The sequence below is a fragment of the Muscardinus avellanarius genome (genome assembly GCF_963383645.1).
Source record: "Muscardinus avellanarius genome assembly, chromosome: 2".
In the NCBI taxonomy this organism is placed as follows: Eukaryota; Metazoa; Chordata; class Mammalia; order Rodentia; family Gliridae; genus Muscardinus; species Muscardinus avellanarius.
Genome location: NC_137787.1, coordinates 201,314,199 through 201,457,049, shown reverse-complemented (window position 1 = coordinate 201,457,049; position 142,851 = coordinate 201,314,199).

Genomic DNA, 142,851 nt, shown 5'->3' with positions numbered 1-142,851 from the left:
TTATTACTGTGATATGAATGCTTCACGTAAGAGCCACCCTGTTAGCACATTTCAGACACACAGTCCAAGGGAGTTGGCTGTAGGCACCACGCCCCACCACAGAGCTCTGGAGCGTCTGTCCTGCTAACAGAACGTCGTGCCGTCCCCAGCCCCTGGCCACCAACATGCCTTTGCTTCAGTGAGTTCGACTCCTTCAATTTGTCCTGACCGTGGCGCTGTGCAGTCTGCCCTCTGTGCCGGGCTCATGTCACTGAACATAACGTCCTCCAGGCCCAGCGCTGCTGCTGCCAGTGACAGGCTTCCTTCTGTGGATGGCGGAGTCGAATACTAGCATGTTTGCACACGCCTGCATATTCTTTATCTGTTCATCCTGTGGTGGCATGTAGGTCGCACCCATGTCTTGGCTGTTGTGAATAGTGTTAAATAAGCACAGAGGGCAGGTGTCTCTTTCAGGTAGTGATCTTGGTCCCTTTGCTATGGCCAGGAGTGGGACTTAGAGCAATAAACATTCTGATCAAAGATCTGAGTGCTTGTTGCTACAGATGTACCTCTTGGTACCGCTTTGGCTGCATCCCACAGGCTTTTCTATGTTGCGATTAGGCTAAGTTTTGATGAAGGAATTTACCAGGAAGATTTAAAATAATGAGTTCCTGGCTGGGCGTGGTGGTGCACACTTGTAACCCCAGCATTTAGGAGGCTGAGACCGGAGAATTGTGGTTCACAGACAGCTCAGCTACTTAGCTAGGCTCTTTACAAGTCAGTGGAGCCCTGTTTCAAAATAAAAAATAAAAATATAGGGCTGGGAAAGTACCTTGAAAGTAGAATGCCCTTGGGTTCCATCCCCAGTACCTCAAACTAATAATAATAATAATGATTTCCAGTGAAGAAGGAGAGGTGGATAGAGACTGAGTTTGGGGCCCCTGGAGTGCCTCCAGGGGCTGGAGAGACCGTACAAAACCTCACTGCCCAGGATTGGGTTTTACCACCTACCTCGGTGTAGAGGCTGCCTCCTCCCCTGGAACCATGACTGTCACCATGTCACTATGGTTGTAGGTTAGCACCCCTAGGAGCCCTTGCTGACCTGGAGGGCAGGACGGCTGACCCTGCTCACTAGATGCATTAGGTTCACCATGTGCAGGACCCCAACCCTGGTGTCCAGAGTTGCAGGCAGTTCCTGGGCTCTGCTCTCTTCTCTGTGTGATCTGGGTTCTACATCTGCACTCATCTGGTTCCTGCATCTGTCCTGTCCCTCCTTTTCTACTGTGATGTCCCCAGGGCAGTTCCCTGGTCAGAAATAAAGCAAATTTGCCATCTTATCTGAGGGGGAAAGCAATGAGAGACCACAAAATATTTCCGTGAAGAAGCCAGGCTGGATCACTTCTGACACCCAGTGCCGAGGGGGAGTTGTCACCCTGGGCTGCTCAGAAGGCACCTGGAGACTGCCCCAATCACAGGTTTCTATGTTTCTTTGTACAATCATCATTCTTGTGTAAAACATTTTCTTCTTTTTTAACAGGTTAAATTGTGTCTCCCCAAACACATACACAGGAGTCCTGATCCCAGCACCTCAGGGTGTGGCTTTAGTTGAAAACAGGTGTTTGCAGATGCCATGAGTTCAGATAAGGTTATACTGGTGTAGGAGGCTCATGCATTAGGATGGGATCCAGACCCCAAGCAGAGAGAGAGCACCCCTCAAGGATAAGGCGGGGAATGGGGTGTTGTATCTACAGGCCAGAATGCAGAGGTGATGGTAACCACGGAAGCTGACGGGGCTGGACGGGATCTTTCCTCACAGCCTTGGGAAGAGCAGCCGAGCCACACACGGGCTTGGCCCTCCAGTCTCCAGTCTCCAGCATCAAGAGATGGTAGGTTCTGCGGGTTGGGCCCCAGTCTACAGCCCTAGAAAACACACGTAGGCTCTCATCTGCCAGTTACACCCCTTTTCCAAGTCTTTCCTCTTTGACCAAAACAAAAAGGCAGGGTGAGCAGAACATACAAAGAGCTCAAAAGACTCCACACTAGCAAAGCAAACAACCCATCAAGAAATGGGCTACTGAGCTGAATAGACACTTCACAAAAGAAGAGATACAAAGGGCCAATAGATACCTGAAAAGATGTTCAACATCATTAGCCATCAGGGAGATGCAAATCAAAACTACTCTGAGATTCCATCTAACCCCAGCCAGAGTGGCAAGCATAAAGAAGTCAAACAACAACAAATGCTGGCGAGGATGTGGGGAAAGAGGAACTCTTTTACACTGTTGGTGGGAGTGCAAACTAGTTCAGCCACTATGGAGATCTGTGTGGAGATTCCTTAGAAAACTGGGAATGGATCCACCATATGATCCAGCTATACCACTCCTGGGTATCTTTCCAAAGGGGTTGAAATCAGAGAACTACAGTAACCTATGCATACCCATGTTCATAGCAGCACAATTCGTAATAGCCAAAATATGGAACCAACCTAGGTCTCCATCAACAGATGAATGGATTGCAAAACTCTGGGAAATACACACAATGGAATTCTATTCAGCTATAAAGAAGAACAAAATTATGTCATTCACAAGAAGATGGAAAGACCTGGAGAACATTATGTTAAGTGAGACCAGCCAGGCACAGAAGAGAAGGGACATATGTTCTCTCTGATATGCCCAAACTAGGGAGCATTAGGGATACCTGAGGGACTCCAGACAATGGAGGGAAACCTCAGCAAAGCTAGAAAGGAGGTGGAGGAGAGAAAGAAGGCTGAGGTTGATTAATGGAGGAGCTACATCTGAGTATGTGTGTAAGTGTGAATGTAGCAGGTCAGCCTGGACACTCAGTGTTGGGGGCAGGGGCAGGTGGGGGAGGGCATCAAGCCCTGTGTGAATGTAGCCATTGTCAATAAGATCCACATAAAATAAAAAATAAATATAGTATTTCAAAAGAAAAAAAACACTCATGAAGAAATCTGGTCTTAGACTCTTAGAGTCCAATGATTTCCCCCAATCATTTAAACTGGTTTTATGCACAGGTAATTCTATATTTTAAAATGCAACTTGCTTTTCAGCCGGGCGTGGTGGTGCACGCTTATAATCTCTGCACTTGGGAGGCGGAGACAGGAGGATCCCGCTGGCTTAAGAGACCCTGTTCCAAAAATAAAATAGGTCTGGGAGTGTAGCCTGGAGGTAGAAGGGCTTTCAGGAACCCCAGTACCACCAAAAAAAAAAAAAAAAAAAAAAAAAAAAAAAATCAACTTGCTTTTCAATATTCAATTTGAATTCAAATATTTAAAAAACATTCAATTTTGTTTTTGCTGAGAAAATCAATTCTTTATGTTTTGCACTGACATTTCAGTGGCACGTAATATTTAGTTAGTGTGCTAAATATTATACTGGAATTGGCAGGGGAAAGTGGTTGGAGAAACGCAAACACCTCGCGTGGCTGGAGTGCATCTGCAAGTTTGTGGGGGGGGCAAGGGAGGAGGGCCTTCCCGCAGGCTGGTGCAGGGTGTGGCTAGGTGGGCGCGCTGGCCCCTGGCACCGTGGCTTCCATATCTATACTGCCCCGTGTAGCCCATGCCATGGCCTCCCCTTCACCTCATCCTGCTCACAGAAAAACACAGGACTTCCCCTCGGTGTCACTAAAAATAAAAAGCGTCCCAATACTCAGGCTGCTCCTGGTTTTATTCGTTCAGTCCTCCACGGAGCCTTGACACAGAAACAGCTGATTTTAATTCTGGGAACAAATTAGGCCACCAAGAATTCTTGCCAATGCCCAGCCAGACCATGTGGTGACCTCTCCAGAGTCGGTCACATCTAATATGGCAGGGGATGACCCCACGGGACCCACCCGCAGTTGTGCTGGTGGATGACACGGTGGCCCCTGGAGGGCCTTCTAGGACCTGCTCATCCACAAGGGAGGCGGGCCTCACACGGCTCTGGCCCCCCTCTTTTGTTTTATTGTGGTAAAACTCATATAATGTAAAATTATACATGGTGACACACACTTGTAATCCCAGTTCTTGGGAGGTTGAGACAGGAGAATCACGGTTCAAGGACGGCCTCAGCTAGTGAGGCTCTCTGTGACTTAGTGAGACCTTGTTTCAAAATAAAGAATAAAAATAGGCCTGGGGTTGTAGCTCTGAGGTAATGCCCCCGAGTTCCATCCTCAGTATTCCCCCTCAAAAAAAGCACACTCATGATGCTGTGTGGACATCGCCAGTGTTCGCCAGGCTTTCCACCTCCCTGAATGGAGACCCTGGACCATTCGCAATCACCCACCAGACACCAACTCCGCCTCAGCTTTGGGTGTTTCCACGAAAAAACATGCGTTCCCTATTTTGTGCAAGTTAACGACAAAAGACGTTTACTTTTCACATATGACGTGAATTATGTAACAACTGAATTCATGGAAGTAATTGCTTAGATTTATTGAGAGCCAGCAATATTGTAAATGATCTGGTAAAAAAGGGGTGAGATTGATCCAAGAGGTATAGTCGAAGTTTAAAGAAACCGCATGTATCTCACGAATTTAGATTTTACATCTTGCATTTTCTCTAAAGCAAGATTCGGATATTATCCCCCAATTTTTATGTGCAGGAAAAATCACGATCATTTTCCCCGTAAGTGCAGGGCTTCATAACCGACAACTATATTCAACCAAATTCAGCTCAGTGGGCTGTTGCAGCTAAATCCTACTTAGACTCCTTCCAATCACGCTGGCCCCTCCCCGTCACGCGCACACGGTTCAGTGGTGGTTTATTCTGGGTGGGGGGACAGCACGGTCGTAAGCCCTCCCCAGATATCAGAAACCCATGGGTGTCACATAAACACCAGTGGAAAAATCGATGTCTCGGGCTTTGGCTAGCACTTAACCCAAACAAGGGCTGCAGCGGCCATGGGCATTTCCAGATGGGACACCAGGGGAGTCGAAGCTGCTCGCTGGATGCCAGTCTCTGAAAATCATGCCTAATAGATAAAACATCTTTAGAAGCAGATACACTGATTTTTCAAAATATGTCTCATAAAATAAAACCCCATTTCAAGATACGTGTTTTCCGTCAGACTTCAGGAAGGAAACGGGCCGCCCACGTTGTTTCTCAGAGGAAGACACCGAGGTGGCCGTCAGCCTAAAACGTGTACAGTACTACAACGGTTAAGTCTTCGCAGCAGGAGAGGCAGCTCTGAGGCCAGGAGGCGAAAGTGCAGTTCCAGGGTATAATCCGACCGATACACTGTGTTCTTTGCAGAAGGTTGTGAGGCCTGGCCTAATAAGCATAATCTCATTACACTGCAAATAAAAGTTTCCTATTTATCTCCAGATTTCAAATGAATCTAATAAGGCTTATGATACAGTCACCCAATACCCTAATCATATTTCTGCCTATCTAAAAGCAATCAGTAATTGTGTTACAGCAGAACGTGCCGACAATACCTCTGACACAGAAAAGGGAATGAGGGCCCAGCTGTACTAATTAAATTAAATGCTAGGCTGATGGAATACATTTGCCGGAGCCGGGGAGCATGGGTGCAGAATTAATAAGCATCGCAGCTTAGAGCGGGAGATGGTATCATAATGGATGCGCGGTTTTGATGTTGAGAGCCCCATTCAGATTCAATGTACCATAATGCACGGCTCTGACAGCTGCTTAGAGAGGCGCAGAGCCTTGAACAAATCGCCCACAACTTTCTTCCTGCATGCTCCCAGGGAGGGAGGAGCAGGCGCGGGGCTTCACCGTGCAGCCCACACCTCTGTGTCCCCCTCCAAGGTGTCTCCTCCAGGCAACCCCGTCTGCCCTCCCGCCTCCGAGATGGCCGACCTGACAGCCGGCCGGATACGGGTGGCTTTGGGTTGCCCTTCCTAATCCTAAGGCATCCCTGGGACCCCAGGCCCCGGCACCAACGCAGGGTCTCGGGTCTCCGGGGCTGGGCTTCCTGCAGGGCTCGAGCCGGCCGCCCTGGCTGCACCAGGCGGAGCGCTTTGCCAGCGCAGCACAATCCCCAGCTCATAAATTAGCTGCGCTATCTCACCGGCTGCAGCGCGAAGCCGCTGTGCCAGCCCGGCCAGCCAGGATTCATTATCATGAGGATTTTGACAGGATATTAAATTTACTAATCCTGAACTAGCCGCACTGACCCCTCCTGGAACAGACGCTGCGGACGTCTAGTGGGGAGCGCTTTCTCTGCCCGTTTCTTTCTCCTTCACTGGGGGCCACACACACGACTCCGGGCCCCCTACTCATTCTCTCTGTGTGGACCCTGCCACACACCACCTGGCTGGGGTCCAGCCCAAGTTCTCAGGTGTACAGAACCCTGCCCAGGCGCTGTGCAGCCCCTCCGTGTACTGTGTGTACAGGGACCAGGCCACCCATGCCTTCTGCCACACCCATCATCCTACATACAGTGCTACACGCATGTGCAGACGGTGCGCTCAGGGGCTGTGGGGAGTCGGGGGCTCATGGGCTCAGAGACACCCAGGCAAGCATGATCCCCATGGGTTACACCCACAAGTATGCATTATAAGAATGCACACATCAAATAACATATCCCCCCACACCACGCCTACACATGTGTATAGCTATGCACACACATGCTTACATATGTGCACACATGTGCAAAGACTCACGCACACATACACACTTGCACACCCCACACATCTGTACACACAGGTACATACACACATATACCATACCCACACATCTGTACACACAGGCACATACACACATGCACCATACCCACACATACATGCACAAACTCTACACAACTGTACATGCACATTACAGACATACACACACATGGGGGTACCTACATGCACACACTCCACACATGTACACAGACTCCCCACACACATGCGTATACCCATGCCTTCGCATGTGCATGCATGTATACACATATGCACATGCAATGCGGTGCACACACAAGCCTGTGCCTGCCGCGCACATGGAACTGGTGCTCAGCAGTCCACCCGGGGCCTGTCACCCAGCCCGGGGCAGGCACCTCCCCCCGGGGCCTGTGTGGCGGGCTCTGAAGCAGCTGGGGCCTCTCGGTGGGTCTCACTGGCCCCGCCTCAGGCCCGTGAAGGGTGTGACGGTAGCAACCGCCCCTCCTTGTTTACCTCTCCCTAAGAAAGCCCACGCGCCTCAGGCCTGTGGACGTTTGGGGAGTTCTGGGCGCAGCAGAGCCGCACCTCGGGTGCCCATCAGCTCAGCAAAGCCAGCCACGCCGCCCGTTTCCACTGACATTCTGCCAGTTCCATCTCTAAATAATTCAGCATTAGAATCTCGTCCACACTTCTGCCTCCCGAAAAACTCCTGCAAACACGGCGCCAATTAGGTTGCTGAAAACAGCGGATTTCCACTGATCCTGCGCAGATAACGCTGACCATTAAATCGCAATTTAACCTCCCCAGGCAGCTGGAGCTGCGGACAGCCTCCAAGGCTCCTAATCTCATTTAACCCCCTCCTGTCAGGAGCAGGCCGCCCCTTAGCATAATGCCGCCAAATTAGACTCGACAGGGCCACGGGAGAGAGCGAAGCCTCTTTAGCTAAAAGTCAGGCCGCAGTGGGCAGCCCTGACCTTCAGCGGCCCGCGCCACTCAGGTCTCCGGGGACGCCCGAGACATTTGCTTCCAGAGAGCGGGAGAGGCGGCCAGAGGGGGAGGGGGGGGTTGGCCACAAGGCACTCGGATTTCCCTGGGGGCAAATTACAGAGAATTTTCCGAGACAACGCAAGAAAATTTCACCTGGGTTTTTTCGAGTCTTTCTTTGGTAATAAAAGATGAACCCCGGTGGTTCTGTTCAAACCCCTCAGACTCAATATTTCCCTTTGCCTGCGGTGCCCTCTGACTCCGCGGCTGAGCGATGCCTCTGCTGGAACCCAGAGCCGCCCCCCACCCAGCGCCAAGGCCTGCATTTTAGATGAGACCCTCTTAGCTACTGGCGGGGGTCTTCAAAGCCAGCACTGGCATTTACGTTACAGCCACTGTTGTGCTGAAGTATCTGGGCGCTCGCAACGGTGGCGTCCATCGGCTCCACCGCTCTGTGGAGAGGGCCCGAGGAGAAGGGTCCCAGAGCAGGCTGGGTGGGGTCAGGGTGCTCCAAACCTTTAAGCTTTTCTCCCAGGCAAGAGGAGCCACTGCCCAGAAAGTTCCAGGGCATTCCACACCTCACTAACAATGACAGGCTCAGGTTTTAACCAAGAAGACCTCCAGGCATACTTGATCCTAGGAAAACTGCCTTTCACTTTATTATTTTCACTTTATTATTACCGATTCACAAGAGCTACCTTCCCAAATGCAAACTTTTTTTTTTTAATTCCGAACAAATAAAAATATTTCAAGGCCACCAGTTAGAGAGGCTCTCGGAAGGCTCATGCCGGGCCCCGGGGCGCCTCAGAAAGGGCAAAAGATGCAGCCACGCTGGAAAATTCTCTCTGTCCTTCACTCAGAACTTGGTGTGCTGTACACGTCAACTTGGGAAAGTACAAACAAAGTTAAAAGAGGCAAAATAGGGAGAGTGAGAGAGAGAAAGAGAGAGAAAAGGAGAAAGAGAGAGAGAGGCAGGGAGAAAGAGTTTTCCTTCTGCCCCTGGAATCACTCCCTCTTTGGGAAGGTGTTCAAAAGATTTAAGAATCTTTTATAAAAGGAGAGAAAGTCCCAGATGCTCTGGAGGGAAGGCTCTGCGCCCCGGGGCAGCCGGCTGCTCCTTAGGTATCACCAGCACCAGCCCGCTGACCAGTCCCTGGGCCCCACACCGCCCGCCACTCACCATCCGGCTCCGCACAGCGGGAAGGAACTCTCAGCACTTCTAGGAGCTGCAGCCCTCGCCCGGTGGTGGGTTGGTGGGTCCCTGCTGCAGGCCAGGCCAGCTCGCGGGGCGTGGATGACTGAGCACCCCACCGGTTCCCTCCTTGACTGAAGTTGGCCGGAGTGGCGGCGGCAGCCTCCTCACTGTGGACTGCGCCTTCCCGGGGCTGCGGTGAGGAAGGCCGGCCTGCCCAAGCCTTTCCGCAATGGAGTGGTTTATTTAATTTGTCAGTATAATGGGAGCGGCTGAATGAGAGACAGAGAATGCAGTGTGGTATAAAAGAAACAAAGGCTAAAAGTACCACTATTTTGATTCCCTTTTTAAAATTACTTCCAAAGTGTGGTATCTATTGTGGGGATGGTGCTGAACAAAGCACAGGTCTTGGCAATATTCACGGAGCGCATTCACCCACAGCCAGCGCTGCCTGTACATTCAGAGGTAGAATACACTTATAAATGATGTATCGGGAGGACTATAGCTCCCTTTGTGTCCTCGGTGTAAACAAAAAGGGGACAGGCGCTGACTGGCATATGGACAGCGAGGCCACGCTGGATCCAACCATTCCCCAGTGTGGAGAGGGAAAACTCAAGTCAGCAGATCCCGGCGGAGCAGGGTGGCCAAGGCTCGCGGAGGAGCGCCCCACACGCCCCCGGCCGCCCCTCCGCCGCCAGGCCTGCGGAAACTGCCTGAGTCCTGGGGAGGCCCTGGTAGGAGCACCCCGCCCCACTGCCAAGCGCATCCTGCCCCTTCTGCTGACTTCTAGAATCTTCCACTCTGAGGACACCAGTCTCCCCACTGAAAATGGTTCCATGGGCTTCAGCAAGCCAGGTCATAGCCTCAGCGTGCGCCGGGGCTGGGGTGGTTTCTGCCACCTCTGCGCAGCCCGTGTCCAGGGGCAAGGTGCTCCTGGCTGGCACTGTGTCTGCGAGTCCCAAGCGCGTTCTTAGGGGCCGCGCCTTTCCATCCGCCTCGCAGGCTCAGCAGCCCAGCATTGCTGCAGTAGAACCACCCTAGGGCCTTCGTGAGGAAAGCCCCTGCTGGGCACGGGCTGTGGGCCCATGCTCCCCGTGGGTTGGAGGCAATGCGCATTTGGGGGTCTGTCTCCTGGCAACACGTGTTCAGACACTTGTGGAGACAGGTTCTTGACCTGTGAGTCCTGTCCCGTGGTAAGGGAGCACGGAGACCGTTTCTCTCCTAGACACGTGTACTGCTAGAGTCCCCAAGGGGACCTGGATGGCTTCCCCACCCCCGTCGGCCTCTTCCTCCACCCATGGAGTGAGCTGCCTATGATGAGACTGATACGCTTCCAGCTCTGGGGCGACACACCACCCTACAATAAGTTGCGCCCACTGGGCACCCAGCTCTGGGGATACACGCCACCCTACAATGAGACTGCGCCCACTGGACACCCAACTCTGGGGATACATGCCACCCTACAATGAGACTGTGCCCACTGGGCACCCAGCTCTGGGATACACGCCACCCTACAATGAGATTGCGCCCACTGGGCAGCCAGCTCTTGGAGAGATGCTGCCTTACAATGGGGGACTGTGCCCAATGAGCACCCAGCTCTGGGATACACGCCACCCTACAATGAGACTGCGCCCACTGGGCACCCAGCTCTGGGATACATGCCACCCTACAGCGGGGGACTGCACCCACTGGGCACCCAGCTCTGGGATACACGCCACCCTACAATGAGACTGTGCCCACTGGGCACCCAGCTCTGGGATACACGCCACCCTACAATGAGATTGCGCCCACTGGGCACCCAGCTCTTGGAGAGATGCTGCCCTACAATGGGGGACTGTGCCCAATGAGCACCCAGCTCTGGGGGTAACCACCACCCTACAATGGGGGACTGCATCTGCTGGGCATCCAGCTGGGCGGGCATGCCACCCTATCATGGGGACTGCGCCTGTGGAGCATTGAGCTCTGGGGGACACATCAAAGAAGGAACGCGTTTTAGGGTAAAGATGCTATTTTAGTGCACAGAACGACTGTTTTGGTCACCAGGAGAGAAAGCACTGCCGGTGCTCCGTGTGTTGGCCCAGGGGAAGGTGAACCCCAGGCCGGCAGTGCTGGCTCACTCTGGGGGCTCGCTCAGCTCCAGGGTGAGCACTCAGCCCAGGATTCAGCGGGCAGCGAGGGCTGCAGGGCTCTGTGGGCATCCCAGCTTCACCCTTCACTGCAATTTAGCAAATGAACGTTGCTTGGGCTCCAGTGGCCAGCAGCTCGGGGCTCTGTGTCGTGCCAGGTGATAGCTGCACGTGTGTCCTGCGTCCCTGCCGAGACCTGGCCGTGGAGTCATCCTGAGCCCGTCACTTGCCGGGTCCTTCCCTCTGTTACCCCAAGAAGCGTGTGGATCTCGAGCGCGCCTACAGTTACCTTGCTGCCGAATTTGTGTGTTTCAGACCATGTCCTGGGACATTTATAAAAATATCTTTTTAAAACTCTCTCTCATTGTGGAAACAGAACTTACTTACCAGTGTACAGATTCTGAAATAAGGGAAGGTGGATGGCTTTAAGGCCAGCATTTTGATGGATTTCAGATAATGTACAGAAGCAGAGGTGGTGAGCTTGACGTTTTGATGAAACTTTCTAAACTTCTCCCAGGAGAAAATGAAGAAGTCTTACAATTGGTAGGTGTTGGGTCGGAGCAGGGACGGTGGCAGCCCCACCCCTGAAAGTTCCTGCTGATGCACGTAACTGCAGTTAAGCAGCAATGGCCTAGCCGGGCGTGGTGGCGCACGCTTGTCATCCCCGCTTGGGAGGCTGAGACAGGAGGATCACGAAGCCAGCCTCAGCTGGCTTAAGAGACCCTGTTTCCAAATAAAATATAAAATAGGTCTGGGAGTGTAGCCCGGAGGTAGAAGTCCCCTGGGTTCCATCCCCAGTACCACCAAAAAACAAAAACAAAACAAAAACAAAAAACAAAAAACCCCACCAAACCAACAAACAAAGAACAAAAAAACAAAAAACAGTGGCCTAAGTGCCCTGGCTGATGTGTACAACCCTGCAAACACACATGCCACTCAATTCCTGACACAGGTGTCGCCAAGTTCAAGAACTCTGATACGACCACTGCTTAAGAAACAACAACCTACCTGGCTGGAAAGCCCCCAACTCCCCGCTCTCCCCGCCCTCAACAAACAGCCCCAGGAACAGTTTCTACCTGCAGACCCTAGGTGCACCCTCGCTGGCCCTGCCTTCGGAGTGCAGAATCAAGCACCTCTTGCTTTCACTTGGCCTGCTTGGCTCACTACCTGCATCGCAACTCTACAGTAGGTGCGTTGAGAGTAGAGAGTGGAGGCCTCCTGCGGGCCAGGCCAGGTGAGGCCGGGCAGAGCTAGTCCCGGGGTCTGGGTGTGGCCATGGTAGAAGCTGGGTGTAATCCCACTGAGTCCCAGTCCCTCGCCTCTAGAATAGGGGCGACAAGGATTGCCACAGGACACAGAGGAGTCAGGGAAGGCGAGGGCCAGGGTTGCAGCAGCAGCACCTGGTGAGATCTGAGGAACGGTCCCTCGCCTCTCCCCGTGGGTGCAGCTCCAGGACTCTGCGGCCATGGAGGACTGTGTGTGCCCTGTCTTGGTGGGTGGGCTGAGGCTGGGAGGGGCTGTGGCCTCCCTTTGCTCCCAGTCCAAGCAGGTGGCCACGAACAAGCCAGACCAGTGTGCCTGGTCCAGGGGACACACAGTCCCGCGCTCCACTGAAGTTGGACACTTTAACTTTTGTAAAAATTACATCCACACAGTCTAGATGGCTAACATGACCCGCTGATTGGATCCACAGTACTGGCTGCATTTGGGAGCCCAGAGGTCTCAGAGAATACCAAGTCCAGTGTCCTGAGCCCAGAGTGGCCACGCCAGGAGACAACCTGGAAGGAGTCTCACCAATCATTTGGTCTCGTGTTCCCATTCCACAGAGGGAAAGTGAGACCCAAAGAAATGTGTCTTGTTCAGGATCAGGTGGCACACGAGTTGGGTTAGGTCTCAAAACACACACACACATTCTCTCTCTCTCTCTCTCTCTCTCTCTCTCTCTCTCTCTCTCTCTCTCTCTCTCTCTCTCTCTCTCTGTAGTACTAAGGATTGAGCCCAGAGGCATTCTACCTTGAATCTGCTCTACACCCCTAGCCCCATTTTATTTACTTATTTATTTATTTATTTTATTTATTTTGCGGTACTGGGGATGGAACCCAGGGGCATTCTACCTCTGAACTACACCCCCAGCCCTATTTTTTATTCTTTATTTTGAAACAGAGTCTCACCAAGTTGTGGAGGGCCTCACTAAGTAGCTGAGGCTGTCCACAAACCTGAGATCCTCCTGACTCAGCCTCCCAAGTACTAGAATTACAAGTATGTGCCACCAGTCACCAAACCTGGCTTATTTTTATTTTTGAAATAAGGTTTCACTAAGGTGCTGAGGGCCTTGCAAAGCTGCCAGGGCTGGCCTTGAATCTTTAATCCTTTGTCTCAGCCTCCCAAGTACTAGGATTATAGGTGTGTACCCGCCCCTGGCTCTAACGGATCTCAGAGCTCTTAAAAGACCTAGACGCTTAAACAAATTCTGAATAGTTAGTTTTCTGTATTTGTGGGTTACTTATTTGTGAACTCAAGTAACCATGGACCAAAAATACTCTTAAAAATATTTAATCTGCCAGGCATGGTAGTACACACTGTCGTCCCAGTACTTGAGAAGCTGAGGCAGGAAGATTTCAGGGTCTCAAACCTGTGAGCTAGTGAGTCTCAGCAACTTAGTGGTACCTTGTCTCAAAATTAAAATTAAATTAGGGCTGGGTGTGTGGCTCAGAGGTAGAATGCCTCTGAGTTCAATTTCTAGTACATGAAAAATACAATTCCAACTTTATGGAACATGTAGTCTTCCTTCTTGTCTCTAAAAATATAGTACAGTAGCTATTTGCATAGTGTTTGCGTTGCATTGTGTATTATGAGATGATTTAAAGCATTGGGAACATTATGTAGACAATGTACAAATACTGCATCAACTTACACAAGGGACTTGAACATCTGCAGATTTTAGTATCTGCGAGGGGCCCTGGAGCCAATTCCCCTGGAAACCAAGGAACACTGAGTAGTGGCCTATGGAAGCAGTCGTGACAGATATTAACATGTGGCATATGGGCTTTCCAATAAGCACGCATCCTTGTTCATACGAGTCTCCATCTTGGCGGTCAGGTCCTCAGGCCGCGTGACGTGGCTGCACATCACTGCTGGTGGCGCTCAGCGGCTCCTAGACGAGGGCCTTTCGCTGTGAGCGCCCTCTGCCTGGCTGCCAGGTCTCCGGTGCCCTTGCTGAGTGGCACACACCCTGCTGTGTGCTGGAGACATCTCTCCACCTCGGAAGGACACTCGCTTTCTAGGCCACTGGGGGAGCTGCTGCAGTCCACACATAGTCTCAGCTGTCCTGGTTGCTTGGTGAGTGACAGGCGGCCCAGTCGGTTGTCCAGTCTTACATGGCCATGGCGCCTTAGGTCCAGCTTCTTACACACTCTCAGCACCCACCTCCTTCCGAGAGAAGGTCCGGCAACACATTTGCTCGGTAGCACCCTCAGTGTAGACCAGTAGAGAGGCCGCGGCAGCAAGGCAGCACAGCTCCGAGGCCGCTCTGGCTGGCACTGGGAGCGGTGCCAAGAGCTGAGCGTCCTGCAGGCCCTCTCCCCTCATCTTCCACACCGTTTTAAGGCATCCGCACCCTCCTCCACAGCTTCAACGGGCCTGGCGGCAGCGTCACCAGCTTCACACACACACCATGTTAGAATCCGTGCTTTCGCACTGAGCGCACAAGAAGCAGAGTTTAGCTTTCCTCAGGCCGATCTTGAAGGTCCTTCAAGAGCTTAAATAGCTCCATTGTTTTGGCTTATTTCTTGAATTTCAGCTCTCATTATTGGGTCCTTGTATGTTTAGATTTTCAAACAAGGACTTCTGTTTCCCTAGGAAGAGTAACCAAAGGAGAGGAGAAATTCACATTATTAGCAGCAGGCTGTCTGCATCCCTGGGTTAAACAGCAAACCCATTAAAAGCATCGGTTCTCCAGTCTTTTATTTTTTCAGCTCTTCTTTCTCTTTTTTATTTTTTTCATATGCTTTAAAATTCTTTGCAGTCGTCCTCCCTAACTGCACAATATCAAACGCTCTCTGTTCTCCCTCTCCTGGGCTGCCCCATTAATCACTTCTTTATTACAGAACTTGGCATCTTGCCCGCTCGCCCACCGGCAAGCCTCCCTCACTCCTGCCTGCAGCCGGGTGTCTCCTTTCTCCCTGCCTCCCGGCCCTTCTAATTTTCTTTTCTCGTTAAAAAAAATCTCCATTTTTGTGTTTTCTCTCAGCCTCCAAAATCCCAGCTTCTGGCTGCACCGGCACACACACCCTGTGAGCCGGCTCCGTCTTCTGGGCCGGCCTCGGCTGAGGTCTCCCTGGCTGTGGTGGGCGCTGTGGCTACAGGCCCCCGCTGAGCACCCACCACGACGGAAGCTTCCAGAACACTACGCAGAGGCTGCTGCCAGCCCCTCTCACAGAGGTGGCAGGCGGCTTTAGCTGCGCTAACCAGAGCAGGGGCTGGATTAGAGCCCCAGCAGCCTGTCCTGGGTGCCCTCCTGCCCGGGCGCCTACTCCTGGGGACTTAGCAACCCTGCCATGGCTGCTGGAGACAGGGCCCTGCGGCCCTCAGGGCTCCCAGCACTGCCGCGGGGGCCAGGCACCCTGAGCTGCAGCCGAGGAGGGCCTCGCACCCACAGGGCCCCTGTGCTCACGGGACCACAGGACGTCCGCCCTGGAACCTGAGTCAGTCCACTCATCAGTAACCAGCTTAATCGCCAGTGGAGCAGTTGATGGTGGAAATGTTGGATAAAAGCTTTTGAGATGTAAAAAGTCTGTAATTGGTGTTTTATGATTAACGTCTTCTATGATTTGTGCGTTTTTTTTCTAAAGGCTCTATTTAAAAAACTAACATTCCTGCTTATTATATTGCAAAGTAAGGAAACTTTGGCCAGCTACTTATTCAATTGCCTTTTCGGAGTCAACAGCTGCCTGCGTGGTTCCGTGAGGAGCCCCAAGGGCCTGCAGGGGTGACGCTCCACAGACCCCCCTGGGAACAGAACAGGGGACGTGCCACAGACAGTGAGGTGGGGTGCCCGGGCTGCTGGAGGAAGGGAGGGAGGGAGGGAGGAAGGGAGGGAGAGGGAAAGAAAGGAGGAAGGGAGGAAAGGAGGAAGGAAAGGAAGGCGGGAGGGGGGAGGGAAGGAAGGAAGGAGGGAAGAAGGGAGGGAGGGAGAAAGGAGGGAGGAGGGAGGAGGGAGGGAGCAGATGAGAGGGAGGGAGGGTAGAATCACTTCTCTGGAGACGGGCCTGCCCTGGCCCTAGCGCCTCCATTTCACAGGCCCCTGGCATTTGGTGAATATCCGTGGCACTCTGGCCAGGAAGACAGGGCGGTGCGTTGGGTGTGGGAGCTCTTGGCCTTTGTCCTCTGGCCACCCTTCCCTGGCTCCCTTTCCACACAGGGCCCTGTCTCTCACGGCTGAGGTGTGCCTGTGCCTGGCTGTGCCACATGCTGGGTCCTCTTCCTGCCAAAGGGCGTCCAGCTTGGTACCCCCCTTGGTAGTAACGAGTGTGGCTGCCAGCTTGCTGCGTCCTGGGATTTGGTGGACGTGAGTTTTTAACTCATTTGGATTGAAAAGAAAGAATTTTTAAGATGTTGTTAAACAAAGTCTATTGGCAAAATTACTTTGTTAAATTTTTTCTTAAAAATATGGTTACTAGCTGGGGGTGGCGCACGCTTGTAATCCCAGCACTTGGGAGGCTGAGACAGAAGGATCACGGTTTGTGGACAGCCTCAGCTACTTAGTGAGGCTCTTTGCAACTCAGTGAGACCCTGTTTCAAAATAAAGAATAAAAAATAGGGCTGGGGGTGTGGCTCAGAGGTAGAATGGCCCTGGGTTCCATCCCCAGTACCACAAAACCAAAAATGTGATTACTAGACAATTTAAAAAAACATGTGGCTCACATCATTTTTCTACCTATGAGCTTGGGTCCAGCGACTCCAGGTGACCCTTGCTACGACACAGTCCTGGACAAAGTCCTAGCCCACCACCCCAGCAGCCTCTTCTCAAGGAGGAGAAGCCAAACCCAACCCCCAAGTCACAAGATTCTAGAGCCGTGCACATGGGAGGCTAGGGGAATCCTGGGAGACCCAGGCTCAAGTTTTCCTCAACTGATAGGTGGATGAAGATTGATTATGAAAAGGGGTCCAGCTGAACACTGCACATGTGAGCTTGCTGATGGAGACTGACAGGGAGGACGCCCAGGCCAGGCACACCGGGTCCCTCTCCTCTCTCTGTGTCAGCCGCTGGCTTTCTTGCTGCGATGGGACACGTGTGTAGTAGCAGGGACACATGGCACCATCCCTGCTGACAGAGTGCTCGGCGTGGACAGGTGCCTTGACTGCCCACGGCAGAGCAGGCTGTGGCTGTGCCATCCAGGGGGTTCTCCTGGCACCTACCGGGGCCTGGAGAAGCCAACTTCTCACAAAGGGCAGCAGCCTGGCGGGTTGGGCTCCCCGGGAGGAGATGCCCAGCCAGGACCTCCGAGGGGCCCACTGCAGGACAGAAACTTTTGGATGGTAGCTCTGAATTCAGGGCCTTGCGCGGCCATGTGGAGACTCTGCTAGTGCACTCTCTGTGCCTGCTCCAGAGGACCGAAGCGCGCGCGTGGCCACTGCTCAGGATTCAGCCGTTCAGGAGAGGGGCCTGCTGAGCCCGCGGGGCTGAGTGTGAATGAAGGCCCTTACTGAGAATTCATGGGTCAGGGCAGGTGCGTGTGCATCCAGCCCAGACTCCACCTGCCCCAGGCTTTTTGCAGCTCCGTAAGAGCTACGCGGCTTCAGCCAAGTCACCTAACTTCTCCTCATCTCCTCGGTGTGGCGAGGGTGGGTTGGTTGAGACCATCCGGTCCACAGTGGCGCCACCCCCAGGCCTGCACTGCGTTCCCCGGCAGCTGTGTGACCTTGGTCAAACCACCACTGTCTCCAGCTCCGCTCCCCCAGTGCAGAGACAGGGCACCGCCGGCTCAGAGCCGGTGCTGGGAGCCCTCCGTGTGTGTCTTCAGCAGTGCGTGACAACGTTGGGCTTGGCAGGGCTCCGAGTGGGCAGTGTCACGGAGCAGTTGCCAATCTCACCTGTGCCCTCCCACGCAGCCTTTGGCGTGTGTCCAGCGTGTCTCTTCCCCCAGCAATGGCCTCTGGTCCCAGTAGGTAGGAGAGATCTCTGTCCACTCCTGCAGCCATCAGTAAGATGTGTGCAAAGCCACAGCTCTGAAGCACATCTCTGAGGCTGAAAGGTTCCTTGGCATTAGGGCCAAACCCTGTGAGCGCGGGCTGAGCGCTCTGCCTCTTACACGGATATTTTAAGGTCGCTAAGTCACAGCGGTGTGACAGGGAGCTGAGGAGCTGTAATTTGCTCTGCAGACCCCGTGGGTGCATGTAATTGTCATTAGCGAGGACTGAACCATTTTCCCCCAGCACTGGATGAGGAATCCGGTTTCATAAGGTTCCACCGCCCTCACTCCCTGCCCACCCCTGTGGCTTCCTGCTCAGGGATACACTGGAGGTGGAAAAGGGGTTCTGATATAATTACCAGAAGCAGAATGTGCAGCCCATGGCCACTGAAGGGGGGGCTTCGCAGGGCTGTTGGTGTGGGCGCCACTCAGCAGGCAGGGACCCCGTGTCCACGCCTGTTCCCAGGCAGAAGCATACTGGGGCCAAATGTGACTCAGCATGCCCCGTTCTTCACAGCGGTGCTGGGCTCCCCACTGACCTGCTGGATGCCCAGAGGACAGTGGGCAGAGGCACCTTGGGTGGCCATTGGCAATCGGCTTATACACATGCTTAACAAACCTGTGGGTTAGTAACTGTCACTTAAGAGCCTAAGCCCAGGATAGCATGGGCTGACCCCTGGTGCCTCCCAGCCAGGGATCCTGGATGCTCGGGCAGGACAATGTCGACAGGGAGCAAGATGGAGTTGTGTTTAGACCAAGACATCATCCTGTCCGCACCAGGGCCCTGTGAGCCTGCAGAGCGCCAGCCCCTCCTGCAGGGGTTCTGATATGGAGATCCAGGGTGGGCCAGTACAGATTCAGAGCAATCTAAATCGCTCTCTTAAACCCTGGGTCTATGTGCAGAGATGGAAGCAGGCATGAAGGCCCTGCCTCAGCTGTCCTGGTTGGAAACACACAACCGTCTCTCCTGCATGCAGGCTTCCCTGCAGGCCCCTCCCTCGCTGGCCGCAGGGACCTGATGGCCATGCTGTCCCCGTCACACATGGTAGCAGACGTGGCTCAGGCGGCGTGGTGACTCCAGAAGGCACAGACACCCCGTCCCCCAGTCCGGCATGAGACCCCTCCTCATGCCCTGCTGCCTCCGAGGCCATGGTGCCTGTTCTTGGGCACACAAGTCTTGACACAGTTTACTATTTTACTTTCATTTTTTTTGTGGTGCTGGGGATTGAATCCAGGGACATTCTGCTTCTGAGCTACAACCTCCAGCCTAATTTTTTATTCTTTTATTTTGAAACAGAGTCTCACCAAGTTGCAGAGGACCTCACTAAGTAGCTTAGGGTGGCCTCAAACCCGGATCCTCCTGTCTCAGCCTCCTAAGTACTGGGATTACAAGCCTGCACCACCACGCCTGGCCTGACAGTTTCTGACCTGTGGAATCTGCGGACAGCCCTGGCCTGGGTGCTGTCCAGATTGGTGACCCGGCGGTGCTGAGAGACTTCGTCTCCAAAGACCTGCATATACACAAGCTGGTTCTAAATGAGCGGCCCCCTCCGCTCTGCGGCTGTGTCAGCAGCAATGGAGGCTGACCCCAGGGTCATGGAGGACTGTCCAGGAGCCCCAGCGAGCCCTCAGGGACCCCAGCAATCACGGACCGTTCAGGAGGGGTGGAGGAGCAGACAGTGGTGGAATGTTATGGTATCACAGCTGCTGGGTCCTGCAGACAGGCCTTGTTACTATGCTGTTCTGTGACAGACACCCAGAGGATACGCGGGGCCTGGTAGAGGCGTCCTGAGTCCAAGCTATACCACAGTCCGGGTCAGAGGCGGCAGCTCCCTGGGCTGGGACAAGAAGCGGCTCTGATGACTTTGAGAAAGAACAGAGGCTCGGTAAAGAAGAGACTCTGGATGTCAGAAGACCTTAAGAGTGGCGGCGACAGTGGCCATCAGCGTCCCCAGCCCCAAAGTACACTGTGCTCCGAGCCCTGAGCATGTGGTCCACAGCCGGGCCCTGTCTTGCCTGGGTGCTGGGGAGGGCCGGGAGACACAGTGGACATGCAGGGCAGCCGGGGAGGGGCAGGGCAGGAGGGCAGGGCCTGGCGGGAGATGGGACTCTGAAGATGGGCAGAGGGCCGCCTCTGTGATCCCTGCATCTCCCATGATTCCCACACACAGGCGGAGCTGCCGGGAGAGATGCCGCCTCGCCTCCAGGCCCGGACCTAGGGGGAGCCTCGGATGCCTGACCCTTAGGCAGCATGCAGACACACCGTGAGCACCAGAGGCTCCCCTGCGTGGGCCCTGCACACGTGCCCAGCGCTCAACAGAGATTTTTAAGGTACCTAATGATTTCCTTATCACCGCCTCCTTCGCCAAGGGACGTGAGGGGCCTGGGTCACCTAAGCTCCTCGGAAGGGTGGGCTGCTGCCGCCCATCCTAAAACACGCGGGTCGGCCCACACCGGGGCACACTGCTGAGCTGGAAAGACCTGGAATTAGGCACGTGCACTCGCCCAGGCGAAGGCGGGCCGAGCCCGCCGTGCTGACGCTGTGGCGTGCGGGCGCCCGGCTCTCCACGCCAAGCTTTCGCTCCAGCAGCACCAGTGCGCCGGCGTTCACGCCTCCAGCCGCCGGGAGCAGCCCTTCGCTCAGAGATCCAGCACTTCCACCTGCTGCCCAGGCACTTCCACCTGCTGCCCTCGGGCTAAATTAATATACTGGAATGCTTAGACCCGTGCGGCACTCACTCCAAACTTCCCATCTCTCATGAATGGGCTCGTCATCTTCATTCACACTCAGTCATGAAAATGAAGAGTGTTGCTTGCCGAAAATCTCACTTTCCGCTTGCCTCCGTGTGCAGGGAGATGGTGAGCCAGCAGATGATCCCTGGCAGCAGAGGAGAGCGTCACACAGTCAAACAGCTCGCTTAGGGAGGTAATTCCTTTATTTACAGGAGCTCCCCGCAGGCAGGCTGCTTCCATAAAAAAGCAAAAACTCAGGGGACTAGCCAGGGTCAGAGTACGGGGGTCGCATTATCCTCTCTCCAGAGGAGTCACGGCTCCAAATTGTAGCCACGCTCACATCTCGTGACTTTAAAGTGGCCAGGTAATGTGCCGCAAAACGCCGGCTGCTCTTGGGAGCGCCCTCTGCCTCGCGTCTGCTGGAGCGCCCGCTTCCTGGCACGACTTCCTTCACCGCTGCTGGACCGGGGTCGCACCCCCGACAGTGTCGCAGGACCCCTGCCCCGGGCGGTGTGCACTCATTTTCTACAAAAGCTATCAGACTGCCAAGGAGAGGATGAAGCAGCAGCTTCGGCAGAGGCTGCCGCTGCCTGCGGTGTTAGCGTCTGACTTCAGCGGCAAGTAGAGTGGACCCCGAGATAAAGGACATCGAGGGACATTTGGTGAATTTAGCATGTCTGCAGTGAGATAAAAATGTGACGCAAATAGAGACTTCATTTAATTTTCCGGAGGAAAAAGAACATTCAAAAATAAATGAAAGCAAAAGCTCGAAGCTAATTTATATGTTTGCTGTCTTTGGATAGTTTTCACTGCACGAATAAAGCAAAGAGGTAAATTGAAGTTATCCCAGGATATTACTCGTAAGAGGTTAAAGTATGTTCTAATGGGCAGATTAATTCTGTGGGGAAATAACATTAAATCTTTCTGAAGCCTTGAAGTTTCTCAAAAGCATTCTTGCGCTGCAGCAGACGCTATCATCGGCTGGATAATCTGGCATCTTAAATAACTTTGCACTTAAGCCCTGTCAATTTGATCTTCCAAGGTTAATTGATTATCTCAACAAGCGTTCTTGCCAGGAGGGACGAGCGCCTACATCTTTCCATTAATTTACGCTGTTTGGTGCAAAGGTGTGAAGAAGAAGGGGCTGCTTGGCTTAACCCCTTCCCTGCCCAGTGCTGGGGGAGTTGGGAGGCGGGTCTGGGCTCACGGTAGCTGCAGCCTGGCAGGCTGCAGCTCCACTTCTTCCTGGGCCCCGCGGTCAGCGCTCCTCTGCGGCAATGGACATCGTGCTGGACAAAGCCTTGCTGGGCTTTCTGGAGAGGCTAGGAACCATGGACTGCCCTGGGCATCGGCTACTATAGGCCCAGCCGGATGGGGCAGCGCCCTTCACACAAGACAGCGCTGCAGCCCACGGGGAAAAGCTGGACCAGCCCACACTCGGGCTTCTTTCAGAGGCATGAAAACCAAGCATCATCAGTGTGTCTTCTAAAAAGATGCAAAGAAACCGCATACCTCGCTACGCGGGGGCCCGCTTGGTCTGTCTTTGAACACCACCCTCCCAGCTCCGTGTGGCAGCCATCGCTCGCCTCTCCTTTGCTGCTTTCTCGCCTGCTTCCAGAACCCTGCACACAGCCCATGGCATCTCTCTCCAGCCCAGAGGGTGAGAGCCCCCTTGTTGAGAGCTGGGCCTCGCGGCTGCCCCGACCTCTGCCAGCTGGCACCCAGCATCGCCCGCTTGGCTGTGGGTGGTAATACCAGTCTCCCTGCACTGGTTGGCAGGGCTGCGGGGGATCTCGATACCACCCCCAGGGTGCTTTGGGCCCCGTTGTGTCTCCAGGCCCAAGGGCTGGCTGGGCCTTCTGCTCCCATCCACATGGGAGCATTCTACCACTGAGACAAGGGAGGAGGCCACAGCTTTATTTACATCACACCAGAAATATAACAGTAAACACGCATTAATCATGGTCTTTACACCCAATCACAGCCGAGGCTGCTGCTGACCTCTTCCCAGGGCGCGGGTGATATTTGTTCCCTTTCTCTTCCCTTCAAAAAGAGGGAAGTGACAAAATCTCGAGAGGCAATCCAGCCCCCCCAAATTAAAACGTGTGTAAATTAAACACACATGAAGCGCTCAATATGTGGCAAATTGGTTCCGAAAATACGGAGGCCGGCGTGCCTCGGAGTCCGCCTGCACAGGGCGATGTGACAGGTATTATTGCCCTCGGCAGAACTATTTAAGCCCGGCAGGAATCCCCGGTGTCAGGAAATGTCAGGGCCCTGTTATTAGACAAGTTTAATTAGGATCTACCCTGCTGCTCCCAACGAGTGTTTAATTAACTGGAGGCAGGGTAATTAGCCTCAGAGTGGCTGATTCTCCTCCTCACCTTCTGTTGACACTCGGTCTGTACTGCACCGCTCTGTGCTCTGCGACAGGGTAAGAGTGGTGTCACCGTCACCGCTGCTCTGCGTCGGGGCTGCGAGTCTGGAGGAACCCGTGCTGGGGAAAGACAGACTGGCCACTGCTGGGGCTACCATGGGCACCAGTCCTCGCGTCCAGTGGGAGGGGCAGGGGAAGCCCAGCCCGAGGACCACAGGACGGAAGCAGGCGGCCGCAGAGCAGAACCTTGCCGCTGCCTTCTGGGCCAGGGATGTGGCTCCCGTTGCAGCCGCTTGTCGCAAAAGTGCGTTGGCAATCACAGAGGCCCAGCCCTGCTGCGGCAAGGCCACAGGGAGCTGGGGGCTCTGGGCGGCCACCTGTAGCCCAGGAACCTCCGCTGTGCTCCAGAGGGCTGTCCTCAGCCCCTTCCACTCCTTCCCCTTCGTTGGCACAAAGGAACTTGGTGCCAAAGATCAATGGGGAGGGGCAGGGCCGGGCTGAGCAGTGGCCTGCACAGGCGCTCAGTGGGCCTCCCCAATGATGGGGGAAGTTCCGCAGCTTGTACCCAGCTCCCAAAGCCCAGGGTTTCTTTTATGTGTGTGTGTGGTACTGGGGTTCCTGGAAGCCCTTCTATCTCTGGGGCTACACTCCCAGACACACACACACACACACACACACACACACACACACACACACACATATATATATATATATATATATATATATTTTTTTTTTTTTTAATTTGGAAACAGGGTCTCTTAAGCCAGCACAGCTGGCTTCGAACCTGCGTGATCCTCTTGTCATCGCCTCCCAAAACCGGGGATTACAAGTCTGCGCCACCATGCCCGGCTAAGCCCAGGGTTTTTAAAAGGGAATCTGTGTAGCTGGGAGTGGTAGTGCCTGTAATCCAGTCCTTGGGAGGCTAAGACAGGAGGATCGCAGGTTTGAGGACAGCCTCAGCACTAGACTCCTCAACCTAGTGAGATGCTGTTTCAAAATAAAAATAAAATAGGGCTAGGGGTGTTGCTTGGAGGTAGATTGCCCCTGGGTTCAATCCCCAGAACCATGCGCGTACACACACACACACACACACACACACACACACACACACACGGGGATCGGTACGTACTGGTGCGTCCACAGTCCTAGCATCATTATTGAGGGAAGTCAAATGATGTAGACAAGCCACGTGTCCACAGGTGGGTGGCTGGGTAAACAAAGTGTGGACACTTAGAAGGACACCGTCCCGCGCTACAGCCTGGGGGAATGGGGGAATCTTGACGACGTTACGCGGGGCATGAGCCAGTCACAAGGGGACAAACACGCGGCGGCTTCCACTCACTCAAGGCCCGTGGGGTAGGCTGATTTCAAGGCAGAAAGCGGCACGGTGCCCGCCCGGGCTGGGGGAGGACCTGGCAGGCAGCGACCCCAGGCCAGGGCTTCCTGGGGGGGGGGTTAGAGGAGTTCTAGGGCTGGTGACCACGGTCGCGCACCGATGTGACTGTGCTCAGCGTCCCTGGACCGTCCGCTCAACAGCAGTGAAGACACTGAATTCCAAGTCACCTGCCTCCTCCCGTCACCGCCCGGGACGTGGCCACTGGCATCCACGGTGGCAAGGACTTGCCTGCTGGGATTCTTCCGTATGTGGCTTTCCCGGGGCGGGTGCCCTCTTCATTGGTCTCTCCTCCACTTCTGTTTGCCAGTCACTTCTTCAACACCTACTGGATACGTGGGAGTGGGCAGCCCCCACAAAGGCATGAGGGGTGGACGCTAGGGGCGCCCGGCGCGTGGCTGTCAGAGCGCGATCCTCACCCGCCGTGTCGTCCTGTGGGAATGATCCTGGGCACCCGGAGCCAGCTGGTGCACTGACCCCTCAGTCCACACCTGTCCACTGGTGTCACCTGTGTCTGGCACCACGCCAGGGGCTGGGGCTCAGTGGCCCCGCGGAAGCCAGTGAGGATTCCTTTCCGGGAGCTTCCTAGCTTGTGGAAAAGCCATGTGGACACCGCCGCTGTCACAGGAGCTGGAAGCAGGTGGCTGAGGGCTGTGGTGGGAAGAACCCAGCTCCTCCTCCACCCAGGGGCTCCGGGTCATCGATGATCATAGGAAGTCAAGGTGCCCTTTAGACGCAGGTCGATGTGCGCAAAGGTCGGAGTTAAAGGGACTCCGATGAGCCCGATGCACCTGCTAACTGGCTTATTTGCTATCACCGTTTAATCCCAGTGTCAGTGCACGGCTTCCTCCTGGCCAGCCCCTGGCTCTACCTGCTGCTGGCCCCAGGGTGTTGCACTGATCCCTGAGCAATGGGCTCCCGCGTGCCCCCAGGGGACCTCGACATGGAGGAGGCACCAGAATGAGGGCTGTGGGTCGTGCGTGACCGTCCTGCGGGGCTCCAGGAACGCCAATGCCAGAAGGTTCTTCTCCCATCTGCCCCGTCTGTACTCCCTCGAGGACAGCCTCATGTACTGGTTGTCCTGAAGGCCTTCCTGCCAGTCATCTGCATGGAGTGTGGCATCTGTCCTGCTGAACGGGAGGCAGCCTGGCCCACCTCACACCCTTATCTCCTCTCTGCTCCACCTTTTAAAGTCCCACTGACGCCGGGCGTGGTGGCGCACTTGTGATCCCCGCGCTTGGGAGGCTGAGACAGGAGGATCGCGCAAGTTCGAAGCCAGCAAAGATAAACAAAGTGTGGACAAGGCTGGCTTAAGAGACCCTGTTTCCAATATATATATAATAGGTCTGGGAGTGTAGCCCGGAGGTAGAAGAGTTTCCAGGAACCCTAATACCAAGCCAGGCGTGGTGGCGCATGCTTGTAATCCCAGCATTTGGGAGGCTGAGACCGGAGGATCGTGGTTTGCAGACAGCCTCAGCTACTTAGTGAGGCCTCTGCAACTTAGTGAGACTCTGTTTCAAAATAAAGAATAAAAAATAGGGCAGGGGATGTAGCTCGGAGGTCAAATGCCTCTGGGTTCCAGCCCCAGACCCACACACAAAAATAAAGAAAAGAAAAAAAAAGGAACCCCAGTACTACCCCCAACCCCCCCAAAAAAAAACAAACAAACAAAAAAACCCAGTGACTTTGCTACGTTCCCCTCTTATCAGAGCATTAAGAACATGTAGCGCCTCCTCTGAAGCGAGCAGGGTCAGATGCATCGGCTGCCTTTGCTGCTAGCAGTTCTTAGCAGCGGTAACTCCATCAGAGAACAGGACATTCAAAGACACAGAGAAGAGAAGGGGGAGCTCTTTCAAGGTCAGCAATGTTCCCATGTTTGAGGGGGGCAGTCTCAGTTCTAGGTTCCTGGCCCAACTGGACCCTCTTGCCCAAGGTGGTGGCTGGCTGGCGGGCAAGAAGCAGGGCTGCCTGCCTCCCACCTTTTCTCTGGGCTCTGACCAGGGCTTTCCTTGTGCACCTCGTTTGCAGCTCACAGCCTTGATTCTGTAAGTGATAAGTGTCTTTAATTACGTTGGAAAGGGAAGGCAGCCATGATGGCGCACGGCTGTTCACAGCGGGAGCATGCTGCGGTTTAATCTCCGTGAGGGCTGCTGAGGGCTGGGCCCGGCAGACAGGAGTGGGCAAACATGCGGGCCAGGCACGAGATGTCACGAACAGAATGTGGGCCTCTTCAGCACAGGGGGTGGTCCTGCTGAGGAGGGCTGGCCTCCCAGGGCCGTCTGCCGGCCACTCTGGCCGCCCCACCGCATCACAACCAGCTCCCAGGCACCCTGGTGCCGTGCCGGCTGGGGGGCAGACTCAAGCAGAAGCTGACGTTACTTGGTACTTGTTTGCTGAAGTTCTGTAGGGACATGGCCCAAGGCTGCTGCCGCCAGTGGTTGGGAGACTTCCTGATGCCCCCCTGTGCCCTCTGGGATTGTAGCTTGTGCTTTTTAAAATAAATACAATTGGGCTGGGCGTGGTTGCGCATGCTTGTAATCCCTGCCCTTGGGAGGCTGAGACAGGAGGATCGGGCAGGTACGAAGCCAGCCTCAGCTGGCTTAAGAGACCCTGTTTCCAAATAAAATATAAAATAGGTCTGGGAGGGTAGCCCGGAGGTAGAAGTGTTCCATCCCCAGTACTACTACTACTACTACTACTACTACTACTACTACTATTACTACTACTACTACTAATAATAATAATAATAAAGTAAACACAATTGAAAATGATGGTGGAGGGCGAACCCCATGCAGACATTTTTCTAAAGACGCAGGGAGCTCCCACCCGTGTTTGTGATTGCTTGTGCAACCTGCTTCCCTTGGCAGCTGTGTGTGCCCACGGGGCTCACGCTGCATCCTTGCCCTCCCCTAGGATGGAGGATGTCACCATGGCCCGCTGTCGCAGGGATGCAGGCTGGTAGCTGTGGCTGATGCTTACCTGTTGGACCGTAGCTGACAGGCAGGTCTGCCTGCATTTCTCCTGCTTTGACCATGGGTGACATTTTGTGGCATAAGGTCTAAAATTATGACCAAATATGACGATGGGACGTCTACCCAGACACCTGGGAGACTGAAAGGTCCAGAGTCTAAACCACAAGGCCCTGCTCTCTCCTCTCCAGCTTTTATTTATTTATTTTTTTTTGGTGGTACCTCCGGGCTATACTCCCAGACCTATTTTCTATTTTATTTGGAAACAAGGTCTCACTAAGTTTCTGAGAGCCTCATTAAGTAGCTGAGGTTGGCTTCGAACCTGTGCGATCCTCCTGCCTCAGCCTCCCAAGCGCTTGGATTACAAGCTTGCGCCACCATGCCTGGCTCCTCTCCAGCTTTTTAAAGAGTTTTTTTTTTTTTTTCAGATTCCCCTGTCCCCCACTGATGGCTGCCCTTGCCCTATCTTCCCCTATTTCCCACTGATGGCTGCCCTTGCCCTGACCTCCCCTGGCCCCCACTGATGGCTGCCCTTGCCCTGACCTCCCCTGGCCCCCACAGATGGCTGCCTTTGCTCTGTCCTCCCCGGCCCCCAGTGATGACCACTCTTGCCCTGTCCTCCTCTTCTAGGTCTCCCGTCACTGGTGTGGCTTCAGCTTCACCCCACACGAGGCCCCCTCTCAGCATGCGCCCGCAGGTCCAGAGATGCAAGCACATCAGCAGACAGCTCTTCCTCCTTAGAGGACCCGCAGGGCATCAGCTAACCCAGGGCACAGAGAGAGCAGCAGCTTGAGTGAGGCGTGCCCCGAGCCACACAGGCAGGAGTGGAGGTGACCCCAGCGCCCGAGCTCCGGCTGGGCGCCCCGTCTCCCTGGATGTTCACCACAAGCTCCATCTGCCCGCCAGCCACCCAACTCAGACCCTGCCCCGCCCCAGGCTTCCAGCTACCGCGGACCTCTGCCGAGCTTCCAGCGGTCCCGACTCGCCCGTCCAAAATGAACCACGTTCCTCTCAATGCCCGTTCCCACGCGGCGACTCCTGCCATCGTGAGGTTTTGAGTTTCTTTTTGCCAAAGTATTTTAAAGAAAATCAGAGGTGTCATACCATTTCAGAATGTCATTGGCACACTTTCAGTATTCATGATAGTTCCCAGCTGAGCATGGTGGCACACACTTGTCATCCTAGCAACGGGGAGGCCGAGGCGGGAGGAGCACAGCTTTGAAGCTTCAGCAACTTAGCAAGACCCTGTTTCAAAATAAAACATAAAATAAAATAGGGCTGGGATGTAGCTTTGAGGTCGAATGCCCTGGGTTCGTTCCAGCACCACACACACACACACACACACACACACACACACACACACACATACACACACACCTCAGTCAGAGCTCCTAAGTCAGGACATGGCTCAGCCTGGGCACGTGCGTGGTACACCCATGTGTGTGTGCATGCATGCTCATCTGTAATACCGTTCGTGGTGGTTAAATGTTAAACATGAAATCCCGTCAGGAGGCTTTGTCCGCTAGAGGTGGTGGCCATAACTTCAGAATCACTTGGCTCCCAGGCCGCATTAAATAAAGGTTGTGCCGTGTGCATTGGCACAGACATGTGTGACTTGATGTCAGAGGGAAAGCCGCATGCAGAAGGAGCCATGTGAACTCATGGCAGGCCTCGCTCTGCAGAGGAGCCGCACAGCACAGGAGCCACGCGCACCAGTACAAGCTGTGAGCTTCCCGGCCCAGCGCAGGCTCCCGGTGCGGGCAGCCTTCAGTGTATGGGCTAGAACCGTCAAGCATTCCCACTGCCAGTTCTGTATGAACTCGAGTTGGTTTACAACCTTTCTTGGCACAGTGGAAACGCTGAGAAACCAAGCCCTGCATTGCTTGGGGAAAGCGTGGTCTAGGAGTCTGCGGAGCTGGCTGCCCTCTGGCCGTGTGACTCAGAAGGAGCTGGAGTTCCCTGCGGGAAGTGCCTCCTGGCCTCCCTGCCTGGCCTCCCTGCCTCGGGGGCCTGTCACCCTGTTGGTGAGTCCCCAGCTCCCAACGGCAGCGTCCGCCCTCGAGGCCAGCTCTGAGCTCCTGAGCCCTGGCCTGTCGGATCCAGGTCCTACTTCTCCTGCCACCCTTGTCTTTGCTGCACTCTCCTCTTTGCTGGCGGGTTCTCTGTTGGGTATCTGCTTCGTGAAGTTTCAGGTGTGGACAGGTGGCAATGCCACCGTGAGACCGTGACAGGCGGGCTTCATCCCATCACGGTGTGTGCCTGCGGTTACCTGCAGGGACTTTCGCGTTGTACGCAATTATTGTGGCCCATGGATCAGGGCAAGTGACATTGAACCATACTGGCGGCGGGCTGGAGTTACTCAGCTAATCTGGAGTGACTGGAATTTGCACTTAGGAGCATCTTGCAAATGTGGGCGTGCATTCACGTAGCACACAAGTGTGTGCGTGTGAGGAGGGGGGAGGGGGGAGAGGGAGGGAGACACAAAACTTATTTTTATGTTCTGGGCCACAATCGCTGTCTCTTTTTTACTTCTATGTTTCTATCTGGTTTGCTTTTATTTATTTATTTTTGTAACAAGCATGAATTTGTTCTATAGTTGGAATAAATTTTATAAATGAACATATAGAAGATAAACTTTTATCAAAGATTCTTACTCATTGGCTCTTGGAGATCATAGTTGACGTTCAGATAAACAGAAAATCCAAATAAGCAGAGCGTTGGTATGACTTCTACCTATTTAGTCAGGAGGACACGTGCACACGCATGTGTAAGCGTGCCGTGCACAGAGCAGGGGCTGAGGGCGGCGCTCTCGCACGGCAGGCAGGGACCGCTTGCTCACCAGCCCGCTCAGCTCACCACATCCCAGCCACCCGCACCGCCATTTACCTAATCTCCTTTAAACCGACTCCAAATTGGCTCATATTTTTTGTACTTATCTAAGCAACAAGGCTCATGAAATCACCAATTTGATGTGCTAGTTTCAGTTTTTTTCCTAGAACAGATTAGAATAAATCTATAACCATTAAAATAAAAACGCTCCTTTGGGTACCAGCTGAACTTCCCCCCTGGTGAGAAATAAAAGCTCATCAGGAGAGCGGAGGGCAGGTGGGTCATGGGTGCCCTGGGGCGCTGCGCTGAATTCTGGCTGGGAGCCGCAGTTCACCATGCCAAGGGGCCCTGGGACTGCCGAGGTCCCGCACAGAGCAGGGCCACGGCTCTCGGGCTGAGAGTCCACCGAGGCACGAAGACCCGTGGACAGCAACGCTCCGGACATTCTGCGGATTTCCGACTTTTTTCCTGATTGGCAGTTAAGCCAGATATGAGTACTGTGTTTGAGATATGCTGTTAGAAACCTCTGTAAGACACAGCAGAACACCGTGCTGCCTCCAGGAACCAAGAGAAGGAAGCAGGGTTTCCCTGCCTTTGCTGACTCAGATTCCTCAGCTTCACACGCGCGCCCCATCCTGCACACTAACTCTCCTTCGAAAATGTGGAAGGTACCTCTGAAGGAGGTAGAGGTGCTTCTGTGAAGTCTTTATTTCATTTACACTTAAAACACGCCTGGTGTCTGCATTCGATGTGAGGCTGGGCTTGCCTTACAGTCTTCCTCCGCAAACGCGGCGGGGCCCACAGCGGCAGCGGGCTCACCTGGAGCTGGCCTGACGCTCCGGGAGTCTGCCGCCTGCCTGGGACCTGCCGGGGCAGAGCTTAACGGCACCCAGGGTGTGAGAGGCGCACCCTGAAGTTTGAACAGCACTCCTCTAGAGTACTCTAGGGAAGAAAAAACCAAAAGGGGCGAGGAAGACGAAGAAACGTGGCATTGAAATGCTGGTAACGGTGCGCGAGAGGCCCGGCTTCTAGGATACGCACCTCGCTATTACGGAGTACACGCACTGCGCGGAAAACCAGACGCTCAGCATCGCCTCGTTCAGTTCTTAGAGAGCTCTTCCTGCTAACAGCCAATTCCCCAGTGAAAATGTAAACCCTTCTCCCCCATATGAAATCCAGGACACGGGGTGTGCGTATACTCGGGTAGATCCGGAGTTTAGGGGCAGTAACAGGCCAGGGGGGAAAAATGAAGAATTCAGCCCACATAAGAGAATTATTACAAATAAAGCCTGATATTTATAAGTTGAAAAAATAAGCCAGGCGTGGTGGCACACGCTTGTAATCCCAGCATTCGGGAGGCTGAGACAGGAGGATTGTAGTTCATGGACAGCCTCAGCTACTTAGTGAGGCCCTGTTTAAAATAAAGAATAAAAAATAGGGCTGGGGGTGCCTCTCAGAGGGAGAATACCCCTGGGTTCCATCTCCAGTACTGCAAAAAAAAAAAAAAAGAAAATCAGAAATACTGCTGGAAGCCCTTCCTGTATTCCAGCAGCTGGCAGACATTTCCATGGTGCTTACTGTGCACAGGTGCTTTCTAAATGAGTTAGTTATTGACCCACGTGATCGTCACGCTGGCCCTGGGAGGCAGGGTACCTTACACAATACAGCCTCCGAGGCGGCCATGGCATGCCCGGGCCCTCATCCGCATGTATTTGCCGAGTCCCGACCAGAGCACAGAGCCTGGGTCCAGGAGCCCGCAGGCCCGGGAGATGCCACGCTGGGGGCCAGGGTTTGTCAGCAGCTAACGATGGCACCTCAGGATGGATTGCTTAGCAGACCGATGTGTGCACACCCGCTCAGCAGCAGAGCCTAATGCCCAGTTATATCCTCGAAGTGCACGGCACAGGGAGTTCAGATCCGGTGGATGGAACGGGAAGGCTTAGAATGCAGCCGTCGCTGTTTCTATCTCCTGCTTAAGGGCTGTAAGGGTGCGTCAGAGCCGAGAACTGCAAGGCGCATGTATGAGGGCCAGGGCCTAAATAAACAATGTGGTTAAAAAGTTCCATTTCCATAAGTCTCAGAGCCCATGACTTACAGAACTGCATGCAAGTCCCCCCAAATCACAGCCTACACTAGCACCAGAAGCATGGTTCCCAGGTTGTAAGGGAATTACTCCGTGACTTGGGTGTGCCGACTCCCAGGATCCAGAGAATGGGTACCAGACAGAAGGCTGGGTCAGAAAACCTACGGGGGCCCGGGCGCAGTGGCGCATGCTTGTAATCCCAGTACTCGGGAGGCTGAGCTAGGGGGATCGCAGGCTTGCGGCCAGCCCCAGCTACTTAGTGAGGCCCTCGGCAACTTACTGAGACCCTGTTTCAAACTAAAAAATGAAAAATAGGGCTGGGGGTGTAGCTCCGAGGTAAATGCCCATGAGTCCAATGCCCCCAAAGGAAACCGTCTGAGGAGAGCATGATAGGATGCCGCCACAGCGTGGACACTGTCTCCTTCACCTTCAGGGGCTTTTCTGTCCCAGAGCTCATGTCACAGAAACCGCTCAGTGTGGCACTGGTGAAGGAATGCTCACCAGAGGTTGTACATAAGCATTAGGAATTGTCCTTGCAAAAAGAAAAAAAAAAGGGTATCCTCAAATGACTCTCAATAAAAGGTCAGTAAAACACTATCAGCATGGACGCAGTGTGGCTCCTACGGCACAGGAGAGAGAGCTGAGCTGCAGCGTGGTGGCGGGGTATGTACTGAGCATGCTCAAGGCCCTGGGGCCCTTCCTCAGCCTGCAAAGATACTCCCCATGGGCACACACACCAACAAAGCAAAACAGCAACAAAAGCTAGCTGGTACCAGAGACTGGATAAGCTTCCATTCAAACTGGATAATAGACGTTCGAATAAAGTGCTAAGTGACTAATCAGGAAACTTTTTATTATAAATAAAATTTAAAAAAGCAAATGAAAGTGGCCCATTCTGGATCTTTTCTCTGGAAAGTAACCCTCTTATCACAGCCTTCTTTTACTTGGTGCCCCCACTGCCCTAAATAGCCCCCTTATGTCTTCCCCCACGAAGAAAGCAAGAATCGAGTGGGTCTCTGCATCCTGACATAGAGGCAGCCATGAACACTGCTCACAACCCAGCTGTGAGGCTGCATGGAGAATGGGGTTCCATGTTTGCTTTCAAAGTGATGGGTAGTAAGTAAGCAGCAAACAAGTCCAGAGGATCACAGGTCAGGCCGAGGCTGGTGAAGACCCCAGAGGGTCACGGGTCAGGCCGAGGCTGGTGAAGACCCCAGAGGGTCACGGGTCAGGCCGAGGCTGGTGAAGACCCCAGAGGGTCACGGGTCAGGCCGAGGCTGGTGAAGACCCCAGAGGGTCACGGGTCAGGCCGAGGCTGGTGAAGACCCCAGAGGGTCACGGGTCAGGCCAGGCCGGTGAAGACTCCAGGGCACAGGTCTGCAGGGCCAGGGAAGAACGCTCCCAAATCCACAGTCTGTGACTGCTCTGAGGGTCCCCAGCCACGTCCTGGCCACTTGAACCAGCAGCAGGTGTTCACTTTAGGGAGAAGGGTCGGTGAGTACAAGAAAAGTGGGAGCAGAGGGAAGATCCAGAGACGTGAGCAAGAGAAGCCCAGAGGTTGAACAGCACAGCCCAGATGTGGAGAATGGTCCTAACCACTCAAGACCGACTCAACAGAAGTCACGGGGAATCCCATCCAGGAAGCCTCCTGCTAGGTATTTCAGTCGGAATGTGCCCCTTCTTTACTCTTCTTATTTCAGTGACAAATTGTTATGATGGTCCCCCTCCCCCCTTTTGTTTTGAAAGGTCTCCCTAAGTTGCTAAGGTTTACCTTGGACCTGTGAAATATTTGAAGACACATTTCAAAAGTTACATTTCTAGCCAGGTGTAGTGGTGCACGCTTGTAATTCCGGCATTTGGGAGACTGAGATAGGAGGATCACAGGTTCACAGACAGTCTCAGGTACTTAGTGAGGCCCTCTGCAACTAAGTGAGACCCTGTTTCAAAATAAGAAATAAATAATAGGGCAGGGGTGTCGCTTGGAGGTAAAATGCCCCTGGGTTCTATCCGCAGTACCACAAAAAATAAATAAATAAATAAATAAATAAATAAATAAATAGGTTATGTTTCTTTGACAGCCACACAGACCTGTGCTTGGAATATGCCAGAGTGCACTGTGGAGGTGACAGGAGTGGGCCAAAGCTCTGACATCTGTCCTCAGGGTGAACCCAGTGTGATGTCAGCGAGACAGGTGGTAAAGCGCCTCCCTGGTTATGAGGTCTGGCCACTCCCTGGGGCCCCTGGGGTGGGATGCAGCCTCAGGAGGCCCAGATCTCAGGGCCCAGGGGTCCCCAAGTGACTTCCTACTCTTTCTGAGGGTATTCCAGGGAGCACTAGTTAGGGTTGGCTCAGGAATGGCCCCAGCTCTTGTTTTGAAGGCGTGCTGGCCAACGTAGTGAAGTTCAGAGGTGGGCTTTCAGGCCGTGAGGGAGCGTGGGGCCTGCCCTCTGAGGTGGTCATCGTTGGCTGAGTCCACTGACAGCTGATGGACTCCTGGGAGGCAGGACCTAGATAGAGAAAGCAGGGCCCTGGTTGTGCTGCTGAGGAAGGGTCTATCTTGTCTGTCTGTCTGTCTGTATCTCCCCCTCTGCTTCCCAGCTGCCATGAGCTCTGCAGCTCCCCAACACGCTGTCCCGCCATGACGCTGATGTCATGGCCACGGGAACCACAGGCTGCGCCTCTGAAGTCATGAGTCCACATCCATGTTTCCTCTTCCAAGTTGTTTCCATTCATCCAGGTATTTTCATCACAGCAACGAAAACCTGGCCAAGTAGCCCTCCTCCCACCTCGGCAGCCGCCTTCCTCGGCCACAGGCCTGAAAGCCCGGCCCTCTGCTCCTGAGTGGACTCAGCGGTCACAGTGGCACGGGCCACAGTAGCTGCTCGACACCAAAGCGACTCCCTCCTCTGGCCTGACGTCGTTCCAGGGGTAAGCCATAGGCCGAAGGACTGCGGCTATGGCTCCAAAGAAAAGAACAGACACTACAGTCTAGCTGTGTGTTCTCTGCTTTGCTTACATGGAAATACAGCCAGGAATCAATAAAAAGTAAAAACCCAAATGACAAGCCATTCCGAAAACTCGTTAAGTGATATAAGGCAGCCAGGAGGGTACTTCAGAAAAGCAAACGTACCCGGTCAGAGAGTATTTCCCATAGAACACTTTATTTTTTTAAAGAAATCCATGATTCCAGAAGCAATAAACCTGAACACAAGCTCGTCACCATGGGTTGGGATTTGGATATTGCAGCCCTTAAAAGACGATATTACGAGCCAGTGTATCAAATTCTATAGCCAGCAATTTCAAATTGTGCATTCCAAATTGATCTATTCTCCCCAGATGAAAAGATGTGATTCTGGGCTTTGAGATCTGCCGTGCCGTCTGACTTCCTGCAATGGCGGCCTTTTCTCCTCCTGCACCTGCTCCGCTTTGGCTCACCTCAAACAGGTCTGCTCCGGATGCCGGAGCTGCCCTTGGCCTAGGGGACCAGGACAAAGTGAGGGAGCAGAGGTGAGGAGGAGGGACGGGACGGGTGCATCAGGCAGAAAGGACAGAGGTAACACGCGCCTGCGCCGCGCCCGGGCTTCGCCAGTGTGCCGGTATTGGGAACTAATTTCAGAAACGTCTTTGATACTAATTTCAAAATGTATTGACTTCAAATGCCTCGGCATTAATTTTAAAATACAGAAAGTAGTCAGAGCTTGGCTGTCTTGCAGGCAGTCAGGCAGAGAAGGAACCCTGCAGAGCTCCTGAAATAGAGGTAGCCCAGGGCCTTTGCATTCTAAAGACAAGTTTTACATAATAAATAACTTCTAGCAGACAGGCTAAAATTCCCCAAGGATGTGGGATGCTGCCACAAGCCTTCAAGAGATCCCTGACTTTGATAATCAATCAACACATCAATTACACTTTGGGTGTCTGTATGAGACAGGGAGGGCCTACAGGAAGAAACCATCCCATCAAAAGACCTGCCCCAAGGACAGATAGACAGCTATGTCGGTCAGGAAGATGACTGGTTAAGCAAAGATACGGAATAAAAATCTTTATAAAAATTGTTTGGTCTTCAAAACTTCAGAAATTTATTTTCAGGTTACTTCACCACATTATCTCTTCAGGGGTAGTGCCTTCTGTCCCAGTTTTCTGCTTTTGTAACAATAAAATTGCTTAAGCTTACAGCAAAAAGAGTTCTGGCTATTATTTCCTAAAGTGGCTAAGAACAAGGACCTGCGGCTACGTCTCACACCGGTACAGCTTTGCCGCACCACCGCGACAACCAGGGAGATGGTTCCTCCTCCGCCAGAGCCCAGCTCCCTCGAGTGCCCACGGGCTGGGAGTGTTCTAGAAGGGAGCTCCAGGGAGAGGCTGGGAATTTCTCCTGTCTGCGGCTGTGCAAAGGCAGAGTGTCCCAGGACAATCTTTTACAGGTAGCTCCACAGAGAGCGGAGAGACCGCTCCCACACACCCCAACCACGGAGTGGCAAAGCCGAGCGGGCCTTCAGGCTGTCGGATCCTGGGAAGGCGCCTGTGCTTGCAGAGCCTCTGTGAGGTGGCCCCTCACGGCCCCTCTTACCTGGGGACTTGGTGGGGGCTATGGAGGCGGTGACAGCGGGTGCTGGGTGCAGAGCCTACGATGGGCTATCTGTGGCTCGGTCACCATGGCCGCCTCTCCTTAGGAGACTATGATTTAGAGCATACAGCGTTAGCAGAGCTGCTGCTCGGGGCCAAGGGCCTCCCAGCTACTTGCCACTGTCCAAGGAGAACGGGAAGATGCCCTCCGGAGGGCACTGATCCAGCCACTTACTGACAATAATAACAAACAATAAACCCAACACAGCATCCACTTTTCTTTTTCATAAAAAGAAACATAAAATGGTTAAGTCATCTGCTGCTAAGACCAAGGATACAAAGCGGGATCCATTGGACAAAGGAACAGCAGACGCTGACTCCTTGGTGCTGGGGCTGGGGGACGCAGCGGGCGAGAACTGAGGACGGAAGGCGGCGGCGGGGAGGAGCCGGGACAGAGGGAGCCGGCACCTGGCTGGCCCTGGGGGTGTGGGCGCCAACAGTCTACCCTGGTGGTGCCCTCAGTGTACCAGTATTGGGAAGAGGCACCAACATGTATTAATGTGCTCTTATTGGAAAACTGCTTTGGTAATTTCCAAAGTGTAAAATCTAGTCAGAGCTTAGATGCTGTGCAGGCACTCAGACAGGGAGGGGGCTGCCGCGATTACGATGCAGAGTTCCTCTCTGTCTTTGCCCTTCATTCTAATCACTAACCTATAGTAAAAGCCTTAGAGTCAACTGAAGCCACTAGCCCTAAAATCACAAAAGAGGCAGCCGGTGCCTCTGTTTACCTCCTCTCCTCTGGGATCCGGCTTGGGCATAGGAAAGGTAAACGTTGTGTGCGGCTTCAAAGCACCCTAGTTGATGAGCAACCAATACTGCCCAATACAATAGACCCGAGGGCCAGGTAGATTCTTGACCCTTACACTAAGGAAGTGCGCTGTCCAGAGACAAAGAGGCACCACCTGGCTAAGGAATAAGTAACTAGCCCATTGCCTTGGTAACGCTGATGAGAATGATACCAATACAAAATCTATTTAAGGGCTGGAGTCCCCAAAAGGGGCCGGAGTTCCATTTTCGGGCTCCCCAGCATGCGGGTCAGCATGCTGCTTTTTCTCTTCTCTATTTCCTACTGATCTATTTCCTACTAATTTTGTAATAAAGGTTTGTTAAAACTGCACTGAGCTGCCCGTTAATTTTTCTATTCAACCAACCTTAGTTGAATAAGAAAAGGAACCCCCACCATTTCAAACCGTAACTCTCAGGGGACCTGGCTAGCCGCAGCCACTGCGCAGCTGCCCGGCCCACCCGCCTGATTCTGTTCTGGGACTGTGAACCATGCTGGAAATGCAGGAAATGTAGGTTTATTTGTTTTCGTGTGGCACTTGTAAGACTGCTTAATGACCCACTTTAATTCTTCTAGAACCTCAGAGATGTCAACCACATTTCCGCTCCAGCGCCCTCCATCCCTCCCTCTCTGTCAGAGGACATCCAGTCGGGACACTTGGGCTGGTCCTGCCTGGTGCCTCCTTCCCGCTGTCCTCTGGAGCAGAGCCCTCCGTTCTCAGGGGCCATCTGCTGCACACGCTTTGTATTATCAGCTATTTTATTGATCTTCCCCTAAAGGTAGAAACTCTGTTTCTGTCCTTAGAGTCCTGTTCCGTTCCCTGTGCCTGGCAGCTGCAGTACCCCGTTGATGGATGGGTGAAGTTAAGGAGAAGAGCTAAATTAAAAGTGCTTCAGACCTGTTGAGACCGAGATGACAGAGCATGTCCACCCAGGGATGCTCGAGGCGGCGGCGGGTGCGTGGAAGGGCCAGGTCGGCGTGGGCGTGGCGCGGAGGCGGTGGTGGGCCCTGAGGTTGGGTTCAGAGGAGAGAGCTTGGGATACTCTTCAGCAGAGCCTGAAACAAGTGTCGTGTGAGGTGAGTGCTGCACCGGGGCTCTGCCTTCACCAAGCCTCTTACCAGCCTTCCAAACAATGCTGCCTGGCACCTGGGAGGGGCTCAATAAATGTTTGTTCAAAGTGAGTGGACAGATGGATGTGGTTGCCTGAAAAATACCACAAAAATGTCAGCTCAATGGGGGCTGAGCGTGCGGCTTAGTGACCCGGCGTCCTTTCAGCCACCGCTGCTGTCTCCTGGGGGTCTCCCCCTCCTCATCATGGTGGAAAACAGCCTCAGGGAGCAAACTGACCAGAGATCACACCGCAGCAGACAGGGAGGGACAGCAGCCCGTGCAGGGAAGGCCTCAGGCTTGCTCAAGCAAGCCAGGGTAGACCTGTCGGTGGCCCCGTAGCTTGACGTAGTGACAAGCGGTTACCCAGGAGTCTGCCACTGTTACCAGAAATCACGTGCCTTCTAATAGGATCCTTGCGGTATGTACCTCTTTCTAATAATGCCCAAATTTAAAAAATGGCGTTCGTGATTCCATGCGAGGGTCACAGTGGCAGTCCTTCTCAAAGGCCCCTGGGTGGACGTTCTCTGTCCCCTCCTACTACCAGAAGTGTTGCGCGCACGTGTGTGTGTGTGTGTGTGTGTGTGTGTGTGTGTGTGTGTGATACTGGGGCTTGTATTTGGGGAAATTTTACTTCTGAGCTACACTCCCAGCCCTCCCTCTTTTTTTTTTTTTTTAAGCAGAGTTTCACTAAGTTGCTGAGGGCCTCACTAAGTAGCTGAGGCTAGCTTTGAACCTGTGTGATCCTCCTGTCTCAGCCTCCCAAGTGAGGGGATCACAAGCATGAGCCACTATGCCCGGCTTCTTCTTCTTTTTTTTTTTTAAGCAGAGTTTCACTAAGTTGCTGAAGCCCTCACTAAGCTGCTGAGGCTGTCCTCAAAACTGTGACCCTCCTGTCCCAGCCTCGTAAGCACTGGGACTGCAAATGTGCACCACCGTGCCCAGCAGTACTTATTTTTATGATCTGTCTGCTGGCTTTGAACACTGACGGCATATCTGTAGTGGCAGCAGGGCTTTGCCTTCTGACTAGGGACTAGACCACTGACTTCATTTTTGGAGCAAAATACCAGGAAAGTGTAACTGCTCACTCTCCTGCTATACGCACGGTAGAGTTATGTGAAAACCTACGTGTGACAATACTCTCCCCAAGGCAGCCCCACCGTGGAAGAGGCTTTCTGTAGTGGGATCTGCTGTGTGAGCTCCGGGAGGGAGGCCTCATCTGGCCCTGGATCTCTCCTGCATGGGAACCCCAGGGCGGAGTCACTGGGTTGGGCCCACTGAGCAGCCTCAGCTCCACGGACCTTGGGGAAAGTTTCACAACTGGGTTTCTGGGATGGAAGTGCTGTGCAGAGGTGGCCCTTCCTGCCTCGACACAGCTCCCTCCTGACCAGGAGTTCCCGCTCCCACAGACAAATGATGGGCTCCCTCCGAGCCCTGCACCCTAGCACCCTCTTCTTGGGGCCCCAAGAGGTGCCAGGCATGGCCTGCATGGTGCGTGCAAGTTGGTCCAGAGCAGAAGGAACCTATGTCTCAGCAAATGCCCGAGGGCCTGAGATCCACAGGATTGTGTGCCCGGGATTACTCAAGTATCCAGGTAGATACAGGATGACTGCTGTGTGGTTCTCAGAGTGGGGTTCCTTGGCCAGTGGCCCCCGCCTCACCCAGGAGCTCGTTAGAAATGCCAGTTCCCAAGCCAGGTGTGGTGGCGCACGCTGGTAATCCCAGCATTCGGGAGGCTGAGACCTGGAGGATCACGGTTCGCGGACAGCCTCAGCTACTTAGTGAGGCCCTCTGCAACTCAGTGAGACCCGGTTTCAAAATAAAGGATAAAACATAGGGCAGGGGGTGTAACTTGGAGGTTAAATGCCCCTGGGTTCCATCCCCAGACCTGAAAAAAATAAAAAAGAAATGCCAGTTCCCAGGCCCGGCCCACGGCCCCGGGGCAGGCCCCAGGAGCTTGAGGCACACCTGCACCTTGGGCCGCCCATGGCTCGGCATCCAAGCCAACAGGGGAGGCACTGGGTGGGAACGTGGCGCCATCTTGCTTCTCCAGCTGACATCCCAGTGAATGTGTGCATTCTGCATCCCGGATCTTTCTGTGCCTGACACCACAGAGCACGGCGACACCCGGGACCAGTGGTCAAGGGAAGCCCAGCCCCAGCCCCATCAAGACGCCCTCACCGCCCGGGGCTGGCTGCTGAACTCCTGTGTGCGGCCAGATGCTCACAGGGAGGGAAAGCAGCATTCAAGGCCAGCGTGGGGCTGAGACTCCGCCTCCGAGCAGATCCACGAATGTCCCCAGGGTCGCTGTCACGCGGTTGCTATGGTAATAGTAGGAGAGAGGATTTGGGGAAAAGACTGTAGACTGTTGCAACAGAAGACAAGACTCTCCGCACACACGCAGCAGGCCAGGGCCGGCCTCTCCCCTAACACAGCCGTGATCCCCATACACGTGGACCTTCCTCCTACCACGTCACCACACCAGAAGACCAAGCGACAGACACACAGGGCCTTGCCCAAGTTACCTTCACTGCCAGCCACACGTGACCCCAGTCATCTACCTGCAACCGTATTACAGAGCCCATGATTGGCTGGCGGGGCTCACCCCTCGCCGTGGAGACGCCAGGTCCAGGCTGTGCTCAGTTTCACACACAGCAGAGGAGAGGACGATCGCAGAGCTTCAAAAGGATTTTTACTCAATGAGCACGAAATTACATTTAATTACAAATTTAATGTAAATGAATGTAATCAGGTAATTAGAATGTGTAATGGCATGATATTTACAACATGTAGCAATGCACTTATACTGTTGTATAAAATTATGTTAAAAATTCTTATTGAACTTTGTGAAAAAAGGCACTGTTCAGCGAAAGCAGATGATTTTAAAGTTCAACATCTTGATCACTTCAACAGTTCATTTATGAAATGCTGTGTTTAGCCAATAGTTTTAACAATTTGCTAAATATGTTTTGTAAAAATCAAACAATTTCATAGTTAGTGGTGTGCTAAAAAAGTCCTAGGATCTATTCTCTTGCTGCATATAGCTCTAGCAGCTGAAACCAGCTTAAAAAGATGCTTCATTATAAATCATTGAAAATAGGGATTCAGAACAGAAATGCTGACAAAGTCCTTTACTCTAAATGAGGCCCTGAGCACCGCCGGATTCTCGAACATGACCAAATGGCAGAATCCGGTGGATACACTCGGGCAGACACAGTGCCCACCTGCTCCTGGCGGCGCCTGCAGTCACGGTCCAGTCGCTTCCAAAGAAACCACCCAATGGTAGATACGCCCATCATCCCAAGGCACCCTCAAGCATCTTGGGGTGCAGAGTGGGAACAAGCACCCCTGGGCTCAACAAACAATGGGTGAAGAGAGAGTGCATCACTCTTGAGAAGAGCCTGGGGGCAGATAAGACACGCTGAGGCAGGGAGGTTAGGACCCCTCTATCTGTCCATCCATCCATCCATCCATCCATGCATCCACACATTCATCTCTCCATCCACCCACCCATCCACTATTCCACCCATCCATCTGTCCTCCATCCATCCATCATCTATCCATCCACACATCCACCCATCCACTATTCCATCCATCTATCCATCCATCCATCCACGCATCTACCCATTCATCTCTCCATCCATTTATCTACCATCCACTATTCCACCTATCTATTATCTGTCCTCCATCTATCCATCCATCCATCTATCTATCCATCCATCTATCCATCCACTCATCTATCCATTTATCCACCCATCCACTATTCTACCTATCCATCTATCTGTCATCCATCCATCTATCCATTTATCCACCCATCCACTATTGCACCTATCCATCTATCTGTCATCCATCCATCCATCCATCCATCTATCCATCCACTCATCTATCCATTTATCTACCCATCCACTATTCCACCTATACATCCATCTGTTCATCCATCCATCCATCCATCTCAGAATTAGAGAAGATGACACAGCACCATGTATTAATACACACTAAATAAAAATCAAGGTGGCTCTTTTACTGATACTAGGGCTGTTCCCCAAAACTTGAGTTCTTCTTTTCTTTTTTCCCCCATATTATGTATTGAACCCAGGGGCATTCGACCTCCGAGCTACACCCCAGCCCTATTTTTTATTCTTTATTTTGAAACAGGGTTTCACTAAGTTGCAGAGGCTGGCTGTGAACCCAGATCCTCCTGTCTCAGCCTCCCAAGTACTGGGATTACAAGCGCGTGCCACCATGTCTGGCTGGGTTCTTCCTTTGGGCATTTGGATAAATTCCTCTCTCCTTCTTCCTAGCGGTTAGGGTTGGTCATGTGAGCCCAAGTGGCATGATCCAGAATGAGTTTTCCTCCTGGGGTCGTTTGTCCCAGATACACTGTCACAGTGACAGGAGGCAAACGTGGCCATGGTGCAATGCTCGGGCTTATCAAGGACTGAGGCAAACGTGGTCACATAGTCAGATTACTACCACACATCAGTGCTCATTGATTCCTTATCTTATTTAGCCCTGCCAAGGGATTTCCCCCCGCCAGAATCCCAGGGCCCTGGCAGTGAGGTTTCTTACTAACATCAAAAGCGGGGTGGGGCAGGACTTGCCCTCACTTTAACACCATGCCACTCTGTCTACCGAGGAGGCAGTGGAGAATATTGGTTAAGAATGAGGAACCTACAGAGAAGTGGCAGGCCAGCAGGCCTCGCAGCCCGGCTCCACTCTGCCGTCTCGGTGGCGGGATGGCCAACCAGAGGCGGCAGGGTCTGTCTCCAGGAGCGGCTGCTCGGGGCTGGGGCTTCACAGACACACTCGTGCCCCTCGGGCATGCCTGCCAACCTGGCTGAGCCCGCTGAGAGCAGACGGCTTTGTTCCTCCGTCTTTCTTTGGCTGTGGGCTGCGCCCGGTGCCCAGGTCTGGTTTCAGCAGGTGCCAGGGATGTGGGTGGACCAGCACAGAAAGGGGCATTCATCCTCAAATTGCCGCTGTCTCCCAGGCCTGCGCATCAAAGTGTCACCGTGGCTCTGCCCGGGCCATTTGTGCGCAGGCCCCCGATGGGCACAATGATTTATTCATCTCTCCTCAAAGCCGAGTATCATATGGGACTCATTATGTGATGGATTTCAGCTCATTTGAAGGATTCCTCTGCCCATGTAGCCCCGTCAGAGGCTCGAGGGCCTGGGAACTGGACACCTAACACCGGAACCTTCGTGAGAACCTGTCCCTGGCCGAGCCACAGAGGAGGCGGCTCAGCGCTCATTAGCAAGGGTGCAGGCTGGCTTGGCGTGGGGGCGGGGCCTCCCAGCGGCAACTCAAGGCCCTGGGAGACTGGGCTGGGAATAGGGGGCAGCAAGTTGTGGCTTTAGGAGCTGAAGGGCAGCAAAGACTGTGGCCTCAGTACTGCCCAGTCTCCACGCTTTGCGGTAGAGGACAGACAGAGAGCGGTAGGAAGGGCTGCCGCAGCTCTACACGACCCCCAGGGCAGTCATGCCCCAGGGCAGGGCGCGCAGATAAGCAGAGGAAGCAGTGAGGGCCGCTGGGCTGGATGGGGTGCCTTGGCCATTTCTCTTAGGGGTGGAGAAGGATCAGGGAACTGTAGCTCCCACGCTTCGAAAGTGTTCTTCTATAGGAAATGGAACACTTATTACAAACCAAGAAAGCTTCAATTCCAGTTCTCTGGACCGATGGGTCTGCTGGTTGGGTTGAACAAAATGCCCAAGTGAGGAATGGCTGGAGAGAGGCCGTGCCTGGGGGAAGGAGCTGCAGCCATTCCTGAATTCTCTGCAAACGGGGTGTCCAGCAGAGCGCCACGGCAGAGAAAGGGGCTCCGGCATGGAAGGAGTAGCCAGTGCTGCAGTCGGACAGGCGTCACTCCGCCACAGCGCCTCACCTACAAAATGGCAGGCGGCGTCCCACCCGTAGGACCGCTGGGTGTCATATGGTCCTGGTGCGGCGGGGTCCCGAGTCCCGCTCCTGCTGTTGCTAGGACCACGTGCTTATGTGGGTGGGGTGGGTGGCCCTGGTGATGCTTGGGTCGCACACCATGCTTACTCTTCCTCCAGGATAACTGTCTCCATCGGTTCCTGCAAAGGGCCCTCTGTGCCGTGGTCAGGCCAGTTGGAAAGAACACATCAGTGTTCCTGGTCGGCAGCTTTCAAACACATTTGGTCTGGCAATTCCATGGGCCTGAAAAATGTGCAAGAATTCAATTTACATCCGCTCGTGCGGTTTTCCAATACTGATGAATGTTTCCCACAACAGCACCCGGGGTCGGCTCCAACACACATCAGTAGGGACATCAGCGAGCAGGTGGCGTGGATGCTCTGCCCTGGCTCAGTGACCTGTGCTCCTGACCTGGCTCAGTAGTCGGGGTCGCTGCAGCTCCGTGTCCCCAAGCAGAGCGCAGGCTGTTCTGGAGGACGCAGTAGGAAAGCGTCACATGCCCAGGATTTATTTTCTAGCCTTTCCCCAAAGCATTTGCTCTAACTGCTAATCTTAGAGATTTTGTGTTCTAGGGTTTGGGACTAAACAACTGAAGGACTGGTCAATTGTGCTGAGCAGATTTCCAACTTTGTCCAAATTAAACTAACAAGTCTGTGCGGTTCTATGGCCGCAGCAGACGGCGGCGGAGTCACTGCGCCTCGCCAGGTGCCAGCAACAGGGTCTACGGGGTCCGTGGTGCCCTGCCATGTCCCCTTCCGTGGCGCGTCGTGGCCCAGGGGCTGACAGTCTGCACATCACTGGATGCCCAGAGTCAGGGTGCCATCACTGCTGTGCCCGCTTCAGTGAAGGGCCAGGAGGGGAGGAGGCGCCCAACGCCGCGGAGTGAGGAAACGAAAACTCCACTTCCAAACCAGCGTGCCTGCAGCAGGTGTTCAGATAAACTGCAGTGAGATTTCCCAGGTCACTTTTCCTCCACACTGTGGGGTTTCACATGGTCACAGCACTGAGACAGGCAGGACAAACATGTCCACAGCGCCAGCTGACCCTGGGAGAGGGAGGTCCCTGCGAGCTGTGCGTGGCACAGACTGAGCCGGCGAGGCAGCCAAGCAGGGCAGGCCCGGCGCGGCGCCCAGGCAGCTTCTCAGGGCTCTTCCTGGGATGCAGATTCAGGCTCAGGTGCCGAGATGAGATTCTGCAGTACCGGCACGCTCCCAGGTGGTGAGGGCGTGCACTGGCCCCTGCCTCACTGGGCCAGCATGCTCCAGGGCTTTGGTGCTGACAGGGATACGGAGACCCTGGAGGAGGCAGGGCCTGGCTCTGAATGCGCTGTGGCGTAGCCAGCTTCCTGTAACTGACGAGCAGCTGAAACGATCAACGTATGGAGGGGAAAGGTTGTTCTGTGCATGGCGTGGAGTTTCCAGTCTGTGGTCTGTTGCCCGGGTCGCTCAGGATGAGGTAGTGTATCCTGGTGGGAGCCCATGGTGGAATAAAGACCCAGGAGCAGGAGAGCGAGCATGAGGAGGGGCTGCGTCCGCTCACCTCAGGCCACACCCCACCAAGCCCCACCTCTTACAGGCTCCGCCCTCCCCTAGGACCCTACCTGGGGCCGAGGAGTCTTCAACACCTGGGCCTTCGGTGGCATCTAAGATCTGATTTATAGCACACCGCTTTTTTTGTTTTTCTTTGCGGGTCTGGGGATGGAACCCAGGGGCATTGGACCTCTGATCTACACCCCCTGCCCTATTTTTTATTCTTTATTTTGAAACAAAGTCTCACTACATTGTAGAGGGCCTCACTAATAGCTGAGGCTGTCTGGGAACAGCGATCCTCAGGTCTCAGCCTCCCGAATGCTGGGATTACAAGCATGCGCTACCACGCCCGGCTATAGCACACTGCTTTTAAATGCAAGTATTTGCTCACAGGGCCACATCTGTAAAGAGCGGACACCAACAACCCCTTTGACCAGAGAAACCTGTCATAGTGGATTTGGTCCTCTGTCAGTGTGAAGTTGTGTGGAGATTTCCAATTCCATACCATGACCACGGTGGTTGAGGTCAAGCCTGCCCCAGGCACCCCCTGGCACCTCGTTGAGATGCTGGCCCAAGAGCTGGCTCCTGGCAGCTCTTCCCAGGGGTGGGATGATGGCTGTGCTCCCCCACCCCGGGCATGGCCTTGGGAGACACCTCAGGGGCAGGCGGGCAGAGAAAGAAGTATCCGTGACAGTGCCCCGCCTGCTGAGTAGCTTGCAGAGGGCTAAATTGGGCAGCTCCCTGCACGTTAACTGACTGCTTTGCGGAGGGGGCGTATTGGGCCTAGAGGTGGGTGGACCATGATCCTGGAGGAGTCCTTTAACTGAAACTCCCGACACATTTGAATGGTAATGTCAATGTAGTTACCCAGAAGCCCTCTGGTGGGGCCCACCTCAGAGGAGGTCAGACCCCTGAGAACAGATGCCGGGCACAACCTGGGGTCGCTGGCAGCGGGAGAGGCCAGGGGCAGGGGTCAGTCAGGCATTCGGGGCTGGCCACTCGTGGACCTGGAGGACAAGTGAAGGCTAGAGGCTGCCTGGCCTCTGGAGGCTGAGTGCTGGGCAGTGGGAGCTGCAGGTTGGAGAGGCCAGAGGGGCAACTTCCCACGATGCCCCTAATGGCTGTTTCCCGTCTGCCCTCAGCCGGCATTCTGCCATGTCCAGCTGCAGGTTGGAGAGGCCAGAGGGGCAACTTCCCACGATGCCCCTAATGGCTGTTTCCCGTCTGCCCTCAGCCGGCATTCTGCCATGTCCAGAGGCTGGAGCACACTGCCTCTCCGTCACCTATCTCCGTCCACTGCCGATCCTAGGACCCACAGCCGTTGCTGGCCCCCTGGGTGTCTCAGCCCAGGCTGTGGAGACCCAGCGAACAGCACCTTCCCACCCCGTACTGGACCCAAAGCAAAGAGTGCCAGCCCCACCCCCACCCCGCCAGGGGCCCGAGTCCTGCCCCAGCTCCCAGAGCTGTCCAGATCGCAACGGGGTACCAGGGGGCTGGACAGAGCGTGCTTCACACTGCAGCTTGCAGTCAGGAGCCCAGAGTGCCCAGCCACAAGGTGCGTCACGGGCCACACAGATGAGGGCGCCATGGGTCACGGGTAGTCACCCCCCCCCCTGCCGGCTGGCCACCAAGAGCCTTTCCTCAGAGCTGACCAGGGCCAAATGCGAGGGCCACTGTGTGCCCACACAGAGCGTCCCCCCTCACATCAGTGACCAATGGCCTTCTCTTTTCTTCTTTGTCTCCTCCTTTCTTGTTCTTGTTCTTTATTTTTTGTGGGGTACTGGGGACTGAACCCAAGGACATTCTACCTCCAAGCTCCACTCCTAGCCCTTTATATTTTTGTTTTGAAACAAGGTCTCATTAGGTTACTGAGAGCTTTCTATGTTGCTGAGGCTGGCCTCAAACCTGTGCTCCTCCTATGGCAGCCTCCCAAGTACTGGGATTATAGGATTCAGCACCATGCCTGGCATACAATGGCTTCAGGGTTTCTGTCATGTGGTTTTGCTGTCACACAGGTGCATATTGGCATCCTTTCAATGCTGCAGAGAACCCAGCACAGTTTGGTGAATTTCAACAGAAAGTAAGATGGGCCCTGAGGTCCACAGCCTCACCAGTGCTGTGTGGAGATGCCCTGACATTGGCCTTTAGCAGCCGTTCGTAGACCCCTTCCAGGACAGACTGCCACGTTGCTTTCCCTGGGGTGGGGGCCCAGGAGTCTGGGCGAGGCTCTCGGCACATGGGCCCACACCGGCCAGTATTCCTGCCATTTGCTCTGGGAGCGGCTCCCATGGTCTTCTCCATGCTCTATCGAGGTCGGGGCCTTCCCCTTTCCTCCTCTTTACTCATGCCAGGCTCATTAGTGTGCCACCAACCCTGCCATGTTCCCACTGATATCTCGAGGACCTGCCTTGTTCCCCATATCCACACACCTCAATACACTCCATCATTTTGGGGGGAGCAACTCTATGAACTTGCTAACTCAGTCAACATGAACTTGCTAACTCAGTCAACATGAACTTTTCTTTTCCGTGAATTGCTAGAAAGCCAGCGTAGCCTTTCCTGAGCTGGGGACCCAACGTTCGGCCAGTGGCTTGTAGAGTCCCGTGCAGCGTTCTGACACATAGCGGACAAGACCTGCTAAGAGCGCGACCTCCTGGGACACCTGGGTGTCCTTGGCCGGGTCACTTTTAATCCCCCCTTTGCAAGGTTGTTCGCCCTCACGCATCCGTTTGCAAGGTCTGTGCTCGCCCCTTTTGCTCAGCATTCTGAATTCTAGAGAGAGGCCGTACCCAAATGGTTAACAATAATTTGCTAACTCATCTTTCTTTAGATTTGTGCAACCCAGAACACCTGGTGATGTTTGCAGCACCCCTCCTCAGTCTTTAGTTCTGCACACCCACTAACACAAAGCATGTGAATTGGTATGTTTACCTTGCAGAAAATTACTCGAAAGAACCACAGGAACCATCTCCAGGAGAACCAGGCTCGTCCCATGTTCCAGTCAGAGAAGAGGAAAGGAGGGGACATGTCCCTGGGAGGTGAGGCCCCTGCACAGCCTTCCTGCCCTGCTCTACCCTCTCCCTGCGAAGTCCCTTGTGTCCCTGAGCCCCCAAGTGGAGCTCAGAGGCTCATAATCCTACATCTTCTCATGATGCCAGCTCTTGAATAAACCTGAGCCTTCCTTCCAGGTATCTCCTGAATATTGGCCTTCAAGTCGTGAGTAGCCCGGACCTACTCCAGTAACCCCAGGTGGCAACTGAGGATGGCCGACTGGAAATCGCCTGAACTAGGATAGGAGAGGAAGAAAGCGGAGGTTGCTCAATGGAGGAGCTACTTACGAATATATGTACCAGCATAAATACAACTTGATTAACCTGGACACTCTCTATGGGGGGGAGGGAAAGGGAGGGGAAAGGGCATGAAGCACAATGCAAATGTACACAATCCTAATATGTTCCACTTAAAAAATAAAAATTAAATGAAAAACCCCGCCTGAACTATACTTATGTTTTTGTGCCACTGAGCGTGGAGAAGTATGCTTTAGATAAGAAGGAGGCAATGAGGCTACGGTGAGCAAAGTCAAAAGGTGTCGTCTACCGTGGGGTCTCTGTCTGTAACCTGCCGTTCACCACCTTATCAACGAGGCGCCTGGCCAACTCTGAAGGCGACAGATGCAGGTAGCCAGCGTGAAGAGACCGGGACAAAGCCACGATCCCACCTTCGTGATGGGCGCGAGCCCCGGGCACGTGGCTGCGTGCCGAGGTTGGCGCGTCTCCCGACTCTGCTGTTAGGACACTGCATGGCTTGGGGCCGCCACGGCGGGGCCCGGGGCGCTGGAGACCAGGTCTTCTGTAGAGTCAGTTGCAAAACACTCTTTATCAAGCACACCACGGACTGAAGCTTTTACATCTTTAATGCAAAGGAGTCGTTTTGCTGGTTCATGGACACTTAAACCACCATTATTACCGGATGGGCTGCCCCCAAGTCACCTTGGTACCCGAGACACTGATTGGCTCAGCCATCACTGGCAGGTGCTGGAGCATCTCTGGTAGCTCTGGAACAGAGCTGGTGGGTGGGAGAACAGCCCCGCGTCTTCCCACTCCTGCTGCGCCTGGTCCTGAGTCTCAATGAGGCATTTGTACTTGCTGTCTCAGGTGACTCCCGCTGTTTTCCAACACGTTCTACCACCTGCCAGCTTCATGAACGTCGATAGTCACTCTGTAACCTATTTATTTATTTATTTGGTACTGGGGATGGAATCCACATGCATTCTACCTCTGGGCACTGTGAGGTCTGGCCATGAGGTCACATGGGAGAGGAGGACCAAGAAAAAAGACAAAGACAAAACCCACCATCGCCCTGCCCAATGACCTCAAAGACAGAACCCATCATTGCCCTGCCCAGGTGACCTCAAAGACAGAACCCACCATCGCCCTGCCCCAGGTGACCTCAAAGACAGAACCCACCATCGCCCTGCCCAGCTGACCTCAAAGACAGAACCCACCATCGCCCTGCCCAATGACATCAAAGACAGAACCCACCATTGCCCTGCCCAGCTGACCTCAAAGACAGAACCCACCATTGCCTTGCCCAGCTGACCTCAAAGACAGACAGAGCCCACCACTGCCCTGCCCAGGTGACCTCAAAGACGGAACCCACCATTGCCCTGCCCAGGTGACCTCAAAGACAGAACCCACCATCGCCCTGCCCAATGACCTCAAAGACAGAACCCACCATTGCCCTGCCCAGCTGACCTCAAAGACAGAACCCACCATTGCCTTGCCCAGCTGACCTCAAAGACAGACAGAGCCCACCACTGCCCTGCCCAGGTGACCTCAAAGACAGAATCCACCATTGCCCTGCCCAGCTGACCTCAAAGACAGAACCCACCATCGCCCTGCCCAATGACATCAAAGACAGAACCCACCATTGCCCTGCCCAGCTGACCTCAAAGACAGAACCCACCATTGCCCTGCCCAGCTGACCTCAAAGACAGACAGAGCCCACCACTGCCCTGCCCAGGTGACCTCAAAGACAGAACCCACCATTGCCATGCCCAGCTGACCTCAAAGACAGAACCCACCATTGCCCTGCCCAGCTGACCTCAAAGACAGAACCCACCATTGCCCTGCCCAGCTGACCTCAAAGATAGAACCCACCATTGCCCTGCCCAGCTGACCTCAAAGACAGACAGAGCCCACCACTGCCCTGCCCAGGTGACCTCAAAGACAGAACCCACCATTGCCCTGCCCAGCTGACCTCAAAGACAGAACCCACCATTGCCCTGCCCAGCTGACCTCAAAGACAGAACCCACCATTGCCCTGCCCAGCTGACCTCAAAGACAGACAGAGCCCACCACTGTGCTGCCCAGGTGACCTCAAAGACAGAACCCATCATTGCCTTGCCCCAGGTAACCTCAAAGACAGAACCCACCATTGCCCTGCCCCAGGTGACCTCAAAGACAGAACCCACCGTTGCCCTGCCCAGCTGACCTCAAAGACAGAACCCACCATTGCCTTGCCCAGCTGACCTCAAAGACAGACAGAGCCCACCACTGCCCTGCCCAGGTGACCTCAAAGACAGAGCCCACCACTGCCCTGCCCAATGACCTCAAAGACAGAACCCACCATTGCCCTGCCCAGGTGACCTCAGAGACAGAACCCACCATCGCCCTGCCCAATGACCTCAAAGACAGAACCCACCATCGCCCTGCCCAGGTAACCTCAAAGACAGAACCCACCATCGCCCTGCCCAGCTGACCTGGCCCTCGCACCACAGCCAGCGGCTTCTATAGCAACTTCTGTAGCCCCTTTCTCAGGCCGTCCCCAATTCCTAGCCTGTGAGGAGGCGGGCTTTTGACTCCTGTGGGCTCTCTCCTCACTCAGATACCTCCGGGTTTTATTCCTCAATAAAGCCAGTTCCCTGCTGTCGGGTCATGTTTGCTTTGCCTCTGTATACCTTTACACTACCTCTGAGGTACACTCAGAGCCCTAGTTATTTCTTTTTATTTATTTTTAATTTTGAAACAGGGTCTCTCTAAATTGCCGAGAGTCTCCCTAAGTTGCTGAGGCTGGCCTGGAATCTGCAACCCTTCCGTCGCAGCCTCCCGAGTACTGGGATTACAGATGTGCCCCACGCCTGGCACATAGCCTTTTTGAGCTTCCTCAGAATCATTACATATATAGATAATAAGACTTATTTTAAAATACTGTTGATATGAGTATGAAAACAACGTCCATCTAGGGTTCTGATGGGGGACAGCTTTTAGCGCTAGCTAATCAGTCTTCCATAAACCACAGGACTATCGCATGAAACTCAAAGGTAATGGATAGTGTAAATAAAAACAGCTTATGATCTTGACAAGTTGTTTTCTGAAGAGCAGTTAAAATTTCAGGCCTTGACAAGAATTGTTTGCCATGTGTCTTAGCTCACGCAGAAATGATGATTCGTACATAGGATTTTAGAGAATCCATCAGATGGACCCTGCCCTCTCTGTGCTGGCACCCTGACGGCAGTATGACAGGGCTTGCCCTGGCCCTGACATGGGAGGCAGAGGAGCGCACCCACGGCCACAGCGACGGCCGCGATGGGACCAGCACCAGCTGCCAAGCACTTCCCGCACAAAGCGCGGCGCGCAGGACGAGCCCTGCGCCGGGGCATCTTCTGACGTCATCTGTTATACTGTTATACTGTTGTGTGATAAGGAATTTGTCTGGTCTTTGTTCCAGGTTCCTGGAAGGTGACCTCTCAGCCCTGGGAACTTCCAAGCGACAGGGACGTCTTTGTGATCACGGTGTGACCCTGGACATCTTATGCTCAGGAGGGTGCCGGTCGCACCAGGAGGACTGGCCACTCTGGAGGGCTGCCGATGGGCACTTTGGGCTGCATCAATCAACTCCACTCACCAATCCCCCTCCTTTGGGATAGAGAGGCTTGGTTGGGATAGAGAGGCTTGGTTGAGGCTTGGTTGAGGCCGCAGATCCAAACTGCTGTGCCTAGCCAATGAAACCCCAGTGCCTAGCAATGCAGAGAACCTCCTGTTTGGTGTTCACATGGTGTGCCATGGCGTCACATGGCGGGCCTGGGCCCTCCCCAGAGCTCACCTGTACTCCTTCCTCTAGCCCCGAATCGGTGGTACTGCACTCTCCTGAGCTCTCTTCTGTTCAGTGGCTAGATTCGAATGACCAGCAGGGCTGGGCCGGAGACCCCAGGGGAAGGCGAGCGGGCTCTCATGAAGGGAGGACAGACGCCCACTTAGCTGCGGTTCATTAGAGACCCACAAAACCCTGTTTGTTTGTGCGCCCGTGGGAAGTTTCCAGTGTGCTGAACACTACACAACCCACTCCACTGTGCTGCATGAAGAGGCGGTGACCTTCCCAAATGCATATGTCGGAGGGGAGTTCCCAGACTGACCACGCCCGCCTCATGGAAGACTGGCGTCTGGCTCTCCACTCTGGAGAGCGAGCGTCCCGCTCCAGACGCTTTCTGTGGAGCGTGCCCTTTAACACGGACTGCTCTTAAAATGTGCCTCTGCGTCCCTACATAAACTTCATGCACCCTTATTTGTGCTTTTCAGTCTTCCTCTCAGAAAAAGCAAGAATCGAGGAAGAGATAATCGCCCTATAAAAACTTATCTCTACACGAGATCATCACCTGTGACATTCTCATGGAATCGGCAAACCTGAGAGGTGTTGGGAACCCCCGAGTTCGTAGCTAGCTGAGCAGCGTGTGGCAGCTGGGTCCCCTCCCCAGGATCTGGCCGCTGCGCCCTCCAGCCTGGTCCCGTCTCTGCTGCTTCACGCTGGGACTATGATCAGGCCTCAGAGACCTGTAACAGTGGGCGTATGGGTCTGTGCACTCACGGCACGGGCCATCCAAATCCAGCCGGTGGTCTGTGAGGTCACCCTGCAGAAGCCCCACGTCCAGGGAAGGTGTCACCGACTGTGCACGTGGGAGCTGGGGGCAGAGAGGCTTCCCCATGGCGGTGGGGGTGGCAGACACAATCACCAGGGCTCCTTTGAGTTCAGTGCCTAAGTACACACAGGTTCAAATTTGATGATCTCCTCACTTTGCCCCGGGATATTGAAAACAGGAGATTTCAGTAGACGTTGGAGCGCCCAAGGAAAGGAGAAAGTGTGCTCACAGAAGCACTGCAGGCTGCGTGGTGCGTTGGGCATCGGGGCGGCCCTAGGCTCTGCGCGCTCTCTCCCGGCTGCCTGGGCACTCGCTGGCTCCCTAGGGCTGTGCGTCGCAGGGCGTTTGTTTATGTGTTGACACTCTCTCACTTCCCCTTGAAGTCCGCAGATGTGTAAGCTGAGCTTTAACTCAGGAAGGTGCCGGTGGATGCGACGATGCGTTCAGCCCGCAGGCTGCCGAGATACCGCTGCGGCGGTGTCTGCCCCTCGTGAACCGCTTATTACAGCCCTGGAGAACCTGGTATTAAGCCGCTCTTTGAGTCTTATCCAGGCATAATGTGCTGCTTGGCTGAAAGGCTGGCGCTGGGAAGAGGATGCAGAGGGTGTAATCACAGCCATTACCGGAGCCATCAGTGCAGCCAAACCCGCACTTTCCGCAGGCAGCAGCAGGCAGCGTGCGGGAAGGGAATGATTAGAAACCGGCCCTGGCCCTCGCGTACAGAACGCCACCAAGAAAAAGCCGGTTAGGAGCCGTGCCCACAGCCCCAACAGACGCTGTCATTCTCCAGGACAACCGTGCTCCTGTAGAAAGGTCAGCACTTCGGGGTGAGCTGACATCACGGGCATTGGAAAGCCGCCACCTGGGTCACTGCGCAGGGCCTGCTGCCCCTGGCCTCTGGGAGGCGCTGCCTGGAGGGCAGCCTCGCTCTCTTCCCTCCCAGCCTCTCTCCTGCCTGCCAGGGTCCCCGCGATGGGGAGGGGCAGTGGCAGGGCACTGGTCCCGCCCTCCCCTAGGTGTCCCAGGGCTTCTCCTGGCTGGTGCTTGCCTGTGGCTAGCTGGAGACACCCGGATGAGGGCTCACAGTGGGATTCTCAAAACGTCCCGAGCCCAGAAGTTCTGCTCAGGAGCCTGGGCGTGCAATGCTCCTGAGTGGTCTAGCGTCACCTCAGAGGACAAAAAGGACGTTCAGGGGATGAGGGCATGTGGGTCGAGATGGACTTCCAGGGTGTCATCTCACCAGCGGTGTCTCTAGGCGCCGCCCGCCGTGCGACTCCACGCGATGCTACTCAGGAAAGCAAAGCATTCCCGAGTGCCAGGCGGACATGCAGGCTGGAAAAGGTGTGTCTTTAAATAAAGCACTCGTGAGGGGTGGAATTAAGACCAAGCCCTAATGGCAGCTCTCATCTGACCAATTAAGAGAGCCTGTAATTATGATGGCTGGCCACTCGCTTAGATAAATCAACATGAAAGCAAGAGGCTGTGTGGACCGCTCACCCCGCAGGGATGGTCCTGGACAGAAGTGGGCAGTGGGGCGGGCCGAGGCCCTGGGCACGGGTGTCATGGAACCCGCCCTTGAGTGATTCTCTTGCACGGGGTGGGCCGAGGCTCCAGCTGTGGTGTGACGGGCTCTGCTGTGACTGGTACTGGCTTGCCTAGCTGCAGTCCTGGAGCCCATGCTGGGCCTTCCATATGCACCTCCCATCCGTTCTCCGCTTCTCCCCGTGGAACAGGGTTAGAGCTGTCAGGCCTGCACCTGCGCTGGGCGGAGGGCACAGCAGACCGCACACCACGCAGGCCCCAGGCGTCGCTTGCAGGATGAAGTCCACAGGGTGAAACGCGGCTCAACCTTAGGCTCTCAGGTCCAGCCAGAATCCCCAGTGGTGGAGCAGAAGCCCCTGACCATCAAGTCAGAGGGGACGCAGGGCCCGAGGCCAGACCCAGGAGAAGCCAGTCTCCTGTGTGCCCTGCCGCGCAGGCCTTGGGAAGGAGGCGGCCACGGGCGCCTTGGCGGGAGCCGGTCCTCTCTGGTCCCAGACTGTCAACAGCTCTGTAGTTCTGGGGTTTCAATCTGAAACAATCTTTTTATATGGCTGTCTGGATCTGAGATACACTTTTGACACCATTTAGTCTTGGGTTCGGAGGAGACAAAGCCCAGCATTTTCAGAGTCCGTTTTCTGTTGTAGCAGCAGAACCCATGGTCCCGAAGCCCATCTGCACCTGCGTGGCTCGCACAGCTAGGTGTCCAGGGGCTCCCGCCCGCCCACAGGTCCTGGGCCTCCTGTGTGTCCAGCCCCGAGGCAGGGGCCACAGCCCTCACTGGCCCACACCTCTCCTCAGCGGTGTGTCATAATCACGAGTATAGTTCACCCTCCGGCCTTCCCCAGAAGTTTCTCACAAGTAGGAATGCATCCTGCTCCCTTCTTAGTGGGCCTGTTGGGGTCTGGCCGGCGGCAGCGCTGTCACTGGGCCCTGCGGCCTCTCCCCTCCTCCCAGCACACAGGGCCTCTGGCCCTCCCACGCTGCTGGCCACGTCTTGGGTTCTGCCTGGCTATGGGACAGTCTTCCACTCCTGACATTCCCTCACTCTGACAGAGGGCCCCTCGATGCACCCAGGGCCTCAGCCCACACGGGATCGCCGAGGTGCGTCCTGGTCCTGGGCTCACTGGGCTTGGGGCTGACCTTGGCCGCCATTTTTGCCAGGTGCTGCAGGCCACAGTCGCCCGGGTCCCCACAGGGCCAGTCCTTCCTGGTGTGGCAGCCATGTCTACTCGTTGTCTGCACCTCCCCCGGGTAGTGCAGCCCTGCCAGAATGCACAGGCTGCTCAGGAGGCCTGGTCCAGCACCAGGAGCCCACAGGCCTGGGCGGATGCTGTCCTGCTCTCACCTTAGCTGCCGCCTCGGGCTGGCTCAGAAGCTTATAACATCCACTTCCCGGGATTATCTATGAATTACTTCCCTTCTAGGAGGTCTCCTGTCCCATAAACCACAACTTCCCAACTCCACTCTCCCTGCCAGCTCACAGACACGCCTGATGTGAGAGCAGAGCTCTCGCTCTCTCTGCTCTGGCTCCATGACGTGAGAGCATAGCCCCCCCCCCTCCCTCCCCCTCTCTCTCTCCCTCTCTCTGCTCCAACCTCCATGATGTGAGAGCAGAGCCTTGCTCTGTCCCTCTCTCTGCTCCGGCCTCCATAATGTGAGAGCACAGCCTTGCTCCTTCCTCTCTCTGCTCCCTGCCACCATGACCTGAGCTCTGCAGACCTAGCCTGACACTGAACCCTGAAATCTCCCCAAATGTGAGCAAATGAATCTTTCTTCCTCTAAGCAGTGTGGTCAGTTGTTTTTGGATTCCAGCCACGAGAATGCCGTCCCAGGCATCCACCAAGCCATCAGGCTCTGGACGTTGCTGGCCAGGCCCGTGGCTCCTTCTAGGGCAGTTGGCAGTGCGGATGCACAGTGCAGGTGGCACAGGACACGCGAGGACAGGAGGACGCCACCTGGAGGGCCGGGGGCACAGTCCCTGAGGGAGCCTGAGTTCTAGGTTGTCCTCTCCAGTTGTGTGAGGCGAGGTGATACCCAGCGGGTTGGACCAGGGTGAGGGAGTTGGAACCTGCTGTGGGTGGTGGATGGCTGCCAGAGTCAGACAGCAGGTGAGGGCTGTGGGGAGTCCAGAGGGCAGCATGGGACGGACAGTGGACTCAAGCTTCCCGATGCTGGTGGTCCCATGGAGCTTTGCAGCTGTGCCCAGCTGGCTGAAGGCCCTGTAGTGGCTGGAGGAGCTGGGGAGTACCGGCATTCCCCATAGGATCATGCCACTGAGAGCCCCGGCCCCGGTCGCCATGCACATGGCCTGCGGCTGTCCCAGGTGCAGGTGACTGAGCGGGTGGCCTCAGACTCAGCCTGTCCACAGTCTGACCAGTCCTGCTGTGGTTCATGCTGGCAGAGTTCACTGCCATCTCTATGTGCAGGCAGAGGGAGGGGTCTTCACACAGCTCCAGGCCTGGGTTGGCGCCCACATCCTCCCTGGAGGGGACTGTCCTTGTCACAGAGTTACAAAGGACGGCAGCGGGCCAGGTCAGGGAAGTGTGTGCAGTGGCCAAGGCCAGGTTGAGTGGTCAGTTGGGGCGGTGGGCCAAGGAATACAGGAAGAAAGGAGCCAGGAGGCACAGCACCTAGCCCCAGCCGGTACCAAAGAGCAGAAGCTGAGCGAACAGCACAGGCGTGTGCTGACACTGAACCCTGAAATCTCCCCAAATGTGAGCCTGCCTGGGCCCTGCGAAACGCCCCGGGGGCAGGGTCACCCAGGAGCTGATTTGAATTCCCCTCAGCAGCGACTGGCTGTGGATTCCTGCAAGTACTTGATCTTTCTGAACTTCAGCTAAGATGCCTGAAAGCTGGGGAGTAGAGTGTGGGTGGGGATGTGGTCTGAGCGTCCCAGCCCAGGCTGCCAGACCAGTGATCTTTAAGAACAGTGTGGCCACCATTACGACCACGGCTACCGTGGTGTCCTCCCCCGTGCTGGGTCCTAAAAATTCTCCCTCCAACTGATCTCCTAAAACTGAAACGAGATTTACTCAACAAAATGAAAAAACCGAGCAGATCCAAGCTGAGACCAAATCTTACACGCTTTGGGAGGTAATTTACGTCTCCGCGCTCCCCTCTCTCCTCGTGCCCTGCTGTGTGCTTGCTGTATCTCACATGGATATGTAACACTTATGATCACAGGGACACGCACCCCTACGCTCCCGTGTGCCCCGGGGTGTGTGCACCAGGTCTGTCTTCCATACCTGCCACGATGGGCTTTTACTGCTGATACAGCCTTTCCCTCTCTCCCGCACTCCTCCTCTCCATCTTCGATTGTGATTCTTTTCCTTTCCTTCCAAGGTTTAGATGGAGGTCTAGTGGGTGCACGGTGGGTGGCCAGACCTTAAGTGTCACTATTTGATGACAAAGGCTCATGCCCAGACGGGCACCCCGGTGAGCTACAGGATCCCCAGGAGCAGGCCCACAGGATGCGCCTGCCTCTGGGCCTCCTCCGCCTGGGCACCTCGACACCCCTCAACCCCGAGGTCCCACCGGCCTGAGTTCTCATGCAGTGTCCTTGGCGAGTGCTGACGCATGTTTCCATTAAAACGGCATTCATTTCACAGGACAGAGACCAGCAACGCCTGTCCCTGTCTTTCTCTTACACCCGGCACCCTACCACCAGGGGCCGTCCCTTCTCCCAGAAGTGAGGTATTGACTGGGCCATGACCAGCAAGCGCCTCGAGCCAGCCCTATCACTCACACGTAGTGATATTTATGGTCCAAGTGCCCACACACACACCAAACCTCGCGGCGCAGGGCTGGGTGAACAGTCACCATCCTTTGCTTCTGGCTGAAGAGACCAAGGGTCAGCGGCTCAGAGAGCTGCCCGCTGCAGGTTCCTGAGCCACACAGCACAGTCCCAGAGGGCTGGCTCAGGTCACGATGGAATCCAGATAACTCCTTCTGCTCCCCAGCGCGTGGGAGAAGCCTCTGCAGGCTGCCGTTACACAGCAGGACAAGATTGCTTCTATCCTGGAGCCTGGGATTCTCAGGAGGAGCTGCACGCCCTGGAGGACCCCTGCTGAGCCCCGCAGATCTGAACCGAGTTTCCTCTTTCCAAGCCTCCTCCAGCAATGTTCTAGCAGAACTCACCCGGCCTCCAAGACACCCCTGCCTCCGCTGGCTGCCAAATCCCTCTCTCCCATTTCTTACCATCTTTATTTGTTTCCTCTGTCCCCTCCACAAGGACTACTCCTAACAGTCCCAGCCCCTCGGCCTCCCCCAGGGCCTCCGTCCTGCCTTGGTGTTTTCTCCACAGAGCCCAGCCTCTGCCCTCCACAGACCCACTCTGTGGCTGCCTAGCCCTGCTCTTGGCAACAGGGACCTGCCCAGGCTGCCGTTCTCCCGGCTCCTCCCAGCTGCCCTCCAGCTACCCGGGCACCTCTTCTCCTGGCACCAGAAGGCCCAGAACCCTCCCAGGTCCTTGTCTCAGTAAGGAACCCCACTGGACATCCTTATCTGCCTCCTCCTCACCATCACCTTTATTTTCTAACTCGCTCTCCCAGGCAGCGTCCTCCGCACCCCTCCCTCACCAGGACACAGGGGCTGCCTGCAGGCCCTCTGTCCCCTCACGCCTACTCTGCAGCTCTGCCAGGCCCTCGGCCCAGGCAATGGACATGACTCCAGCGGTCGGTCGGTCGGAAGGGTCCTTAGGAGGCTAGTCACTTCCGCCAGCCGCACAACTGTGTAGGAATCCAATCCCCTTGCTGACACCGCTAAAAATAATGTGCCTCGTTAGCACATTCAAACAGTGCAGGAAATTACACAGGACAAGCTAAAGACCACGTTGGCGGCTCAGCGGGGGTCGCCTTTCCTCCCATGGACTCCATGGGAATTCTTAAACACGCTTTCTCCCAGCGCGGCACAGGCACGGGCTGGCCTCTCCGCAGCGAGCAACGTGTTCTTATTCTAAATACGTTGGCAATTAGAGTGCAGGTCTTTCAACCTCAACCAACCACGCTCCCTCCTCTGGAGAGAGAGCCAGGCCAGGGAGAGGGGCCGCTGCCGAGCGCCCCCAAGAGCAACCCCAGGCCCCTTGCCCGCTTGCCTGCTCCCGCCTCGTCCACGTCACTAGTTTGTGCTCTGTGTCCACTGAAGCGCGGAGCGACGGGCCACTCCCTCCTGGTTGCTGTGATCTGAGCTGACACTTCATTACCCCACTGATGCCTGGGATCAGGGAAGAGATGACAGGAAAGAGATGCACGGGGCTGCATCGGCTCTCCGGGCTGTGGGACCTCCCCTTGTGTCAGCACTTGAATAAGGGTGTGTCTTGGGTCTTGCAGCAAATCCCTCCACGTCAAAGCCTTGGAAATGAAAGGCTAAATGCTCGGCCGAGTTACAAACTGACTCTAAAAATGGGTGATAGGTTTTGATAACTGCCAGAGTAAATCCTCCCAAACCATACATACACAAGGCAAACGGATCGGACCATTCTGAAGAGCCGGGCCTGAACGAACCAGAGGAAGTCCTGAGTGTGGGAAGCCAATCTCCACTTGCCAACCGTGTCCCTTGGGCCCAGTGCTCAGCCAGACACTGTGGTGTTAGTGTTAACAGAGAATGTCCCCCGAGGAGCTCACAGCCCAGCGTTCAGTGTGGATGTACTTAAGTCACGAGGGTTGGATTTACTGCTGGTGACCCAGGAGGTGGATGTGGTGGGGAAGGTGGCTCCCTGGCGTGCGGCCCTAGGGACTGTCCTTGAACCTCTGAAGCCCCTTGCTTGCTGGCTCTCTGCTCTGTTTGGGAATAAATAAATCTTCCTCTAAATTGTGTGGTCAGGCATTCCGAATGATAACACAGAGACTGTTGACCAAGACAATGAGGGATGAGGGAAGAGGGGGTGTCTAGCCTCTGTAGACCCACAGTGATGAGGCCCACAGTGATGAGGGGTGTCTATCCTCTGTAGACCCACAGTGATGGGGGTGAGGGGTGTCTATCCTCTGTAGACCCACAGTGACGGGGGGTGAGGGGTGTCTGTCCTCTGTAGACCCACAGTGATGGGGGGTGAGGGGTGTCTGTCCTCTGTAGACCCACAGTGATGGGGGGTGAGGGGTGTCTGTCCTCTGTAGACCCACAGTGATGGGGGGTGAGGGGTGTCTGTCCTCTGTAGACCCAAAGTGATGGGGGGTGAGGGGTGTCTGTCCTCTGTAGACCCACAGTGATGGGGGGTGAGGGGTGTCTGTCCTCTGTAGACCCACAGTGATGGGGGGTGAGGGGTGTCTGTCCTCTGTAGACCCAAAGTGATGGGGGGTGAGGGGTGTCTGTCCTCTGTAGACCCACAGTGATGGGGGGTGAGGGGTGTCTGTCCTCTGTAGACCCACAGTGATGGGGGGGTGAGGGGTGTCTGTCCTCTGTAGACCCACAGTGATGAGGGATGATGGGTGTCTACCCTGCCAGCGGAATACTCAATGTGTTAACCACAGTAAATATTCCAGGGCTCATGGGGACAGAGAAATGGGTCTTGTCTCATACCCATAAAGATCTCAGGTGACTATCTTGTTCTATCTGGCTTTTTTGTTTTTGAAAAAAACATTCTCATTGCATTGAAAAAGCAATAATTCTTATTTAAGATGATGACATGTTCCTTTTCTGTTACATGTAAGCTGTACAAAGTTCTTTGACCAAAACTTTCAAGAGAAACAAAATCTTCCAACATCCTTCTAAATCGAAAGAATTAGCAGGAAAACATGAGTCAGAAAAATTAACCCTAAAATCAGAAACAGTTTAGAATTATGACCAGCCAAGTACTGGCCTGGGAATGGATCTCCAGGAACCGAGAGGACACTCTGCCTGGCCCCTCAGCATATATAGGCAGGCACAATGGTTCCAGGCTGTTCAGGGAGTTTCTGCTTAATCATTAGCTGAAAAGCAGCCCACAGAGCAGAGACTGCACTGCCATGGACAGCAGAGCCACAAAAGACCGGCTGTGTAGAACTAGTTCAGAAAATTCGCTAAACAAACAGCAACCAAACAAACCCTGAGGAAGCGTCGGTCTGATTTCCAGAGTTGACACAGTGTGCCTTACAGAATGCCCCGTTTCCAGCAACAATAACAATAATAAGACCATGAAATGTTCAAAGAAATCAGAAGGCAGGCGACAAAACCTCCCCAAGAAAGCCCAGATGTTGGACTTTCTAGACAAAGGCTTTGCATCAGTTATCTAAAATATGTCTAAACACTAATGAAAAATGTGAGAACGATGTCACGTAAAATATAAAATATCAATAAGATGTAGAAATTGTAAAAATGAACCAAATAGAAATACTGGGGCTAAAAAGCATAATCACTGAAATGAAAAATTCAGTAGATGGGCTCAACAACAGGTTTGAGCAATAAAAAAATTTATCAGTAAACTCAAAGATATATCAATTGAAAGTCTATGTTCTGAGAAACAGAAGGAAGAAAACTGAAGAACCCTGTACCGGGTCTCGGCGACCCAAGGGTCATTCTCCAGCATTCTAACATGTATGTAACAGAGTCCCAGAGTGAGGAGACAAAGAGAAAGAGGAGGAAGGCACATTGAGGAGACAGTGGCAAAAACTTCCCAAATTCAGTAAAAAATGCCTATCTACGCATCAGAGAAGACTGTCAGATTTCTAGTAGAATATATCCAGACATGTGATCAAATTGTGCAAAGACAAAGAGAAAAATACAGAAATTAGCAAGAGAAGTAATTCATCACACAGAGGAATCCTCAACACGATCAAGAGTTAGTTTTTTATAGGCAGCGGTGGAGGCTAGAAGGCAGCAAGGTACCAATTTCAAAATGTAAAAGAAAAAATATCAGTAATTTTATATCCAGCAAAAATAATTCTCCAAAATTGGAGGCGAGATTAAGATATCCCGCATAAATAAAAACCGAAAGTCTCTCACTCGTAGGCCCATTCTATAAGAAAATACTAGAGATTTAAGACTAAAATAAAAGGGCTTTAGTGATTCATACATGAAAAAAGAAACCCGCCACCAGCAAAGGTGTCTATAGAGATAAAGGTGAAAGACAGTATAAAAGCTTTTGTGTTTGTAACTTTTTTCTCCTGAATTTTATATTTAAAAATCACTGCAAAATAAAGAAAGTAGGTTAGAGGATCAACCATTGAGTGTGTTTAATAATTAATTCAACACATATGTGCATCATACGTCATGCGTTTGCTGAGTTTGAGGCTGAAAGCTGTCGGTGATTTATAGAAAGAATAATATTTTTGCGGAAGCGGCACATACAGCGTAATTTTGAATCTTCTATAGACAAGCACTTAATATTTACTAATGAATCTCTTTTCATGGAGTTGACTGGGATTATAATTCATTGGTGCATAACTACCTCTGTACCAACTCCTTTCACGTTTACATGTTGTACTAGTTACTGATTTTTAACAATATTTATTTGGATGCCATTATATGGAGGGGGAAGTTATACAGAAACAAAAAAAATATTTACAATATTTATGCATTGAAAAATGTTTTCTCTTTCTTTCTCTTTTTCTTTCTTTCCTTCTTCTTCCTTTATATTTCTTTCTTGTATTGGGGATTGAACCCAGGGGCATTTTACCTCTGAGTGACACCCCCAGCTTTTTTTTTTTTTTTTTGCAGAACTGGGGATTGAACCCAGGGGCATTCTACCTTCAAGCCATAACCCCAGCCCTATTTATTTTATTCTTTATTTTGAAACAGGGTCGGTCTCACTAAGTTGTAGAGGACCTCACTAAGTAGCTGAGGCTGGCCACACACCCAGATCTTCCTGTCTTAGCCTCCCAAGTACTGGGGCTTACCCTCAGCCTTTTTTATGTTATTATTAAAAAATAATTTGAAGCTAGGCATGGTGGCATATTCCTGTAGTTCAGTACTTGAGAGTCTGAGACAGGAGGATCACAAGTTCATGGCCAGCCTCAACAACTTAGTGAGGCTCTTTGCAACTTAGTGAGATCCTGTTTCCAAATAAAAAACAGGGCTAGGAGTGCAGCTCAGAGGCAGCATGCCCCTGATTTCAATCCCAGGTATCACACAAAAAAATTTCTTCGAAACAGGCTCTTGCTAAGGGAGTCCGCCTTAACAGGGTGAATATTGTATTATTTCACTTACACAGAGTTCTGAAAAGGAGAGGACCCATGATTGTCAGGCGCTGGGGGTGAGGGAGGTCCCAGCCCTCAGCTGCCGCTCAAGGAGACTGTGGGGGCACACAGTTTCCCTGGAGCTGTGCCTCCGTGCACTGCCCAACTCGCACCACTGTTCACCAAAAAAGCTGAATCAAACTATATGCAAATTAAGATAAAATCTTGATACTGAGAAGGAAATAGCATTCGGAGATGAGCAGTAACACGTCCACTGGTGGATGTAAACATTGGGCTGTTTTCTTGGGACTCCGCACCTCTTAAGACACTGGCTGTCCAGTGGACAGCCCACAGGTGTTGACCTCTGTGCCCTTGAGTCTGAGTTGGGAGCCCAAGGTGGGTCCTCAGTGTGATGAGTCATTCTGATGATCCTTCATTATTTCTGCCCCTAAAGTTTCTTAGTGGCTGCCATGTCTAGGGTTAATGTCATGGTGTATTAGTCAGCTTTCCTAGGACAGAATTAGAAAAGCCAGGTATGATGGTGCACATTTGTAATCCCAGTCCTGAAGAGGCTGAGACAGGAAGATTGCAGGTTTGAGGCCAGCCTCAGCAACTTAGCACGGCCCTCTACAATTTAGTGCTTTAAAATAAAAAAAAAATTAAGTGGGGAGGGGGGGATAATTCAAGGTAGAATGTCCCTGGGTTCAATTCTCAGAAACACACACACACACACACACACACACACACACACACACACACACACGGTGTCAGAGAAAACCTACTGAGGTCAGATATTTTGGCTCAGATTTATTATTTATTTATTTTTTTTTTATTTTTTACATTTTTGGCGGTACTGGGGTTTCTGGAAGCCCTTCTACCTCCAGGCTACACTCCCAAACTTATTTTTTATATTTTTATTTGGAAACAGGGTCTCTTAAGCCAGTGCAGCTGGCTTCGAACCTGCGTGATCCTCCTGTCTCCGCCTCCCAAGCGCGGGGATGAGAAGTGTGCACCACCACGCCCGGCTTGGCTCAGTTTCTGAGGTTTCAGTTCATGGTAGTTTGTTCTGGGCTGAGGCAAGGCAGAAGCATTGGGTATACTAGGTGGAGAAGAGGCATTTCCCCCTGTGGTGGCTGGGAAGGGGAGCAGAAGGGGCCAGGACAAGATATACCCCTCAAAGGCACACCCCCAGTGGCCTGCTTTGTCTAAGAGGCCCCACCACCTCCCAGTCTCCACCACCTCCCGGGAGCCCATTAAGCTATGAGCCTGTTGATAGATAAAGCACACTCGAGGACAGAGTCCTCACGAACCAATCACCCAAAGCCCCACGTCTGAACACTCTGCCCTGGGATCCAAGCCTTCAGCCTGAACTCTGGGGGACTCCAGATGCGACCACAGTGTGGGGGCCTCTGTGTGCAGAAGGCTTGTCTTCACCCTGGAGGTAGGGATGCAGGGTGGCTTTGTATGTGTTCTACTGCTTCCCCGCTGATTCTTGTTCCCGTCATTGTTGTTGCTATTTGTGATATCACAAAGTTCTTTTTCAGGATGTGATACCAGCTTTACTGAATCTTCTGATGGAAACTGGAGAAGTTTTCACCACTTGAGTTGCAGGGTATCTGTGAGCTGCATTTCTTTTGCCAGCACCGAATTAGAAACTGTCGAGGCTCGGTGACCGGCGTTCACATGGTGGTTGTGCGGTAAAGGATTTCACCGTGGACCCATGGGGGCAGGGCCTGCTTGCCCTCCATGAGCTGTGCGTCTCTGCCCATAGCTTGACGATCCGCCCCGTGGGCAGCAGCGTTATCCCGCGAGGCTCTCCTGCCTCCTGGGATGAGAGGCAGCAGCGTCCCCAGGTAGCAGGAGGGACGGGAGTCCACATCCGATTCTCTTGAGTTTCAAAAGAAGACTAGTCCACGGATCTGTCAGCGTGTCCAGAATTTCAGGTGGTGGGAATCACCCCCCACACACATGACCAGTCTCTTTCAGGGTGGAGACATGTGTGGGACGGGGTGGGGGCACTTTTCTAACTTGAGATTTCTCCTGCTTCCCCCAGGACTGCTGCCAGGCTGAGCAGTCTCTGCGGTTCAGGCACCACACCGGCGAGCCCAGGCTGGGGAGCCCAGGGGAGCTCATGGATTCAGTTGACAGTAAGGATCTTGCTGGCTGCGTGCCCATGGCTCTGTGGCTTCTCCCGCCCTGAGGACAGTCAATGCCCCCACCTCACAGTCGACGCAGAACGTGGAGTCAGTCGCCTTTATTCCCTCTGATCTTACACGTCCGACTGTCCTGAGAACTTTGCTCTGTGAATGCCTGTTACTGTGCCAGAGACAGGCCCACAACCAGGCCCACACCGCCTTGACGCTGTGCATTCTGTAATTGTTTGCTGTGCTATGATAACAGAGCCTGTGGAAGCGCGTGGTGTGCGTGCATGCGTGTGTGTGTGCTTGCATGCATGCGTGTGTGTGTGTGCTTGCGTGCATGCGTGTGTGTGCTTGCGCGCATGCATGCGTGTATGTGTGCTTGCGTGCATACATGCGTGTGTGTAGGTGTGTGTGCTTGCGTGCATGCATGTGTGCCTGCGTGTGTGTGTGCTTGCATGCATGCATGCGTGTGTGTAGGTGTGTGTGCTTGCGTGCATGCATGTGCGCACGTGCTGCTTTGCATTGGTCCGAGGATCCGGCAGTGAAGACCCCGCCTCCCTCCGCACGGTGCGCTGTCGAGCTGCAGTGTTGGGCTGAAGTGACGACCATATGTCTCCAGTCCTCGCCGTCTGTTCTCCTGCATGTTCCCCGGGATGCCAGCGCTCGCCCACGCTTGCTGCCAAGTCCGGCGTCTCTCCCACATCCCAGACATAACTGGCCCCATCGTGGTGGGAGCTGCAGATGCCATCTATCTGGAACAGTCAGTCATAAACACCAGGAAGGGATGGAGTTCTTCCACAGCCACGATGGAAGCCCCGTGGTTAGACCAGGAAACGCATGCCAGACCCCCAAAGTCTTTCCATCGAAAGAGCCAGCTGAGCCAAAGGGAAAGCCGCCGGTGAGTGTGGGGAGGCAGGCCATTGTGGCAATCCTGTGCGCCTCTCTTTTCAGGGACCCTTCCTCAGAGAGAAACCCAGTGTGCTGAGGCCCGCGCCAGCAGAGCCGCCTCCCCTGGCCTAGAGGGAGGGCATGGGCTGGATACGCTGGAGGGTGCTGTGGCCGCCACCATCTCTGGCCTTATCTGGTGCTGGAGATGGGATAAAAGGAAGACCTTCGCCCCTTCTATTCTCTCCTCTCTGCCATGGGACCGAGTTCCCTCTGGAAGTGGAGTGTGGCCCTTCCCATGTGGGAACCGGTTCCATCCCATGACCTGCTTTGGCCAATGAGACATCAGCAGTATGAGAGCAGGGGGTTGGGGTGCACGTGGATGCCCAGGCTGGACCTCTGGCTCCCTGCCCCAGCTCACGACAGGGCCTTGGCCAGGCCTCTGGCTCAAGCCACGAGAGGGCCACCTTCAGATACAGACCCAACCTGCAGCTTGGCGGCTTAGCCCGGTGGGATCCAGACCAGGTAGGCCAATTCCACCGAGCGGAGACATCTATTATATCTTCATCTTTGACTCCAGCTGGGCCCTGTGGCCTCGCCGGGCAGGGGCTCGAGGGCTGTGGGGCAGCTTGTTACCCAGCCTCACAGAGCCAACAGCTAACCGATACGGACAGAACATGCTGGGACTGAAGGCTGTGGAGTCAAGTGGCGTGGCCCTGGGCTGTGCGAGCGTGTCGGAATGCAGTGTACGGTCAGCGCACGTGGGCCTCCAGCCTGCTCTCAGCACACAAAGCCAGATAAAGTGAGCACCACAGGATGAGGCGGAATAAACAGGCCGGATCAGTCATTCACGGTGGTGATGATAAACAGCCTTTTCTAACAATTATCTAGTTAAAACACCATTAACAATTAATGACATACATCACAGGACTTATTGAACCCATTAAAGACTAATTTACTGGCTATAAAAATATGGCATTAAGAATTTATGGATCATTACCTTTTATTCTGGAATGAAATATTGCTGACTGAAACTCTTAGAAACTGTTGAAAACAATTACTCACTAAAGCCACATGAAATTAACTGATAGGGCTGAGCGAAAAAGGGGAGAAACCGAGTGAAGTTGGAAAATGTTTTTTTTTCAAGGAGAAGTGCTAACTTTGTATGACACTGAATGGATAAAGATTGTATTTTCAAACAAGATTAAGATCTACAATTAAAGAATTCAAACAAAGTCGTTTGAATATGCAATAAAAACCTTCTTTTTGGAAAAATGTATTAGATCGTGACTGATAAAAATTCCGATCGTGATTAATCATCGTGAGGTATTTTGGAACACTATTAAGGAGAATCTAACAATGTTAAAATTAATTAACTAATTCCTCTAAAGGGTTTTAAAATATAATACGATGTAACAGCTGTTGCAGCTTTAAAAATGATTATTTCTTTTCCGCCCTGCAACCAAAATTTGACAGTCAGAAGTCAACCTAATTTCATTGCAATTTCCAATTTATTACTCGGTAATGAGGCCTACTCAACAGTGAAGAGTCCCCTGTTGTCTAAAAGACCATATGCGCGCCAGTACATCGACAACACGCGGCATATGGACGCGTCTGTGAGCGGCGGGGGTCGTTCTGGGGGAGGTGCACGGGGGCTCTTGGGCCCTGGGTGGAAGAGCACTTGCTATAATTTTGGGATTCTGGCTCTAGAGAGCGGCTAGGCAGAACAGGCCCCAAATTAATGAGACACACAGAATTGCGAAACATACGTCAGAAGAAACTGAGTCTACACTCTGCCTTATAGGTAAAGAAACCAAAGCACAGAGACTGGCAGCCTAGCCAGGCCTGAGCAGCTGCAACGGCAAGGAAGACGCCACCACCTGGCCAGACGCCGGATCGCAGCGCTCGGGAGGCTGAGACAGGAGGATCGCAGCCAGCCTTAGCAAGATAGCGAGACCCTGTTTCAAAAGTAAAATAACATAGAGCTGGAGGTGTAGCTCAGAGGTAGAATGCACCTGGGTTCAATCCCTAGTAACACACCACGCACGCACACGCGCGCGCGCACACACAAGCACACACACACACACACACACACCCCAAATCCCTGTCCAGGGTTTCTTTCTAAGAGCACTATTTCTAGACTAGACTGCCGAAAGGAGCCATCCCTCTGCTTGTGCAGAGACATTTTTGGGCACCCTGGGGCCCCACACCATTGCTTCCTTCAAATGAGCACAGAGCTGCCTTTCAGATTTCCCAAAGGAGACAAATCTGGCAAATAAATTAGCAGGTGTTTCTCCTGGGAGCCTTGGGGTACCAGGTGCTGCCTGTGCAGGGCACATACCACCAGCTATTGTATTAAATAAGAAATCTTCATTATGTGATGTCTGTGTGTCCCAAGGACTCTGGAGAGGCCCGCCCCACCCGGCCGTCCTGCCATGGTCTGCACACTGTCCCTCGGGACCTCCCGAGCCGAGTCTCGGGGGATGTCTCTCCACAGCTTGCTGGCTGTTTTAGAATGCACAGATTTGCCGTTTTTGTCTGCTCCCAACACGCCCGGAAAGACTAGTCTTGCCGGCAGGTTGATAGCCAAGTAAGTCACACAGTGCCATTGTGCCAGCCTCGGTTCCCGGCAAGCGGCGGCAGACAGCACTCGGCACGTTTGGACGCTCTCCACTACAGGAGAGACACATGTTCAGGGCGGCCCGCATTGTGCATTACCCAGGCGTTCATTCTTCCTCTGCGCTCCCGACTCTGTGAGCAGTGTGTCGGGGGTTGTGAACAATCTGTAATTCCTAATGACTCCACGCCAACTTCACAACAAAGAAGCAAATTTTCTCCTAAAGATGCAGCCATTTATTTTCACTTGGCTTTAATTTTTCCTCAAGCTAATTACAATTATTAATATATATTCTTGCCTTGAGGTTTATATTCTAATTGCCGAACCAAATAAATGCCAAATAATAAAAGCAACCCAGTAAATAAAGGACGGATGAACTCGTAGCCGTGCTGAGCAGAATTATCAGCGCACGTATGTTATAAATTGCAACATGCTTACAAACTAACTCACACGCAGAAGGTCTGGCTGTTTTCCTGTAAGAGAGATGCGGTTCTTTATCTTCAGTGTCACGGGGGCAGTGTCGTCCCGGGACACTTGCCCCACACTTGAGAATGGCTCACGATGACCAGGCTGGCCAGGAGACGTCCATGGAAACGCTCCTCCATGTCTGAGCCCACTGAGTGGGCGAGCGAGCGGTGGGCACTGAGCCATCCCAGCACGACTGGGGACTGCCTACAGTCAGTGTAAAAGGCCTGCGACAAGAACTCAGGTTTGGGGATACTTTACCTTCTTTTTTGTGTGTGTGGTACTGGAGAAGGAACCCAGGGGCATACCTCTGAGCTACTCCAGCCCTATTTTTTATTTTTTATTTTGAAACAGGGTCTCACTGAGTTGCAGAGGGCCTCACTAAGTAGCTGAGGCTGTTCTCAAAATGTGATCCTCCTGTCTCAGCCTCCCAAATGCTGGGACTACAAGCGTGTGCCACCACGCCCGGCTTACTTTACCTTCTTCTTCCCTCAAGGAAAAGCAAGAGAGCAGAACTGGGCCCTCTGGGGCGACCATGTCCTCAGACTCGCTACCCAACTCTCCAGCACTCTTCCCCATAGCATGCAATACACCATAGACGTCCAAGAAGACAGTGACTGAGTCAAACTATAAACACACGGGCCTGGGCCCGAGGTCACTTCAGGAGCCACCGTCAGCTCCGGCCCTCGGCCCCCGGCCTCTTTGCTCTCGCTGCCCGCACGAGCGGGTGTCGCCTTCTGCAGGGCCTCAAGACCCAGAGTCCATCTGCTGCGTGGCTGACCACGCAAGCTACATGGTCAGTGCGGCTGCGTGGGGAGCATCTCGGCCCTGGGCTTGCCGCTGGCGGAGCCCCCCTCCACGCTTGTCCTCTAGCCTTGCGGAGCCAGAGATGCAAATATGTGCCTAAATAAAGATTGGAAACCGCCCTCTGTGGTCCTTTGCGAGGCACCTGCTTGTCTAGGGAGGCCCTGTGTGTGGGCCCCTCCTCCAGCACGCTCTTTCCACGGAGCCCTAGAATGAGTCGCCCCGAGGATTTGCTTCTGTGAGCACAGCTGACCCTGGGCCTTCCGCCTGCCTGCCCCGCCGTCCACGATGTCCGCCATCCTCTTGCCTAACACACTGAGCTTAAGCAGAAACAACCGGAGGCCGCCTTCCTCCCCACCCCACTCCACGGTGAATCTCGAAGCGTCAGAGCAGAGGTTTTCACAAATGAGGAAATCAGAGCACAGAATGGTGGGCGAGATGCCGGGTCCGCATGGCGTGCAGGACACTCCCGAGCAGGAGCACGGGAGTTTTCAGAGAGAAACTTCTTTATCTTCAGGACTTTTTCCTCCTTCTCAGCCCTGCCCCATTGTCCCTAATCCTAGCAGAGTTTAATCACCTTTGATGCCTTTGCCCAGGAAGATATTTATGGGCATTCGTCTCTGTCATCAGTCTTTGAACAATTAACGCACATCCTATCTCACGCTTTCAATCTCTGCCCACAAACCATAAATCAAGCAGTCCACGGCCTCTTTAATCATTCCCTTCCCTTTCTCTATGACGCCCCCGATCCGTCCCCCCACATCTTTCTGTCTCCGAGGCTTTCCTTAGGAAATTACAAAGACCTGGAGCCAAAGCCACCCAGGTTTCTGGGCCCCAGAAGGACAGCTGCAGGGCGTGGGGCACATCACGGTGCCTTCGCCGTGGCTCCCAGCAGCCTGGGCTCGCTCACAGGTCACACGGTGGTCCTTCCTGACAGCCTCCTACCTGGGCTTCAAGCGTTCTTTAATGAAAAGACAGGATGCCCACACACTCTCTGGTACAGGCGCATACTCAGAAAGTCTTCGTTGCTTATCTGCAATTGGACGTGGATGGGGCCTCCTGCATCTCAGCCGGCAGCCCTGGGGCCCTGCCTGCTGCCCCATCCCGTGCACTGGCACGTTTCCCTGACACTGCCACAGTGCCTCCTCGTGGGCAGAGTCCCTGGGGCCACTTTTACATGAACACGCCCTCCTCCAAGAGGATAATGCACAACTTCCTCACCCAAGCTTAACTCAGATCTCACGTCCCCCGACATCGACTTCTCAAAGACACCTCTCCGATCCATCTCTCCAGCATGACCATTCACGCTTAATCTGCGGTCAAGCATCATGCTGACCAGGAGACTGCTTGGGAGTGGGAGGCTCTGCGTGCAGACGCTGGACGGCCTCCCCTCCCTCCCTCTGGCACGTTTTCCTTTGGCTCAGCCGCCTCGCCCTCGTGGGAGACACACACCCTCCTCTGCAGACTCCTGTTGCTCTGTTACGGGACTGCCGGAGCTCCATTAGACCAAGTGTCCTCCTTCTCATTAGAACGCGATTGACTCCTGCTCTCTCTGATTGGATCTGAACGTTGCTTTCATCCTAAAAGGATTTTTAGGATCCTTTGATGCGTTGACTGACCTTCCTTTCATGAGTTGCATTTAAAAACTGGGCCACTAAATACACCAACAGACAAGGGCGGGGTCATATGAAAAGATCTCGCCCAAGACCCACAGCCCATTTCCTTCAGAGCTGGTGCAGGAAGCCAGCCTGTTACCTGTAAGTCACGCCTGGAGGAAGTCAGACCCCCATGCCAGCAACAATCCAGCCAGACAAGGAATGACCCTAGAACAGCTGCCCCTAGTGGCCAGGGCTTGGTCTGGGCTTTGAGGGGTCTGGAACTTTTGTCCCTGCTTCCAACTGGAACCAATCAAAGGAAGCCAAATACTGTCCTTGTCTTCAGAAGGGACGCCCCCCTCCAGCCAGCTGTCTCCAGCATCCACAGGGCAGACCTGTGAGCTTCCCAGCCATCTCAGCCCTCTGCCTGCCTGTCTCGGAGTCTGCAAACACGTGGTGGTGGTTAATTCCATTGTTGAGCTTGGAATCCATGCCTTTGTTTTTCTTCCTCCATCTCTGTCCACCAAACCTTGCTGGGGCTGGCTCAGTCCTCGGGAGGCGGCTGGCCCGGCCACGGCTTGCTCTGCCTCACGGCGTGGCAGTGACGTGGGTGAGCAGCTCCCAGGGAAGGTCATACACATCCTGTCCTGGTCACCGTCCCGGACTCCCGGCCGTGTAACCACACTGTGGCCAGGGCTGTAACCTTCCCCACCGGGACTGAAGGCAACTGAGCCACTGACTTCACTGAGCAGAACCTCCCCCGATTTCTTTTGAGTGGCTGGGACGTTTCAGGAATTTGGGATTTCAGGGGAATAACAGAGCGCCCAGCCTGCTGATTTTGACAGCGCCACACTCGTGGCAGGCAGAGGAGGCTCCAGACCATGATACAGCAGGCTCATGACCGGCACGCCTGCAGCTTTGACATTTCAGATTCCCTGGGCAAACAGCAGCTCAGCACGCAGATGCAAAGTGGTCACATCTGGAGAGCTTTTGCAGGAAGACTTCTTCAGTGCTCGGCCCAGTGTCAACGCTAGTGGCTGCACCACGCGCGTGGCAGTGAAGCTCGCCCGCGGATTAACTCCACTCCAGCCATGAGAATCTCAACCCAGCTGGAACAGAACTCCAGAGACCATCGAGCCCGCCCACCCCTTCACACACAGAAGCTGAGGCTGCCCGGCCTGAGGGGGCCGCCCGGGAGCTCCCACCTTAGAGCCCCGCGCACAGGGTGGGCTTGCCTGGCCCAGGCTCCCAGGAGGCCCTGATGTGGGTGGGTGGAGGGCTTCCCTCGTTCCTCTCGGGGGGCCACCATCTCTGGTTTTCACCTCAGAGACAGGCTTGTGTTTTTGGCTGGGCATGAAGAAGAGCAGCCCTCCTGGCCCCTTTCTCTGGGAGCTGGGACCTCACGTGATGCTCCGGCAGCTCCCACCCATTTAGTGTCTGCTACCTGGAAACCTTCAGAAGGCTCTCAGCTACACCTGGCTCTCCTGCCTGCCAAGAGCTCCCTCTCCTGACCCATGGCGTGGCACAGGCCCGGGCTCCGCTCGGCGAGTCTCCCCTCCCGGGCCCGCACCCTGTGCCTGGTGTATGGTGTGGGGATGTTGGGACATTCCTACACGCCCCCCAGGGAAGGCCAGTCTCTCCCTGGGGCCGTCAAGTGAGAAGTCACACCCTCAAGTGTTTCACTAGTCCCAGCACAGTTGCTTCCCAACACACCAGTCTTGCTTTCTTTAAAAAACTCAAAGTGCGATCTCATTAAATATGAGTGGCCACCACAGGGCTGGCCCAGGAGAGCCAGGGTCTGAGGCGCCCCTCCTCAGCTGCTCACCCCTGCCTGCCGGAATGTCCAAACTCACCTCTCGGGAGCCAGGGACGTGCGGGGCCTGTCTCGAATCGCTTCTTTGCGATGTGCTGGAGCACCTCCAGAAATGCGCTGACCCCACTGGATGGCGGCGGCAGGAGGAAGAGCTCAGACCCAGCACATTCGGTAGAGAGGATGGCGGCTTCACGACCCCAAAACTGTTGTGCGGAATAAAGAGGTCACCAGGCCACGCACACTCCCACCTCCCCTCACCACACCACTAGATTACCAAACACTTTGCTGTCCAGTTGTTGAGAAGCCACCGGGCACGGTGGCAATCCCAGCACTTGGGAGTCTGAAACAGGAGGATCGCAGGTTCAAGACCAGCCTCAGCAACTCAGCGAGGCCCTCAACAACTTTGCGAGACCCTGTTACAAAATTAAAAGATAAAACAGGGCTTGGGGTCTGGCTCAGAGGCCGAGTACTCCTGGGCTCAAGCTGCAGCGCCACATGGGAGCAGGTAACAGGATTTTAAGAGCAGGCAGGAAGACAGGAGGAAACTCAAGCCCGTGGAGCGAATACCAGGCTATCGCGCCCCTCCCGGCTCCAGGCCCGTGCCGGGCAGGCGTTCTGCACGCGGGAGCAGGTTCTGGGATGCCAGCAGACCTCAGACCTGCGGGTGCTCAAGTCCGCAAGCAGTATCTGTTTGCCTAGAATCCAAACCATCCTCCACATGCGTTTGGCCATTTCTAGAAGAGTTACGTGCCAGTATAAGGTAGATATTATGCTGCTTAAGGAACAATGAGGAGGCAAACAAATTGTGTACATATTCAGCACAGATGCGAGGTTTTACCCAGTATCCTCCCCTTTAGCTGGCGGGATCCTCAGATGCTAAACTGGCTGCAGAAACAAGAGGAACGGCATCTTCTGGTGGCAACAGTGGACATATTTTTCTGCACAAAAGGGAGAAACCTAATATTTCAGGGAAATAATTAACATAGTTTTGAAAAAGATTAACTGTGGGACGAAGAAGAAAATTTGTTACACCTGCTCCGTGCTTTCTGTGGAATATAAGGACCACCGAGGCCTGTGCTCTTGACCTGACAATGTGACGAAAAGCACCAGGGCACTAAACAGAAGCCTGGCTGGTCACAGGAGGGAGGGAATCAAGGAAAAGTCACCACAAAACCACAAACAGAGCTGGACAGAAAAGGCAGAGATGTGGCTGGGTGTGGCGGGCACGCTTGAAATCCCAGCACTTGGGAGGCTGAGATAGGAGGATCTTGGCTCGAGGATGCCTCGGCTACTCAGTGAGGCCCTCTGCAACTCAGTGAGACCCTGCTTCAAAATAAAGAATAAAAAATAGGGCTGGGGGTGCAGCTCAGAGGTAGAATGCACCTGGCTTCCATCCGCACGCGCGCACACACACACACACACACACACATTCACACACAAAAGGGCAGAGATGAATTTGTAGGAAGCTGGGTCGATGATGTGGAAGACAAAGTAAGGAAAATGGAAAAGAACGGGCGGGCTCGCAGGCACAGGCAGGCTCGGGCGGGCTCGGGCGGGCACGTGGGCTGCAGCTCACGGGCTGCGCTGAGGGACGGGCGCGGCTCAGGGACGAGGGTCTGCGCTGCCTCACAGGAGCATTTCTGAGCTGAAAGCCTGACCTTGCAGCATGAAACCACATGCCAAATATGCCACGCCCGGTAAGAAAAAATACACATATGACAAGTAGACACATCCCAGTTAAATATTTTATTTCTAAGTATAAGGAAATTCCTACATGCAACCAAGCTCATAGACTATTCAAAGGAAGAGACATCGGACTGGTCTGGTTTGGTTCTAAGAAAGGGCAGTTAGAGGACACTGACATTAAAGTCGGAGGCCATGGGTTCCTTGCCAAGGCAACAGGAAGACGTGCCCTTGTAGAAAGACACCAGCACGTGCCATCTCTGCAGAATCACTCAAATACAGAGATCTGCTAACTAAAAGAATCCAAGAAGGAACTCAAGGACGGGACGCCAGGGTCCTCAAGGGATGCTGGTAGGCGTGGAATCCACTCAGCACCGGGCAGATGCCAGCAACTCACTGCTTTCCTGAAACCGGTCTTCACATTAGCTGCAGTGATCATCTTGATTTTGACCCCCCTTCTTTTGGAGGAAAACAAGCTGCTTCTTGATCAAAAGATGGTTTTAGGGAACTAGGGATACAAATGTTTCTTCTAATAAAGACCAACCACATCAACCCACAGCCAACCACATCGTTAATGGTGAACATACCACGGGATTCCTGAGAATTTGAGGGAAGACCAGAAAGCCTCTTCCCAACATGGTTTCAAGGAGAATACAATGTCACCCTCATTTGGGTAAAATATCTGCTGAGAAAACGAAAAGAATCAACAAACACGTAATTGTAAAGTGGTTAAAAATATGAATATTTAGCTCGCGGAAAGAATGCAAATAGCTTCATTTTTGCTGCAGAGCAGAGCACGTAACAAAAGGTGCTCTCGTCACCACCCAGCCTGCGGCACAGACACAGGACAGAGAAAAAGCAGCCTGAGCGAGCTCACGAGGAGAGAAAGACAGTCGAACCACAGAGCCGGCTCCCACGCTGCGCAGCAAGGCTGGGGAAGCGGCGGGTGCGCGGGGCTGGCCTGTGTGAGTCCACCGCCACGGTCCTCGCACCCCAGCCGCTCCTGGGAACTCATTCAGACACTCACAGGGCCGAGGCGCTCGCTAGCCAAGGTCTGGGTACGCAGTACAGGACTGGCTAAGCGCGCTGGGCTCTCAGCGGGCTGCGGTGCGCCTCTGCTGGAATCCCACATCTGCATGGGGTGGAGGAGGGAGGGTGCAGCTCGATGCCAAGAACCTGCAGAGGGACCTCTTGAGGCCTTCAGAGAGCAGAGCAAACACCACCACGGCACCTCAGGACTGGCCGGAGGGCGGGTGCCACAAGCCAAGGGGAAGCCTCCGGGAGCAGCGACACACGACACACGAGCCCGCGACACAGGGCCTCAGCCGTGGCTCCTCTGCCCACACCTTCCCTGGTCCTCTGGAGAGGGAGAGGCCAAGAGCCGGAAGGGCCCTGCAGAGCCCCGTCTGCCATGACAGGCGTGTAGAGCCCCGCAGACCTCCACAGCAGGAAGCAAATGCCTGCCACTCCAGGCCCCGCTGAAAACCCAGTGCGGCTGGGGAGGGAGGAGGGGCCTGGGCGGCTGAACCAGCCGGATCCTGCTGCAGAGAGAGGAGGGAAGAGATGCTCCTCCCTCGAGATGAGCCTGCACCAGGACACAGAGCAGGCCTCGAGACCCGCAGAAGCTGCAGGGGCCCCAGCAATCACAGCCACCATTGCGGGGAGAGCAGGTGTGGGAGAGAAATCTGTTAGGGGCATGGTGGGAGCGGAAGGTCACCAAAACTCAGCTCGCACCCTGAGGACACAACTGAGCCAAGCAGGAGGAGCCCTGTGTACTCACAGGCTGCCTTGTCTAGCAAGACCTGTGCAGTGTGGAGGGAGAGAAGGGAGGAGGGAGGAGGGGTAGGGGAGGAGGGGGAAGGGGCGGGGAGGAGGGAGGGGGAGGAGGGAGGGCACCGGAAGGCGGGCTGGCTGGGCTGCCCCTAGGAAATGAAGCTGTCAACAGGAGGAGACTCAGGAAGACCCCAGTGTCAGGGCGATCAGACGCAGAGAGTTTAAATCACTGTAATTAATACTTTAAAGGCACAAGTGCAAGCGGTGAGCATTCACGAACAGAGGGAATTTCAGCAGAGGGATGAGAACGTCAGAAAAGAATCCAAAGGAGGAAAAGGTAGTAACAGAGACCTTGAAATTATGAGACACAGAAAATAAAGCTGGTTTATTATGTTTAGACAAATAACAGATATAATGACGTGGGTATAAAATAGGCACCGCAAAGATTGGGGGTAAATAGAACACACGAGGAGAATATAATTAGCAAGATAAAAGTGTAACAAGGCAGATAGTTCCGGTAGAGGAAAGAGGTAGTGGTTAGAAGGAAGGTGTGAAGGCCTGATGCGGGTCGCAGTGCAGAGACCTCAAAGGACCAAGTGGCACTGAGACGCGGAAACCGGAGGCTTTGCTCAGCACAAAAGGAACCAGACCCCGGAGGGCAGCGTAGCCACCGGGCCAGGCCGTATTCAGACGTGGGCAGCTCAGAGCTCCCAGGATGGACGGCAGAGGTGACCCAACAGACAGACCCTCGCGACTCTCACATAATGATCAAAAAGGAACCCACGCCTGATACAGCGCAACCGAGGAGCAGAGGGAGAACGACGAGGGCAGGTTCGCAAGCGCCGCCGCGGAAGGCAGAAGCCGAGCATGGCGGTGAGGGGACCGCACGCTGCCCACACTGCCCGGGAGAGCCACCCGTCCGGTGCGGGGAGTAGAGACTCCCACGAAACCACCAGCGGCCCCGAGCGGAGGGAGACTGGCACTGGGTCTGGAAGGCAAGATGGGTTAGAGAAGACCACGGCCATGCTGAGGGGAAGTTCGGGTGCATGCTGCCTGCCAAGAGCAATAGCAATCATGAGGAATGGACTCAGAAAGCAAAGCACACGGCGCGGCCCTGCGCGTCTATAATCCCAGGACTTGAGAGGCTGAGGCAGGCCTCAGGTTCGAGGCCAGGGCTGGGTAACTTATTGAGACCCTCTTGGAAAGAAAAGCAAAGCATAGCAAAGCAAAGCTAGGGGCTGCGGTAAAGCTCAGAAGCAGTGTGCCCTTGGTTCAATCCCGTCTCCTTAGCCCCGGGCACAGGTCAGTCTACCCCAAATCACACAGTAGGGCCCGAGCTCACAGCACCAGGGGGTCCGGCTGGAGCTGCGAGGGGTGGGCGCGAGCTCTAAAGGTGCCGCCAGAGATTGGCCCACAGTCAGACTTTGTCCACTGGTCATTCGTGTGTCAACACCACGTAAGTACTAAGAGAAGAGAAGTACAACTGATAGCTGCCAAGTTAGCGAGGGTCAGAAATGAAATCAGAAAAAGAGGCTAGATCTGATTTTAGCAAGGCATTAAAAACGGCATACAGCCGGGCACGGTGGGCACGCTTGTCATCCCAGGACTTGGGAGGCTGAGACAGGAGGATCTCGGTTTGCTGCCAGCCTCAGCCACTTAGTGAAGCCCTCTGCAACTTAGCGAGAGAGACCCCATTTCAAAATAAAGAATAAAATATAGGGCGGGGTGTAGCTCAGAGGTAGAGTGCCCCTGGGTTCCATCTCCCCGGCACTCAGCAGGTGTCCCTGTCTCCTGTGGGATCTTACAGTGTACACTCGTCTCCCTGTGGTTCTGAAGTCAGCATTACAGACGCCAGTCCCTCGATCAGGGTCTCACCAGCCAGAATCAGGGTGTCAGCAGGGCTCAGGCTCCCTTCTCAAGCTGGCTGATGGGCGGGGGACTGGTGCCTTGAGGTCTGAGACTGAAGCCCCAGGATCCTCTGCTGTTTGCTGGGGACAGCTCTTGGCTCCTAGAGGCTGCTTTCCACCAGCCCGGCCCTCGCACCCAGGGCAGCTCAGCTCCAAGGCCAGCGGGGTCTAGGACAAGTCTCATATCATCATAACTGACCCAGTGTCAACTGTCCTGACCAGGTGCACTGGCATGACACATTCAACACAGGGGAAGAAATCCCAGGCACTTAAAATTCTGCCTTGAGGAAGGATAAGTAGAAAGTATAAAACAAGAGGCCACGCGCAAATTCAAATATATCTGAAATGTCAATAAAATGTCATTACACTTAATTACTAAATGAATAAAGATGTCTTAGTCCTTTACTAAAAAGGCTTTCCTTTTTTAGTAATTACTTTTTCTTTTCTATGTGATTCACGAGTACTGTACACATGCACATCTGTATTGGTCAATTTATGGTAACCTGAACAATTTCCGTGTCGTCAAACTGTTTTAAAACAAAACACCAACAGCTTATGTATTAGGCTTATCGGACTTTAGAGAAAATGTAGATCACTGAGTTTTTTTTTTTTTTCCTAAGGAAAAACTACACGTGAAGTAAAAGATAAAAGGTTACAGCACTCAGGGCCCTTGGAACGTAGCAAGATTCACTTCTGAGAACACCGCATCATGGCGCCAGAGGCAGGCAGCCTTCTGTGTACCAGGCATTACCACCTTCTCCTGAAAATGATTGCTTCATAGTTTTAAATAACATTTCATCAACTGCAGGGGACCCATGTGACCAGAGAGAGTGGCCAGTGCCCGAGACCTGGGCAGCGAGGCCTTCTTCCCTCACCCTGCCCTCCTCCCCTGCCTCCTGGGTGCTACACCTGGGCCTCTTGCCTTGACCCTAGAAGCTCCAGGTGTGTGTGCACCAGGAGGACTGGCTGGGCGAGGGGGCCGTGAGCACCCTTAAACATCAACCCTCGCCCAGGGCACACGCCTTCCAGATCCTCCCCTGCCCTTCTGGAAGGTCCATTTCTACACTGCCCATCTGGCCAATTGGGTACATTCAAACCTTCTTATTCGTGTTACTATTTTCTTCTTAACCAAAGAAAACCCACATGTAGTACAGCTTACACTCTATTAGAAGCATTTCTGAAGATAACTGGGTTTGATGCATAACCTTGTTTATGACCCAATTTTCTCCTAGCACAGGCGGCTTCTTTACTTGTTTATTTTCCAGCCCCCTCCCCACCACACAGCTCACAACCGGAGGCTGCACTCCACCCCTGTGGACTGGGTCACGCGGGCCTGAGCATGCTGCCGAGCCTAGGTCTCCTCGTCCTGACTGAGATCTGAAGGAACAGCAACGGCAGCTGCATTCTGCGAATTCAGCACCCTGTGAATTTTGGAGTCCAAGCTCCCCTGCTACGGACATGAGATCACTGCCCTATGGAAGCCAGCATCGCCAGAACCTTCCAGCACATCATGAAACCCACCGCCCAGCGGCCCAGGAGCATGGTCCTTACCTGTTGGAGGGCAGTGGCTTCCTGGGGCTGCTGGTCGCCATCTCAGGTGCAGGGAAATGTTCCTTTGAATCAGATTCCGTCTCTTCCTCTCCAAACACCAAAATTTGTAATCCACATGGACCTTCGCTCACTCGCTCCTGGGTAAGCCGGCAGCCAGCTGGGATCTGCTGGGTGTGGTCCCTGGGCGTGAGGAAAGCAGCCCGCTTCCTGGGTCCCTACTGGTGGAGCTTCATGTCCTCCCCTTTCCTCTGGGTCTTAGGGGAGAAAAGGTATCTGAGGTCCAGACGCCGAGGATGACTCTGAGGCCCTGGCTCCACTCTGTCGGGCAGGTGTCCTGATCAATGTTGGGCTCCAAACCTCAAACCGAGGAACCAGTTGAGGTTGTGGAAGAAAAACAGATGTAGACATGCAGCAAAGGACCCTCCCCAGGAGAGTGGGTAGAGGGGACTCGGCTGAAGACGTAGGAGTCCAGCGCCTCCCGTCCCAGACCCATCCTTGATCCTCTGTCATCAGCCGGCCACTGGCGTCTCTCCTGCATCCCCCAGGCTCCTTCTCCTCTTGGACGCTGACTGCCTCTGGACCCAGAGCGATGGGCAATACACTGGAGTGGCGTTTGTTCCCTGGAATGGCGGCAGGTAGGCTTTGTGAAGACCCGAGGCTATTTGGCCCCTGATACACATTGGGTTGTTGGCTCACCTCCAGGTACCTTTATCCCCTCTCCATGGCCACCCTCACCCACCTCTGTGGACAGCCTGGGTTCCAGAATTGTGGTGATGTCCTTGTCCGGGGGCTGTCATCCAGGCCTCCCTGTCCCCGCTCTACTGGCCAGTGGAAGGAAGGGTGGCTCTGCTGCCTCCAGGTGCCCTCGGCTACTGCCCGGGCACAGAGGGATGGCCCCTGGCTGCACAGGCCCTGCCTTCTCCCAGGGGCTTCCCGCTCCACAGGGCACCCAGAAAACCCCCTTCCCCATGGCCCCTGTGCCAACATCACGGGCTTTGCTCTTCAGGCTTGGACTCGTGCTAGGAGGAAAATAACTTTTTAAAATGCAGCTACTGAACTGGTCACGTGTGGTCAGAGCACCATGATGCTGCTGTAACTGGGCGTCTGCAGGGATTTCTGACCCGGGTTGTTGTGAAGGCAGCCAGCTACACCCAGGAAACCAGACTGTCCGGTGCTGTGGGCTTGCTCCCCTCCGTGTACCTGCCAGCGCTCAGCCTAACCATGCTTCTGAAGCGTCTCGGGACGGAGCTCGCCTCTGGGGGACCACGGCCATGAAGTGCCCTGAGGTCCTCGGGCACAGGAGGCCAAGCGCCTCCACTCAGCAGGGTTGTGTCTACTGTTGTGCGGCCGTCCCGCCTAGCTCAGTACAGAGCGTCCTCTCGGCTCAACCCTTGGTTTGCCTTTGCTTGTTTGATTTTTACCTTGTCAAGCCTTTCAGGGCAGTGTCTGGAACAGTCTATCATCTCTGCATTCCTAAATAAAGCAGTAAAGAGAGAGAGCACTGCAAACAAGAAGACAGAGGTGGCCAGCGGCCGGCCTCAGGATGGCCTGGCGTGGAGTCCAGCCTGGTGACCTGGCTGCGGAAGCGGACTCCCGAGGACTCCCTGGGGTTCGGAGACTCACAGACACCCAGTGTCATCGTAGCAGCTGGCAGAGCCCGCGTGCACCGGAGAAGGGCTGGAGGCCCAGGTGAAATGCAGGATGCTGGAAGAGACGCCAGACCTCGAGGTGGAGGCGTGTCGGGTCAGAGTCTGGCTCCCACACCTGGCACAGATGCATGCCGCGGGGGCCAAAGGAGATGGGAGGGGGTGCTTTGGACTCTTGGTGGCGTGGCACCAGCCCATGTGCTTCCTCTTCTGTGCAGCCCGGGGCTGTGGCCAGGGCCTCATCCCAGGTGCCTGGTGCTGGCCACGTGGCGTGGTCAGCGGTGCCGTGGGGGTGGCAGATCCTGCAGAGTAGACAGAAAAATGTGGTAAGACTCGGAAGTAGGTTTTAGTGGGCCAAAAAAAAGCAGTTCATCTCGTAGAAACACCCCCACAAGCACACACAGAGAAGAGGCTCCAACCCCAGGGAAGAGCCTCCCGGCCTCGTGTGTAACAGTACATCAATGAACACAAACTAAGTGTGAACAAACAGGCCCCCGCAGCATTCAGGGCGGCTCGAGACTTGAGAAGGAATTGCGCATCCCGGCGTCTATGGCCACGGCCGGAGGGAAAGGTCTGCTCGGGACAGACAAGGGCGGGCCCAGGGCCCGGGGCCCTCCCACCGCAGCGGAGAGAACTGCACGGGCGCTCAGGGCGTGCCGGAACAGGAAGCGTGGCAAATCGGCAGTGTTTTTAAGGCACACGGCAGTATCCATCAATGATACCATCAGGCAGTGGCTTAGAAGCAGAACAGACGATGGTCCCTGAAAATTAAAGGAAGAGGCGCCACCTAATAGAGCAATGGAGACGAAGTACGCAGAGATGCTTCACAAGAAAACTACATGCTCCCTCGGGTGTGAGCTCGAACAAATAAAAAGCACATTTGTAACAGAATGATAGCAAATCACAGAGACGCATATGCCATTAACTTGCAAATTTAATGTGATTCCAATAAAACACCAAAAGATCTTTTTTCTCAGACAGTAACAAGATATAAGCTGGTTCTAATACAAATAAATCAAAGATTAGCTTAGAATATAAAATATATTTATATATAAAAATAAACAAAACAGGGTAAGGTGACCAGTCTTAGCAGAGAGTCAAACACACCCTCAAGCTGTCATGACTGAACAATATGGCAATCAGTACCTGCATGGATGTATTCTGTCTATTTCACAATTCTAGAAAAAGAGCCAAGTACATCCTGGAACTTACAATACAGTAGAAGTGTCCTTTTAAGTAAAGGAAGGAAAGCCGGACTATTAACCAGTAATGTTGAACTCGCTGGGGAGGCAGCACTTCACCTCTCGCCCACTAACGTCTGAGAAGGTCAAAATCAGACACAATGAGTGACCCCACCTAGAATAAGCCGCCGATGCTTTTAAAATAACATCACAGTAAGAAGCCCTTCATAACTGCCTCCAGACACATCTTAAGTTTGGCCCAAAGTTCTCTCCATACATTGTGACCTATAACCTACGTGGCGTGTACACAGACCTTGACTTACTCTAGTAACAAGAAGTGGAGACTCAGGCACCAGAAGCAGCCAACTGATCTACCCTGTTCAAATGACAGACATCAGCCATAACCAGGCAGGCTGTGTCTGCACCCCACTTCCTTTCTCTTTTCGTCATTTCCTTTTCTCTGGCTATAAATACAACGTGAGCATTGGGGGTGGGGCCCTCGGTTCAGACTGCTGCCGATCTAGAATACCAAATGCAGCCAATCGAGGTCCATGACACTGGATTTGTCATACTCTCAGCTCTTAATATGAAGAAATGCTGAAAGACTGATCAAGTTAATTTCACTAATACATAATTTTTTTGAATGAAGCTCCCTACTCACAAACAAAAAGATAAAGAAATAATTGGGAAGAATATTTGCGCATATATTCTAAAAACTAATGTTCTGATAGAAAGAGATCTTGCAAATCAGTTTTTAAAAAAGAGATTTGAGTGCGGTAGCACACACTTATAACCCCAGTACTTGGGAGGCTAGATAGGAGGATTGCAGGTTCACGGCCAGCTCCAGCAACTTACTGAGGCCTTCTGCAAATTAGTGAGATTTCAAAAATAAAGAATATTTCAAAATATTTCAAAAGTAAAAAATAACATAGGGCTGGGGATGTAGCTCAGAGGTAGAATGCCCCTGGATTCAGCCCCCAGTACCACACACACACACACACACACACACACACACACACACACTCCAACTGAACCAGAAATATCCAGAGACGAGAAGTGGTTAAGTCAGAGACAAGAAGACTTAAATAGGTCCTTGGGAGAGGATGCTCAGGTCACTCAGACAAATGCTAATTACAACCATAATGCCACATGATTTCCCCCTGGGCTTGGAGGTACTGAAGGCTTCACAGTGCCCGGGACACAATGTCCTCAGGACTGCAGAGAAGGTAATATACCTTTAAGTGCTTCAGGCTTCTAGAAGCTTCTAGAAGCTTCAGTGCTTCAAGAAGCCAGTTTCATTCCTGGGCATCTGTCCCTTTATTACCTTATGCTTCTTACTCATTTCTTTAGAATTAAAGATATTGAAAAAGCAGCAGCAGAGGACTGGTTAAATAGTACATTCATCTAAGGGAACTAATTCAAGTAGTTGTAAAAGAAAATGAAGAGCCCGCGGGTTCTCATATGCCTAGGCTTCAAAAAAACACCCGGCAGGCACAGCCTTCTCGTATCCTTCCATTTGTAGAGAGGTGGAGAAAAGAACAAAAATATGTTTCTATGCTTTAATAGACTGGACATTCCTGAAAAGCCTCTGAACGCGTTCCTAAGAAGCCCATGTCCTCTTGAGCGTCCCAGGGTGGGGAAGGGATAGACAGGAGACGAGGGAGAAGAAGAAGGCGGTTTCTTTCTACCTCCTATCACGAAAAGAGAAACAGGAAGGTTGAAAGTGATGGCAGTGCAGGGCAAGAACGGCCTTTGCTTTGTCTTTGGCACCAGCTGCGTCTGCACACAGCGCTCAGCCCATCAAGATGGCCTCTTCTCCTCGACATCGTCTTGTAGAGATACGTTCTGGAGAGCAGCCGCATTTCCCTGCACCACCCCTCCTCCACAGTGCCTGGCACACGCGCCGCGGATAAGTGGCCCCTCTTCAGAACTGTTGAAGGTGTCACTGTTTCCACAGTGTGTGTGTGTGTGTGTGTGTGTGTGTGTGTGTGTGTGTGTGGTAATGGTGATAGAACACAGGGGCATTCTACCTCTGAGCTACACCCTCGGTCCCGGTCCTATTTTTTAATCTTTTTTTATTTTTTAAAGCAGGGCCTCACTGAGTTGCAAAGGGCCTTGTAGCCGAGGCTGTCTGCGAACTGCGATCCTCCGGTCTCAGCCTCCCAAATGCCTGAATGCTGGGATTACAAGTATGCCCGCCATGCCCAGCCTCCATCGTCTTATCTTAAGGTGCTGAGCGGCTCAGAGGCGCAGGGGCACCCCGGAAGGCCACAGTGGGGGTGAGCCCCGGGCCAGGCCTGAGCCAGCTGTTCCCTCTGCCTGGAGGCCCAGGCAGGACAGTGAGGATTTCTTCACCCAGATCAACCTTCTAGGACCAGTGGCTGGGGGCTTCTGCCTGGACAGAGGTTTGCCCAGTGTGCCTCAGCGTCGCTGGCCGCCCTTGCCCGCTCTCCACACACTCTAAGCATCCACAGGGCCCCCTCTCCAGGGAGGCTTCTCCTCACCTTTTCCCCTCAGCGGCCCTTCTGGGTCTTGTCAGTGGCCGATGTGCCAGGGCGCTCTCCCTGGAGGCCTGGCTTCTACATAAGGGAGTCGCAGGCTGTGACCTCACAGTCAGGGTGCGGCCAGAGCTATGTGTTGATAGGAGGGGCTGGAGTGGCAGGTGTTTAGAAGGGAACTATTACAATTTTGACAGGGCCATTTCATTCCCCCAGTGAATGATGGCTGTTAAGTTTTCAAGACTTTTAAGAAGCTCTTCAGTTGGGCCGTTATTATACTAATGCAAGAGTTACACAGACATAGATTAAACCTATTTATCCTGCAAGCAAAGGCTGAACACCCTCAGCTTCCCTGGTCCTGTTCCCTGGGAGCACGGTGCTGTCGTCTGAGGTCCTGAGGCTGCTCTGGGCGCAGCTTCTGGGGAGGGTGGCTTCCGCTCACTGTGTGTGCCCAGCCCACACTCAGCCCCTGCTGCTGGGCTCTTCATGCCAGAGAATAGGCAGGCTGGGGCCCTGGGCTGGCCCTGCTGCTCCTCACTGCCAGTGCCTCCCCTCCTGGGGGCTCCTGGCCTCCCTGCGTGCCCTCCGCCGCCCTGTGCTCGAGGTTTGAAGGCCACGTTTCAGCCATGCTCAGAAGTCTACTTCAAACGCGCCCTCCCTGGTGGCGCCATCGCCTCCTGCTGGGTGGTCTGGCTCAGAGGTGTGCAGAATGGCATCCCTGGGAGGGGCTGGCCGCTCTGGCCACACACCCTCACTACTGCTGACAACTCTGCTGTGACCAGTCTTCTAACAGGCCAGTTCTCCCCATGCCTGCTTCAGGATGGCTTCATACTGATGGACCAGCCCGCAGGGAAGGTGGGTGGCCATGTCCATCAGCGTTGGTGCACCTGCAGAGCATCACTGCAGAAGCGGGAGGCCATGCACCTGCTTGTCTCCAGCCAGCATCACCATGGGCCTGGTCCTCAGAGGACCCCAGGGCAAGCTCCTGGTCCTCCTGGAAGGCTGGTGTCCTGAGGAGGAGACTGAGAAGGCACCACATGTCTGAGCCCTGAATTGTGCAACTTCTCCATGTGTTCACACGATTCTTCCTCCAGGAGAAATTAGAGGTGATAGAATGCCAGGCAGGAGTCCTCCTGCCTGCCTGAATGTCACACCACCAGCTCCCAGCAGGGCAGGCACGGCAACCCGGAAAAGACTCCCAGGTGAGCAGAGACTCATGGCACTAAGTTTAGACCCAGGCTCTGTATATTTAGTTCAGATCTGAGGAAGGTGTTCAGCTAGGGACAGAGCAGCCCGCTTCATCCTCGGACTGAGTACGGGATGCAGACTCCCACAGCTCTGACTTCAGCAATGCCGCGTGAGCGGGTGGGCCTGGCCACAGCCCTGCGCCTCTCCTTGGTGGGCCTGAGGCTCTCAGTGGTCACGCACACGATGTGTCAGCAAGACCTGCCAACCTGGCATGCACTGAACGCCGGCCCTCTCAAACTTCACCATGACCCTGTCTTGAGGCTGTAGACATGGAAGACACCGGTGGAGAGAGCTGTGGACCTTCCCAAGCTCACACAGAAAGGTAGCAGCAGGACAGGCTTCGACTGGAGCCTCCTCTCCCAGACTGCAGACTGCTCACAGAGCACTCCCTGCCCCTCACTGTGCATGGCTTCTGTGTTTGCAGATCCCCTTACTCCATACAATTTATCTGCAACTGCAGAATCAGCTGCTGCAGCTTCTCACGGTCATCCACTCACGCACGGAGGGTGGCTGACACATGAGTGCCCAGGCGCCTGTCCCCAGCAGGGGAAGAGCGAGGAGCCACTTGCTCAAGGTGGCCTTGGGACCTTGTTTTGGGCCTGGGGACTTTCTGCAGTGGACGTGAGCCTCAAAGCCAACGAGGTGCACATCTCGTCTGTAAAGCAAGAGGAGGGGAGGAGGGACTCAGACACACCACCTTCTGGGCTGGTCCAGACATCTCCCAGTGCCAAGCGGGGTACAACCCGCCAGGGTACAGCAGCCCCAGTGATCATGAAGGTGTGCCCAGAATCTCGCATGGGGATTTGGGGTTGCTCCAGACTTCAGGCATATCCCAGCATCTACTCCTCTCTCCTTGTGATTAGATGCACACTGTCCCCAGAAGAGCTCACTTATTAATGTTCAGAGTCATTGTAATTCAGTCGTGAGAACTGTAATCTCACTGGTATGCGGATGGATTGGCCGATGGTAACCCAGGCAGGGGGGGTGTGACTGAAGAAGGTATGTGCCGGGGGTGTGGCCTAGGGCTGTGCTTCTGTCTGGATCCCCTTGTTTATTTTCTTGGCTCTCTCTCTGCTCCGGCCTCCATGATGTTAGAGCAGAGCCTCCCTCTCTGCTTCCCGTGTCCATGCCTGGAGCTCTGCAGATGTATTCCAGCCTGGCATGGACTGAAACTCCAAGGTCTAAAAACAACAACAACCACAACACAAAACCTATGCACAATAAACCTTCTGTATTCTAAGTTGTGTGCTTGGTTTCCTGGTTGATATGTGGAGTAAGAATGTTGACTGAGCCTTTTGCCCACGGTCAAGGCCAGCTTTGCTCTGTGAAGGTTCGCCCTCCCTGGCTGTGCCTTATCTCTTGTGGCAAGAACAAGAGAGGTGTTCCAATCACTTATGGCTGGCTCCTCATGTGAGGATGGTGGGAGCGCTGAAATGAAGACTTTGGGGACATTTCAGCCACCACTGCTGTCTATTCATAGGGCAACCCAAAGTGAGATGGGTAAGTAGCATTGCTCAGGAGTACAGAGTGAGGGTGAGAGCGGAGGGTAGATGGGCCAGCCCAGCCCATGGAGTTTTGGGTGGCAGGGAGGGTTGGGAAGAGGAGGTAAGTCATTGGGGTATGGCCTTGGGGACTACATACATGTCCACAGGCCCCTCGACTCTGTGCTTTCCACCAGCGTGCCCAGGACTCTGCAGATGTGACCCAGCCTAACATGGACCGAAAACTTTGAAATTTCCAGAACTGTGAGCAAATAAACCTTTCTTCCTCTAAGTTGTGGTCATCAGGTGTTTTGAGCTATAGCAATGAGAATGTTGACTGAAACAGAGGTGATACAAGGAGTAGAAAGGCAAATAAGAAAAGCATATAAAGCCCTTGAATGGAAGGTGGGATTTGAGGTTTTCCAGCTCACCTCAACAAGGACCCCTGGAAAAGGAGGGGAACCCCAGTGCCTGGACTCTGTTCCCAGGGAAGCCAAGGGCTGGTGGTGCCAGGCCAGGCTGGGCTTGTCCCCATGACAACTCCACTGAGCTCTGTCACACACACTCTGATGTCAGACCTTGTCCTCCCCTGCCCAAGCCACCCGGTGCTTCTGCAGTGTGTCCAGCGCTACCGCCCTGTGAGAAAGCCAGGTGTGCTCAAGGGAGACCCGATCTCATCTCCATTTTCCAAGAGGACCCTTGTAAAGTTGTGGGAACACATGAGCAAGCCCTAGCCTATCCTGTACTCTCTGGACCCATCCCCCCAGTCTGGGAGCAGCTTCCCACCCACCCACCTATCCGCGCCAGTTCCCCTGAGTGTCACCAGGCTCGGGTCCAGGAGCTCATGGCCTGGAGAAGCCATCGCTGAGTATCAGGAGCCACAGGCCAACTATGTCTCGAGTCCCCCTTCCACGCCTCTGGGGAAGAGGGACTGTTTGTATGTGAGTCGGGCAGGGGCTGCAGGCAGAAGCCAGTGTTTCTTAGGAGCTGGACTCTGGCAATGGTATTTCCATCTCCCCTGCAGGTGGCCAGTGCTCTTAGTGGCCTTTGCTGCCCGTGAGGACAGGACGTTCCAGTCTGTGGTCAGTTCTCCAGTCAATAGCTGATTTCTGGAATCAGCTTGAGCAACCCAAGTGTGATCACAAGTGTGCAGTGTGAAGGGCATCTGAGAGTGGGAAGGGAACAGGAACAGGAAGAGGAACAGGAAGAGGAACAGGAACAGGCAAGACGGAATCCCTGGTGGCAGCCGCCTGCAAGGGGGCATCACAGACAACCCAGAGGGCTGGCTCTGCCCATCCCCTTGTGCCCCGTCCACCCCAGCCCAGACCTCAGCACTTTATGCTCAATGCTCAAATGGAGTCTTTCCCAGTTCTTCATGACTTCAAAAATAAATAAATAAAACAAAGAATAATAACAACAAAAAAGACCCAAATGAGCACATGGACCTCAAAAGCTGAGAAGTGTTTCAGAGGCACATACAGCCCTCGTTTTAGACCATAGAATGCAATGGACATTTCTGAGCATCATTTCAGAAAAAATTCACTAACGGGTAAAGTGCTTGGCTGCTCAATCCCATCAGCATCTCTGAGAATCCACCACACTGTGAAGCATGGCCGGCTACATACATGACGGGGCCTGGTGCCCACCCCTCCCCTCCACCACTACGAAAACACCTCCCGTGAGAGTGGCCAAGGGGTGCTGTGGCCCCCGAGATACAGGCAGGCACAGCATCACCAGCCCCCCAGTCCTGCCTCCTCCTTGCCTTGAAAGCAGAGAACACGGAGGTGGTGGGGAAGCAGAAGCCACCAGGTGACCATGAGGAAGGCTCACGGGAACATTGCACAGCTGCCAGACCAAGGTCAGAGCTGCCTCCGGGTCCTCTGGCCCCATGAGGAAAACAAACCCTACTTCCTGGACCATCCTCTGCTCAGAGTTGCTGCTGGTCGAGCTGAATGAGTGCTGGCCGGCAGAGTGGACAGCTGGTTTCTTGACAGTACCTACCACCATTAAGAGTAAGAGTGACTCTTACTTTAGAGGCTCGGTGCCTTTATGGACCCCCTATCTCCAAGGATGGTCTACTTACTATACAGTATTTTCCAGATACATGTGATCATTGCTCACACAGCATTCTCACCGAGATGTGAACACATGGACCTCAAGGTCAAAACACTTGACCACCACAACCGAGAGGAAGAATTATTTGCTCACAGTTGTGGAGACTCCAGTGTTTCAGTCCATGTTAGGTGAGGTGAATTCTGCAGAGTCAGGGTGTGGCTGCATCGGGAAGCGGAGACAGATGAATGGAGGAGCTCTGCTCTCAGGTCCCGCAGGCTGGAAGCAGAGAGAGCAAGGGAGGAGGAGACAGATGTAATCTCCCAGGCCCACCCCCAGGGATTCCTCCTCTGCAGCCAAGCTCCCCCCCCCCATGGCTGCCTTGTCTGTATGCAAGGAGCCCCTGGTCTGTGAGGTTGAATGGCTCCTCTTACCTGCCATATTTTAGGAAAAATCATTCTCCCCAGGCCCACCCCATCATGTGGGGACCTGGAAGAGGGACAGCTGGCCACAACAGAGGTGCTTTAATGTGCATGTGAGTTCACAGTCTCCTGGCGGGGCCCGGTGGGCAGGTGTTTTATTTCCATGTTAGGTGAGAAGCGCTTGGTTATACAGCGAGCTCTGCTGGGCACAGCTTCAGCCCAGCGTGTTTGCATTTTGGGGTTGTTTTCCCCACCCTCTCATCACAGCTCCAGCTGGAGGAGACACCGCTGCTCTGTTATCTCTGTTCAGCCTCCCCTGACAGGGCCAGAGCATCCCAAGAGAGCTCGCTGCAGGAGCAGTGTGCTCAGGGCCGACAGCACAGGCAGGGAACCCTCCATCCTGGACAAGTCAGCCCGCAGCCCAAATGGAAGCAGAAGTCCACACCTTGCTAATTCCCAGGAACCCTCCCTCCCAAGCCCCAGGGCCAAGTTCAATGCACCGCACTGGGCGCCATCTGTTCCCTGCTAATGGAAATTGGAGTGTCTGGGGTGGAGATGTTTCTGAAGCGTGGTTTTCAGGAGGAGCTGCCGTTGATTACCCTCTCTTTGTATCTCTGCCTTTCTCCCGGCCCCGAGTGGTATGACTGATACCTGGCTGCATTGTCTGGCATGGTTTGCCAGGGCTCGAGGGCGTCTATGTGATAGGACCCTGCACTTGTGTGTGCTGTGCTGGGGACACGGGCGGCAGAGCATTCATCAGGCTATTTGTAAAGATAATTGTTGCCCGCCAGGGTTCTAGACACCCACTTGTCCACACTCCAGGAGGAGCCAGGCTCTTTATCAAGTCTGGACTTAATAAAGAAGAAATAATGTGTGCTGTGGAGTTGGCTACAATGTATCTTCTCCACTAATCCTCTGTTTCAATTTTCTGCTTAGTGTTGTGTACACAGCCAGCAGCCCTGGAGAGCAGGCAGCCGGCGCAGCTTCCCCTCTCCAGGACAGGACAGGTCACAAGGATTAGGATTTAATAGGATGCAGAATCGGCGAGGCGCACTGTCCTCACGGCCCGAGAGGGCAGTGCCTGTATGTGAAAAGTGAGAGAAAGCAGGACTGGGGTGCCTTCCCTCCCGGGGTTAGACCACATGTCCACACACCAGGGAAGGCTCTGCTTCACGGGGAGCCTTAGGGCAGCCAGCCCCAGGGTCTGGGGGACCCTGAACCTGCCTCCCTCCATACCATTGGAGGGAGCTGAGACGCCGCGGGCGTCCACACCATTACAAGATGGCCTGCTGGAAGGGTACGGGCCACCCGCACGGTGCCCCTGTGGGCACAGCTGAACCCAGGGACCACAGTGGGCTTGACACCTGCTGTCTGCATGGTCCAGAAGCCTCGCACCTCTGAATAAGTACAGCTTCAGTTCCAGGGTAGCTTTTTTTCTTTTTTTTAACAGGTGAATTTACATCTTAAACACCCAAAGAGAACTTTCTTTCTCTGTTCCAAAGTCACTGGACTCAGCAAGGGTTTCCTACCAGGGAGTGTTGCTGTCCTCGCGGGAGGAGGGTGGAGCATATGTTCTCACGCTCAGCACTGAGACCACAGAGGACCTGCTGCTGTCGGAGCAACTGAGGGAACTCAAGAAACTGATGGCTTTAAATGCTTTCACCCAGCCGGGAATGGTGGCACACGCTTGTCATCCCAGCATTTGGGAGGCTGAGACCAGAGGATCTTGGTTTGCAGCCAGTCTCAGCTACTTAGTGAGGCCCTCTACAACTCAGTGAGACCCTGTTTCAAAATAAAGAATAAAAAATTGGGCTGGGGGGTGTAGCTCAGAGATAGAATGTTCCTGGGTTCCATCCCCAGTACTGCTAAATAAATAAATAAATATATGTTTTACCTATGACAACATCCCTCTATGAGAGAGACCATTTTAGCTAGTGTGGGGGCAAAAGCAAAAGGAACGTCAGTTATGCCTTCAAAGTTGTTAAAAAGCTGGACGTGGGAGCACAGCCTTGAAATCCTAGTACTTGGAGGCTGAGACAGGAGGGTTATGGATTCAGTCAGCCTCAGCTACCTAGTAAGGCTCTCTTCAACTCAGTGAGACCCTGTTTCAAAATAAAGAATAAAAAATAGGGCTGGGGGTATAGCTTGGAGGTCGAATGCCCCTGGGTTCCATCCCCAGTACAGAAAAGAAGTTTAACAATTAATTCAATCAACAACTAACTGCTTTTATTCTAACGTCTATGCTTTTTTGCTTCCTTCTCTCTTTCTTTCCTTCTCCTTTCCTTCTTTCTGGGTGGTACTGGAGACTGAACCCCGGGGTCCTCTCTCTAAGCTACCCTCAGCCCTATTTATTATCTGTTCATTTGCTTGTTTTTCTGTGGTCCTGGGGCTGGAACCCAGGGGGTTCTCCCTCTGCTACACCCCCAGCCCTAGTTTCTTTTTACTCTGAAACCGGCCTTCACTAAGTTGTCGAGGGCAGCGTAATTAAGCTAAGAGCTCATTCAGGATGCCCTGCCCTTGGAGACTCACAGTTTGAAGCAAGTCATAACAGCGCCCAGCATCACAATGTCTGCATGCAGGTTAAAGTAAGATGTCTGCTATACCAACACAAATGTGCACGGGAAAGCCACGTCAGAGGGAGGTGGCCAGGCCAGCCCGCGCGGCGCACACGCTGGACAGCCAGGTGGGGCAGGAGGGCGTGTTCCCCTTGAGTCTGAGGCCGCTGTCAGAGAGGGACACGAGCCGCACCACCCCATGTGCCAGTCGTGCACAGACGGTGTGCAGGTCGGCGCTTACGGCTTGCGTGCTTCTTGGTTGACTTTCCGTCCATCCCGCTTTGAATCAGTCGCAGCGCGGTCTACTGACGGATGCGGCGACCCTGCAGGGTGAGTGGCCGTGACTTTAGCCTGGTGGTGCTCAGGGAGACGGTCCATGCTGCAGGCACTCACTAGTAGGCACTACGTGGCACTGGTCAGTAACAGACACTCTATCCTTACTAAGACGCAACAGTGTGTCGGTGGGCGGGTGTCGCAGCTCTGTTTATCAGCGCTAAGTAACCGGGAATCGAAACCTAGCGGAGGTCAGTGAGACGCAGCGGGGAGGGACTGTGAGCAGGGTACTCAAGAATGAAGAAGTGGGGGGAAGTTATGATTTAGCATGTAGGGACTGCAGAACTTATCTTTATATTATTATTTTTTAATTTATTTATTTATTTTATTTTGGTGGTACTGGGGTTCCTGGAAGCCCTTCTACCTCCGGGCTACACTTCCAGACCTATTTTTACATTTTTATTTGGAAACAGGGTCTCCTAAGCCAGCGCGCGCGGCTGGCTTCGAACCTGCGTGATCCTCCTGTCTCTGCCTGCCAAGTGCAGGGATTACAAGCGTGCGCCACCACGCCCGGCTCTTATCTTTATATTAGATCACAGCAAGTGGCAAAGGAGGAGACAAATTCAAAGTGGTGTTCAGTGTTTTTGGTAAAATGCGTACAGAGCAGAGGTCAAGTGAGAAAATCAGTCCTTGATGTTGGAAACGCTAGGTATGCACACAGGAATCCTTCAGAGCCGTGTCTCAGCCAGCTGTGAGAATCATGGATCAGACCCTGAACGTAGGATTTGAAACTGTACAATTACTAGAACCCTAACCCCAGGACATTGGTCTGGGTGAAGTGTTCTTTTATTTTTAAATTCCCAAGAGGAACAAAATCAAAACTAGACAAATGAGATTTCATCAAACTTCAGAGCATCTTAGGCTCCAAGGAGACAATCCACAGAGTGGACCACTCCCCAGAGTGGGGGACATCAGGCCACCATGATAAAACATTAACACCCGGTACAGCAGCACCCAAGCGGTTCAACGGCAAGAAAACAGGTCGGAAAAGGGGCAACGGGCCTAAGTGACTCTAAAATCAGGCTTACAACGTCCACCAGTGCAAGGAGAATGCTCACAGATACTGACCACTGGAGAGACGCACACCGAAACCCTTATTATCAGAAACAACAAAGAGGCGAGTGCTGGGGAAGGGGTGGAGGAAGGGAAGAGGAAGGGGAAGAGGAAGGGAAAGAGGTGAGGAAAGGGAAGGGGTGGAGGAAGGGAAAGAGGCGAGGAAAGGGAAGGGGTGGAGGAAGGGAAGAGGTGGAGGAAGGGGAAGAGGTGGAGGAAGGGGAAGAGGAAGGGAAAGAGGTGAGGAAAGGGAAGAGGTGGAGGAAGGGAAAGAGGTGAGGAAAGGGAAGGGGTGGAGGAAGGGGAAGAGGAAGGGAAAGAGGTGAGGAAAGGGAAGAGGTGGAGGAAGGGAAAGAGGTGAGGAAAGGGAAGGGGTGGAGGAAGGGAAAGAGGTGAGGAAAGGGAAGGGGTGGAGGAAGGGAAAGAGGCGAGGAAAGGGAAGGGGTGGAGGAAGGGAAGAGGTGGAGGAAGGGGAAGAGGAAGGGAAAGAGGTGAGGAAAGGGAAGAGGTGGAGGAAGGGAAAGAGGTGAGGAAAGGGAAGGGGTGGAGGAAGGGAAGAGGTGGAGGAAGGGGAAGAGGTGGAGGAAGGGGAAGAGGTGAGGAAAGGGAAGGGGTGGAGGAAGGGAAAGAGGTGAGGAAAGGGAAGGGGTGGAGGAAGGAAAAGAGGTGGAGGAAGGGAAGAGGCGAGGAAAGGGAAGAGGTGGAGGAAGGGAAAGAGGTTGAGGAAGGGGAAGAGGTGGAGGAAGGGAAAGAGGTGAGGAAAGGGAAGAGGTGGAGGAAGGGAAAGAGGTGAGGAAGGGGAAGAGGCGGAGGAAGGGAAGAGGTGGAGGAAGGGAAAGAGGTGAGGAAAGGGAAGGGGTGGAGGAAGGGGAAGAGGCGGAGGAAGGGAAGAGGTGGAGGAAGGGAAAGAGGTGGAGGAAAGGGAAGGGGTGGAGGAAAGGGAAGAGGTGGAGGAAGGGGAAGAGGTGGAGGAAGGGAAAGAGGTGAGGAAAGGGAAGAGGTAGGGGAAAGGGAAGTAGTGGAGTAAAGGGAAGGGGTGGAGGAAGGGGAAAAGGAGGAGGAAAGGGAAGAGGTGGAGGAAGGGAAGAGGTGAGGAAAGGGAAGAGGTGGAGGAAGGGAAAGAGGTGAGGAAAGGGAAGGGGTGGAGGAAGGCGAAGAGTTTGAGGAAAGGGAAGAGGTGGATGAAGGGGAAGAGGTAGAGGAAGGGAAAGAGGTGAGGAAAGGGAAGAGGTGGAGGAAGGGAAAGAGGTGAGGAAAGGGAAGAGGTGGAGGATGGAAAAGAGTTGGAGGAAGGGAAAGAGGTGAGGAAAGGGAAGAGGTGGAGGATGGAAAAGAGGTGGAGGAAGGGAAAGAGGTGGAGGAAAGGGAAGAGGAAGGGAAAGAGGTGAGGAAAGGGAAGAGGTGAGGAAAGGGAAGAGGTGGAGGAAGGGTAAGAGGAAGGGAAAGAGGTGAGGAAAGGGAAGAGGTGGAGGAAGGGAAAGAGGTGGAGGAAAGGGAAGAGGAAGAGGAAGGGAAAAAGGCGAAGAAAGGGAAGAGGTAGAGGAAGGGGAAGAGGTGGAAGAAGGGAAAGAGGTAGAAGAAAGGGAAGAGGTGGAGGAAGGGGAAGAGGTAGAGGAAAGGGAAGTAGTGGAGGAAAGGGAAGGGGTGGAGGAAGGGGAAGAGGTGGAGGAAGGTGAAGAGTTTGAGGAAAGGGATGAGGTGGATGAAGGGGAATAGGTAGAGGAAGGGAAAGAGGTGAGGAAAGGGAAGAGGTGGAGGAAGGGGAAGAGGTAGAGGAAAGGGAAGTCGTGGAGGAAAGGAAGAGGTAGAGGAAGAGAAGAGGTGGAGGAAGGGGAAGAGGTGGAGGAAGGGGAAGAGGTGGAGGAAGGGGAAGAGGTAGAGAAAAGGAAGAGGTAGAGGAAACAAAAGAGATAAAGGAAGGGAAGAGGTGGAGGAAAGGGAAGTAGTGGAGGAAAGGGAAGAGGTAGAGGAAGGGGAAGAGGTAGAGGAAAGGGAAGTAGTGGAGGAAAGGGATGAGGTGGAGGAAGGGGAAGAGGTAGAGGAAGAGGAAGAGTTTGAGGAAAGGGATGAGGTGGAGGAAGGGGAAGAGGTGGAGGAAAGGGAAGGGGTGGACGAAAGTGAAGCCTGGCACTGTCGTGGGACTGTGACCAGCAGGTTCACTGCAGCAAGTAGTGTGGGCCCCCGTGGGATCAACAATCCTGCTACTGGACACATCAAAGGAAAGGAACCAGGGTGTCAACAAGAGGACGACATTGTTATGCTCATGGGGAATCAGGATGCAGTGCCCACCTAAGTGTCCCTCTATCAGGGGATGGATAAAGAAAAACATGGTCTATGCACACAGTGGAATATTATTCAGCCATAAAAAGAAGGAAATCTGTTATTTATGACAACATCGATGAGCCTGGAAGCCATTATGTTAAGTCAAATAAGACAGCCCTAGAAAGGCAAATAATGCATGATTTCAGTTATATGTGAAAAGGAAAAGAACATAACCTGGGTGACAGAGTCAGCCGAGTTACAGGGCCTGCAGGGAGGGGCTTGGGAGATGGTCAAAGGACACAAAGTATCAGTTACACAGTAAGAATAAGTCCAAAAGGTTTGTTGTGTAGCATGGCGACTACAGTTAATAACAATGTATTCTTGAAAATTGCTTGCAGTGGATTTTTTCAACAAAACCATGACATGTGAGGTAATCTAAATAGTAAGCTCTAGTTAGCCATTTCATAATGGATACATATATCAAAACAGCATGTTATTCATGACAAATTTATGTAAGTTTTACTTATCAATTAAAAAGTAAAGGAGATAAAAATAACAAGACACAGGAAAATATTTGATGATTCAAGTCAGATTTCAAAAGTAAAATATTACTTTTATCTCCCAAATATTAACCGGACACTGAAAGACTGAAAGTGAACACGAGGGGCTGTGCTGGGTGGGCGGCGCCTTCCTCTTGGGTCCAATGCTCAGGACGCGGCCCTCAGAGCTGGCGGGGTCCGCCGGCTCTGTTCTTACTAGGGGCGCTGCGCAGGCCGCCGCACACCTTGGGCTGTGGTTTCCTAAGAGGGTCAGTGTAAGAAATGATGTCTACCCCAAAGAGGTGGAAGTCAACGTGCGTACTGAATGCCGAGCACAGGGAACCAAACAGCAGGTTCCTTCTGCAGCAGGGCTCTGCTCAAACGGCGGAGGGCTTCTCTGGAGCGTACCACAGCAGCGGATTCCAGCTCTGTGCCCTCGTCTTTTAGGAGACACACCTGGTGTCTCTCGTGTTTGTGCACAAAGCCAGGGTCAGGGCTGGGTGGGTAGATAGGAGCCAACCCGCAAAAGCAGCAAATAGCACAGACATGCAGGGGAAAAAATGCTAAAGAGAGTGTGGGCTAAGCTAAGCTGCATACGGGTCCTTGTTGATAGCAGCATGGCGGTCTCGGGGAGGAGGAAGAGACCTGGGCAGCTGCACAGGGCCCTCAGGGTGGACAGCAGACAGTGCTGTGGCTCACTGGGTGGGAACTTGAGGGGATTCCGAGACTGCCACTCGAGGCGCTGGAGGACAGTGCGGAGTCCTGTCTGCTCCTGCATTTGGCAGGGGCTGCCCGCCGTCCTCCTTGGGCTGGCCTCCTCGCCCTGCCTTCCAGGGACGGCGGCCGCGCCACCCTGCAGAATCAGACACTCAGCGCCCGCCTCCGCCTGCATCTGCACCCATGCTCCGCGTCTGCCGGAGGCTCGCATCTGCTCGCAGACAATGAGCAGCAATTCTAAACCTGTTCAGCACGCATTTAACCCAGATACTTCTTTTGTGACCGATTCGCCTCCATCTGGGTTTCAGTGCAAAGAGGTTGTGAAGAACAAAAACGTGTGCAAAGTGGCAGCAGGCAGCAGCTGCGGGCGGCAGGGCGAGCGCACGCAAGCACAGCGGCCGCCCAGGAGCGCAGGCCCGGCTGCAGAGCTGGCCCTGACGCTGTCCGCTGTCCACGCGCCAAGGTTCTGGGCCCACCTGGGGCCTGGTGCCACGCGGCGATGGGCCGAGGGCAAGAAGACAAGGCATCGGATCGCTCTGGCCAGCCCAGGGCCCCACGAGGAAGGAGCCACTCCCTGTGCCTGTGGTATGGTAAATGCTCCCAGGAGGCCGGCACCCCAACCCAGAGGCCACCATTAAACAGGGCTCTGAGGTCCCCGGGGAGCCGGCCAGGCACTGGCTCACACGGCGCTTTCTCTCACCCAGTCTCCCTGAGACACGGGATTCAAGCGAGGTCTGACAGGGTTCTGTGTGCTGGTCTAGCCGGGCAACACCTTACTGCCTAACGCCTCTGGATGACGAGCTTTTGTTCTCTACGTTGGTGGCCAGTCCAGATCTAAAGATGGAGAGATGCGAGACCCCTCCTGCTGGGGATGGGTCTGCCAGTGTTCACGAGAGGCTTCGTGCATGTCCAGGGACAGGCTGTGGGCGTGGGAATCTTGGAGCAGCTCACGTGTTCTTTTTTCAAGGGCAGATTTGAAAATATATTCATATGAAGTTGGGGCATTTTCTTTCAAGGAACCCAAAATGACTCTTTTACAACTATGAAAACTGTTGGAGACAGGAGGACGGTCTGTAAGCTCCAAGACCAGCTAGAGGAAGCGGGAGCTCCCTGCCCGCCCCTCGGCCCGCTGCACTGACCACTGAGAACACCAGCCGGGAATGAATACTACCGCCTACTGCGGCCCAGAGGCCAGGACTCACCACTTCCCTTCGTCCTGGAAAGGCCCCCCGCCCCTCACGGCGCAGCGGGTGGGCCCCGCGTGGCTGCAGGGCACCTCAGATGTGGCTAGGCGGAGAGACTCAGTTTTAAATATGTTTGAGTTTGAATAAATTAAATTCAAATTTAATGTTAAAAAGCCACACGTGGCGGGTGGCTACCACGTCAGACAGCACCAAGAAAGGGGGGCGTCTTTTCTGCGTGCTGACTCTACAGCGCTCCCCTGCAGCCCAGAGACTCACAGAAGCAGACACCCACACGGCCACGGCACTGACTCAGGAAAACAATCGATTCTTATAACCTGAAAATTTAATGTTAATTTCATATGATTTTTCCATTTTCATTGAAGTAGCATAAAAAGGATATCCCCTGAAACTTGAGGTGAGAAAAATGGAGTCCGTCTCTCCCGAGCCGCTGCTCTTGCTGATGTCCTGAGGGACGGGCTTTAGTTTGGATGTCGTCTATTTCTTCTCAAGTCCTGTTCTATGGGTCAATTACAAATGCGGATTCTTCGCCCCGGAAGCCCCAGATCAATATAAAGGCAATTAGCAATGTTTTCCTCTTTAAAAATAAAACAATAAGTCCTGTTTCGGGGAAAAACAAATTTTAAAACGTGCATGTCACAAAATAAAGTTTAATTGGCTCTTGGCAGATGACGTCAGGACAGCCACTTGGTGTGGTGCTTTCTGTTTCCGCGCTGGTGTTTTTGCTCACAGCCTGACGCGGAGCGCTGGGCTCGGGACACCCCGGTGAGCAGGCTCTCTCTTCTGTAGCAGCGTGTGGTGTCTGATGGCTTAGGCGCCGATCTCCGCATCTGTGAAATCAAGTCGCAGCGGGGCCCTGCCGTGGGGCGCAGTGAAGCTCAGCGAGCCGACGGAGCCAGCTGCCCGCTGTGTGGGTGCTGCGGATGCCGCCTCCCTCTCTAGACCATGGCGCTGTGCCTCCGGCCCTGGCAGTCCACCAGGGAGCACACAGTGGGCGCCAGCTGCCTTCTCGGCCCAGGTCTAGATGCAGCAGGATGGAGAACTGAGCCCAGGGCCCTGGAGGAGAGTGGCTGGAGTTAGACAAGGCAGGGCCTGGGCTGGGGCAGGCCGCGGCCTCCACGCTGGGCGGGCTGGGGCTGGGGGCACCGTGTGGGGCTGCCTTGTGCACAGGACACTCAGCAGCAGGTCTGTCCCCCAGAAACAAAGGCCATCCCCAGTTAGGATGGCCCAAATTCGACCCAGATATTGCCAAACGTCCTGGGGGGGGGGGTCTGGATTGTACGTCTTCTGTTAGGAATCTGGTTACAAAGCTCCATAGATTGTGAGGGTCTGCCTGATCCTGTTTTGGCTATAAAAAAACTTTGCCGAGCTGAGGATTTTCAGAAGTCCTGAGAGCGCTAACGTGGAAATGATATCTGACGGGTCTCACCTGTGATCGTGGCCTTCTGGGAGGGAGACAGGGACGAGGTCATTATCTTCTTTAGGATTTTATAAACACCAAATGTGTTGTATACACATAATAAAGAAAACCCAGAAGTTTGGTTTTAACAGCACATACGGGGTGTGAAAAGTGTACTTACTAAACAAGTTACCTGGAGAGATCATTTCTTCTCCTTTCGGTCTGAACCCTGTAGATATGTCCAGTCAGATCCACCCTTGGAGTTCCAAGACTGTCACCACTACTGAGCGGTGGTCATCCCGCCACAGCACAAGCCTGGCCAGCAGATGTGAGCATCGCCTCTGTCGGCTCCACCCAGGCCCCGGTCCCGCAGGACGTGGCCTCCCACCGCAAGCCTGCGCAGGCCCAAGTGCCGGTCTGCAGCTGCAGGGCCGCTGAACTCTGGCTTTTATCTATTTTCTTTTCTTTTCTTCATAATTTCTCAGTGCATTGCAATTATATGTCAGAGTGAGGTCCATGCGTTAAAAGCACGCAAGCACATGGCCCTTTGAGGATTTCCCTCCACGCCCCAGCCAGTCCCCCCTTCCTCCTACCTCCTGTTTTGTTGTTGTTGTTGTTGTTGTTGTTTTGCTTTATTTTTGGTGGTACTGGGGTTCCTGGAAACCCTTCTACCTCCGGGCTACACTCCCAGACCTATTTTTTTTAAATATATTTTTAGTTGGAAACAGGGTCTCTTAAACCAGCGTGGCTGGCTTCGAACCTGCGCGATCCTCCTGTCTCTGCCTCACAAGTGTGGGGACTACAAGCCTGCGCCACCACGCCCGGAGACCTCCTGCTTTTAAGCGTGGCTGTTGAATGAATCTTAACTCTGCCAGGTGCTGGAGAGCATTCAGGGTTCCAGCCTCATTGCTGGGCGGCTCTGGGTTCCTTTGGCGCTATTAGTGTGAGGCAAAGGCCTGGCCTTTAGCATGAACTTGAACCACAGAAGCAGCACCAGACGAAGCCCCCGGACCGCAGGAACCGAGCATGCCTCAGGCCTAAGGAACCAGCCCCAGGCACAGGGAGCTCCCAGCTGGGCCCCACGAGCTTGCGACCCACCACCTTGACAGCCCACGGGTGCTATGTTCTCCTCATGCTCTTAGACAGCAATTATTCCTTAAGTGAAGAATCTGTTTTATCAGAACGTCGCAAGAGGCAAAGAGGCCCTTGGTGGGGACACTGTCCAAGAGTAAGATAACAGAACGTCTGCCGTTGGTGTCATCTAGGCGGAGGACACATAGCTCACGCTTCTCCATTTTGCTTTTACAGGCCAGTATGTCCCATCAGAGCAGCGCTCTGCTCGGTGGCGTGAGACGCATCGTTCAGAAGAGTTCTCTGCTCTCCCTCAGAACAGCCTCGGGTGACTGGGAGCCGGGGTCGCCATTGCAGGTTGTGTTTCGTGGGTGGAGGCTGGCAGAGGAGGAGAGGACAGCGGGGAGGCTGCTGGGGTGTGACCTGATGTAGGAACACACTACGCAGCCAGGGGCCCTGACGTGGGGCCCGGGGGACCTGGGCCATCCCTGGGGACACCTGGCCCGTGAGTCTCTGTCCCCAGTTCTAACACAAGTTGGGGAACATCAGCTTGTGGCCTGGCCAGGACTCCAAGTTAACAAACTGTTTAAAAACATCCTCACTTCTCATTGGTAAATACCGCGTCTACTGATATATATTGAGGAAATTAGTGTTTTCATGCTGTGTTTTCTGGTACATTACCTAAACTCAATGCGCAAGGCACACGTGGGGCTCCATCGCCGGCTAGCGTTGGATCACAATGTTTCTCCCCCAACCATGGGCGTCGCAACAATAATTTGACAGGCGATAAAAAAAGAATAAGCTCTTTGGTGCAGATTTTATAGTCGACTCTTCACAGGCTCCGTCATTGGAGTGGAAGGAATGAAGACGTACAATTTAACCAGTATGTTTACATGCATCCAACAGATAGTTTTCTTTGGAGATTAATTAAATTACACCTATAAAATACTTACATTGTTTGCGTATCAGTCCGGAGATGATTTTCAACAATTAGGGGGATATGTTTACACCACAGTAAGAAACTGTAACCACGGCGGAGCAACACTGCAGGGTGCCCTGAGCACAGAACAGTCTCTGCTAAGTTTTGCCCACGTCCTCTTTTGTGAATCTCCATGGAAAGCCTAAGTTCACTGAAGTTATTAACCCTAAAATCCCACCTTCTAGGTAAAAACACCTTGTGTCAAACCTTCCCTTCTGGGTGCTGCCTGGCTCCATGTGCCCGTGCACCTGTGGGTGTCCGGGACATAGGCCGCGGGTGCAGGCGCCTCTGGCTGTCTTCCTGGTTTGCCGTCGTGAGCCCCACTCTCTCGGGCAAGTCTCGCTCCTGCACCTGTTGGTAGCTCGGGGCTGGAGATGGATGGAAATGGGCCGGGATCCCACAGAAACCAGGGACTGTGGCTTGGGTGGGATGCTACAAGTGTTTGTTAACTGGCTCTCAAAAAAAAAAAAAAAAAAACAGAGCTGGGCGTGATGGCGCACGCTTGTAATCCCCCGGGCGGGCGTGGTGGCGCACGCTTGTAATCCCCCGCGCTTGGGAGGCGGAGACAGGAGGATCGCGCAGGTTCGAAGCCAGCCTCAATGGCTTAAGAGATCCTGTTTCCAAATAAAAATATAAAAATAGGTCTGGGAGTGTAGCCTGGAGGTAGTAGGGCTTCCAGGAACCCCAGTACCACCAAAAATAAATAAATAAATAAAATAAATAAATAAAACAGCAAATGAAAAAGGAAGAGAGAAAAGAAATTGCCCTGATTTGGGGGTTTGTGGCCTTTGACCTCTTGGCTGATGGCGGAGGGATGCGCTTGGCCTGGGCAGAGAGGCTCCGCCCAGCTCTCCTGGGTGGGGGGGGGGAGCACACCCGCAAGGCTGCATTGGGTGTGTCCCCAAATTTCATCAGAACAGGAACATTCACTGCAGTCCAGAAAACCCCGGCTCGTGTTCCGGTTTTGTAGAAGTGACTTCATTATGGCTGTAGCTTTTAGTGCCACCACCACTGGGGACTGAGACCACTACCTTTACTCCCACCAGCTCTGTGGACTTACGTTCTCCAGCACTTCTGGGAAAAGTGACTTTCTTCTTTTAGTTAGGGGCATCCATTACTGACATTAGTGAAATGTCAGAAAGCTGGGACCCACTAGAGCAAGGATTCCTCTTTCTTCCACAACTAAAATTTCCCCAAGTGTTCACAAGTGCTGATAATGCAGTGTCCTGGTGACAACAATCATCACAGCCTCCGGAGCCACCTGGGGCTGGTTCTGCCCACGCCTGGCTCTCGGACGGATGAGTGGCGCCCCCCCTGCCTGCCTCCCAACATGTCCTCGGGTGTTATGGGGTCCTCTGGGTATTATTCCTATTATAATCGCAGGTAATCAGAGAGTTGGGTCTGAGAGTCGGAGTTGGACGGGGCTGTTTATTGAGCACTATTTAGTGCCAAAGCTTGAAGACGTGCTGATGGAGGCCCCGCTGTGGGGCCGAGTCCACAGTAAGAACGGCCTCCATTCCAAGAGGGGACGCAGAGTGCCATACGCGGTGTGTCCAGGACATCACCAGGAAACAGGGTGAAGAGCAGGCAGAGAGCTGTGTGTGGCCTCACACAGAGGCAAGGGTGGGGGCCTCCCCAGGGCGGAGGGGCGTGAGGAGCCCACGCTGGCGGGCAGGAGAGCAAGCCCTCTCTGGCTGGAGGCAGGCAGCATGGTGCGGCAGGCGCACGGGGAAGGGGGAGGTCGAGGAGACGGGTTGTGCTGACCGGGCAGGCCCTGGAGGCCATGCTGCGCAGTTTGGCTTTTAATCCAAGCGGAATGTGATGGCCCTGCAATATCTGGAAGCCAGGCCGGACGCTGCAGAGAGATGTCCACTCGTGCCTCTGAGGGAGGGGCTGCAGCTCAGGGGGGGCCAGAGACATACGGCCAGGGGAGGGCCCCGGTGGAGGCGGGCGGGGATAGGGCCGAGGCTCCCAGGGAGTGGGAAGCGGGCACAGTGTATGTTGACACGGTGGAGCCTTTGAGTCAGCAGGGAAACGGTGGGGGCCGCTGGCCCAGGTCACCGTGGGAAGTGAGGGTAGATGGGGCGGGGAGCTCAGGGCCTGAGCCAGGCCGGGCAGCACAGGTCAGTCAGCCCACTTCTGGCATTTTCTGAGAGAAGAAGGGCAGATTGGGGACTGTGGAGAACACTCTGGGCCTGGCTGGGCTTGGTCCTATGAGCTGTGCCCAAACACGCAGCAGTGGGGCCTCCGGTCGGGCGAGGGGATGGCCCAGCTCGTTTCATCTCCACATGATCCGGAAACTTCCCTCACGCCAGTTAGTGGATGGGACCAGGGTGGCCGGGACCATAGGTGCCGAACAGTGGGTGCCTGGTCCCAAACAACCGCGGTCACAGTCAGACTCCAGCAAAAATAGTAATACATTATACAGAAACTGCACACTTAACTGAGCATTATAGAAACAGGGTGACATAAGGCACCGTGAAGCAGGGGCTGGAAAACTAAATTTTAGTGCCCAGGTTCCTTTTCAAAGAGCACAGATAAAGCCCCTGGACACCCAGTCTAGAGATGGCGCCGCAGTCTCCTGTCTGAGTCTCATGACCAACAGACTCACTGCTGGGGCAGGAGGCGCGTGCGGTCGGGGGCCTGCGAGCCCTCCTGGGAGCCTGGTGCAGGTTCTAAGGGGTCGATGGCTGCAGTTCACCCTCGGTGGGCAGTTCAGAGGTGTGGAAGTGGCTGCCCAGGTGGGAGGAGATCTCAGTCCCCCTCCCCCCATGGCCTGGGACGAGTGGCAGCTGGCCTCCGAGGACCCACTCAGGACCTCCTGGGAGAGCAGCCCCAAGCACGCTCACCGCGACACACTGCTGCCCGCGCTGGGCCCGGCAGGCAGCTGCGCCCGCTGCAAGAGGGTCCTTCAGCGAGCCTGAGAGCACCCAGCACACAGGCGCCGGCTTAATTGAACATGCATTGTTCACAAAGGTCCGGATGACCCTGCGAGGGCCCTGGAGGGGGCAGGAGGGGCTGAGCGGAGGCAAAGGCTCACCTTCCCTTGCTGGGGTGGGGCTGTGCTCACCAGGAGGGGGGATCGAAGCCCCAAATGCCAGCTGTCCTTGAGGCTCTTTCTGGATGTGACCCTGTCCCACCCCCTGCTGTGCCGTCCTGTGCAGAAAGACCAGGCCATGGCTCCCAACGCGGTTCCCAGTGTCAGCATCACCCGGCACTGCGCGCGGCGTGTCCTCCAGGTTCCAGGACCTTGCTGACCGAGGCTGCCAAGGCCCAGCAGTGGCTCAGCAAGTCCCGCAGGGCTCGCAGCCAGAGCCCTGGGCCAGAAGCAGGGACAGGGACCTCAGGCAGAATCCCTGTGATGTTTCAGACAGAGGAAACCACACCGAAATGGCTGCGCAGAGCGGGCTTGTCTCCGGAGAGGAAGCGCGGCCATTTTCTGTGCCCCTGCCCTTACTGAGCCTCTCTGGACGAGGCCCTGGGGCCTTCTGAGAAGAGGGCCCACCCCGGGCAGCTGGAGGAGTCCAGCACCGTGGGAAGCCTCCGGAAGCCAGCCCCAGCCTGCTCTGGGAGCCTGGGGCCACACCAGGACGGGGCCCGGGCTCAGCCCCACATGGCCGCACAGTGGTGTACGCCCCGCTCCCTGGTGCTCTGGGGTCCCCGCCTGCAGCCAGCGGGCGGGGTGGCCCCTCACACCCTGGCTTGTGCAACTTCTTCAGTCTCCACACCAGACTGCCACTGGGTGCAGCTCACGCAGGTGTCACCACAGACAGGCTGCTGATTTCCAGGGTTCCTTCCACATCTAGCACCACAAACCCGCGGAGAGCCAAACAGTACAGGAAAGGCTGTCACGGCCAATGGGAAGGTCCAGGACACGGCTGGCTGGATGGTACCGGCTGACCCTCAGGTGCAGGGCTACAAGGACGAAGGGCACCGGGCACCACTGCCTTGGGAGCCTCGGGGCCCTGGCTGATGCCCAGTATGGCTGACCGTCATGGCACAAGGGCCACTGCATCTCAGCACACCTTGCTCTGGCCCCTGGAAGCCTGACCCCCATGTCAGGAGTGGGTCCGCGAGGCCACTATGTAAAGGAAGGCGAGACCTGTCTGAATAGACACCAGCCTCGTCACCTTCTCAGCAGCAGCTGACTCCTGCCTGTCCCACGGATTCTACAATTTCCAGCTACTCAGAGCCAAGTGTTTCTCTTAGAGGATAACAAAAATGGGGGCGGGGCACATCCTGCTCTTTACTGTGCTTGACTATTCTGAGAACTCCCAGAACGATCTCACGTAACGCCCAGCAGACAGGACTGGCGTGCTCTCAAACACATGGGGCTGAGGGGACAGAGCGCCTTTCTCAAGGGTAAAGCAGGGGGAAAACTAACTTTCTGGTTGAACATATATTCAGGGGGCATTAAATTGAGCATGAAAGCTTTAAAACCATTCGGGTGGAATTTCCCCTTCACCACTGCATAGCACCAGTGGTAAACAAGCGCAGGCCTGGGTGTCGCGGACCCAGGCTCGGGCTCCCTCCCAGCACCAGCGAGGCGGCCCCGGGCGAGCTGCTCCCCCCCCCCGCCCAGCCACCTTCGAGTGACAGGCTGATGTGAGGATGGACAGGTCTCCATGTGGGAGGCTGGCTCGTCCCGTGGCCGCTCTGCACTGTGGGGGCTGGAGCCACAGGCGGAGGAGTGATCACTGCGCTGAGATCACACGGGCCTCGGAGCCCGACCCCCCTGCTGTACGGAGGCGGCAGCTCAAAGACATAGGCCTCACACACCATCATTGTCTTTTCAGGGGTGAAGCAGGGGGAAAATTAACTTTCTGGTTAAATATATATTCAGAGAGCATTAAATGGAGCATGAAAGCTTTAGAACCATTCGGATGGAATTTCTCGTTTGACATGTAGATGCAGAGCGCGCGTGAGAGCAGCCCTGCTTGCTGGGGGCCGTCTCCCTGCGGTGCAGCTAAATCCAGAGTCACTGCAGACCATTCCTGAGAGCCTCGGCTCTGTCCACTGCTGTCTACCACCCCAGGTATCCCTGAGTCCAGAGTCACGAGGAAAAGCCAGACAACGAGGTCAAAACCAGTTAATTAAAAAAAATCTCATTGCAAAAGGAAATAATGCCTTCTGGTCTTGGGTTATCTATGCCGGTCACCACATGGATGCCACAGGATGCTGGGCGAGCCAGAGGCTCAGCAGGTCACCAGCCGGCAGGAGGACCCTGGGGTCCTTGGTTCTTCCGTTACGCTCCAAGAGCTGCTTATCATCTCGGTCTGTCCCCAGGCTCAACACCCGGATGAGTCTGCAAACCTCACAACTACCCTGGCTGTGCCCCGCCCCAGCTCGCACGGCCCCCGCTGCCCGTCCAAACCCAGGGCCTCATGCCAAAGCGTCGGTGCTTCTAGTAAGCACATTTCTAAATAAGATGCTTATGCCACCATTTCTTAACTTCTAAAAATTCAGTTTGTCTTCTCAATTCAAACAATGAAAACCAAGGACTTAGCCTCTGAGACGGCACCCCAGCTTCTCCCAGAGCCTCCCCCGGCACCCCTGCTGCTGTGGCTTATGGCCTGCGGCCACGAGGGCACTCAAGGGGGTCAGATGAAGTCCTGGCCACGCGCAGTGGCTCGGCAGGCCTGCGCCGGGCCGCCGCGCGTCCTCCCCCTACACTTTGTCTTCCTGGACTCTGGATGAGCTTTCTATGCCTCGTCACTAACTCAGCCCCACACCCTGAGGACTGAAACTCGCTCTCCTGCAGTGGCCCCTCGCCCCCTGTGCTCTTCTCTCCTGGGCGGTGCCTCCCACCTCTCCATCGGACTGCTCTGTTCTCTCCTCTAGACTCCAGTTCCTGAACCCCACGTTTTTATCTAGGCTGGGAGCAGCCTGTCAAGGGAGAGCCTGGGATATATGCTTAGAAAGCGTATCAGTAGGATTTAGTCTTGACTGACATGTGGGTTGGGTTAAAGTCCTCATAGGAAACCATTTTCCCCACTCAATTCCCAGGCAGTGGTTCACTGTCGCCTGGCTTTCGGCGTCTGGTGGGGTAGCCTGCTGGGCTCTCCTGTACCCCTGCCATCTGTTGGCTCTCAGGTCTCCAGAGGTGGCCAAAGTCTTTTCTCCTGGCTCATCAGTCTCTCCAGAAAGGAACCCTCAAGCCCTCTGAGCGGGGAGACCTCTGGGGGGGTCAGCCTTCTCCCCACACTGCTGGCTGGCCTGCTCTGCCTGGGACTGGGTCGAGGTTGCTCTCTACCCCTGGGCTTCTGTGTGGCAGGTGTGGGCATCGCCTGGTAGAGCACACATCAGGGACAAATCGGCTTCCAAAAGGACTTCAGTGCTGCCCACCTGCAGTCCACCGTCGCCTGGCCTTTGGTGGCCTCCACCAGCTCAGCCTCCAGACCCCGACGCCGCGCAGGGTATTTCCCGATTCCACAGCTGTGTTTCCATTGCCACCCTCCATTTTATTTCTGTGTTGTATCTTTTTTTTTTTTAATTTACTTATTTTTTGCAATTCTGGGAATTGAACCCAGGGGAGCTCAATCACTGACCTACATCCTAGGTCTTTTTATAATTATCTAAAATTTCCAAAAGCCAGGCATGGTGGTGCACACTTGTAATTCCAGTATTTGGGAGGCTGAGACAGGGAGATCCAGATTCGTGGACAGCCTCAGCTTCTACTTAGTGAGGCCCTTTGCAACTCAGTGAGAACCTATTTCAAAATAAAGAAAAAGAACTAGAACTGGGGATGTAGTTTGGAGATAGACTGCTACTGGGTTCCATCCCCAGTACCGCAAAAAAAAAGAGAGAGAGAGAGAGAGACAGGTTTTGCTAAGTGGTTGAGGCTCTGACCTCAAACTTGCAATCCTCCTGCCTCAGTCTCCCAAGTAGGTGGGGTTTCAGGCCCATGCCACCGTGAACAGTTGGGTTTGTGTTCCTGTAAAAAGACCATCTCACATCCTTTCACAAAGGCCCAGGAGAGCGCTGGGCAGTGATCGTGGCCCATGTCTAAACGGGGCTGCTTGGGTTTGCATCGGCATTGATGGGAGGACAGGACCACCCCGCAGGAAGAGGCAGGAGGGCAGCCCAGCTCTGTATTGCACGGCGGCACCACCAGGCACCACTCCTGGTGCTTAGGGAGACCTTCCCGCTTTGAGATGAAGGCCTTGGGTCTGCTGGATCTGCTGAATGAGCTGCAGGGCCCCTTGTCCCCTGTGGCTAGTGAAGAAATGGCCTCTAGCACCTTGCCAGCATTCTCTGCCCAAGCTGCCCCTGGGACTCCCCCTAGGTCTCCACGAAGGCCTCCACGCAGGGCCCCTCACAGTCCAGGCTCTGGCTTCTGTTAGTTTTCTTAAGTCCATCCCCAGGGCTGAGGTTGGTATCGGGGGTCTGCGGGGAGGAAGAGTACATCTTGGCAGTGTGCTGCTCAGTGGGAAAAGGGGATCTTGTTGGGGCTGCAGGTGGGGAGTGTGGCGTGGTGTCTGGGGAGGGGGAATGAGGCACCCTGCCCCAGAGATGGTCCAACCAGAAGTCCCTGAATTGTCAAAAGGACAGTGGTCATCTCTGACCCAATAGGACGCTCATGGCTCTCCTAAACTGTCCCAACCTGTGCTGGCTGGGAGGGGGGACCCTGAGCTTGAAGGGAAGAGGCAGACCGCTCTGGGACAAGGGCTCTGGACACTGGAGGGCTGGACGCAGCACGCCATGCCAGTTCCAGTGTAGCTCAAGAGCTGAGGCAGCTGCGCTCAGGCACCACGAGCCACTCACTGTGGCTGGAACTGGAATGTCCCCACAGACTCGTGTGGCAAAGGCTTGCCCTGCAGCGCAGCCAGGTCCAGAGATAGGCTTTGGGGATGATTGCCTTTGAGGGCTGACCTCAGTGGAGGTCAGTCTGCTATTGGTTACTAATGCGCCTGGATCGCTGGGAGGTGGCGCCTGGTTGAAGGAAGTGAGCCGCTGCGGGGTGGGCCTTGGAAGGCTTGGTCTTGTCCCTGTTCTCTCTCCCTCTGTTTCTGGGCTGCCCAAGCCGAGCGGCTCTCCTCTGCCATGCCTTCTGCCGCGGTGCTGTGCCTTGCCTTAGCCCCTCAGCGACGAGGTCATCTGGCCATGGACCTCCAATACCACACCAGGAGCCAAAACCAACCTTCCTCCTCTAACCGGTTTCCTTAGGCATCTATCACAGTGACCTCACCCGGGAACTCAACTCAAACTCAGGCCAGGGGCTGCAGGCCTGGGGCTCAGCGCCCAGCATGAGTTCAACAGGGCTGCGTGGCAGGCGGGGCCCAGCAGCCTGACGGCACCAAGGAGGACAGTGGGCCCAGGGATCCAGGGAAGGCGAGCGGGTGGGCGTCAGTCTGCCCCGGGCTCAAGTCAGGCCCTTGCTGAGCGGAGTTCCCCTAGTGGGGGAGAAGCTGATCTGGGAGCTGCTGTAACTGGCTGGTGCACAGAGGGATGCCCTGGCCTGTGGCCACAGGGGCTTGTCAGGGTCAGGGCGATGGGATTCACTGGGAGAAGCTGGGCCAAGGTGGACCAAACCCAGTGCCTGTCAGACCTCCTTCCCATCCAGATGAGATAAAATAGCCTCCACCACGGGTCCCTCCTGCCGGCCTCTTGGGGCAGGCATGGAGGTGGTGTGTATGTATGTGTTGGGCAGGACCTGGGGAACGGCCAAGGCAGAGGAGAGGGGACGCGCTGGCAGCTCGTCCGGTCCAAGCCACACACTGCTTCTAAAATGCTTTGCAGGCCAAAGTGCAAGATTGGCGGCCACGGTCCTCACGTCTGCGCTGGGCAGGCCAAGGGCCAACTCCTCTGCGTGCCTGGGCTCCCAGGCCCTCTCTAATTGAATGAGCACGTTTCCACTTAAATTCAAGGTTTAATGACCCAAAGAGTAGAAAGGGATGAGAAGATATGCCACCCTAATTGTGAAATATATTTGTCACTGTAATCATTAATCGCTAAAATTTTCTCCCTCAGGAAGCAGAAGCACAGTTAGAACAGAGAGGTCCTCCATCCCCGCCCTTCGGCGCACCCATGTTTTCAGAGGCACCTCACCTCATAGGGAGGCGAGTGCCTGGGCGGTGAGTGGGACCACAGCCCTAATCTTGGAAGGGGCACCCTGGTTTATGGTCCAGGTGGCGTCTGCACAGGGTCAGGGCCTGGGAGGCGCAGGCAGTGTTAGCTGTCAGGGGTGCAGACTGGCAGTGCAGCTCCTGGGTGCTCAGCCTTTCCCTTCACAGGCAGCCTGCTGAACCCTGTCCACAGGGAAGGGCCCAGGCAGGCCTGGACACAGGCTCCGAGATCATGAGCCGCGGCCCCCACCCGACACCTCCAACATACCCGCTGACCCCTCTCAGCTCAGTCGCCCTTTCCTGTCCCTGGCCAGGGACCCTGTGGATCTCACCTCTGGACTCCCCGGTGATGTGGGAACCCCACATGGGATTCTGTGCTGGGCTCGGGTGCCTGATGGGCCTGCTCCCTGGAGGACCAGCCCCCCAGGCTCCCCACTCCCCAAGCTCAGCCTGTCCCATTTCTCCGGCCCTGCAAGACCCAGGGATCCGGGATGGCTCCACACTGGCAAGAGTGTTCCTCGGCCCCGCCCTTCTGTGCTGGTCACCCCGTGGGCCCCGCCGGCAGGTGTTGGGGGCCGACGGTCAACACCGGCGCTGCTCCGGTCAGCAAAGTGCACACTGCGCGCCTGGCTCGTGAGGGTCACCAGGCCCACGCCTGACCTCACGGGCCCAGCCCAGGAAGGACAGACATCAGAGGACGCACAGACAGATAGCAGCAAATGTTAAGAAAGATCTGCAGGCTTGGGAGTGGCCAGGCCTGGCTCACCCGGCCACGTACCTCCTGAGTTCTCGGGGGCTTTGTCTCCCTTCTCATCTGAGACGTGGTAACAGTAGTCCAGGTTCCCCGGGGGTCACAAGAGAATGAAGTTACTCGGCAGCACGCCGAGCCTTGGCGCACAATCAGAACGCCTCGGATGTGACCGCCTGCAGCCATCACTGCTCAAGGGCGCACACCTGCTCTGAGCATCGGGATTCAGACAGGGGTCTTGGGCGTCAAGGAAAACCCTGAGGTGTGCCTGACCACCCTCGCGGGGCCTGGCGGCGTGGCTGTCTTGTTAACGCAGGCGCACAGAGGGCAGCCCTGGGGTGCGTATGGCAGGTCTCTGGGAGGCGCGTGGCTGTCCCCCGCCCTTCAACCTCAGAGCCCTGCAGCTCCTGCGGCCTGGGGGTGGTGGCTGGAAGAGGGCTCTGCTGGAGTCCTGGGAATGAATGTGGGACTGTCTCCCTTCCCTTGGATGGGCATGGGCTCCCGCCCACAACCTAGAGGAGGAGTCTCACATCGCCTGGAGTCGCAGCAGCTGAGCTCCTTCCCGAGCCAGAGAGGGGCAAAGCGAAGTGACCCGGGCAGCAGGGTCCTCGCTGGTAGAGGCCCACCCACCCTTGCGGGCACCTGGGGATCCCTGGGCTCCACCTGTGCCCGGGCAGTGGAGGGGTGGGGGAAGGGAGAGTGAGTGAGACCATTCAGTCAGCACTTTACTCCATACACCTGATCCCCGACTGGGAAAAGTCATTAGGTCAACGAATCCACAGCAGTCCCTTCTGAGACTGTGGAGGGGCCACAGAGCCACGTCCAACACAGGCCAGCGGGCAAAGGGACCGAGGACTGCGGGAGGCCTGTGGGCAGCGAGCGATGATAGCAGACAGACAGACAGACAGACAGACAGACAGACAGACAGACGGGACGACTGCTAAGCAGCCAGAGAGCTGCAGGCCTCCAGACCCAGGGGACTGATCAGCCAGCCCGGAGTGGCTCCCTGAGTAGGAGCAAAGGGAGGGAAATTCGACAAGTGTGGGGGTGAGAGCGTAAACTACAAAGGCAGATGTAGCAGAGGGGCCCCGGGGTCCCATCTGGGACAGAATTTGAAAGCTAGAAAATTCTAGAATAGGACCTTTAGACTCTGCAGAAAAGGCCACTCAGGAACGCTTCCCATCTGGGGCGACAAGTCAACCAAAGGATGGTGGCCAGGGTTCCCGTGCGCGGGGCCCTGCTCTGTGGGCCGGGGTTCCTGTGCGCGGGGCCCTACTCTGTGGGCTGGGGTTCCCGTGCGCGGGGCCCTGCTCTGTGGGCCAGGGTTCCCGTGTGCGGGGCACTGCTCTGTTGGCCAGGGTTCCCGTGTGCGGGGCTCTGCTCTGAGGAGATATTTGGGGAGGCAGAGCGAGAAGAGAGCCCAAAACAACCAGGGACAGCCAGTGAGTGTGCGCACACGATCTCGAGGGTGAGCGATCGGGTGTGAGAAATGCCGGGGCTGAATAGATAGCACGGACACTGACACTTCAAAGACCAGAAGCAAAGGCATTAGGGCTGCAAAACCCTAGAGCAGGCGTGAGCAGCGCGTGTGCATACGTGTGCGCGTGTGTTTGTGTGTTGGGAGGGGGCAGATAAAAAGTCAGAAATGCCTGGGTAGGACAGTGCGGCCAGAGACAGAAGAGGACGCCGTCTCACAGGACCGAGGCTGCCAGGGAGGGCAGTGGGTATTCGGAGAGAAGAGCGGGACTGCGTTTTCTGGAGCAGGTCAGAACCAGGAGCTCACTGGTGAGCCCTTGCCCCGGACGACAGGAGCCAGCAGTGGGACAGGGGCAGAAGGGAACAGCAAACACACAAAGAAAAGCACACCGCAAAATAAGTGTACTTAGAAAGGGCAGAAGAGAACGGGGCATGTATTTAGCCTTCATACCAAACAGCGAGGTGGAGAGGCTGGACTGGGAACAGCCGTGGCCCGCACTCTGTGGACAAGAGACACGCAAAGGAGGCGACACCGGGACCAAGCGACAGAACCACGACGGCTGCGGGCAGGGCGTCTGCGCTCTGCCAGGCGGGGGGGGGGCAAGGTGCCCGCACGGCGAAGCAGGGATGGTGGCCGCACCGCACACACTCCATCTTTGAAAGAGAAACAGAACGCAAAGCAACCCCTCCATGGGGTTAGCATCATTTCCTGAAAAGTGTGAAAAATTATTTTAGACAGGTTATTAATGTTCCAGGTGCTTTTCTACCTGGTTTTAGCAAAGTGGGGGCACGTTGGCCTTCCATGGGGAAGGAGTCCACAGCTCGCGGGTCCTGGGGCTTACCCCGAGCTCACGAGGCAGCCTCCAGGTGGCATGGGAGGCAACAGGCAGATTGCCTGGCCCGGGTTTCTGTGAAAGCGGCACCGTGAATCCTGTCTGGGCCTTTCTAGCCAGGCTTCTGGATGGGATGAGCTGCAGTTGCTAGTCCCATGATCCTCCTTCGCTCTTCCCATGGCCCCATGTGGGGCTGCAGCATGTGCGCAGGCCCGGGAGTTGGGGCAAGTCTCCTCATCTCCTCCCCTGTGAAGCGGGCATCAGCGTGCCCGCCTCCTCCAGCAGCTGTGAGGACCAGCCACAGCTGGCAGCACTGGACGCTACCTCCCAGACAGGGGAGCGTGCGGGGCAGTCCCCTCGAGGATGGACACTGAGCGGCACTGCGTCCTGACTCACGCCGCCTGCAGAGCAGAGGGCCCGAGTGTTTGTGGAAGCTCAGCCAAGCCTGGCTCTAGCTGGGCTCCACGGTCCATGGGTAAAGAACAGAAAGGCTTACGTTGGAAGGATGCAGTTTTTTTTAAAGAGAAATATTATCCTCTGACTCACCTGCTTTTTGAATTAAGAACAAATAGCATTAAGCCTGACACAAGAGACAAAATATTCTCTCCCATGTTGCCATCCACAGGAACCAGGAAGACCCACAAAAGGAGGCAGGATTGAGAGAGAGGAGGGGCAGACGGACTCTCCAGAGGAGGCCGAAACTCGACTTTCATTTCTCCTGATGGGCAGGCTGATTTGAGTTTGCCGTGGGCTCCGGAAATCCTCTCAGTCCCGGGAGGGTTCCTCCAGGCTTGAGCCCAGCCTCCTCTAGTACAGGAAGAGTGCCGCCGGCTGTCCTGGACTGGCGCAGGCCCCGGTGTGCTCAGCGCGGGGGGCTGTCAGTGGTGGCCGTGGTGACGTGACCCCAGGCGATGGGCTCCACCTGCACCTCCACGGGGCCTCTGGGGAATGACAGAGCTTCCCTGAGCTGCATCCTACGGTGGGGCCCAGTGGGCTGAGGAGAAACCAGCCCGTGCTCCATATGCAGGGCATAAAGGGGTGTGGGTGCTATGGGAGGTAGAGGGCGGGGAGAAGCCTGGAGAGGCCACCCTGCAGGGTTGGGAGCCTCCCCAGGTGGAGGACAGAGCTCCGAGGCTCCTGGGCCTCCACATTGAGGCCCACAGAGCGGGCAACCGAAACAGCAGTCCTGGAGGACGTGAAGAGGCCCCCGTCCAGCCTAGCACCCAGCGCCTGGTGGTGTGGGACCCTTGGCCTCTGCGGGGCGGGGCCACTGGACCTCTGCCTCCATTGCCACAAGGCGGCCCCCACAGGACTCATCTGCATCCAACACAGAAGTATCAGGACCACCACTCAGGTGACATCTTAATCAACAGCATCTGCAACACCCAACCCTGCCTCCAAATAAGCCACATTCAAAGCCGGGTGGGTGCCGTGGGTGCCGCTGGGGATCTTGGCCGTCTCTCAGCTGTGCCTGCGGCTGCTCTGGCCTTGGCTTCTGCCTGTGTGGGGAAGGGAAAGCGACCCAGCCTCCTGAGCCTCTCCTCTTGGGGCTGGGGCGGTAGGAGGCTTAATTGCACCCCCAAGAGCTCCGTATCTGACTACAGGGGGGCTGCAGATTCAGCCAACAAAGAGCAGGGGAGCTGGGGGCCTGCAGGCCTGCCACAGCGCAGCTGTGTCCCTGGAAGAGAGGGAGACCGGGCAGAGCGCATGGGCCCGCAGCCCCGGGGAAGGCTGTTCTTTGGTCTGTGGCTGCCCTTGCTGCTGGTGCGGCATTTCTCCTCTTACCTTTTACAGGGTCTTGAAACAAGAGAAGAAATGTCGGCGGCAGAGCTCAGTCCGCCTACGATGGAGGCAGTCCGGGCCACGCGCCCGCGCCTTGCCTGGGCCGCCCCGACCCTCCTGTCCTGGCAGCATGGAGCCCAGCACCTCTTTCAGAACTTGGAATTCCAACCCGCACAGGCTGCGGAAGGACAGAGGCAAAGGTTGCCAGGCAGGTGTCCAGCCTGATCTCTGCAGGAACTGTCCAGAGCTAACATTTCCAGGAGCTCTGCGGCGTCCCGAGGCCCACACTTCAAAAGGCAGAGGCACTGCTCAGAAGCTTCTGGGATATAGAAACTCTCAAATGTCAGCCACCCAGAACCCAGCGCCCGTCCCAGCGAGGCCTTCGCACGGAGCCTGGCGCCTCGATGAGAGAGTCTGATACACACCCGGCCACAGCGTATCCAGAGCAGGCAGAGCTCCTCTGAATCAGCGTGCTGGTGCATTATCCTAATAGAGTATTATTTTTAAACTACCACAATATTTTAATTACATTCTCAGCATGAATCATTATGTACCTTAGTGAAAAAGCACTTCTGACTGTAATTGCACGCTGGAGTCCCTTGCTATAGTCGATGAACTTAAACCCTGGAGCAGATTGACACAGAAGCGAGGTGGCAGCTGCTCAGGCCCCTTCTGCGCCGGCCGCGCCCCGGCAGCACAGGGGCCTCCTTCCCGCTCGCTGGCCGGCACTCTCCCTCCTGTCTGCTTCCCACACTTGAATCTGTGCTGAGCACCACGTGCACCCTAGTGATTCTTCTTGCCTCTGGGCGCCCCGCTAGTCTGGTCTCTTAGATTTGCCCTTAAAAATAGTGAGCCCAGTCGGGCTTGGTGGCACACGCTTGTAATCCAGCACTTGGGAGGCTGAGACCTGGAGGATTGCGGTTTGCGGCCAACCTCAGGTACTTAGTGAGGCCCTCTGCAACTCAGTGAGACCCTGTTTCAAAATGAAGAATAAAAAATAGGGTTGGTGTATAGTTCAGAGGTAGAATGCCCCTGGGTTCTATCCCCAGTACTGCAAAAAAAAAAAAAAAAAGAGCCTGCTTGTAATTTCAGTATTGGGGAGGCTAAGATAGGAGGATTGCAGATTTGAGGCCATCCTCAGGAACTTAGCAAGACCCTCTTTCAAACTAAAAGGTGGGGGGCAGGGAGTTGGCCAGTGGTGTAGTTTCAAAGTAGACTGCCCCTGGGTTCAACACGCAGAACCAAAAAATTAAATAAATAAAAGAAGGGTAACCTGGCTTGTGGATAGAAGGTGCTGTGCGGGGGTATTAGCAGCAGAGGGGGTTGGGATCAGGGGCCATGCAACTAAAGAGGGCCCTGGAGTGGGCATTCCAGCGCGGGCACTGCACTGACATTTAGTCTGCGGAAGCCATGGGGTCGGGGAACAGCCTGCCAGGAAGCACTGCATTGGAGGGACGGGGCGGGATGCGGCTCTCTCCGGCACTGCCACCCACTGGGGACCAGGTGCGGCTCCACACTAAGGCACCTGCAGGAGAAAGATGCTGGAGGTGGCCGTGGTCCATGAGTCTCTGATGTCAGGTGGCGAGCAGCGGTGCCTGCAGTCCCCCGGCAGCCTCTAGCCCTGTGCTGCTCCCTGCAGCCCTCACTGCAAGGCGAGGCGGAACCTCCTGTTTGCTCTCCATGGCATCCTGGAGGGCGGCCGAGGGAGCTCAGGGAGAAGCACACCCATCTCCGCAGGACAGTCTCTCTTTTTAAAAAACTAGGGATTGAATCCAGGAGCATTCTACCTCAGAGCTACATTGCTATCCCTATTTTATTTATATTTTGAAATAAGGCCTCACTAGGTTGCTGAGGCTGGCCTCTAACCCGTGATCTTTCTGTCTCAACTTCCAAGTACTGGGATTACGGGGCTGTCCCAGCTGAAAATTGTATCTTAATTGACAAACCTAAGAAATATTTTTCTAACCTTATGTAAAATACTAGAAGGAAAAAAACCCAGGATTTCTTTTTCACAATCAGAGTAAGAAAAGGTTATAAAATAAAAGATTGCTATGATATGCAATTTCCCCCATCGTATTGGGCAGCTTCACTGAGGTGTGTTCAGTGTACAAGAACCCCGCATGTGTAGTGAATGATTTGATAGCTCTGGCAAACATATAAACTTCTGTGATCAAGATAGCAAAGGCGTCCATCAACCCGAAGCCTCCCTGCCTTTAGGACCACACTCAGGCGACCTCCAATCTGCTCTCTGTCACCGAAGACCAGCACCTTCTAGAGTGTTCTGTAAACAGAATCACAGAGTAGACTCTTGTAGCGTGGTTTGGCGGGATTCTACTGCGGACACAGCACACTCTGTCTCATTCGCCTGCTGATGGACACTGCGGGCTTGGTGCCCGAGCTCTGACTGCAAAGTCCTCTGCACAGGTTGCTGGAGCCCGGCTCCCGTGCTCGGGATGGGAGCTCGCAGCCTGGGGCATCTGGAACCGCCGAGCTGCACAGAAAGCTGTGCTGAGCTTTACGGGAACCGCCGGTGCTTTCCCAGGAGCGCGCTACATCCGCCAGCCCCACCAGCAGCTTCGGAGGCTCTAATGTTTCTCACATTTTCACCAGCATTTATTGTGGGCTGTTTTCTGAGTTTTTATTATTGCAGCCAGCCTAGCGGGAGTAGCAGTGTCTTATTTGGTTTGATTTGCATTTTTCTGGTTAACGATTCGAACGTCTTTTAAAGTATTCATTAATCACTTCATTAATTACAAGTTCTTTGGTGAAACGACTATTGGAATCTGTTGCCCATATTTCATCTGGGTCATTTATCTTTTTATTATTGAATGTAAGAATTCCTTATATGTTTGGGACACAACCCCTTTTTTAAATCAGATATATGATTTGCAAATATTTCCTCCCCGCCTATGCCTTATCTCTTCCCTGTTTCCACAGTGTCCTTTGAAGGGCAGAAGTTCTTCATTTCGATGACATTCCATTGATCACTTACTTTTTCTTTTATGGTTCATGCTTTTGGTGTCAGATTGAGAAATCTTTGCCTAACTTTATGTAAAAAAATTTTTTTTTAAATTTTTTTGAATTACAAAAAAGGAATAAGACCAAAGAGGGAAGACAGATGACTTACTGGATCAAAATATTTGATTCATATTACCAGGAGCTAATGTGTCTAGTAGATAAAGAACTACTGCAAATCAATAAGCAAAAGACCAGCGAGCTAATAGAATAAACTGCCAAGGGATAGAAGCAGACAGTTCACAGAAAATGAAACACAAATGTGTCTTACACGTGAAACCCAGCTCCACTCCTAAAAAGAGAAACACAAATTAAGAGCAGAATGAGCTACGTCGCCTCCCCTCTGGTGGGCAGGGATCGAGAGGCCGTCCTGCGCTGAGCCCGGAGGAGGCGCGGGAGCCCTGGCAGGGCTGGCGGGGAGCCCCAGGGAGCAGTTGGTGTGTCACCAGGGAGGTGCCCAGGAGCTGGCAGGAGCCGGGATGGAGCCTAGCGATACCCAGCCCGGGAGCGGTGATCCCTACAACCACCTACTGAACGTTGTACAAAGGACTGCAGTGGAGGTGTTGGGAAGCTCCAAACGTAAAGGAACAGCAGCTGTTCCCGGAGACGGCGAGGCTAATTGCTCTGATTTGATCATCCCACATAGTACACGTCTCCGACATACCGCACCGCATCCCACAAATAGGTGTAATCATTGTGCCAATTAAAAATTTAAAAATTTAAACAATTTAAAATGCACACATTTTTTTTGACCCAGGAATTGTACTTTAGCAAATTTTTCTTTTCTTTACACTGAAAACATGTGAAAAATACATGCATTCAAAGATACCCATTGCAGTGCTGGGTACAGTGTAAAATGCTGGGCACTCTGTCCACAGAGGCCGGCCAGGCGCGTGGGCAATCCCTACAGTGCACAGGGGGTGTGCCAGGCGGGGCCGCCTGCCTCCCAGCCAGGAGTCAGTGTGGGGTGAAGGCCACGCCTGGCTCGGCCAGCCCAAAATGCAGAGGAGCAAGGGCTGTGAGGGGGAACTGGCAAGGCGGGCCTGGGGGCCTTCTGAACCATGAGAACAGAACCAGGAGAAGAGGCAGCCTACTGGAGCCAGCAGGCGAGAGCAGGTGAGCGCACCACCCAGGAGCCCCTGCCCGCGCCTCTCCTCAGCCCACGGCCACCCTGCCAGAAGCCGTGCTCCGTGGCACCGGAGGCCCAGCTGTGGAGGCCGCACGCTCCCTCATGCTCCCGGGCCCTGTCATACTGAAACCCTGTGCTGCCCGCTCTTTGGGCCTGGTGCACAGGGTGAGCAGAAGCTCCTTTCTCGCCATTCGTTATTTTCATTTAGCAGGTAGTAGATGCTCGAGGACACGGCGCCCACGGCGGCACGATCTGGTGAGAGGGGATACCACGCCACCGCTGCCCGACGCTCTTGGGCCAGAGGCGGTCTGCGTCTGAGCACTGCCCCGGCTCCCTCCACTCTTCCCTGCCAGCGAGGAGGGTCCAGGAGCGCAGGTCTGCACACAACTCACAGGGCTCCTCCTCCTCCATGAAGAGCATCGATCCGGAAACGTTCCCTTCACTCAGAAGCCCACAGCCGCCTCCCCGCCGGCGCGGGCCATCGATTTGCAAGTGCGTTTCTGCACCAGTGCCGAGGAGGCGGCGAAAGCGGGCGCCCCGCGTGGAATCCCAATCTTCCCGGCCAGCTCCCGGGCACCCCACGGGGCGCCCGTTCCCGCCCCCACCCACCCAGGCTGCACGCCGCATCGCTGGTAATTATGCTGCACATGAACCATTTTTTAATGTTTGGTTTAATACCTACCGATTCTTTAAACAATAAAAAAAAATCAGCAAACAGCATTGGAACCTGGAAATCTCTTTCTTAACAGAGAAAATGGTTTCTGAACGGTACGGGGGAGAACTCAACCGCAAGGCTGACAGCATAATTAGAAGATTGTTACTGGGGAGGGAGAGGCATTCTTTATCCCCTCTCCCACTCTCAATAAGATTATTCTCCTGAATAGCTAATCAGCTTTCTCTGGCTTCCCGAATCCAAGCTCAAGCTGCTCTCTCGGTTCTCCTTACTTACACGTGGCAAACAGTGACACCTCCAAAGGGGAAATTTCAAGTGTTAACCGAATGTGAGCAAACACGGTGAGGGAGGGCGCGGGGAGAGAGGTCTCTGGCAGATTAGCGGCAATTTTCGAGAGACGGCACTGTCACACCTGGGCTGACAAGCTGACAGGGTTTGTTGATCTCTGCTCCCATCTCAGATTTGAGTGTCACGTTTCAACAGAACTGAGAGGAATCAAAGGAGATGCTTCCAGAAGTCAGCCTCGGTGCTTGGTGCTCGGCCGGCCTGTGTTTGTGGTACCCGAAACAAAGGGCGGATGGGAGACCTCAGCTGGAGGGGTCCCAACAGCAAGGGCCGGCGGCCACTGCCCGCACCACCTCCGGGAGAGCGCCCTGTCTCCACCGCACAGCCAAGCAAACCATCTTCATGCCGTGGATTGGACTCAGAGGCCGTCTACCTCTCAGCTCTGCCCTCAGCCCCCTTGATTTTTTTATTTTGAAACAGGGTCTCACTAAGTTGTCTTCTAGCCCAGAGCAGTTTGCAGAAGGGCCTGTTGTCAGCACCTCTCGCTCCCGGGGTAGCACCCCCACCTATCTGGGCATCCTGAGGGGCGACCCTTCCAGGCAGAGGGTAAATGACCCCGGGCAAGTCTGGCAAAGTGCCAGTGGAACACCCAGGGAGTCTGCGCTCAGTTCACTGGTGCCCTCTGGGTGGGCTAGGACAGGCCTGCCTGCCAGGTACCACTCCACGAGGGCCAGGAGCACGGGCCATCAGGGTCTGAAGCATCTCGGGCCTGCATGGAGACTCGTGCTCACTAGCGACCAGGGATCCACACTGCGGGCCCTCCTATCGCCACTGCAAATGGGCACACCACTGGGCACTGAACCAGGGGCATTCTACGTTGGAGCTCCACTCTCCACCCTTTTCATTGGTTTATTTTGAAGCACAGTCTTGTGAATGGCTGAGGGTCCAAGTTGCTGAGGCTGGTCTCGAACCTTCGATCCTCCTGTCTCCGCCTCTCAAGTACTGGGATTCTGGGCATACACCATTCTGCCTGGCTAAGTAAGTGGGCTTGGGAGCTGCATCCTGCGTTTGGCCCCTCAGCCAGAGAGGGTGGATGGAACACCGCCCCAGAGCCTGGCTCATGATCCTACTCTCAAAAAAGGAGTCACAGAGCAGCTGGTGAGAGTCAGGGCATGTGGACGCCCACAGGAGCCACTAGGTGTCAATAGATATGGCAGCCGGGGGAGGAGAGAGTGTGGGTGAGGATGGCCTGCCCGGCCCCGCCCTGCACCTCTGCTGCTCATCAGCACTAAGCTCCTCCTTCTGCTGCAAGCACTGCAGAGCCTCCTGCTCCAGGGTGCAGCCCGAGGCCCGGCCCTGCATCCTGAGCACTGCAGAGCCTCCTGCTCCAGGGTGCGGCCCGAGGCCCGGCCCTGCATCCTGAGCACTGCAGAGCCTCCTGCTCCAGGGTGCGGCCCGAGGCCCGGCCCTGCATCCTGAGCACTGCAGAGCCTCCTGCTCCAGGGTGCGGCCCGAGGCCCGGCCCTGCATCCTGAGCACTGCAGAGCCTCCTCCTGCTCCAGGGTGCGGCCCGAGGCCCGGCCCTGCATCCTGAGCACTGCAGAGCCTCCTGCTCCAGGGTGCGGCCGAGGCCCGGCCCTGCATCCTGAGCACAGATCCCCAGCCCTTCGCAGCTGCTGCCAAGGTGGCTTCCAGGTTGGCCAAGACCTTTAACATCAAACTGAGCCAAGACTATGATGACCTGGTCATCTGTGCAGAAGCCACTCAAAGGTAACCATGGTTTCAGCTCATCCCCAAACTGCTGAGTGAGGAGTTCCCTGGAAGATGGTGTCCTGGGCTCCTCCCCACGGGGCCAGAGACACGCTGCTTTCCACCACCCAAAGGTGGACCACAGTAGCCATTTGCCTCACCAGTTCTAGGCCAAGTCTCCAGCCAGACTAGAAGCCACAGCTGAAATCAGCAGACCATCTAAGAGCACAAATGTTCATAAATCGAGGCTGTCGGTGTGTTCCCAAGAAAACTCCCCGTGAGCATCTGGGAAGAAGGCTCAGTGCCATTGTCTTGTCTATGATGAAAGGGAAGTGGTCAAGAGAAAAAGGGTGAGGTTAGCCCCAAAGGTGAGGAGTGATCACCTGTCCTACAGACACAGCCAACAGCCAAGCTCAGCAAAGCGCCCCATCGCCTTGGCAGGCATGGAGCCACGCAGTGCCATCCAGGGTGGAAGGGGAGGAAAAGCTGGGCCCCGGATGGGGGAGCCAGGAGGCCGGGCCCCCGGCAGCGGGAGAGCCACTCGCCCATGATGGGCCTTGGCTACATTCTGCGGGGAGCTGCAGGGGGTCCCAGACTTCTGTCCCCGGGAGTACCCCAGCCACAAACACAGCTGATGGTGTGGTTTTCTACACGTAACACCCATCGCTGGCCAGGGAAAATCACCCTGCCAGGCACTCCTCGCATTACAATCAATTGCCTATCACCCCCCACACCAGCCAGGTCATTTCCACGATTTCTGCCACGTGAACTGGTCAAGAGACACTCCACCAAGAGGCCTGGCGGAAGCAGGGCCCTCGCTGACCCGGGCAGGCAGCTCTGCGTTCCCCAGAGCCCGGCCGTGTCTGCCAGTCAGAGCAGCCAGGGAGCCTCTCCGTCCGTCGGTGGCATGAGGACTGCCAGCCAGTAGGAAAGTGAGGGCGCGTTGGGTGCCCGGTGTGTTCGAGTGTTCTGAACAGCAATGGATGGAATGTCTGCTGACAAGGTGGGGTCTCCTGTCCGCACGGCTCCATGTCCTCACTTTCCCACCTCTAGAGTCTGTGGCTGGGGAACTGCCAGGGGCTCCCACCCACACCGGGAAGGGCAAATGCTCGCTGGGCAGCTGCGTTCTGGGCTGAGTTTCTACCCTTCTGTGTTCGAGACCCTGGTGTGGGGTGTTCCCAGTCTCAGGCTAAGTTGTGAAGCCCCCAAACCGAGGGCCACTCCCAAGAGCGATGGCTGTGTCTGAGGGGCGCCGGAGACTCTTCCTCCAGCGCTCCCCCTGGGCGTGGGTGGCGTGACTTCAGGAAGCTCTCGGGCCACCTAGGACCAAGGAGCCTGGCCAGCTCCTGCAGTGGCTAACACTGGCAGAGACAGACACCTTCGACCTCCGTCCAGTGGGGTTTCCATCATTACAAACTCCGATGCTCCTCCCCTGAGCACAAGCACTAGCAGATTAATGTAGAAGACTATCAGAATCTTGCCTGGAGGTAGATTTCCTTAGAGGAAAATAAAGAAAAAGCGAATGTTCTAGGCTCCTGCGGCTGAGGGAGGAGCTCAGTAAGCGGCTGGAGAAGCTGCTGCCACGGGCATTTCCCTGGCCAGGACTCCCCTGTTCCTGGACATGGTGCGCCTCTGGGCCCCGTCCTGCCTTCCTGCGGCAAGTGCCTTCCTGCGGCAAGCACTCTGTGCGCTCCTCCAGAGCACCCGGGAGGGCTTCTGGAAAGTGACTGGTCCAGAGCCTCTGCCCTCATTCATGGAGTCATCCACAGTGGATTAATGATCTGAATGCAAAACTGCGAGGTGGGAAAGCTGTAGGAGGCAGGACCTCGGTGGTGGAGGTGGGTGGCTGGGGTGCTCTGGGCAGGTATATCTCGATGCTGGCCTCCGCCCCCTGCTTCCCTGCTGCCTCGAGCTGAACGTCTTTTCTCTGTCACACCCTCCTGCCAAGGTGTGCTGCACGAAGCCAGCCAACCACGGACAGGCCGTGAGCCAAACCACATCCTTCTCTGGGCCGCTTTTCTCGGGTATTTTATCATAGCGAAGCCAAGCTGACTGCCACAGTCAGGCTAAATCAGTAGTTCTCACAAAGTTTTGGGCCTGAAGTCCCCTTAATGTTCTTTAAGAAAATCATTGAAAAAATAGCTTTCTTTCATATAAGTCTATTTTTATCATGCTAGAAATTAAAAACAGAAAACATTTTAAATATTGGCTTTTAATTCATTGATAATTACCATAACAAACCCACCTGCATTACTGCAGGTCACACACTTTTATAAAATGGCTCTATTTAACCTGAGCGAGGGGAGTGACGTCAGGCGCCCTCGCGCAGGGCCTTTCTTGCCTGCCTTCCTATGAGAGCCGGGCTCGCTCCGAGGGTCCCCAGCACGCTCCTGTGATGTTCGCTTCGGGTGGAAGGGCGGGTGTGGAGAAGCCGGCTTCCCGTGGAGGTCATGGGGAGCGCGTCCCAGCTTGCGGAGGCCTGGCCCAGACGGACGTTCTGCACAGGTCAGCAGGACTGTTCTTACTCCACCGCGTCAAAACCCACCGTTCCGTCCCCAGCTAGGCTGTCACCTCCCCACCCTGCCCTTTTAAAATACAGGTGTTTGGGGTTGCGTAGACCTCCCAAGTGCTGACGTGTCCTACCGGGCAGTATGTTAAACATCACATGTATTAGAATCGCCACAAAGCTCGTCGGGAGAGCTCAAACCACTGAAGCCTTTCAAGCTCATCTTGACAGGCGTGGGTTTTCCAAATTTCTAATCTTCCCTGGAATACTCAAATTTCACTATTGACAACAAGTGTCTACCAAGAGCGCAGGTCAGAAGCCCCTTGCGTGCTAACCATTCTCTGGTGCAGAATTGTACTGTGTGTATGTTGGGGGTCAGGCCAGAGCCGCCTCTCCATGTCCCTTCCCCACCTTGTGTGTGTGGTTCTCCTCGTCTCCAGGACACCGAGGGCAGGTACACGGGGTTGGGGTTCAGTGTGGTAAGATGTTTCACTGCCCCATCTAGAACATTCTAGAGCTGGCTTCTTGTATTTTTCTGCAGGTGCACGGAATTGCACAGGGGCCACAGGTCTGGTGGTGCCACTGCTGGGCCCCGAGGAGGATCTGGGTCACCGCCATCCCATGGCTCGAGGCTCAATATGCTGAGCAGGGCAGGAGCTGCTGCCCAGCTTCTGCAGGGTGGTAGTCTGGCCGCGGCCTAGCGCATCCGTGCTCGGGCCTCCAGGTTGCGGACATCACCCATGAGGTCAGGCAGCCGCTGGGACGGGCCTGCTGGGGTTCGGACTCTCCCAGGACTATCCGGGCATTGGCAGAATCCTGTTCCCGGGCACTTTGAGGTCCCTCTCTTCCTGCGAGCTGTCAGCGGGGGCCAGCTCAGCTCCTGGATGTCAGCCCCTTTGTGGGTGGCTCGCCTGGTGGCTCTTCCCCAGGGAGCATCCACAAAGGCCTGTTTTGAAAGGGCTCACCTGAGCAGGTCAGGCTCAGGCCAAATACTCTCTCTTTGATTAAGGCAGTGTCCTCTGAACTGGGGCCTTGCAGATGCCTGCAACATCGCATGGCCACTGGAGTGACCGCCTTCCCGCTCTGGCCACCCTGCCCACTCAGGGGAGGGCCCTTGGGTGTGTGTGCAGCAGAGCAGGTGGCCTGGGGGTCCTACAACTGCCCTCCACCCCGACTCAGAGCAGAACGAAATGCGGGCCCTGGTTCAACAGTTAGCAGGCTTGGCAGCGGAGCCTCAAACCAAGCATGGGGCCTTCCGGGGCGGGATCCTGATGACCGCCCAGGCCCACAGAGCCAGCCCTGGCTGACCTGCAAACAGTGCCAGTCTCGAGGACACTGGGAAGGTCTGGGAGACCCGCAGGGATCTGAGCACCGTCACGAAGAACCCCAGGTAAGCCTTTCAGCCACTGCCGGAGCCGGTCTGGCCCTCAGCTCAGGGAAGTCACGGCCTGTCTCTGCTCCCTTCCCTTTCTAGGAACCCTTGTCCTCGGGTAGCACAGGACAGGGTCCCGAGAGCACACCGAGCCCGGCAGTTTCAGCAGGCAGGTGTCCAAGGTTCACCTGTCTTGCTGACAGATCCCAGCAGCTGGTGGGGGCGCACCACCTGCTCAGGACAGCCTGCACAGCAGGCCCGCCCTCCGGGGAAGCCCAGGGTCACAGCCACGACTGCGCGCTGCTGGGGATTGCATGCTTCTCTTTACCTTTAGTTTTTTGACAAATAAAAGTTGTATATATTTATGGTGTTGAACATGGTGTTTTGATATATGTGCGTGTTGTGAAAGAATTACCATAAGCTCATTAACATGTACATCTCCACCCGACGGAATTTTAATGAGAAACTGGTGGAGGAAATTCAAAGCTTGGTTCCTGGAGAAAAGTCGTGTCTGAGAGCATCTTCAAGAGCTGGAGCTGCCCTGGGGGCCCCAAACCTCAGAGCCCGGAGCAGACTGCTGCCCTCCATTCTGCAGAGAACCGAGGAAGAGTCTAAGCTGCCCTCCCTCCCCGCGTGTGCCGCGTGTGCAGAGGGGGCTGTGCACAGGGCCTGTCTTTCTGGGTGGAGTCGGGTCTTCCTGCTGATTCTGGTGAACATGGAGCTCTCTGGCTTTAAGTGTTTCATCTGCTGTGACAATTCGGGTGTGCTTTCTAAGTGTGTAGCCTTTCTCTGGGCCGTTCAGAAGCTGGAGGAGGGCAGAGCCAGTCCTCCAAAGGCACCGGTTCTGCCTGCAGACATGTGGTCGCTGGACACCAGCGGGGAGCTGATTCTCCAACCATGATCCTGGGCTTTCTTCCCTGGCATTCACCTAATTTTTCAGAAATGGTTCTTTTTGCCAGAAGCCTGAAAAATCATTTTATAGCTCACAGTCCCACGATGTCCACTCCTATCTCTGCAGCCTCTGGGATCAGCCGCAGCTGGTGGAAGCTGAGCCCTGGTAGCTCCGGAGCCCGGCGCCCCCAAAGTGCTCTCCGGGCTGAAGATGGCAATCTTCAATAACGCCAATGTCGTCACATCACTCGCCCATTTAAACACCTCAGCGGCTCTCCCCGCGTTACTTCCAACTCACTGGGAACCATGCACCGTTCTAGCTTTTGGGGCTCTGTGAACTAAACAGAAGAATTCCTGCCACAAACAGACAACATTCCAAAGGAAGTCTGGCCCAAATAGAGGGTCAGGAGTGAGAGCGCATGTTAGGGGTGGCGGGGTGGGGTGGGGTTCCCTGGCTGAGAGATGGCCTTCAAGGAGCACAGCAGGTGGGGATGAGCTCTTGGGGCCTGGGCAGGTGGTCCCGGCCCAGGGACGCACAGACAAACAAGGACGGAATCCACGTGCTGCAGGAGCACGTCAGGCAGGGGGCACGGGGCCAGCAAAGAGAGGCGGTCCTAGGGAGACCAGGAGCCCGCAGCCTGGGCTCCACGTGCGGGCGGGGTGATGCTCCACCACCTCCATCCCTTGCTGGGGTAATTCTCCTCTCTATGCTCCACAATCCTGGCCTTTCAGCTTCTTACAGGGGGAAATGGCGCCCGTGTTTTGGAATTCTCTTGCCGTCTTGCCTGGCTCACATTCAGTGCCACTTCTTTGGGCCAGGCTTTCCCACTCCCCTGCCCAGTTGGCCGCCAGCACACACACGCCCCTCCTCCCTGTCTACCCACTTATACTTGCCGGGCAGGTGATGGGCAGTGACGCTGGGAGGTGGGTTGTCTCCTGATGGTGCCCCCTTGCTGGGCTGGGCTGGACCAGGGCTGGCTGCCCCAGCTGGCCTGTGCATGGCATCTCAGAGCTTGGACGGGGCTTTGTGAGCTGATCCACTCAGCCTGTTGGTTGACGTTGATTCAGGGAAGGAGGAGCTGGGAGTGCGGCGCTGGCCCCCAGAGTGGACAGTGGCCGGGCGTGTGTGTGTGTGTGTGTGTGTGTGTGTGTGTGCGTGTGCGTGTGTGCACGCGTGTGTGTGCGTGCGTGTGTGTGAGCGCGTGTGCATGCGCGTGTGTGTGTGTGAGTTTTTAGGTTGCTTCAGGCTAGGGACGGTTGAGAGGGTACAGTCGCCAGCCAGGGTCTCGCACTCCACCTTCACCGAATGGTCTGTTTTCATCCTCAAACGACGGAGCTAGGTCTCCCTGAGGCCCCAACAGCAACCGACCTTATCCTTGACTGGGACTTTAACACTTTCTCGGGTGGACCCCCAGTAAGCCTGGCATGGGCATGTGGGTGGCTTGCACTGCTGGGCTGGCCTCCCCACGTCTAGGTGCCTGGCACTGCGAGGTGACGCCGTGTGGGGGACGGGGGCGATGCTGACGGGATGTGGCCAGCCTCCTTCCCGGGTGCCGAGAGGAGAGGGGGTGACACCGTGCTGCAGCCTCTGTGAGCAGCTCTGTAAACTCCAATAAGCTGCTAATTAGTATATAAATGCAAAGTATCTAAGGTGCTCACACTATTTATACCCACAATTATGTGCGTTCACATGCTGGCCGTCACGAAGGAATCCTGTATCAGCACATGCTGCTGAGGCTGGATAGCAAAGCGCTTCTGAAATCAACATGGCAGCACATCTGAGGGGGCCTCGCCCTTGCCCCCCACGGCACCGTGTCTGGCTTCCCCCACTCCCATCCTGGAACAGTATCCCGCCTCCTCCTCCTCTGTGCCTGCTGGCCCCCAGGACACACAGCCGGCCCCTTTGCTCCTTTCTGAGTTCCAACCGTGAGAACTCACCAAGGTGGAGGACCGGGGTTCCCAGAGTCCCTTCCAACTCACGCAACTGTAAAGACGCAACAAGAGAAATTAACTGTATGTCAGGAACAAAGATGGGTACCAGGTAAATATCCTTAAGAGGGGGTGTGTGTGTGTGTCCATGAGGATGGGACCCAGGGGCATTCTACCTCTGAGCTACACCCTCAGCCCTATTTTTTTTTATGTTGAAACCGAGCCTCACTAAGTTGCTGCGGCCAGCTTCAAAGCTGCGATCCTCCTGTCTCAGCCTCCCCAGCACCACACCCCACGGGCTCGTAACAGCAGTCCACTGGCATGAGTAAATTAGTGGACTTATGCTATGGTTGGGGTCTGGGACCCCCCAGGCTCTCACATGCCGACGGCGTGGTCCCCACGACAGCGGTGTCTAGAGGTAAGGGAGCAGCTGGCCCTTGAGGGCTGGGGCGGCGTGCAGATCGAGGCTCTGCGAGCTGACCGGATGGCGGAGCTGAGGGTCTGTGAGCGTTGAAGGCAGGGGTCCACGGAGGGGCGTATCCCTGGGAACCCATCCAGCTATGGCTCCCTTCTCTCTCTTTCTGCTCCGCAGCTGCACGAGTCAAACAGCTTTTCTCGCCACACGTCCCCAGCATGGATCCTGCCTCACCTGAGACCCACACGGAGGAGCAGCCACGCCGGGGCGGACGCCTCTGCCTCCATGAGTCCACCTCATCTTTCCCCGTTAAACTGCTCATGTCAGGTGCTCTGGTCAGAGCGATGCCAATCTGGCTTTAGTGTGGAGAGAAACATGTGGCATTAAGTGTGTATTATCTTATTCCTACCAGGTGCTTAAGCCAAGGCATGCGCCTTTCAGGAAGCACCTCCCAGCATCCCGACTCAATCTAGTGAATGGCCATTTAGTGAGCGCCTCGTGCCTCGTGGTGCTGCTCACGGCAGCGCTTCCTTAAGAGGAAGAAAGCGCAAGCACGTGACTGTGACGTCCAGGGTTGGTGCTGGTAGAAAGACGGAGTGCAGAGGGGAGGCCACTCCGCCCTGCAGGAGAGCTCCAGGCACTGCAGGGCAGTCTCAGCTTCAGGGGCATGCTCCTCCCTTGGGGTGGCCAGACAGCGGGGACGCAGAGGAAGGGTGGGCTCACCTCCCGTGCAGTGGAGAAAGCGACGCGCACACCTGGGCCAGGTGACCATGGCCAACGCCACGGGGAACAGCCACGGCGACGTCAGGGGCCTGGGTCAGACGTGGCAAGTGACAGGTACATGGTGCCTGAGTCTGCAAAAGTGGACCATGGGGAGGGCCAGGAGAGGAGGAGCCACGGGCCTTCAGGCCACAGGTCTCTGGGGTGCAGTGTCAGACTCAGGCTCGGCCGGCATGGCCGTCATGCCCAGAATCCCAAACCGGCTCCATGCCTATCCTTCAGAAGCCTAATCCTATCGATTAGACACATAGCTAAATGAGACCCCATCTACTTAAATCAGAAAAAAAGAACCGGGCGTGGTGGTGCACACTTGTAATCCCAGCATTCAGGAGGCTGAGACCAGAGGATCCCGGTTCTCAGACAGCCTCAGCTACTTAGTGAGGCCCTCCACAACTTAGTGAGACCCTGTTTCAAAATAAAGAATGAAAAATAGGGCTGGGGTGTAGCTTGGAGGTACAATGCCCTTGGGTTCCATCTCTAGTACCTCAAAAAAAAAAAAAAAGAAAAAGAAAAACAAAGCATGTTTTCTTACATTCTGTATAATTTACCTAAAAAAAATACACAGAGATGATATCAAAAGCAAGGGTTAGCTGGGTGTGGTGACGCATGCTTGTAATCCCCACTCTTGGGAGGTGGAGACAGGAGGATCACACAGGTTCGAAGCCAGCCGCGCTGGCTTAAGAGACCCTATTTCCAGCTGAGCGTGGTGGTGCACGCTTGTAATCCCAGCATTCGAGAGCCTGAAAGCGGAGGATCCTGGTTTGCAGACAGCCTCAGCTACTTAGTGAGGCCCTCCACAACTTAGTGAGACCCTGTTTTTTTTTTAAAAAAGAAAGACCCTGTTTCCAAATAAAAATATAAAAAATAGGTCTGGGAGTGTAGCCTGGAGGTAGAAGGGTTTCCAGGAACCCCAGTACCACAAAAAAAAAAAAAAAAAAAAAAAAATCAAGGGTTAGTCTACATCTCAAATAAAGATGGGCAAAATAGTCTGTGCATATAACTGGTTCCAAATTGTCCCTCCCATTTAAAAAAAAATCTCAGGTACAGCCTGGACATGCCCAGTTGGAGTATAGAGAGAAAAGACTAAGCACATGGTATCTGAATGGGAGCGGGCTCTGCCCAGGGACTTCACTCAGCAGGGACGGCTCTCACAGCCCAGGGTGAGACACCACCCTTCGAGCCTGGGCTCATCTGAGCGCATTGCTTTCTGGAGACCTCGGAGGCCCGCTCCCTATAAAGACCCAAGGCAAAGGGCTTTCCACCTCTGGGCCTCACATGTTAATATTCAGGACAGGAAAGGCTTAAAACTGCAACGAGCAGACACTCCCCGATCGTCGCCGCTGGGAGGCTGAGGTGCGGAGCTTCCAGTCACCGCATGGGCCTTTTGTGTGCCCGAAAGCCAGACAAACCCTGACAGAGCCTCCATCCCTCTGGGCGCTCTGTGGGCCTGGGATGGCCGCGGGGAGAGGGGAAGCAAGCTCGGACTGAGGGACCTTGGTGTGCCAGGCTGTAGCTGGCGGGAGGGACGAGCCCTGGGGCCTGGGAAGTGCCCTCATTGCCCTCCTTGGCCGTCTTCCTTCGGGTGTGACCTCGGGGCTGTACACAGTGGGCCATTGCAGGCAGGTGTGTCTTGGAGGATCAGAAGAGGGACCAGCTGTGTACCTGGGTAGGGTGCGCCGCGTGCCCCATCAGGGCGGTGGCCAGGCCCTGGGCCCGGCCATGTGCCCAGCGCTCACCACGGACCTGCCTTCTGTCCAGCTCTGGGGATTCTCATCACAACTGCAGTTACCCCACTTGGCTTAAAAGCGAGCTGCAGACACAAAAAGAACCATCGCTCCTATCCAGGAGGAAGGGACAAGATGGTTTCCCACAAGCAGAGACCAGAACAGTGCGGAGGGACTGGAGGAGGGGGTCAGAAGAGGAGAAGTTGTGCTGTTCTCCAGCACAGTGGGGCAGCTGTGGTTCCCAACAATTGGTGGGATATTCTATAATGACCTAGAAAGGAGGAGTATGGAGCCTCCCGACACAAGGAAATGGGGATGTTTCAGAGGCGCAGTGCTGATCGCGCCACTTCAGACCATCACGCCGTGTAGACGTGTACCGGCTCATCACGCTGTACCCGTATGTGCGTGCCTGCTGCTGCAGGGCCGTGACGCGCTGGCTGCCCAGAGCTCTGAGTGTGGCCCGTTCACGTGCTTGCTGAGCGCACACCCCTCCACCCCGTCCCGTGCCTGTGGGGGACAGGCCGTGGCCCCTGTGCCTCCACGCAGGTGAGGGGTGCCGCAGCATTCACAGGAACCACTGCCCACTCCCTCTTTGGGCACCATGGCCAAAATGGCCCAGACCACCATGAGGTCTCACCAAAGGACGGTCTCAGGACCTCACAATACCATTAGTGGAGATGTTTGCCCCAAAAGGCTCCTGGCGTCTGGTCTGCGTCCTAAGCAGGAGCAAGAGAGGCCCAGGGAGAGGAGACTTAGACGAGGCAGGGAGAGGCTGGCTGGGGCTGGGCGCAGAGCCCACGCAGGTCTTCAGGGCTGAGGCGGGCACACAGCGTGCCACAGGAGGCAGGTCCGCAGGGGAAGGTGTGCCCTGCAGAAGTAGCCAGGGCCTCCCCAGCCACCGCCCGCACCCTGGGACTGCTTCATGCCCTCGGGGGACAAACACATCTGAAGGGCTTGTGCTGCGCACATGGGGGCATGGGGGATGCAGATTGCACCCCCAGGCCTCTGCTCTGCAGCCAGGCTCACCAGCTGGGCCATCGCCGGCCATCTGAGGCCATTTATATCTGAATTGAAGTCAATTCAATTAATACCCACCCCTCCCTTTGACTAGCCACCTTTTTTTTTTTTTTTTTTGTACCGAAGATCAAACCCACGGCATGCTACCTCTGAGCTACACCCAGCCCTTTTCTATTTTTTTAAATTTTGAAACAGGATCACTAAATTGCTGAGGCCAGCCGAATCTGCAGTCCTTCTGTCTCAGCCTCCTAAGTACTGGGATTACAGGTGTGACACATTTTAAGTGGTCAGTGGCTACATGGGTCAGTGGGTATGTACTGGACAATATAGATATGAGACATTCCTTAATCACAGGAAGTTTCTTTGGCTGGCCTGCCTGCCTTCCTTCCTCCCTCCTTCCCTCTGTCTTTCTGTCGGTACTAGGGATTTGAACTGAGGGGCATTCTACCTCTGAGCTACACGTTCAGCCCTATTTTATTTTTTTGTTTTGAAACGGGATGTCATTAAGTTGTGGAGGACCTCCCTATGTTGTTGAGGCCATCCTTGAATCTTCCTGTCTCAGCCTCCCAAGCACTGGGATTATAAGCGAGCACCACCACGCCTGGTTCTGGGGCACCTCTCTTAGTGTGCATGTATGTGTATGAATGTATGTACATCGAGTGTGTTGGTACATGTGTGTCAATGTATATGGGTATATGTGCACATGTGTGTTGGTGTGTACTTGTATGAGCATATGTGTCTTATTAGATGTGTGCTATTGGCATAAGAGGAAAAGCAGAACGACAATTAACAAGCTCGCCGTGCTTTTGGCTGAGCAGAGAAGGCTCTTTGGAGGGTGGGGCAGTGGAAACGTAGTCCAGGCATGTGTGGTCCCACCCGTGGCCCGTCCTCCCCACCCCGACGCCTGTCCTGGCTCATCTTCTGAGCGGCAGGACTTTGTTGGGGAGGACTCCTGGCTGGCGGCATTTTCTGGCCATCTGAACACTGTCTGAGTGACTTCAGGAGCCAATGTCACGCTGTGAGCAGATTCCCACAGAGAAATGCCCCTGTGGCAGCGCGGGCTCTGAGGGGCCTCCCCAGTAACTGTACCACTGGTGGCGCGACCCTCCCGGAAGAACCCAGCGGGGACGGGGGCGGGGGCAGGAGCCTGGGTTCCCAGGCCACGGGCCCCCCGGCCAGGCATGCTCTGTGGCTGGTCATTCTTCTCTTCCCAGGATCTACGTTACAACGTCACCGGGGCATCTCCAAGCCAACAAGTGTCTAATGAGATCCCACTAGCTAATCTCAGACGGAACCGTGAAGCGTCCTTCCTGCCAGGTGGTGGGTTCCAGCCACAGCATAGCCTTCAGCGAGGGGGAGACAGAAGCCCCCACCGCCAAAAATCCCTCGCCTCCATCCCCAGCAAGGTATGTGGCTGTGATCACTGCTCATTAAACCCAGATACATGTGCACACAGCACCCCGAAATCCTAATCATATGCACACAGCACCCCAAGTCTCAATGATACGCACACATATGATACCCCCAAATCCCAAGCACACATGTGGCACCCCTCACACATGTGGCATCCCAAACACACAAACTATGGTACTCTCCAAAACCCAAACCACATACATATGGCACCCTCAAAATCTCAACCACACATACATATGATATCCCAAATCCCAAGCACACATGTACATGGCACCCCCAAATCCCAACCATATGTTCACATATGGTGACCCAAATATCAAGCACACACACATGAACGGCCACCCCAAATCCCAAGCACACATATATCACCCCTCAAACACCAGGTATTTGAGGTGTTACCGACCTACAGTAGGTGACCTACTGTTGCCGATACAGTATCCCCAAATGTCAATAATGCAGACACCTATCACCCCAAATCCTAAGCATACACAGATCACTGCCCAAATTCTAAGCACACACATAAAGCACCCTCAAGTCCCAAGCACATACATATAGCACTACTAATATCCCAAGCACAGACATACAGCATACCCCAAAATCCTAAGCACACAAAGTGCTTCACAAATTCTAAGCACACGCACACACATACACCACATGTGCAACACAGTCACACCCACTACCACGGAGAGGTGATGTAATTTATTTACACTGCCTGGTGCAGCTTCGAAACCTCACACGTGACTCTGGAAGACTCACCTGCAAGCACAGGCCAGACCCTGACGGGCAAGGAAGAATCCGGGGGAGACGCAGGGACAGCCTGAGAGGCGCCGTGCTGGCCCCGCCGCGGCCTCCGCACAGGCTGGTCCCTCTCGCCTTGATGCAAGGGCATCTGTTCTCCCACCGGGACATGTGACGTGTGTGCCCTGTCTTCCTAGAGGGGCTCTCACACGGTGGCGGGGAGTTGTGTGGAGCCGGAGCCTGGATGCTGGTTTGAATCCTGACTTTGTCTTTCATGATCTGTGTGACTTTGGGGGATCATTCGGCCTCTCTGAAGTGCAGCTAGCTCGTCTGTTCATTAGTGTTATTATTACCTGTAGGGCTGTGGGAGGGACCAGATGAGTTAATACAGCAATTGAGAGCGCTTGCAAAGATGGATCGCTCAACAAGTCTCACTTATCACAACTAGGGCAGAGACGAGGCCTCACACTTTCACGTTTATTTTCAGGGTGCAGGGGATTGACCTTTTTCTCCTGTTAATGTTGCTTGGTAGTCATATTGAATTGATGTCAGATGACCCTTGGCTTGGTCTGTGTTGTACATTTCCCTGGCTGTGCACACACCCGCCTGTTACATGGTTTCCCCTGCGCCTGTCTTACACACTTGCCTCGGCGCCTACTCAACATGGCCGGGTCTCACGCCTTCCTGAGTTCATTTCTCCCCTGTCCCCAGACATACTTTCCAGCCCTACCGGTCTTGCAGAGGCCTCTCCGAGCCTCCCAGCCCAGCCTAAGTGTTCCCTTGGTGAGATCGCTGACTCCTGCAGACAGAAGGGAGTGCTCCTTCTGGAACACTCCACAGCGTCAGTCCCAGCTGCTTTTATACCACAAACCACATGCGCCATAGATATCAATTTACAGGCGGAGTCCCTGAACTAAGAATAATGCGCCTCCCACGGTGACCTCCCAGGGAATGTTCAGAATAATTGATGCTGGGTGTCAGAGTTCAGAGGCAGCCCAGCAGCAACCAAAAGCTGCGTTAATTTAGCCAACTGCAGGCCGGAGAATCCAGCCCCTTCCTGCCGGGCTGCCCAGCTGTTTCTGAAGCCCGAGCTGCCTGCCCTGCCATTCGGAGGCAGCCTCCTTCTCCTGCGCTCATTTCCTGCTTTTGCACAGATTTCCAGGGACAGAACAGGGCCAGGTGGAAATGCGTCCTCTGCTGAAAGTGGAGTGAGCGAGGCTGGCGCTGTGTGAGGAAGGGCCCTGAGGAGGAGCCGCCCTGGCCCTCAAGGGCCAGGTGTGTGCACGGCCGAGTGGCTGCCACCCTCCCCAAGCTCTGGCCCGGCCTTTGTACTTCCACTCCTTAGCCCAGTCCTGAGAAGCAGGAGGTGCCTGGCTGCTGTCCTCAGAGAACTCAGTCTATTTTAAGTGTGCGAATGCCCATCTCCCAGGGGCGTCCAGGAAGCCCAATAGGCCCCGAGAAGGAAAGGCCTCGCCACGGTTGTCTCTGTCCACTGGGGCAGGAGAAGATCGGTGGCTAACCCCGCTTCCCGCGTCCTTCACGCCTGGGTTCCGTCCACTGCCCGCCTGCCCATTCCCTTTCTTGTCCCTTGCAGGAGTTTTCATCGACTCTGTACCAAGAAGGCCGGGCATGTAACCATGTCCTCTGCCTTCTATACGGCGACCTCCGGGCTCATGAAGGCCCAGCCACTGGCAGTCATGGCAGCTGGTGGCTGGAAGGGCTCCCTGCTCCACACCTCCATCCTGCCTCCCCAGCCACTATACACATGAGCTTGTGTAAGCAGCGGCAGTGTGAGTGGTACTTGGGTAAGTGTGAGTTCTAGGGAAAACTGATGAAATGAGGACAGCAGTCATGCTGTCCAACTTATTCACTGCTATATCCCAAGTCAGAGCAGTGCATAGAGTTGAACGGTACCATTTTAATCAGTTACTGTGTTTATTATGGTTATTTTACCTCAAGTGTATCAATAAACACAATGCCTGCGTTGTTTGAGCATGCACGGTGCGCCCAGAGTCAGCACATTTGTAGCGCTGGTGCCTATCCGCCTGGTATTACTATTATTAGCCTCTTTCTCCTCCCTAGGTTACCATGAACATGCGTAAAACGGTCTCGGGCTTTCGTACTCTGTTGAGAAAATCCCAAGGTCAAAGGAGGAAAAGTCGTCTACAAACACAAATTAGTATTTTCAATCTCAATTCTGTATTTCAAAATCCTATTTCTGAGCATGTTAGTTATTTCCTCGGTAATATAACAGTGCTTTCCCCTTGGACAGGAAGCGGCAAATGAGCGCCTGACCTGCAAACGGACGGGTCACAGCGGGACGCGCGCCGGGTCTGGGTTTCCCAGCTGCCGTGAGATGTGTATTTGGTTCATGCAGTGGTGTCAGGCATTCTCCTGCCCGGCCTCTTCTTGCTCCAGTGCAGGGGAATGTGCCTTAGACTCACCAGCCTTTCTTCAGTCGGGCACCGGGGGCTTTAAAGGGGAGAAGCTAGCGAGGGCCTCCTTTCCAATCTCCCCAGACAAGGGCTTTTGCTGTTGCAGTCTCCTCTCGCCCTGGCCTGGCACCCTCTGGCCTCCGCCATCTCCGTGCCGATTTCTTGTCGCCACCCAGGTTCCGGGTCAGACATTGGCCCCAGGAAGCCCCGGTGCTGCTTCCCCGGGGAATTCCGTGTGCACCCGAGACACTGCCTCACCACCCGCTGCTGCGCATGGCAAGCCCGGGCTCCGAGCGGAAGGTAGGCCTCCTCACTGTTTTGAAACCCAACAATCCCTGTGTCGGGAGGGAGGCCGACATATAGCCGCTCTCCGAAGGATGTCTTCTGAAGGAAACTCATTCAGCAAAGCACAGGAGAGCCAGATGAGGCCCAAGCCATGAGCTGCGTGTTAGTAGAGTGCTCCTCAAAGACTGCAGCCCTCTCTCCCAGAGCTTCTCCTCCGCCATGCATCCCATAGACACGTGAACCACACAGCAGGTGTGTGGCCCACCCCGTGAATGGCTGACGTTCAGCACAGGGGTAGGGAAGGGCAGAGTGGAAGACTAATCGCGGCCCCCACACTGTCCGCGGCCCACCCACGCCCTGGCCAGAGGTGCTGGGCTCTTCTGCGCCTTTCATTTCATGGGTTGTAACACTGGGGAGGGAGACGGGCCCGCCTCACCAGGCTGACGGCGTGTGGTGCATGTGCTGAGTGCTGCACATTTTAATTAAAGAATGAACAACAGGGATTCAGGATTAAGCAGAAGCCATTGGCACCACCCTGATTAGAAAGACACCAGGCCCGGGGCTCTGGCCCCCGGTCACTGGGACCACAGCAAGGGCGGTTTGGTCTCACTCCTGTAGCCAGGGAATTTCTCTACTTGATGGTCCTCATGGTGACCTTGTGCACGGTCACCTGCTGTGACAGCTGAGCTCATGGTGAGCGGCGTGCAGATCCCGGTGCATGGCAGGCGGTACGGGGGCGAGGCTTCGTGGACGAGGCAGAGGATGGTGCTAAGGCATTTTCTTAATTAATCTGAATTATGATAAGACGATCGTTTCCTATGCATGTGATACGCCAGGGCTGGGAGAGGAGGGTGGTGTTGGGGTTTGTTCCTAAGTGTGACACCAGTGCCTGCACTGTCCAGAAATGTCAATGGCAAGTTTGAGGACATTTGGTGACAGTCTCTAGCTCACAGTTCTAGAGATGAATGCATAGGAGAAGATAATCCTTTCCTAATTGAGTTGAAAAAGAGCATCTCACATCATTACTTTTACCCAGAACTCGGGCACCAGGTCAGGCACGGCCCTCTCCATCAGAGCAGAGCACTGAAATGGTGGCAATGGGCGGGTCCCCGGACAGGTGGCTGTGTTCTGTCCACCACCGAGGTGGAGTTTTAATCACCTGTTACCCTGCCAAGCCTCATGACCTCAGAGTGTGTCCCAAGAAAGAAACTCCAGCCAGGAGCTTAGTGTAAGGACGAGGGCTGCCTCCCCCTGAGGACCAGCTTGCAGAGGGCCCGCATCAAAGACCCAGGCTTCGGATTCTAGCAGCTGAGAGCCGGCAGTTGCTTTCAAAAGGACGCATTAAAATCCTAAGGCCAAGTGCCTGACCATGCGACCAGGTAGAGACAGGGTCTTGCAGATGTAATTAGTGAGGGGGAGGTCACTCTGGAGTCAGTGGGCCCTTAGCCCAGTATGATTGGGCTTTATTAGAAGACAGGGCACACAGACACAGAAGAGACAGTTGTTTTGATGACATACACCTCAGGGCAGCTTCTACTGGCCAGGGATGCCAGGTCAGGAGTGGCCTGGCAGATTCTCCCTCCAGCCTCAGAGGAGCCGCCTGCTGGACATCTCGCCTTCAGACCTGTAGAATGCATTGCTACTGTGTTTAGTGCCCAACATGCGGTTCTTCGTCCCAGCAGTCATAGACGCCACCCAAGCGCCCGCGGGGTCTCCTTTGTGATGGAGAGCGCGGTC